This window comes from Leuciscus leuciscus (assembly GCF_965113295.1).
Source record: "Leuciscus leuciscus genome assembly, chromosome: 1".
Taxonomy (NCBI): domain Eukaryota; kingdom Metazoa; phylum Chordata; class Actinopteri; order Cypriniformes; family Leuciscidae; genus Leuciscus; species Leuciscus leuciscus.
Genome location: NC_138725.1, coordinates 17,058,947 through 17,192,673, shown reverse-complemented (window position 1 = coordinate 17,192,673; position 133,727 = coordinate 17,058,947). Strand labels below are relative to the sequence as shown.

General features: G+C 39.1%; 7 protein-coding genes and 2 long non-coding RNA genes across 15 annotated transcripts in view; 2 read left to right on the top strand and 7 right to left on the bottom strand.

Annotated features, from left to right (window-relative positions):
- LOC309493711 overlaps window positions 1-1,482 on the bottom strand; it is a 2,198-nt gene extending 716 nt beyond the window's left edge. Inside the window, exons 1-2 of the long non-coding RNA XR_014204038.1 lie at window positions 570-1,482; window positions 1-24 (exon numbers count right to left, since the gene is read on the bottom strand). The exon at window positions 1-24 is cut by the window's left edge and continues 716 nt beyond it. This is a non-coding gene — a long non-coding RNA (uncharacterized lncRNA). The remainder of the gene's footprint in view (window positions 25-569) is intronic.
- Window positions 1-14,612, top strand: part of LOC309500785 (uncharacterized protein) — a 23,758-nt gene extending 9,146 nt beyond the window's left edge. Inside the window, exons 2-3 of one of the 2 annotated variants that reach the window (XM_082172507.1) lie at window positions 12,098-12,376; window positions 13,001-14,612. In XM_082172507.1, coding sequence (XP_082028633.1) covers window positions 12,098-12,376; window positions 13,001-13,959 — 1,238 coding nt within the window. In that variant the 3' untranslated portion in view covers window positions 13,960-14,612. The remainder of the gene's footprint in view (window positions 1-12,097; window positions 12,377-13,000) is intronic. The other variant, XM_082172508.1, reaches the window with a different exon arrangement.
- A 6,285-nt stretch (window positions 14,613-20,897) lies between these two features.
- LOC309477171 lies at window positions 20,898-22,785 on the bottom strand. The gene is made up of 2 exons (XR_014198556.1): window positions 21,802-22,785; window positions 20,898-21,284 (listed from the first exon to the last, which is right to left on the bottom strand). It is a non-coding gene; the product is annotated as an uncharacterized lncRNA (long non-coding RNA).
- A 157-nt stretch (window positions 22,786-22,942) lies between these two features.
- Window positions 22,943-38,138, bottom strand: LOC309499825 (uncharacterized protein). 2 transcript variants are annotated; one of them, XR_014206355.1, is made up of 3 exons: window positions 37,891-38,138; window positions 27,578-27,642; window positions 26,391-27,426 (listed from the first exon to the last, which is right to left on the bottom strand). XR_014206355.1 is itself a non-coding variant. In XM_082171316.1 (2 exons), exon 2 carries the CDS (start codon window positions 25,744-25,746, stop codon window positions 24,160-24,162), a length of 1,587 nt encoding a protein of 528 aa, XP_082027442.1. In that variant the 5' UTR covers window positions 25,747-25,751; window positions 37,891-38,138; the 3' UTR covers window positions 22,943-24,159. The 2 variants fall into 2 exon arrangements, 1 of the variants encoding a protein (XP_082027442.1); XM_082171316.1 differs by lacking the exons at window positions 26,391-27,426; window positions 27,578-27,642 and adding an exon at window positions 22,943-25,751.
- Window positions 38,139-49,136: 10,998 nt separating this feature from the next.
- LOC309476438 (piggyBac transposable element-derived protein 3-like) lies at window positions 49,137-52,521 on the top strand. The gene is made up of 3 exons (XM_082139634.1): window positions 49,137-49,393; window positions 50,236-51,324; window positions 51,533-52,521. Exons 2-3 carry the CDS (start codon window positions 50,241-50,243, stop codon window positions 52,243-52,245), a joined length of 1,797 nt encoding a protein of 598 aa, XP_081995760.1. The 5' UTR covers window positions 49,137-49,393; window positions 50,236-50,240; the 3' UTR covers window positions 52,246-52,521.
- A 1,875-nt stretch (window positions 52,522-54,396) lies between these two features.
- LOC309492807 (uncharacterized protein) lies at window positions 54,397-66,881 on the bottom strand (the record flags this gene model as incomplete). Its single annotated transcript, XM_082161840.1, has 3 exons — window positions 66,600-66,881; window positions 60,726-62,721; window positions 54,397-54,802 (listed from the first exon to the last, which is right to left on the bottom strand). The coding sequence occupies exons 1-3, from the start codon at window positions 66,655-66,657 to the stop codon at window positions 54,397-54,399; spliced, it is 2,460 nt and encodes an 819-aa protein (XP_082017966.1). The 5' UTR covers window positions 66,658-66,881.
- Window positions 66,882-71,806: 4,925 nt separating this feature from the next.
- Window positions 71,807-76,849, bottom strand: LOC309502307 (uncharacterized protein). Of its 2 annotated transcripts, none has more exons than XM_082174652.1 (3): window positions 76,650-76,849; window positions 72,747-73,355; window positions 71,807-72,605 (listed from the first exon to the last, which is right to left on the bottom strand). In XM_082174652.1, exons 1-3 carry the CDS (start codon window positions 76,675-76,677, stop codon window positions 72,562-72,564), a joined length of 681 nt encoding a protein of 226 aa, XP_082030778.1. In that variant the 5' UTR covers window positions 76,678-76,849; the 3' UTR covers window positions 71,807-72,561. The 2 variants fall into 2 exon arrangements, with proteins under 2 accessions (XP_082030778.1, XP_082030777.1); XM_082174651.1 differs by having other exon boundaries at window positions 72,747-73,382; window positions 76,650-76,846.
- A 13,688-nt stretch (window positions 76,850-90,537) lies between these two features.
- LOC309499223 (uncharacterized protein) lies at window positions 90,538-128,201 on the bottom strand. 4 transcript variants are annotated; one of them, XM_082170396.1, is made up of 4 exons: window positions 128,011-128,201; window positions 126,305-126,640; window positions 98,179-98,473; window positions 90,538-93,196 (listed from the first exon to the last, which is right to left on the bottom strand). In XM_082170396.1, the coding sequence occupies exons 3-4, from the start codon at window positions 98,234-98,236 to the stop codon at window positions 91,449-91,451; spliced, it is 1,806 nt and encodes a 601-aa protein (XP_082026522.1). In that variant the 5' UTR covers window positions 98,237-98,473; window positions 126,305-126,640; window positions 128,011-128,201; the 3' UTR covers window positions 90,538-91,448. The 4 variants fall into 4 exon arrangements, with proteins under 4 accessions (XP_082026522.1, XP_082026524.1, XP_082026523.1 ...); XM_082170398.1 differs by lacking the exons at window positions 98,179-98,473; window positions 128,011-128,201 and adding exons at window positions 98,907-99,077; window positions 99,167-99,257 and having other exon boundaries at window positions 126,305-127,143; XM_082170397.1 differs by lacking the exons at window positions 98,179-98,473; window positions 128,011-128,201 and adding an exon at window positions 98,907-99,257 and having other exon boundaries at window positions 126,305-127,143.
- Window positions 109,980-112,718, bottom strand: LOC309499896 (uncharacterized protein; the record flags this gene model as incomplete). The annotated part of the gene is made up of 2 exons (XM_082171418.1): window positions 109,980-110,734; window positions 111,156-112,718. 2 exons carry the CDS (start codon window positions 112,716-112,718, stop codon window positions 110,729-110,731), a joined length of 1,569 nt encoding a protein of 522 aa, XP_082027544.1. The 3' UTR covers window positions 109,980-110,728.
- Window positions 128,202-133,727: the final 5,526 nt, after the last annotated feature.

The window sequence follows — 133,727 nt, the reverse complement described above, 5'->3', positions numbered from 1 at the left end:
AGTTTGTAAAGAGATTTAAGGGCGCTTTCACACTGGCAGTTTAGTGCGGACCGGGGCACGGTTCGCATGAAAAATCGCTAATGTGAACGCTGTCATCGGACCCGGGTGCGCACTAGAGTACCGAACCCGAGACTACCTGGAGGAGGTGGTCTGAGCTCGGTTGCTCCCGAACCGTGGCGCGGTTCGCGTTAATGTGCAAGCAACACGGACTCGGGTGCGCGCTTGTTCAGGAAGTATAGTATCCCGCGCATGCGTATCACTGTCGATATCATTGTTGCCTCACACACGACAACCATGAGTGGCAGGGGAACGTTGTGGGACACTGAAGAGGTGATGTCTCTCACTATGTTGTGCATAATAGCACCACAAAAACAGACAAATTACAGCTATGCTCAGTCGAGTTGTATTATCCATGCATTTTCCGTGTGCGTTTGCGATGACGTAAGATCACTGCAAACGCACCTGGGTTCGGTGTGAAACCAGACCAACGCTGCGGGGGGCGCCGGGAACGAGCGCACTCGGGTTCGGACCGCAGCAAACGAACCCAGTGGAAAAACGCCCTCAAGCACCGTTTTTGAAGACTGCGCATGTGCGAACGTGCTCTACTAAGTAAGAACGAGCCTATGATTGAATCTGGAAATAAAGCAAAATAACTGAGGAAAATGAGAAATAGTCCTCAGATGTCATGTCTGTAATTTATATCAAAACATCTACCGTTAATTTGATCGCAAACATTTTCATTAAAAGAAGTTATTACTCCACCGTCATAAACCAACGTGGTTGAAGGACCACTTTGCGACAGTATGGTTTCAGGAAACAGTCGTGATTAGCTAGTTGGTTTCTTCAATGATGCATTGTACTATGGTGGTTAAGCAGCGAGTTACGTCGTTGTACGGAAAACGCACCCCTGGACAGTCGATCGGCAGGGGCAGGATTGGGCACCCCTACTATAGGTGTATGAATGTTATACATATTGCATTTATTAGTTTTAATCATGTTTGTCCCATGTGTTTTATTATGTGGTATAGCCTACACTGTGGTATATACTATGATATACAATACTATGAACTTTAAACAACGCAGTTTTTACAAAATAAACTGAAATGATTACTGTCTCCATCTCACCACAGCTTTACACAACCAGCAGAAAGAGAGCAACTCGAATAAAAATAAGTTATGTTTTATTGATTTTTGTGTGATTGATTTTTTTTTGTCATTATGAACAGTATTTGGTTCCTCTTAGTTTTTTATTATAATTATTTTTAATAAATGCCATTAAACAGAACAATACAATGAGACATAATCATTCAAAGTCAAAAAATACAATGTGATTAAAGTAAAATAAAACGGTGCCTGAGGACAATATTTTTTCTATAACAAACAACAGAAAAAGGGTGCTACTTTATGCACCATCATCACACCTGCTTTCAATGCCATAAGCTCTAATGGCCTTTTTACTATTTGGCGCGTCTTTGACCGTTGGCGGCCTGAGGTGAGGAGAGCAGTTCACGGTATTTCTCATATTTACTCAACCATCACACACACTTTATACAGTTTGATTAAGCGACAGACTCATTTCTGTATTGTTTCCATCGATCACAGCGATACTTGTGCGTCTTTACTTGTGCGTCTTTTCTGGCGTCTTCCTACTGAAATAAACATTAAGTGCAGCAGCAGCGAGCATGAGGAGATTATGTCGAGTTCATTCAGACCTGAACGATTTTGTGTTCGTTTGTGTGATTGTCTCTGTTTGCAGTGAGAACTGTTACTGAATGTCAAGTCAAAAGTTAAAGTTCAAAAGAACAGCATTTATCTGAAATCTAAAACTTTTGTAACATTAAACACTACCGTTCAAAAGTTTGGGGTCAGTAAGAATTTTAATTTAATTTTTTGGGGGAAATAAATAAAATAAATCAATACTTTTATTCATCAAGGATGAGTTAAACTGATCAAAAGTTACAGTAAAGACATTTATAATGTTAGAAAATATTCTATTTTAAATAAATGCTGTTCTTTTGAACTTTTTCATCAACGAATTTTGATAAAAATTTTACACAATGTTTTCAACATTGATAATAATGAATATTTCTTGAGCATCAAATCATCATATTAGAATGATTTCTGAAGGATCATGTGACACTGAAGACTGGAGTAATGATGTTGAAAATTCAGCTTTGATCAGGAATAAATTACAGTTTAAAATATATTAAAATAGAAAACAGTCATTTTAAATTGTCATAATATTTCACAATATTTTTTTTTTTTTTTTTATCAAATAAAGGCAGCTTTGGTGAGCAGAAGATACTTATTTGAAAAACATTAAAACAATCTTACTGACCCCAAACTTTTGAATGGTAGTGTACATGTTTTTTAATAGTTTTTTTGAGAGTTTTTTTATTTGATAGTTAAAAGATTAAAACATTTTGCTAACATGAGGTCTTGTGTCACTGTCAGTCTTTTTACATCAGTGCAAAACTAGGGTTTGCAGATTAAGACCACTATTCATCAGCATGCATTGATTAATCCCATGACATGTAGAAAAAAAAAAAAAAAAAAGGTGCGACCAAATCATATGCTGGTGCGACCAACTGAGAAAGTTGGTAGCACCAGTGCAACCAGTGGAAAAGTTAGTCTGGAGCCCTGCCTTTGAGGTGTATATATTTTTGATACTGGACTCTGGAGTTGCTTTTGCAAAAGCACTCGACTTTGTTAGATAAAATAATTTCTTGGATAGTAAAGTTATTTTCTGGCATCAAGACTTCAAGATTGATTTTTAATGAAGTGACAGACTCTACAACAATATGCCTATATTTGAATGAAGAAGGAGAATCATTTTAGGGTTATGAATTGAATGAGCATCACTTACTTTATGATGGACAGAAAGACATGATGTACAGATTTTTTACAGATGTGTATTTAGTTTAAAAACACTCACTAACTGATACAGAGTCCTGCACGGGTCCGATTTTGTAAATCCGCACCTGACCCAACCCGCTTAAAATAGAACCGACCACCCGACCCGCAACCGAAATAAAATCCGTTTAGACTATCACATTATAGAGTCTATAATATAGACACACAGGAAAAATGTTCCTGGAGGGCCACAGCTCTGCACAGTTTTGCTCCAACCCTAATCAAACACACCTGATCCAGCTAATCAAGGTCTTCAGGATTACTAGAAACTTCCTTGCAGGTGTGAGTTGGAGCTGGTTGGAGCTAAACTGTGCAGAGCTGTGGCCCTCCAGGAATTGAGTTTGAGATCACTGGTTTAGACTATCACATTATAGAGTCTATAATATAGACACACTTACAAAAATGTTTATTGCCCGGTCATACAGAAGTTATTACACAACCATTAACACAAGGTCAACTTCAGCCGAATCTGTCAAAAGGCCGGTACATGAAGAACATGGCTAACGTTACAACAAAACTGAGTAGCCTAATAACAGACGCGTCAAAAGGCCGGTACATGAAGAATATGGCTAACGTTACAACAAAACTGAGTAGCCTAATAACAGACGCGGCTACAACACTATTTTCTGCCACGCAATTTTGTCTAGCCTACATCTGACAATTTTGGGTTCAAACTAGGGATGTCAATTTTCACAAATTCCCATGATCGATCGTCGTTTAAATTAACGATCAATTAATCGATTAATCGTTAGCCTTAATACTGCGATATGCGTCTACTGCAGTGGCTATGACAGCATGACAGTGTCTGCAAATGCTGCTCAAAACGCTATGTTCCTCACCAAATCAATTAGAATGGTTTTAAATATAAATAAAGGGCTAGTAGGATTGTAAAATATTTCGATGTGATTGATAATTAAATTAATTATTTAATAATCAAATATAACTACTAATACAACGTGTCACCAACGCCGCCTCATATGCGCTTAGAATGTGTGACTGTTGTGGACGCGCTCTTCCTGGAACAACTGCACGCGCTGAATGAATCTGCTACCGTTAAACTGGAGCACTTTGCTAGCACGTTATTTATCTAAAAGAAACGCATCCTATATGAGATTAATCAGATATATTCAAAATAAACATAATATTACAAATTATATCTGCACAAAATGACGCAAATTCATGCACAAGTGAACTTGAACTAAGTTACGTGCCATTCATTCAGAACTACTCATGTTGTGGACGCAGTCTTCCTGGAGCAACGCGACACGGTAACTAAACCCATGTTTTATTACAATATTGTAATCTTTATAATGTTATGTAATATTACAGTCCCAATAGTCATTATTAGTCGTGCACTGCCGTTTGAGCTGCTCGCGCTGAAGCTGACGCTTTACTACAGAGTTAATTCCTAACCAAATGCATCCAATATGAGATCAATCAGATATAGATAGGCCTACAGAAAATAAACAGTATTACAACTTACATTTGCACAAAACAAAAGGCTGCGAATGCACACGCAAACTTATAGTCATGATGAAGGTGTAAAATGGTCCCAAACATAACTCCGGCGCGCTGGCTTTACATGTTTCGCGGTTGAGCAGCGCGCACGCGCATTTAGACCTGCTTAATCGATGATCGATAAGTTGTATCGATTAAATGTATTATCGACAATTAATCGATCGTCGATTAATCGTTGACATCCCTAGTTCAAACACACCCTGCACACCACACATACTTAACAGTGTTAAATGTGAAAAATACTGTTCGATAGAACTGCTTGGTTTGTTACCACAGTTCCTGCGTGCTTCCTCGATAAAGTTCCACATTTGCGGCTATCCAACACGAAAATCGGCGCCCGTGAGGAGACGACTCCACGCCCGTGAGGAGACAACTCCACGCCCGTGACGAGACGACTCGACGCCGGCAATATGTTATGCCCTAAATTAATGCATGATTAACTAACTGTATTTTTCTATGTACATTTCTGAAATGCACTTTCTGTAAAGCTGCTTTGAGGACAATATGTATTGTGAAAAGCGCTATACAAATAAATTTGAATTGAATTGAATTGAATTGAAAATGCATGCAGCAAATCCTTTCACAATATCGTTTTCTTCAGATATCTCAAAATTTCTCCCACACACTGGACTTGATTTTTGATAACGTATTGTCGACAACTTTACAATCTCCTAGCTATTCTTTTCTTCAACTCTTCAGCATCCATCTCGCCGACTGCAAGCAGATCGCGCACGCGGTTATGACGTTTTTTTGGATTTTAACCCCCTGGGGTCGGCGGTATCGCCGGCGATACCAGCTCGCGTTTTTCCTTATCAGTGCAATAGAGACTCTTAATACTCTGTTGACTTTGATCTTCCATACACGTTTCATACATCAATTGATCCTGTTAAGTGTGTATTATTTTTGTGTATACTCACAATAAAAACAAAGTGTTGTGCTTTTTGCCAAATAAAGAAAAATAAACATGATGCGAGTTCTGCTTGCTCTCTGTCAGTGTAGTCCATTCTGAAACGCGTCCGAAAATGAACTGTAACTCAGCGAATTCTCAGTCAAACAGGCATACAGGCATGAAGCTTGAATTATCTTCTTTTAAATTAAGTAATTTTTATAAAAAACAAATATTCACAGTTTATGTAATATGTATGAAAAGAGAGAGATGTCAGTCGTTCTCATCTCAGCTCATTAAGTTTTAATGTGACTCCGCCCACGGAGAGCGCGCGCTATTCAAACGCAAATGTAAGGCGATCCATGCAAACCTGTGAACTATATATATACAAGGATAGATGTAAACAAAATCTTAAAAGGTCAAGTAAGCCTTCTCTTTAAATAATTTCATTATGCTTTATTAGTGACACATTTGGGTAGAGAATATATTCCAAATCTGAAAATACAGTATGAGAACAATTAACTGCACAATTACTAGAAATGTTTACCTTGGATATTATACAATTTGCAAGCACAATTTGTGGAAAAAACAACAACTGTGAACCAATTATATATGTACACTCACCTAAAGGATTATTAGGAACACCTTACAAATACTGTGTTTGACCCCCTTTCGCCTTCAGAACTGCCTTAATTCTACGTGGCATTGATTCAACAAGGTGCTGAAAGCATTCTTTAGAAATGTTGGCCCATATTGATAGGATAGCATCTTGCAGTTGATGGAGATTTGTGGGATGCACATCCAGGGCACGAAGCTCCCGTTCCACCACATCCCAAAGATGCTCTATTGGGTTGAGATCTGTACCATTTTAGTACAGTGAACTCATTGTCATGTTCAAGAAACCAATTTGAAAAGATTCGAGCTTTGTGACATGGTGCATTATCCTGCTGGAAGTAGCCATCAGAGGATGGGTACATGGTGGTCATAAAGGGATGGACATGGTCAGAAACAATAATCAGGTAGGCCGTGGCATTTAAACGATGCCCAATTGGCACTAAGGGGCCTAAAGTGTGCCAAGAAAACATCCCCCACACCATTACACCACCACCACCACCAGCCTGCACAGTGGTAACAAGGCATGATGGATCCATGTTCTCATTCTGTTTACGCCAAATTCTGACTCTACCATCTGAATGTCTCAACAGAAATCGAGACTCATCAGACCAGGCAACATTTTTCCAGTCTTCAACTGTCCAATTTTGGTGAGCTCGTGCAAATTGTAGCCTCTTTTTCCTATTTGTAGTGGAGATGAGTGGTACCCGGTGGGGTCTTCTGCTGTTGTAGCCCATCCGCCTCAAGGTTGTGCGTGTTGTGGCTTCACAAATGCTTTGCTGCATACCTCGGTTGTAACGAGTGGTTATTTCAGTCAAAGTTGCTCTTCTATCAGCTTGACTCAGTCGGCCCATTCTCCTCTGACCTCTAGCATCAACAAGGCATTTTCGCCCACAGGACTGCCGCATACTGGATGTTTTTCCCTTTTCACACCATTCTTTGTAAACCCTAGAAATGGTTGTGCGTGAAAATCCCAGTAACTGAGCAGATTGTGAAATACTCAGACCGGCCCGTCTGGCACCAACAACCATGCCACGCTCAAAATTGCTTAAATCACCTTTCTTTCCCATTCTGACATTCAGTTTGGAGTTCAGGAGATTGTCTTGACCAGGACCACACCCCTAAATGCATTGAAGCAACTGCCATGTGATTGGTTGATTAGATAATTGCATTAATGAGAAATTGAACAGGTGTTCCTAGTAATCCTTTAGGTGAGTATATATATATACAGTGAGGAAAATAAGTATTTGAACACCCTGCTATTTTGCAAGTTCTCCCACTTGGAAATCATGGAGGGGTCTGAAATTGTCATCGTAGGTGCATGTCCACTGTGAGAGACATAATCTAAAAAAAAAAAATCCAGAAATCACAATATATGATTTTTGAACTATTTATTTGTATGATACAGCTGCAAATAAGTATTTGAACACCTGTCTATCAGCTAGAATTTTGACCCTCAAAGACCTGTTAGTCTGCCTTTAAAATGTCCACCTCCACTCCATTTATTATCCTAAATTAGATGCACCTGTTTGAGGTCGTTAGCTGCATAAAGACACCTGTCCATCCCATGCAATCAGTAAGAATCCAACTACTAACATGGCCAAGACCAAAGAGCTGTCCAAAGACACTAGAGACAAAATTGTACACCTCCACAAGGCTGGAAAGGGCTACAGGGAAATTGCCAAGCAGCTTGGTGAAAAAAGGTCCACTGTTGGAGCAATCATTAGAAAATGGAAGAAGCTAAACATGACTGTCAATCTCCCTCGGACTGGGGCTCCATGCAAGATCTCACCTCGTGGGGTCTCAATGATCCTAAGAAAGGTGAGAAATCAGCCCAGAACTACACAGGAGGAGCTGGTCAATGACCTGAAAAGAGCTGGGGCCATCATTTCCAAGGTTACTGTTGGTAATACACTAAGACGTCATGGTTTGAAATCATGCATGGCACAGAAGATTCCCCTGCTTAAACCAACACATGTCAAGGCCCGTCTTAAGTTTGCCAATGACCATTTGGATGATCCAGAGGAGTCATGGGAGAAAGTCATGTGGTCAGATGAGACCAAAATAGAACTTTTTGGTCATAATTCCACTAACCGTGTTTGGAGGAAGAAGAATGATGAGTACCATCCAAGAACACCATCCCTACTGTGAAGCATGGGGGTGGTAGCATCATGCTTTGGGGGTGTTTTTCTGCACATGGGACAGGACGACTGCACTGTATTAAGGAGAGGATGACCGGGGCCATGTATTGCGAGATTTTGGGGAACAACCTCCTTCCCTCAGTTAGAGCATTGAAGATGGGTCGAGGCTGGGTCTTCCAACATGACAATGACCCGAAGCACACAGCCAGGATAACCAAGGAGTGGCTCTGTAATATCTCATATCAAGGTTCTGGCATGGCCTAGCCAGTCTCCAGGGGCTCGTTCTTCGTACGTTGCTTATTACATCCGAGATCAAATGACACATCCAAGATAATATCATCGTGCTAATCATGATCTGGCTAACTCGGTTCTTCGAACACACTTGCCGGATAGGATTAGTATCGCTGGATTGAGTTATCTGAGATAATTGCGCGTTCATGCGCTGGGTTAAAAGGGGACATGTATCGATAGTAGAAACATTGATCAGCAACGCTGCTATTGGCTGTTCAGCGTGGCCAAAGAGCGCGCACAGTTTTTCTCCGCAGCAGAGCAAGAACTAATAGTCGAAGTTTATTCGGAATTTTAATGTTTTAATGCAAAACGCCAGGGAACACCTCAAAGTCTGCAAAAGCCAGGAGAGAGGGCTGGCAAAAAGTAGCAGACAATTTAAATCCGTTAGAAGTGGCCATGTTAGATGTTTTTTTATCACTTATTAGCCTATATTTTTGTATTTGAATAATTGCATAATTACTTTGTTCATTGTAATGTCAGAGTCACCACACTAGAACATGGGAACAAACAAAAGTGAAGTACAAAAATATTCTACATAATGGTAATTTTTTTGTTATATTATAGTCTCTTTTATAAAAGACACTGTTAAATAAATGGTTGGCTGTTTATAAAAGCAACCAAGAAAAAGGCTGAGCAAAAAAAAAAAAAGAAGAAAAGATCTTAGTAGCCTACACTGTAAAATAATTTTTGCTGCATTAAATTAAGGCTGTATAGTCATTTCAACTGTTAAATCTTGAGTAATGATGAATTGCTTTGACTTGTGAAAGTGAAAACTAATAAACTTATATTAATGTAAAAATATTTTTCCAGAGTGTAGTTCATTGTAATGACATTGTGTTTTCCTCTTTTGTGCACTTTTACATAATACACCAACACTTGTATCTGTTCCCAATAAAGTGGTGGCTGAAATATGTGCAGTAAGTGGACATTTTTTTTATAACTTTCCAAAGGAAAGAAAGTATAAGACTTTGTAATGTCCATTTGTTTCCATTTCACTGGACAGTGAATAAACCCTCTCAGATAACTGTCATATGGAGGAACTAGCCTACCTGCAAGTGCATAAATAACTTTACTTAATTTATACTTGTATGCTTTATGGCAGCAATATAAGTTGCAGGATTCCACATCTACAGAAAGGCCTACAGAAGAGTCTGCACAGACAGAGGAGACATAGGCCTACAGGTGGGCAGTGGATAGACAACTTTTCCTTTTTATTTGTTGCATGAGGCATGTGTCTAATATCTCTTGTTGCAGGCACTTGAACACTGGCTTTTCTTTACAAAGAACAATTGAAATAAAACTCAAGGAACTAAGTATAGTGGTCTTTTATTAAACTTTTCATTATATTATAATGAAAAGTTTTTTTTTTTTTTTTTTGGGGCAATGTTGTGTAATATGGCACATGCAGCAATGTCACAGGCCCTGTCAGGTGTGCAAACCTCAGACTTATCAGACACTGAAATCTTCCCTTTAGTTAGCCAAAGTTCATTTCATTGTGTGCCCTTGTCCTGGCTACTGCATTGTAACTGGTTTGGGTCAGGGAATGGGGTCATAAAACACCTGTCTGCAGGCAGGAACATGTCATAATCACCTATGAAGAAATGCAGTTCTGTTAGGATCAGCATAAGTGTATGTAATACAGTGAGCTTGATATTTAATTGTGGAACTTTTCTTACCACTTTCAAATAATGTGCATAAATGTGAATCTCTGAAAATTCTTAAGTCATGCACAGATCCTAGCCATTTTGCTTTCACATTTGTGATATGGAAGATTTTAGTCAACTGACTTTTTTTATTTGATATAATATTATTAATCTGGAATATTAAGACTCCCAATAGTAACTGGGCTGCACATTTACATTGTGAACCCCCTTTCTGTTCACATAATCCCCTTCATTGAGGCCTTGATGGCAGTCTATGGAAGCCTATAGTCTATGGTACCAATCACGTTAGTGAAGCCTGAGTGACATACTGTAATCGGCATGGTCATGATTGCATGATCTTCATAAAAAATGATAGCCAAAAAAAAAAAAAAAACTGCTTTAAAAAAACTGCTTTACAACATTGGGTCTTAAAAACCTAAAACTGTTTTTTAAACCTAAAAGCGCCAGGTAAACTCCGAATGACACGACAGACAGCACTTTCCATCAAGTTCTCTGCTCCAATAGTGTAAAGGAAAGAGCCACTCGCAAATAATCATAGGGCAATGCAAACAGTTTGTGCTGTAGTTAAAGCCCGACTCCGACAAGTCGAAAATAATGTGCGTTTCCAACAAATTAATAATGTAAACGACAATCTCACGAGTCACGAGAAAAAAATTTCAATCTCAGAAAGTGCACTATCGCGCTGCGCTGGACTTCCCATATCAGCTCCGCTTATGAAGCCGGGATCTAATCCTGTTTACATGAAATAAGCCTGCTCCCGAGCAGGTTCAAGTTTGCGCACCTGTTGCTATGACAGCAAGTCCAGGATGAGCGTCGAAGAACCAAACAATCCAAGATCATGCCAAATCGTCAACAATCAAATCCAGCTAACTGAGTTAGCGACGTACGAAGAACGAGCCCCAGACCTAAACCCAATAGAGAATCTTTGGAGGGAGCTCAAACTCCGTGTTTCTCAGCGACAGCCCAGAAACCTGACTGATCTAGAGAAGATCTGTGTGGAGGAGTGGGCCAAAATCCCTCCTGCAGTGTGTGCAAACCTGGTGAAAAACTACAGGAAACGTTTGACCTCTGTAATTGCAGACAAAGGCTACTGTACCAAATATTAACATTGATTTTCTCAGGTGTTCAAATACTTATTTGCAGCTGTATCATACAAATAAATAGTTAAAAAATCATACATTGTGATTTCTGGATTTTTTTTTTTAGATTATGTCTCATGGACATGCACCTACGATGACAATTTCAGACCCCTCCATGATTTCTAAGTGGGAGAACTTGCAAAATAGCAGTGTGTTCAAATACTTAATTTCCTCACTGTATTTGTCCTTGCATTCTTTCTCGTGGCTCAGTGACACACCTGAATGAAAGGCTAATTAATTATACAGCCTCATTATGCGGGCCCCATTGTCTCCTCAGGTGTGAATCACGCCCACCCGCATATTGCCTTTCCAAACAAAAAGTGTGTTACAAAATTTAAATCAATGTATTGTTTTATGTGAATGGTTAGGTAGGATGATTTTCACATCATTTTGAAGAAAAAACTCTTGGCGACAAAATGCATTATTCAGAAGTCTTATTGACACATATATAGTATGTGTTTTGTGGCCTTATTTCAGAAATTTTAGTTTTTAGTTTTTTCAATAACCATACATAAACATTATTTTCTCAAAAATACATACATGTTGCTCACATATTATGATAGCCCTGTTTGTGCTAAATAGAGTGTTATTACACCTTTGCCATTAATATGTTTATAAGCAACTGAAAAAAAGCACAAATGTTAAGGGCATGTCAGAACATCTCAAGGACCCCAAAAACACATCAGACCCCAGAGGGTTAAATTATTTTATCAACTTGAAATACAGGCATATTTTTGTAGATGTTTTCCTAAAAATATGCATATATTTTTACGTTTGCACGTGATTGTTTTAAACCCGTGTTTCCTCCGTGTCCGACCCGCACCCGTATCCGAGTTGAATATTTCTCACCCGTTTGAGCAAAATTTGCGGGTCACCCGTCGGGTACCCGAACCCGTGCAGGTCTCTAAACTGATATATTTTTGATTTTGGCAGATCAGCGCCTCCCACAGCAATCACATCATCAGTGCAGCTCCTCCCACAGCAATCACATCATAGGTGAAGCTCCTCCTACAACAATTACATCATCAGTGAAGCTCCTCCCACAGCAATTCTCCAATAAATGCTGTAAATTCCCATCAGCTACAAGTGAAGACGAGCATCAGGAAGAGCTGAAATCTGCAAAGACTGAGTTTATTAAAGAGGACAGTGAGAACATGAGTGATCCAGAATCCTGCAGAATGAAACACACTGAAGATCCTGAAGAACAAAGAGGTTGGTGTTTATTCTACATTCATTCATGATGCTGAAAAACATTCATGTTAGAAACATTCATCACTTCATCACTTTTAGATATGCAGTTAAACTTTTGTTTGCTGCTAATTTAGCAAAATGTCAGACATCTTCTAATATAGTTTACAACATTGTGTTTAAATACAGTGTATATATTTTAGATTATTATTTGGCTGACAGAATTGTAATTAAATTACTTTGTGCACCGATAAGACAGAGCATGCAGAAAACCTTCTACCACAACATTGGATTCAGACGTTGGGAGAATTGTTTTACCTTGTTAAAAAGAGATTTGCACACCACTAGGCACTATTGTATAAATGTTAATATTACATTAAGTAATTGTGTCATTAATCAAATATATTTAATATTTCTCACTTCAGAAATGTGATTTGTGCCTATAATGTCTTGAAAAATAATAATTGAAATATCAATGTACCTCATTTATGCAATTAGTGAATGAAACCAACACCAGATATATCATAATATTTTATAGCAATTGTCTTCTAGTACTTTCTGCTATTACATCACGGCTCACTTTCATATTTCTCTCTTTGAATTATTGATGTGCTGAAAATTAAATTAAACCTTTTTCTTTTATGTCAGACCCGATGGAAGTGAAGGAGGAGAGTGAAGAACTGAGTGAAGTGAAGGAGGAGAGTGAAGAACTGAGTGAAGTGAAGGAGGAGAGTGAAGAACTGAGTGAAGTGAAGGAGGAGAGAGAAGAACTGAGTGAAGTGAAGAAGGAACATCATGTCAAACCTGGAGAAAAACCTTTGAGTCGCTCAAAGACTAAAAATACATTTTTAAAGAAAAGAAGAGCCAAGAAATCTACAACCTGCACTCAGTGTGGAAAGAGTTTATCAACCAAACAAAGTATTGAGATTCACATGAGAGTTCACACTGGAGAGAAGCCGTTTAAGTGTGATCAATGTGGGAAGAGTTTCGCACAATCATCAAACTTTGATGTTCACATGAGAGTTCACACTGGAGAGAGACCGTTCACATGTGATCAATGCGGGAAGAGTTTCGCACAATCATCAAACCTTGATGTTCACATGAGAGTTCACACTGGAGAGAGGCCGTTCACATGTGATCAATGCGGGAAGAGTTTTGTTCAAAAAACACATCTGACCGAACACAAGACGATCCACACTGGAGAAAAGCCACATATGTGTGTTCAGTGTGGAAACAGTTTCACAACTAAAAAAAATCTTGATGTTCACAAGAGAGTTCATACTGGAGTTAAGCCGTTCACATGTGATCAATGCGATAAAACTTTTCTTAGGGCATCACACCTGAAGACACACCTGAGAGTTCATACGAAGGAGAAGCCGCATTCATGTTCTGTGTGTGGAAAGAGTTTTTCACTGCTGCAAAATTTACAAAGACATGAGAAAATACACACTGGTGTGAGAGAGTACATGTGCTTTGAGTGTGAGAAGACTTTTACTACAGCTGAACATTTAAAACTACACCAGAGAATTCACACTGGAGAAAAACCTTACAAGTGTTCACACTGTGACGACGAGATTCAGTCGATCAGAAAGTTTGAAAACACATGAGAGGATCCACACTGGAGAAAAACCACACATGTGTGTTCACTGCAGAACTAGTTTCAGACACAAATCATCTCTTAAGCTTCACATGAGAGTTCACACTGGGAAGAAGCGGCTCAGGCTTTCTCTCTAAAATCACATCTTCTCATTCTGAAGAAAGACCATTTAACTGTGATCAGTGCGGTTAACAGTCCTGAAGAAACACCTGAAGATTCACACAAAGGAGAAGATTCATTAGTAATATTACAGCAGAAAAGACACGGCGGTGTGTGTTTCAGTGCTGAAGTCCTTTACTACAGATGATGAACTGAAAGAGTGCCAGAAAATTCACATTGGAAAAACATTTTGAAGGCAAAGTTCAGGAGCTGAAGAAGAGGCCATAACACTTTTAAGAGAGACATGAATCTGATAATAAATGTTTAACTCGTTCTTCATTGTTTTTCATCAGAACATCTAGTTTATCTTCCACTTCTACTCTTCCATGCAAATACAAGATTAACTTGCATGTATCTTTGAAATTGGACACTTTTCTTCTTCTCTTGAGATGCTTTGGCTCTTGTAAGTCAGTAAAGAGAGAGATCTGTCTCATTCACTTTCACTTTTATTTAATGTTTGTATTTGCTTCATGTAATTATTGATTAAACTCTTTACTCATTTTATCTAAATTGTGTTGTCCATTTTTATTTTCTGCTGATTCTGTTTGAATCAAGAATGTTTTTTATTTCTGAAAGCCACAAAGCCTTGTTTGCTTATTGCACTTTCCATGTGTGTCGAGTGCTGTCAAGATTACTCTGGTGCTGTCCACTTGCCGTGAGACTCCGCCCACACACTGTTCTGATTGGCTGTGGGTTTTGATTGATTTTGACGCATCTCGCAGTCGCGTTGTGTCTAGTGTGGACAGACAAATTATTTGTCGCTGGAATCTTATCGCACCGCGTCTGGTTAGGACACGGTGTAAAGGTTTTATGATCACATGAGAGGTCAGTGGGGGTTAATGGGACATTTGCCCGCTATAGTGGGTAATCGGACAAATAGTGGGTCCGTGTGGATGGTGGCGTGGGTTGGGACCGGTCAGCGGGGGTCAAGGATCCCCCAGGAAAGAGAACTCCATTCACCTAATGGGAGAATGGACATATAGTTTGTTTTTGTGACTTAGTTGCCCTTAGTTACCCCATGTACCAGTGTAAAAGGCTCTACAGACGGGTGGCTTTTTAGCTCAGTGTTGCCCCCTATAGGTGTCTGAATACCCCCAATGCCCATTAAATAAGTCAAGTCAAGTATATTTGTATAGTGCTTTTCACAATACAGATTGTATCAAAGCAGCTTCATAGTATTAAATTAAAATAATACAACAAGGTTTGTTTCTAGTGGAATTTATTGATTGATAAAATTAAATTAAATATCCCCAAAATATCCCCAGCTGAGCAAGCCTAAGGCAACAGTGGCAAGGAACCGAAAAACTCCATCAGGTGACCTAATGGAGAAAAAAAAACCTTGGGAGAACCCAGGCTCAGTCGGGGGCCAGTTCTCCTCTGGCGTTTATGAACTAGAGGCCGGATTTAACTGTAAGATTAAAATATTATATGAATGCCTGGCTGAAGAGATGCGTCTTTAATCTAGTTTTAAACTGGGAGAGCGAGTCTGAGCAACGAACAGTATCAGGAAGGCTATTCCAGAGTTTTGGAGCTAAATAGGGGTGTGACGATAACCGCATCACCGCAATATCGCATTAATAAGATGCCTACCGCGGTGTGAGGTCATCACCGCACATGATTTTTTATTTTTTTTTTGCTGAAAGTTACAGGACTGCATATGGTGTGTGATTTGAACTATAAACACATTAATCTTTGCTTATAATTTACTTTTTTTTTCCGTGAGTCCTATGTTCAAGGGCTTCTGGAGGAAAAAAAACGCTTCCTGCGCAAGGGAGGGACAGTCCATTAAACATTTGGGGGATTTTTTTGTGTGTGTGTGTGTCTGATTATTAATTAACTGCTAGGTTTCAGTACTTGTGATGTTTACAGATAATGTTAAATTAAATACACACAAACACAGGCATAAAAGACAATAGCATAACGTAAACAGTTGGAGTTAGATTTTAATTGCAAGTAGCTATCACTTGCAATAACGGGCAATAACCGTTGACAGCGCTAGCCGAATGAGTGACATTATTCAAAAAAATGGCCACGAATTTAGTGTCTAAACCAAATACTGTGTCGCCTATTTGGGCACACTTTGGCTTTGAGGCAGATGACAAGGGACAGCTGGTGAATTTGGACAAGGCAGTATGCCGTATTTGTCACACAAAAGTATCCGTCTCGCGAGGAAATACAACTAATTTAAGATCACATCTTAGAACTAACCATCCTGTGGCGTTTGCCGGACTTGGGAGCAGTACACCAACCTTAGCTACAACCTTAGGCCAGCAGCGACAGTTGGGAGTCTGCGAGGCCTTTGCGAGAGGTGCGAAGTACCAAAGAGGCAGTGATCAGTGGCGAGCACTTACTGATAGCGTGACTCGTTATTTGGTTGAAGAAATGGTGCCATTCCGTACCGTTGAGAAGCCAGCGTTCAAAGCCATGCTACAGACATTTGATAAGCAATATGTACTTCCTGACCGAAAGTACTCTTCTCAAACAGCGATCCCTGAAAAGTATCTGTCAGTGAAGGACGGCATAATACAGGACTTAAAAGACATTGATCATTTCTCAGTGACAACTGATATGTGGTCAAGCGTAAACATGATGCCATACATGAGCCTGACCATACACTATCTCAGCGCAAACTGGGAACTAAAATCGAAGTGCCTGGAGACTGTGTTCACGCCAGAAAGCCACACGAGTGACAACCTGGCGGAAGCCCTCAGGTCCTCCTTCCAAGAGTGGTCCCTGGACGAGAGGAAACTGGTCTGTATTACCACAGACAATGGGGCAGATATTGTGGCTGCGGTGCGAAAACTTGGCTGGACATGGCTTAATTGCTTTGGCCATAATCTACATTTAGCCGTCACAAATGCGATGAAGTCAGAAAAGGACCGCACTGCCCGAGCCATGGGTGTGTGCAGAAATTTGGTGACCGCTGTCTCCCAGAGCTGGCAGAAGAAGAAAAAGCTCCAGAGAGAGCAAGTCGAGCACAACCTGCCCCAACACTGCTTAGTTCTGGTGAGTTGTGCTAAACTTCGATTCTTATTTCTTTAGACGTTGTTTTTCAGATAACAGTCCGTGGACTGGGTTAACCGCCAAATCGCGATTTTTGTTGCTTCATCACCGCGGTAAGAAAATATCCCATACCGTCACAGCGCTAGAGCTAAATGTGAAAATGCTCTCCCTCCTTTGGTGGATCTGGATATCCTAGGTATGACCAAAAGCCTCGAATTTAGTGATCTTAAAGAGCGCGATGGATTATAGGGCGATAGAAGATCCGTTAAATAGACTGGAGCTAAGCCGTTTAGGGCTTTATAAGTCAGTAGCAATACCTTGTAATTAATACGGAACTTTATAGGTAACCAATGTAGAGATGATAAAATCGGTGTTATATGATCATATTTTCTTGATCTAACAGGCATCTGTCATCCCAATTCTCCCTTCGAACACCTCCAAATCATTATGTGTCCAATGGCAGCTTATATTTTGGGCGTTTGTCCACGAACCTCCTATATGTACTTCCTCCACAGCTTTTCAGTATGATTAATGTCTGGAGACTGGCTAGGCCACTCCAAGACCTTAATGTGCTTCTTCTTGAGCCACTCCTTTGTTCCCTTAGCTGTGTGATTTGGTCATTGTCATGCTGGAAGACCCATCCACGAGGGAAGGAGGTTCTCGTCCAAGATTTGATGATAGCCCATCAATACAGTGAAGTGGTCCTGTACCCTTAGCAGAGAAACAGCCCCAAAGCATAATGTTTCCACCTCCATGCTTGACTGTAGGGATGGTGTTCTTGGGGTCATAGTCAGCATTTCTCTTCCTCCAAACACTACGAGTTGAGTTGATGCCAAAGAGCTTGATTTTGGTCTCCTCTGACCACAGCACTTTCTCCCAATCCTTCTCTGAATCATTAGATGTTCATTGGCAAACTTTAGACTAGAGTTCTACTCGGAGCATCCGAGGTTCGGGTTCGGGTCTATATTTTAAATTGTCAGCAGGGTCCGGGTCGGGTCCCAATCTATTACTTCTGGTCCCGGGTCTGTTAACATTGTGTGTAATGTACCCGAGTCGATCGGACTTGTAGAATACCGGGCTGTGATCAGAGTCAGTCAGCACTGCTTGTGTGTTTGTTGTCACTTGCAACTTGTAAGATTAGGATAAGAAAAGTGTGAGCAAGGAAATAACTTTTACTAATAACTAATTGCACTAAAAAGCTCTTCAGGTTGCTCGAATGTGCAGTCTCAAGCGCGTCATGTTTCTATGACAACCAGAGCGGCACTTATTCTGCCAAGACGTGCTTTACAATTCTCCAAACACTTCTTTACTACTGTTTCCCATTTTTACAAAAATATGAATGAACCGTCTTGTTCAATCCTAAATTTTTGGTGGTCAGATTTGGCGCAGAGAGCACTGGGATTATAGCAAATAAATAATGCTAACGTAGCAGCCATGGCACTGATCGAGGAATCGTTATTATAGTTAAAAAGGGCAAATAGTCAAAGTTATTATGCAAGTTAAATCAAGTCAAAATGCAAATATGCAAAGTCACATTTGTCATCCGTCAGCGTGACATCAAGTGGACTTTTTAAGCTGAAATAATGAGTGTATTAAGCTTGGAATAACGAGAGGAATAACATGGATAACTTTCTTGTCTGAGGATTGTAATGCATCACAGTCAGTCAGGTACAAGGAAGAGAGACGAAATGACGGCTATTAAAATCAGGTAAGACAAAAATAAAAAATGTTCTCAATTCGTGTGGAATATGTGACATTCGGGTCCAGCCGTGTCTGTGTCTTCCCGTCGTGTTCGGGTCCAGCTTTCAAATAATAGACGGGTCCAGGTCGGGTCCGGGTAGCACATGTATTGCATTTCTCGGATCTACACGGGCCGGGTCCAGCCTTTGAAATAAGAGACGGGTCCAAGTCGGTTCAGTGTAGCACATTACGGGTCTTTTCGGGTTCGGGCACTATATTAGTTTAGCTAACGCTAACATATTTCATAATTCGTTTTTGTACTAATTTCTATAGGCTACTTGAAAGAGATAAGCACATGGTCTTATTTCTATTTTTTTTCAGCACATGTATTAAGAGTTACCGAACAATAATAATAATGCAACAAATAAGGAGATTGTTTTATTTATTTTACTCAGGTTTGTTAAAAGCGTGCTTAAATGAGGTTAGTTCGTTTGCACAACCATGTATTTGCTATAACAATGAAAATATTTGAAAACCAGTTAAAATCAAGTAATGATGCAATCCTTTAAATCTTAACTTTTGAGTGTAGCAGAATTAAATGGATATAAAATTATTATCATGTCACATGTGACATTGTATTTAATGTGACAGAAAAAAAAAAAAAGACAGTAACACCAGTGACATAATGAATCACCAACATTATTCTTCAACTATAATTAAGTAGATGAGACCAAATTTTTACATTTGGCATAAATCTAAATGAATGAGCTTTGAATAAAGTTTATCTATAAATGGGAGTCACCAGTGACAATTTTCATGAAAAATTCATTTTACAAAATGGCTGCTGCAAGGTATCAAACCACATGTTGTCAATCATCTTATACTTACTAAATTAAGTAGTTTAATCCATTTGTATTGTAGTTTTTTACAATTCCCCAACAATAAAGTAGGCCATACCAGTGACTTTAACTAAAATCTTCATATGAAATCATGAGATAAATGAGAAGATTTCTTATAACTGAAAAGAGCCAGTGGATCTACCATGGGCTTTTCTTCATAGATATTCAGGAAATTGAAGGAAGGAAGTCAAGTGATGTCATCATTGTGATTTTTATTTCAAAATAAGAGATTTTTGTTTAACGGTAACTCCAGTGACACAACTCCAGGGGACCACTACTTTCATATTTTTTTTTTTTAATATTTATTCTGCATTTTGTTGTTTTATATCATTTACATAATATATTTGAAAGTTATGTATTCATGATTGTATTTTAAATGGTGTAAAAACCTGTTATTGACCTCAAAATAAAACATTTTTCATCTGTACATGACTGTGGGGACGAGCACTTCTATGGTGCTTGGAATTCTACATAATAAAAATCAAATATTGCCACATTGATGGCTCAAGGTGTGGTAGTGGCGCAATGGATAAGACACATGCCTTTGGTGTGAGAGACCCGGGTTCGAATCCACTGTGAGACACCAATGTGTCCCTGAGCAAGACACTTAACCCCTAGTTGCTCCAGAGGCGTGCGACCTCTGACGTATATAGCAATTGTAAGTCGCTTTGGATAGAAGCGTCAGCTAAATGAATAAATGTAAATGTAAATGTAATTGTTCAAATAAAATATTGTTTTATTTTAAAATGTAAAAAAAAACAAAAAAAACTCTAAAGTGTTTTTTTAAGTCTAATATTTCAGCAAAGGCTATAGGGACAGGAAAATGGACATTTCCGTAGAATGACCCAAATCCTACCTGTTGCCTTTCACCATCCACTTATTTAGCTGCGGTCGCCTCAGTTGACATGCCATCTCATTTTCCCTCTTTCTGTTTCTATTTTTAGCCTCCGACAGCTTTATTGCTTTATCCGTCTTTTTCGTCGTCTTTTTTTCTCTCACTCACTACTCGTACCTGCTCGCTCAGCGCTCATGGCGCCCCCGCCCGCTCGCAATATTACTCTATAGATGTCAAGATTCTATGATGGGATCTTATGAGGACGCCTAGTCTAGCCTGTTAGTCATCTTAAATGTTATATAACATTGAGGAAATGCAGAAATGATTTAGAATTGTACAAAAGCTACATACAGAAAAAAAAGATTAAAAAAAAAAAAATAATCTCGCTTTGGCGCTCCCCTGGTGCTGCGCCCCTATGCGCCGCATATAGTGCATACCCACTTTTTGCGCCACTGCCAGGCATGGCTTACTAGTAAAGCAAGGCAAGTTGATTTGTATTACTTATTTATTTGTTTGGTACATTTCCTATTCAGGCTGTACTCTTAAAGACAAAGTCAACCATAAATATGTCTGCAATGAGGTAGTTAAAGGGTTAGTTCACCCAAAAATGAAAATTATGTCATTAATGACTCACCCACGTCACTCCAAACCCGTAAGACCTCTGTTTCTCTTCTGAAGACATCTTAACCTTATATTAATTAAAATTAATATAAAAAATAAAGTTAAAATGCAATGCATTTAAAGGAGAACTCTGTAACTCTAGCGAACTCTTGTCACTTCTTCGCTGATTTTCCCTTTTGTTGTCGCATGTTTTCCCCACGAGCTCCCCCTACAGCTGTGGGGGGGCGTATATTTCACAACACAGTCGTAAAAAACTCACTTGCGGCGGCCTCCTCCCCCTCTCTACCGCTGCTCATGTGCGTTTGTTTTGATCGGAGCAAGCCAACTGTATCGTGTGGAGCTATGTCTACCGAGGTGAGTAATCTGGTAATACATCATACATGCGTGTGTGTTTATGTCGAATTGCCGTAAAGCAATTTGTGTTTCGCGCTCGTTCTCGTTCTAGTTCTCGCTTCTCACGAGACTTCCAATTTCACTTTGCCGGGACGGCAGTGCGCAAGTTGCAAGGTTGGTTTTCCGCCTGGGAACGCTGGGGGGAGCGGGGAAAGTCACCAATATCACCAGAACAGGTTGTTTAACCATCCAAATGATTTCTAGACAGTTTTATTAAGTTAAAAAAGTTACCAAGTTCTCCTTTAAGAACCATATTCTACACTTTTAGAACATAAAAAGAGGGAGCCCACCGGATGACTCTGATGACATACCTTCCCTCCCATAATTCCTATTCTGCAACATCAAAATATCTGCAAATGTCAAGATCAAGGATTCAAGGATTTAATTGGTACATGCTCTCACATAAAGGAGATTTACATCTTGTCCTGTGTTTAAAAACTTTCAGTCACATCACTTGATGTCAGTGGGACAAAGTATGGAAGACTGTTTCCATCACGGTTATATAACAAAAATATGCAAGTCACAATAATGATAAATGTTGTCAGAATTATGACTTAGTATCTTATAATAAACTTTCACATAATAATGCGACACCTTCTTGCAATAAGATACCTTCCCATTATAAAAACATACAGTAAATCCCATAATAATCAGCTACATCATATTAATGACTCATAATAAACTCATAATAAAAGATAATTTCTCATAATCAAATACTTTCTTGATACTTTCTCATAATTGTCACGGCTTGAAGTAAGGATGACGAATATGAAGGTAGTAACAAACACTTTCTTTACAGTTTTTTTTTTCGATTGCTAAACGACAGTGAGCACAACTGAAGCTACATGTGCAAAACTCTAACTACAGTCTGCACTACCAACAGTCACCTGAGCTAAACAGTTCACATCACCTGCCAAACTCACTCCAAGCAACACAACTCTTAACACACGGCTCAAAACAGGCTCAGTGCAGCCAAACACTATGCACAACCCTCACGGAGATAACACACACTGTCACTCAGAACACACTGAGAGGAAAAACACTATACACAACCCTCACTGAGATAACACACACTGTCACTCAGAACACACTGAGAGGAAAAACACTAGCATCAAACACACCAATACAGAAAATACTAACTTTAAATTTTTACAGTTTGAACAATTTCAGTGACTTCATACAAAATGTAATATTTTCTTCAAAGAAAAGAGTGACATTCTTTCACATGATTTATTGACATTTTTAGAACATAATTCTTTAAGGTAAATGAAAATTAGCAGTTTGCTTCAATAGTCTGTAGTAATTTACGGAATTACAGTAATGAGGAAAAAAAAGGTAGAAAATAAAAGTACATACTGTAATTCAAACAAATAATTGAGGGGCTAATCCTGCCTCTCTTCATCAACATCACATCTAATGTTCTCTCTTGCCATGCACCTGGGGAAGAACCTTCTGGAGTGCCTTATCCATCCCTGGCTTTCTAAACTCTACCTATATATGTATGTGTGTGTGTGTGTGTGTGTGTGTGTGTGTGTGTGTGTGTGTGTGTGTGTGTGTGTGTGTGTGTGTGTGTGTTCACTAACAAGTCTAAAACAAGACCCCTGCTAAGCCTTTCAGCTGAAACTGCAATCAGTGTTTGAAAGGCACAAGGCTGAAATCTATTCTGTTTTGAATGTGTGGTTCACAGTTTTGACAGCAGTGTGTTAGCATTTACACAACGTGCTGTAAATCCACAGTGTTGTGCAGGTTGTGGTTAAAGTCATGGGATAAGTGTGTAGAGTTTTGAAAACTGTGTTCAAGCAATGAAAAACGAACTAGAGTTTGGTCCACATGAACTGCTGCTGTGCAGACTGTAGTTAGAGTTTTGCACATGTGACTCCAGTTGTGTCCACTGTCGTTTAGCAATCGAAAAAAACCTGTAATAATATAAACTCAGGATATACAGGAACGGGTGAGGCAGCGTGTGAAACACGAACAATACCGGACACTGAACTGAAGACAGGCAGAACTTAGATACATGGTGATGATTATCGCAAACGACAGGCGGCTGTGAGGAAGGTGATCAGTGTCCATGGTAACAGATTAGTGGCGGGAAACACAAGTGAGAAATGAAAACAAACTGAAAGTCTAATAACAGAACATAATGGTGACAATCATGATGTACATCTCGTAATGAGAAACTTTCTAGTAATGACTTGATATCTCATAATGATTTTTTTGTAATAATGAGATGGCTTCTCAAAATGATGACTTAATATCTCATAATAATTAAAAACTTTATTGTAATAACTTAACATTGCATAATAACGAGATGCTTTCTCATAATAAGGACTAAACATCTCATAATGAGAAATGTTCTAACAATAATGAAATACTTTCTGGTAATGAGAATTTTTCGTAATAATGAGATACTTTCTCATAATTATAACTCAATATCTCATAATAATGTAAAAAATGTGAAGCAGATAGCAAGCAACCACCAAGATGTCCTGTTGCTCATCATGGCTGTTAGGAAACTAACTTACACAGGAGAGACTTAATGCTCAGCACATAAAGATGAACTACTTACTGTGATCTCAGACTATGATTGTTTTCCATTTGAGTGAGTAAAGAACATGGATCATGGTTTCTCCACTGTATGGATCTTCATGTGTATCTTCAGGTGACTTTTAAAAGAGAAAGTTGTTCCACACTGATCACACGTGTGCGGCTTCTCTCTGATGTGGATCGTCTCATGTCTTTTCAGAACTGCTGACCGACTGAATCTCTTGTCACAGTGTGAACACTTGTAAGTTTTTTCTCCAGTGTGGATCCTCTCATGTGTTTTCAGATGTCCTGACCGACTGAATCTCTTGTCACAGTGTGAACACTTGTAAGGTTTTTCTCCAGTGTGAATTATCTGGTGCAGTTTTAAACTGTCCGCTGTAATAAAAGTCTTCTCACACTCAAAGCACACGTACTCTCTCACACCAGTGTGAATTTTCTGATGTTGATGTAAATATGACAGCAGTGAAAAACTCTTTCCACACACAGAACATGAATGCGGCTTCTCCTTCAAATGAACTATCAGGTGTTTCTTCAGGTGTGATGCCCTAAGAAATGTTTTTCCACATTGATCACATGTGAACGACTTCTCTCCGATGTGGATCAACATGTGAAGATTAAGGGATGATGATTGTGCGAAACTTTTTCCACACTGATCGCATGCGTACGGCTTTTCTCCAGTGTGGATCCTCATGTGTCTCTTAAGGCTATTTTTGTGTGTGAAGCTTTTTCCACACTGATCACACGTGACCGGTCTCTCTCCGGTGTGAACTCTCATGTGAAGCTTAAGATATTTTTTCTTTGAGAATCTCTTTTCACACTGATCACACATGAATGTTTTTTCTCCAGTGTGGATTCTCATGTGAAGATCAAGAGTTTGTTTTTCTGAGTAACTCTTTTTGCACTTATCACATGCATACGACTTTTCTCCAGTGTGTAATCTCATGTGGCGCTCAAGACTTTGTTTGGTTGTGAAACTCTTTCCACACTGATTGCATGCATATGACTTTTCTCCAGTGTGGATCTTCATGTGGACATCAAGATGTACTTTTTGTTTAAAGCTCTTCCCACACTGATCACACGTGTGTGGCTTCTCGCCTGTATGAACTCTCATGTGAATCTGACGATTTTGTTTGCATCTGAATCTCTTTCCACACTGATCACACTTAAACGGCTTCTCTCCAGTGTGAACTCTCATGTGATGCTCATGACCTTGTTTGCATGTGAAACTCTTTCCACACTGAGTGCAGGTGAAAGATTTCTTGGCTCTTCTTTTCTTTAAAAAAATATTTTTAGTCTTTGAGCGACTCAAAGGTTTTTCTCCAGGTTTGACATGATGTTCCTCCTTCACTTCACTCAGTTCTTCTCTCTCCTCCTTCACTTCACTCAGTTCTTCTCTCTCCTCCTTCACTTCACTCAGTTCTTCTCTCTCCTCCTTCACTTCACTCAGTTCTTCACTCTCCTCCTTCACTTCACTCAGTTCTTCACTCTCCTCCTTCACTTCACTCAGTTCTTCACTCTCCTCCTTCACTTCACTCAGTTCTTCACTCTCCTCCTTCACTTCTTCACTCTCCTCCTTCACTTCACTCTCCTCCTTCACTTCACTCAGTTCTTCACTCTCCTTCACTTCACTCAGTTCTTCGCTCTCCTCCTTCACTTCCATCAGGTCTGAAATCAAAGAGAAAAAGTAATTTCATTTTCAATACAACAGAAATAATTCAAAGAGAGGAATATGAAGTAAAAGGACATAAAAAGAGCTCTGATGTAATAACAAAAAGTACTTTCCATTAATGAGGTACATTGATAATAAGTAAAGGTTAATGCCCGACGAGGTGTCCATTGGCAGGTTGTAATGGACGACAATGAGGCGTGAACCATCCGACGCACAGCGGAGGCACTGATCACGCCGAAGTCCATTAATACCTGCCAATGGACACCTCGAAGAGCATTAACCCGCTTATACCATGGTCACTTGCCATATAACACATTTTTAAAACATTAGTTTATATTTTAATTAGTTTTACAATCGAAATCTAAAGTTTTTACACTAGACTTTTAATTCCAATGACTCCCATCCATTTGCATGTGAACGTGGGGAACCAGAAACACAAGTTCCGCTGCGTTCCAGTTCAAGTTGGAACACCAATTCATTATTAGTCATTTATATCATAATTTAAATAGACATTTGATTATTCTATTGAACTCTTTACATTATATTTTACTGGTTCATTTGGATTCCAGTGTCACTTTGAGTGAACTGAGTGAAGGGGAGAATGGGTAAAGGGACTGAAGTGGGAGAAGGAACAAATGAGAAGGAAGGACCAGAGGGAAAAAGCTTTCCTGCATCTTCGGCTGTGGGCTGTGAAACAGAAGCTGTGTGTGTTTGTGTTGTCCGTATCTCAGAAGATCAAAGTATCTGAGGTTATTTCAGCCTTAAACTGTTACTTCTGACATGATTTTCCTCTTTTAAAAACAGAGCATTTCTAAAATTGTGAAACACTCAGGAAGTGACATCATCTGAACTCTTTCTACTGCATGATGGGAGGACAAGAAAATAATCTCAATCCATTGTCTCAGTTTTTACACACACTGTAGCATTGACTGTATTCATCAACCCTGTTACCAAAGTTACTGTAAGAAGAATGATCTCTATAACTGTAGAACTTATATCATTTATGATAAATACAACTTAAGATATTGCTTAAGTTACACTTACAACCCTGTCAGTCATTCTGGAAATGTAATTTACTTGATACATTTTACTGTTTATTGCTTGAAAAATATAATAAAAAAAAGTGTAAACTATATTGAGAATTGTCCAACATTTATGTAACATGGCTGCAAAAACTTGCAAACCAAATATAAACCACAGCTAAAATTATACTTGATTTGATGTTGACAATCAATATAAAAGTTTCTCAAACCTCCCTTTACTGAACATTTGTTGAAAATACCATTTCATAGTGTAACTGTTTATCTAAATCTGATGAAGTGCTTGAATGTTTCTAACATGAATGTTCTTCAGCATCATGAATGAATGAAGAATAAACACCAACCTCTTTGTTCTTCAGGATCTTCAGTGTGTTTCATTCTGCAGGGTTCTGGATCACTCATGTTCTCACTGTCCTCTTTAATAAACTCAGTCTTTGCAGATTTCAGCTCTTCCTGATGCTCTGATGCTCGTCTTCACTTGTAGCTGATGGGAATTTACAGCATTTATTGGAGAATTACAGTGGGAGGAGCTTCACTGATCACGTGACTACTTTGGGAGGAGCTTCACTGTCCATGTGACTGATGTAGGAGGGGCTTCACTGATGATGTAATTGCTGTGGGAGGAGCTGATCTGCCAAAATAAAAAATATCAGTTACTGAGTTTGTTTTAATAGGGTCAAAGACCAGATGTTTAATTTTAGTGTCTGATTGATATTAAATTTACAAAAGTGATTTTTTATACATAGAAAACCCAGTAAATGCAAGTGTAATGTCTCAAATACCTTTTGTGGAGACAAAATGTCAGAATATAGGTGAAATAATGTTGGATCATCATTCAGTGTAACATCTGTGTGTAAAAATGAAACAACATAATTATTCTGACTTTTTTTCTGAAGAGATCATACTAAATTTCATTATTTTTTAAATTATTAAAAGCTTCTTGTTGACAAAAAAAGTGTTTTGAAGGATAGTGGGAGAAGGATAAGTATAAAGAGTATTTTGGGGCTGCACTATGATCCTAAAATACAGTGTTTGAATATGTCATACAATGATTCTTGTTCTAAATATGACTTATATATATATATATATATATATATATATATATATATATATATATATATAGAGAGAGAGAGAGAGAGAGAGAGAGAGAGAGAGAGAGAGAGAGAGAGCATTTATATCTGTCTGTCTATCGTAAAGCAGTTTTTATTTTTAATTCTAACATTATTCTGTTTCTTCCTTAAAATAATGGCAGATATCTAGAAAAGTAGTAAAGAACTGTAATAAAAATACAAATAAACATTTAAAAGCATAAAAGACAGAAATAAACATACGTAACCAACAAATCCCCTCAGTCTGCTGACACCAATGAAATGAGCTTTAAGTGTCAATTTACAGGAGATCTGAAGACATCAGCATAATAAATGAGGTGAAAACAGGAACTATTGTCATGAAATAAAGAGTGTTTTCAGCAGATCTTTTAATATTGATGAGCCTCAGACTATCAACACTCATTCAACAAGCCATTCAGGATCATCAGCAGATCATCTCACTTTATTCTGAGTGTTTGCTGTTAGAAACACATTGAGTCAGGATACATGATAAAAGCCTGTTAAACTGCTCTATTTAAAGATTTTATGATAACTACATTCATTACAATAAAGTAATTAGATCATTAAAATCTGCAGAACCTGAAAACGATCATACAACTTATGTACAATTATGTACTTATACAACTTATGTACAATATTATGTATGTGTCACAGTACATAAGTACCCCCCCCCCCCCCTCCACGTTTTATTACATTACATTTACCCGTTTTATGTTTTCCTATTTTGAACAACGAATGATTTAGTCTAGTATGCCCTATTCGAATGCGAGAAATAATTGTATCTTCGTTTCTATTCCTAAAAACACTTCTTCCATTTCCTACTTGTTTCTGTATACTATACATGTCTACCCTTGTTATCACTATTCCATTCGTCTTGCCATTTGTTGTTTATGAATTCTTTAATTTTACCTTTAACCTCTTTTTTGCTCAGAGTCACTTGAATATTTATCTCGTTATGTTCAGACTGATCTCATGAAATGGCGTATGTATGACACGCCAATTCGTATTTCCATTTTTGGCGTGCCATCAACACGCATAATCACTTTTCAGCGTGTTTATCAACGCCGTTGACTTAACGTTACATTAATATATAAATATATGACCTACCCCAACCCCGTCCCTAAACCTACCCGTCACTGGGGATAATACCATTTATGAGTCTTCCCCTACCATCCTAGGAAAAAAAATATCGCTCCCCAGATGTAGATATACATTTTGCTTCGTTTTGCTCAGACATTTAACAGCGTACACGTACACGCGGAATCACTCTGACATTTAACGGCGTAGACATACACGCGAAAGATGACGGTTCGTTTCGGCGTGGACATACACGCGGATAGCTCAAAATACGTATAACACGCCACTTGACTTGAAAGTGGCGTGTATGTTTACGCAAAGTCATGATGTCATGTTGTTATGTTTTACAGCTTGCTTAGCTAGTTTATCAACCACTTCATTGGCCTCCACTCCCACATGAGCAGGAACCCACAAGAACACTATTAAGCTTACATTACTTATTCTTAACAAACTTGCAAGAATCTCATATATAATGTCTTGCCTTGATGTTTTATTTCCACTTACGAGGCTTGTGATTGCTGCATAAGAATCAGAACATATTACAACTAATCTTGGTTTTACATCCTCTACCCACTGGAGTGCTACCATCATGGCGACTAATTCTGCTGCAAACACAGATGAATCTTCATCAGATGTTCATCAGATCAGATGTTCTTTTCTTAATACTTGTTTGAAACTTAGGAATATATACAGCAGCTGCTGTTCTTCCAGAGATAGGATCCTTAGAACCATCAGTATATATATGCAACCATGATGAATAAATCTGATCTAAATACAGCTGTGCAATTATTTTCTTTGGGATATCTCTCTCATTCTTGATTTTCATTTGAATTTGTAAATCAATTATTGGCATTGGAAATATCCACGGTGGTATACTGGATATTATCACAGTAGGGCTAACATCACAGTCTGCAATACCAGCTTCTTGTGCTTCTCTATGAACAATCCATCCCAAGCTTTTAATGTTTTTGTTCCCATGTTCCCAGCATTCTTCTATTACTCCCTTCACAGGATGACTCTCTTTATGGCCTTTAATATTTACCCAATAATTCAGTCTTATTTTTTTCCTACGAAGTTTTAAAGGAGCTTCGCCAACTTCAACCTGTAGAGCTGCTATAGGAGATGTTCTGAACGCACCACAGCATATTCTTAAAGCTTGATTTTTAATTGCTTCAATCTTTTTGAGTATGGACTCGGTTGCAAATCCGTAAATTATACTTCCATAATCCAAACTTGATCTGATTAATATATTATATATTTTTTTCAACAATAATCTACAAGCTCCCCATATTAACTCCTATTTTACATTTATTGATCAATTGTTTAGCATGTATAGCAAATGTCAGCCTAGATTCCATCCATAAACCAAGATATTTGACTACTGAAACTTGCTCCAGTTCCTGCTTATATAACTTTAACTTAACCTCTGGTACTTTTTTCCTTTTAGTAAAACATATAACTTGAGTTTTAGCCACAGATAATCTAAAGCTCCAATTATTTGCCCATACCTCCACTTCATCTACTGCTTTTTGAATACTTTGTGATACACATAAAATATTACGTCCTCTTTTCCATATTGCCCCGTCATCTGCAAATAATGCTCTTCCTACATCACCTTTTAAATTACAAAAAATATAATTTATCATAATATAAAAATAAAAAAAAACTGGACTGCATACATTTCCTTGTGGAGTTCCATTTTCTATCTTATATGTCTCTGAATATTCTACTCCAACCCTAACTTGAATTGTTCTTTCAATAAGGAAATCCATAATCCAATTGTATAACTTTCCTCCAATTCCCATACATTTAATTTTTATTAAAAGTCCCTCTTTCCAAAGCATATCATATGCTTTCTCGATATGGAATAACACCCCTACCAATACCTCTTTATTTGCTTGAGCTTTCCTGATATCGGCTTCTAGACTTAAAACAGCATCCATAGTATTCCGACCTGCCCTAAATCCACTCTGATATGGTGATACAAGTCCTTTAAATTCCAATATATAGTTTAATCTACGTATAATCATTTTTTCCATCAATTTACATAAATTAGAAGTTAATGCAATTGGCCTATAATTAATTGGATTAGATTTGTCCTTTCCAGGTTTGCCTATTGGTATTATAATTCCATGCTTCCATGAAGAAGGGAGCTTTCCTGCATTCCAAATCTTATTGAAAAGTTTTAAAATAATTTCCAAAGATCTATCTGATAACTGTTGAATCATTTTTCCATCCAGAAAACAGAAAAATATGAATTACCTCAACAACAGTAATTGTCGTTTCAGTTGCTGTGACAAGAATATATTTATTAGCAAAATACGTCAATCAACATTGCACGGACGAACAAATTTACATTGGCTAAACAAAGTATTTTTACTGAGAAGAACTAAAAAATACTTGAGACAACTCAAAAGTCTTACTGCATCAAATTGCCATATATTTTTGTTTACTCAACTATTTATTTTATACAGTGTACATTCATTACAATAAAGTAATTAGATCATTAAAATATGCATAAACTGAAAACAAAAACTTAAAAAAAATAAAGAGCACCACAAGCATTATTATTCAAAGTGCAATAAGTACAATATTATTTATGTATAGATTTAAAATGTCTCACGTGACTCATAGGCTCGATGTATAGTATTTAGCAGTATCTGTTGCAGTTTATTTTACCAATGTGAAGTAACTAACACATTTAATCCAAATGTGTCAAAAGACAGCAGCAACATATTCAGTAACAGTTCTCACACAAACATCGAGACAATCACACAAACGAACACAAAATCGCTCAGGTCTGAATGAACTCAACATATTCTCCTCATGCTCGCTGCTGCTGCACTAACTGTTTATTTCAGCAGGAAGATGCCAGAAAAGACGCACAAGTATCGTTGTGATCGATGAAAACAATACAGAAATGAGTCTGTCGCTTAACCCTCTGAGGTCTGAGCTGTTTTCTGGCCCTGGAGGTGTTCTGACATGCTCTGACATTTGTGCTTATTTCTGTTACTTGTGACATTGTCATGGCTAAAGTCTTATTACACTGTATTTAGCACAAACTCTGCTACAATAATATATCAGCAGCATGTATGTAAAAGTTTGTAGTTTTGAGATAATGACATTTATGTGTGGTTTGTGAAAATACCAAAAAAAATTGTCACTGAAATAAGGCCATGAAACCCATTCTGATTATTTCTTCACAAGACTTTTGAAAATTGTATCACGTAGCCTAGAATATTTGCTCCAAAACTATGTGAAAATCACCCTGACTGCTCATTCAGATAAGACAATATACTGATTTAAAATTTCTAAGACGTGTTTTGTGTGAGAAAGCCATATGCGAAGAGGCGTGATCATCTCATGAATATGTAAGGTTTTAACACCTGAGAAAGACAAAGACACTCCCCTAACTGCCCTATTAGGAGCGATCAGGCCCTGTCATTCAGAGCAACCTTGCACAAAGAATGAGGAGATTTAAAAAAGAATGGCTTTTAGATTGTTTGGATTTATTTACAACACAACATAATCCAAAAATACACAACAAATGACAAAAGAGCACATTGAAAACAATGATCCAAAGACAGAGACCTTTGTGCCATTCATAAAAACATTGTACATACCATTTCCAAGGTGTTTGATTTTCACTTTACCATGTTCATGTACAGAGACTCATGTGAATGTTGAAGTCAGCAGGACTCAGTTGCATCTGGTCCCTGAAAGAAAAGAAAAAAAAGTGAACATACTGGTATCAAGAGAAACTAGGCCTGCACGATTTTGGGAATAAATTTTAGATTTTTCTGGTTAAAATAGCTTTTTAAAATTCACAGAATACACACACACAAATGTTTCCAACAATATATAATATAATGAACACCAATATTTGTTGTGCCTTGTAGGCACAAGCTATGTGCAGTACTGCATAAAACAATAATAACAATAACCTATAGCAGCCTATAAATCTTCCAAAAGATTTCAGTAACAATGCTAGAGAATTCGTTATGATGATATGAAATGAGATAATAGTAAAAACATAAAGCCTAATGTTTGGTGCATTTTTCCTTTCAAACGCGATCGCGCTCCAAAATATGATACATTCAAACGCGATCGTGCTCCAAAATATGATACATTCAAACGCGATCGTGCTCCAAAATATGATACATTCAAACCCACAGCGCGCTCCAAAATATGATACATTCAAACGCGATCGCGCTCCAAAATATGATACATTCAAATGCGATCGCGCTCCAAAATATTAAACATTATGGTTATACATATCTATGTTTGAGCAGATATCCACAAACAGTATTTAACAGTAAACACGGGTCTAAATAGTATAATATTCACCATATATCTAGCAACAGTTCAACTGCAATGTGAAGTTTATGCAACAATACCATAAACTAATAAGTAAGAATTTCTTACCTTACATCTTTCTTGTCTTCAAATCGCGTTCTTCTTCTTCTGAGGTAAATCCAATGTAAGCTCACAGCGTGTCTTCCAAACTCGACGAAAAGCAGAGACTTGTGAAGTGTTTTGGTGTTTTGTGTTTGAGGTAACGAGGGCGTTCGCGTTCCATGTGGACGATTTGCATGTGAATCACTTTTGCGCGAGTGGGCGTGTCGAATTAAAAGTAATTAGCAAGCGTTTGAGATACTGGACATCCTGTTGGTTTTATACAAATTACTTAAACAGAGAATATTTGTTTTCAGTTTGAATCCGATCATTTAAAAGTACACACTTAAATGTGTAAAAAGGTATTTGGCTCATAAATGTGTGAGAAGTATTCGCTGAGTTTTGTTTCAGTTTATAGACGTGCTCAAGAAAAAAAAGTTTACCGCGATGGAGAGGCAGAACGCACACCCTGTTTATTTTCTTTATTTTACAAAAATACAATGTTTTGATTTGATTGTAAGTGGACACATACAAAAGTAGAAATATCACAGATTTTTTTTTATATTTCTTTTTTCTGTATGACCATAAATGACGGAGTAATTTAAGTTTGTTGTGCTACAATGTGAAGAAAATCCAGCAAAACGCGGGGGCGCGTTTGCCGACCTCAGAGGGTTAATCAAACTGTATAAAGTGTGTTTGATGGTTGTGTAAATATGAGAAATACCGTGAACTGCTCTCCTCACCTCATAAGACTCGACGTTGAAACTCAAAGGGAATGGAAGGCGCGAGCGGTGATGCCATCAGGATAATGATGACACTACATTGTTCTTAAAAGATGAAAACAACGTGTCAAAGGCATTTAATTAATCAGTTTTCTTTCAGTAGATACGCGAACCGAATTTTCCCGAGAACGCTTTATCTGTAGAGTGGTAAAGGGATCCTCCATAAGGTGAAACTAGTTGGCACTTTAGCACCCCGCTATGACATCGGGTCCAGGCGCAGGTCCTTCAGAAGAATATCTCAGTTTTTTCATATGGAGCTACACTTGCACAACTTTGATTAATGTTTGCCTGTGAGACTGGGTTATTGTTACTTGGCATTTCATTAGCAGTTTTGGTAGATTTGGGCTTACACTTTTGTCAAGTCTTCATAATGCTCCCTGAGGTGGCGTTCCAGATGACTGTGGAGATTAGTTGTATTCCCTCTCGACGTGGCCACAATTTTTCGGCAAGACTTAGTGACACCGTCACTAATGTCCACATATCGCGGTTTTTGCATGTGCAAATTCGTTATTTCAAATGGAGGCGTATAATGGAAGCACGTTTTTCCAGGCCCGTCTATGCAACGAAGAGATGAGAACACTCAACTTTACAGAACGCCGCAAAATCACCGCAGGTCACGTGACAAAAACCAACCGATCAGCGTTTCCGTAACAACGAACAGCTGATCATAGCCGTACAGGGCGGGATTTTATTTCTCATCTCAATAAATATATCTAGTAGTAAAGCTAATGCAAGGGCTAGAAATCAATTAATCCTTTGCTGATACTTTCTCATCATCATGGAAAGCGCTCAGTGCAGTTCATGGTTGCATAGCAATGACAGACGCCATGGGAGCGCAAGCGCTTGTGGAAAGAAGGAGATAGCGGCGCGGCCGCGCTTTCCGGGCGTTTTTAGACGCGATATGTGAACGGCCCCTTACACAGTACCTGCATTTGTGACACATATTCTCTTATTGAAGCCAAAATATTGCAATATATCAGACGTACAGTAAGCACAGGTTCTTTGCTGTTGTCATTTTCCTCGCTTGTCTCTACTCCCGCCATTAGTTTTAATTTTCCACTCTCTGCTCTGAACCACTAGGTTCCCCTTTAGGCCCAGCATAATAGCACCTACTGGGGAGGCGGGTATTAAAATAGTAAGGCTCCATCTGATTGGTCGAATTTGGATAAACAAACTATGCATGAAACACACAAATGCTTGGCACATAAAATAAATGTAATTTATCGCACCTCTCTGCGATACGGATATCGCATACTATTCAGTGTTTCCCACACATAGATTATTTCGTGGCGGTAATGTTGGAGTCCCGACCTTTAGCCAACAAGCGATTACGCCTTCTTTAGTAAGTTAACTAACGTTAGTCGCAAGTTTGCGGTAGTTGGGTTGTCGAGGTCAAAACACTATATAAGCTGTTGTGTCATTTTTAGGGTGTTAATTGTGTGGATTTTGGGTTGGGTGTGTGGATTTTGTTAAAGGTGTGAAGTATTTTTTATTCATATTTTATATAATAAAGTTCTATGTAACAAATTATTAATGAAGGAATTATTTTGAACCACAACCCCCCCTCCCTCCCCCTCCCTCCCCCTTTTAATTGTTTAGGTGGCAGCAAAAAAGAAAAAAATTGTCCCGCCAAAGCCTTAAGGCCTGTCCACACCGGGACGAATTTCGCACGCGATATTCGCCGACGTTTAACGCCTCGTGACTAAACAAAGGGCGCCAATGTGAGTGTGCACACCGACGCGAAAAACGCCACGCGTAAAAGCGTCATTTTTAAAAAAAACGCCTCGGGTTCGTTTTTTTGGTTTCAAAAACTATCCGACCAATGAGATTGCCGCTTTTGCTCACGTGTCTGGAGCTTCTGAAGTTACAGTAAAACACAACTTGGGGGCGCTCAAACACAAAACGGTCTTGCCGAGCACACATACGTAACGGCGAAGAAGATATACGCCGAGTAGCGTCTACACTGCCGGGAAGAAATAAGACGAGGAAGATGCAAGGCAAGATGAATGTAGAGCTGCTGGTCTCGTTGGTGTCGGAACATAAAGAACTATATGACAAACGCGACAGCGACTACAAAAATCTTCATAAAAGAGAACTGTTATGGAGTGGTATTAAGCGCCATCTAATGTCAGGGAATGAATTTGCATGTTCACTCGGATCATCGTCAGCGAAAATCGCTTGGGTGTGAACACAAAAAACGCGTTGAAAAACGCTGCCGAATAAAGCGTGCCGATATTCGTCCCGGTGTGTACGGGCCTTTATTTGATGGGTTATTGTGATTTATAAGTGATGTAGATGTGATAGGGCACGTTACCTGAGGGAGAGAAAGAGAAAAGAGCTCTTCCCTCGTGCGCTTACTCTCTCTGTCTTCAAACTAACAGCAGTGTTTTTTCTCTCTCTCCCTCACACATATTACGGTAAAATATTTTTAAGGATGGCCTTAATGACTGGTTAAAACAACTGATCTGTCCAAAACTGAACTATGGAAATATGGTGTATAATCATTTACTCAGAACACCTCTGAAATAAGAAAATGAGAAAGTGTGCTTACCCCATTTAGCAAGAGTTGTTAGTTAGAAATTTAAGCCTTAATAATTCACAGTATGTTTAGGGTATTTATATTGACTGAGTACTAGTAAATTACTTAGCTAGCTGCTAATTTTATTCAATTGCATATGGTAGAAAATTTGACTTTGTTAAAATAAACATTTTAATACTACTTATTATTGATATGATTATACCAAAATCATTGTTACATGGTGTTTAGCATGCTCTCTAAATGCAGGGCTGCATTTAGAAAAATTAACGCCTATCTTGTGTACCTAATATTTATCCAAATGAGTCAATAATAAATCAAATCACAAGAATTGAATTGAAATCGTGAAATTTGTTTCAAGCAATAAAAAAAAAAAAAAAATAGCTTACCAGAAATTGTACCATTATATAAACATTGTAACATGTTGTCACTAAACTTAATAAAATTCAGTTTAGTTACTAAAATGTTTTGACAATCACAATACACTTATTGTGATGCATCACACACACACACACACACACACACAAAAAAACAACAACAAAAAAAACACTTTCTGATTTCACTTCTCCCATCTCAGCCTAGATTTCGGCCCAAAATAATTGTTTTAACTAATTGTATATCAGCGAGGGGTAGGAATTGTCAGGAACCAGTATTGTACAAAGTGGACTCGCAACAAACTCTCATATGTGTTGTGAATAAATGTTAACACAAGTGTATTTGATGTCACATAACATGACTGACTGTAGCAATTTACCTTGTATATCAACATGTCACCACTAAAGCCTTGTCTTGAATGTGTACTATATTTTCAGATTATGACTAGTATACAGGTAATACTAGCAGGAATACTATAGAATGTTACCATAAAATAAATAAAAAGTTACAGAAACAATGCAAAAGAATTACACTATTAAGGACCACAAGTTCATTACAGGAAAATTCCAAGTATTACTGCAGGAATATGACAGTAGCACAAGAATATCACAGCAATATTGTATACAATACAACAAAATCATGTGGTAAAGTGTCCCAAAAAACCACACAATACTACACACTTACACAGTTTCGTGAGGTACTTTTAATGGTTTATCACATGGAATACCGCAGGAAATGTTTGCAAGGGGTGTCTAAAGCTTTGTTAGCTTATTAATGTACCAGGACCAGCCATTAAAGATGAATCTAGAATATACACCAACCTGCTTGTTCCTCGTGTTTTATTCTCCAGGGTTCTGGTTCACTCGAGTTCTCCTCAATCTCCTCTTTTAACAAACACGATCTTCTCAATTCAGTTGCAGCAACTACACATATTCCTGCTCGGATGGGAATATTACAGGCATGTATTCACCCGATTCAAAATCTTTCTGGACTAAAAGTACATTAATAAGAGTTTGTATGAAGCCAGTTGCACGATGTATAACACCAGAGATCAAGCTGTAAACTCATCTTGAAAACAAACGCATGACTTAACGCCACCCGCTGGACTGGAGAGTGAAGCGTCGAGAGTCTGAGGGAAAATACTAAGAGAGAAGATAGGCTTGTTCGACTTCATGCAGCTCTGCGCAGACCGATCGGCGGCTGACTTAAAGCAGTGCATGCCGGTTAGAAATTTTGTCCGACTTGATACAGCGCCGACGCCACGTGACTGTGACGTATGCCATCAAAGTACCGCGAGAGCAATTCGAGAGTAGCCGGAAGGGAACAAGATGGCGGGCTAAGCACATGTGGTTATCTCGGCTCTTCAGCAAATTTTGAATCTTATAACAATTTTCAACTTTTTACCATCCCAATTGTTGTGTATCAGTGAATATAGACTATGTCAGCAAAAAAGACTTCTAATAACCCAAAGATAGTCATCCCAGGAGGACAGAAAGCTGTTAAAGCCTCGGATGCTCTAGCCGAACATGGATACGTCATGGACGTCGACCACTCTGATCACAAAGAGAAACGCAAAGAATCTTCCTCCTTACAGAACACCCCAACTAAAGCCTCAGCCAAGAAACAAAAAGGTGAAGTGAACCCCGAAATTTCAAACTCCGCGCTTTTGGAAACTTTAGTTGCCAGATTTGACCTGCAAGACGGGAAGCTGAACAACATTGAGCAGAAGATTACTGAGAACAGTCTAATGATCGTAAACCTGACAAAAGCTGTGGAATTCAACGCGGCGGAAATAAAGGACTGTAAAACTAGAATCAACTTGTTCGACAAGCAACTCACCTCTGTTATCACTTCACAAGCAGATCTGATAAGCCGCACGTCGGAGCTCGAACGCTACAAAAGAAGATGGAACCTCAGAGTTATCGGAATGAAAGAAATAGCGGGTGAAGATATCCGAAAAGAAGTCGTCTCATTGTTAGCCGAAATTGCTCCACATCTGCAGCACAAACTTGAAGACATCGTGGATACAGTCCACCGCGTTGGTCCCAAGACGAAGGACAGATCCAGGCAAGTGATCATTCAATTCTGCATGCGAAAATATAGAGACGAGTTCTGGCGCTCCACCAAGGTCTCGGATGTCTGTAAGTTCAGGGGAATAAAGTTCACCGAAGATTTATCCAAGGGAGATCGAGAAGCCCGCGCCGCACTATGGCCGAGGATCAGTGAGGCAAGAGCTGCTGGGAAGAAAGCATACTACCGTGGTCCCTATGGTTACATAGAGGGTAGCCGAATCGTTAAGGACGGTTGATTTCAAGAACTTTCCAATTCATCTTCCCTTGCGCGTGCAAGAAGTGTTAAATGGGATGGTTTGAATTGTGTTTCGCTGTTGAGCGAGATCTCGTTACAGTGCTCTGTTTGAGAGAGACGTTCTGTGTTCTGTAGAGCACGTTACATTACACATTTGACTGTTTATCTTTTCATATCTTTTTTGTATTATTTTAATTTTTTTATTACTCATTTTTTGTCTTAATTCGTTAAATGTTTTCAGTGAAATCACATTTTTCTTGTATTTCTCTAAACGCAAGGGGTCTCCGTAACTCTATCAAAAGAAAAGCTTTCTTTCTATTTTGCAAAAACAAAAACTCACACTGTATATTTTTGCAAGAAACGCACTCCAACCCTGATGACGTGAAGTTCTGGACAAGTCAATGGGGGGACAAAATCATCTTCAGCCATGCCTCTACTCACTCTGCAGGAGTGGCAATACTGTTCAACAACCTACCAGGCAAAGTTGTGAAGGTAAAGACAGACTCAAATGGCCACTGGGCTTCAGTTGTTTTAAACATTAATGATGTTTTGTTTATTTTATTCAATGTATATGGTTACAATAGTGTTCCCTTAAACAACAAATTACTATCTGAAATTTCTGACTCTCTGGTTGAATTTAAACGTGTGTATCTTACTGATAATATTATTATAGGAGGAGATTTTAACATGGTTATGGATGAAGCGTTAGATCGCTTTCCGCCCAAATTTAACACCTCTCACCCAAATCCTCACCTTCTTAATTTTTGTTTAATTAATAATGTAGTGGATGCTTGGAGGGATGGAAATCCAAATCTTAAGCAATTTTCCTGGTTCAAAGCTAATGGGACTTCCAAATCGAGAATTGATTATTGGTTAACCTCATCTAACCTATCTAACTTTATCAAAGATATCTCAATATCCGCGGCACCTTTGACAGATCACTGTTGCATCTTTATATCCTTCTACTCGGGCGAAAGAGAATCACGTAACAAGGGTTACTGGAAATTCAACACCGATTTATTAAAACACAAAAACTTTTGCTCGCGAATTAGATCTATAATTAATGATGTAGCATCGCTTAAAGACCTTACTTCATTTATAAGTAAATGGGAATATTTAAAACACAAGATTCGGGAATTTTCTATACAATTCAGTAAAAATTTAAGTAAGGCCAGAACACAATTGGAGTTAGAATTGACTATAGAATTAAACAATTTATGTAATAAAAGTGAAATGGACAATGAAACCAAATTACAAATTCTATCCTTGCAATCCAAAATTGATAATTTATATATTCAAAAAGCTAAAGGAGCATATGTAAGATCTAAAGCAAGATGGATAGAGAAAGGGGAAAAAAGTAATAACTATTTTTGTAGACTTGAAAAAAGGCGACAAGAGAAAAACGCCATAAATTCTCTTTATGTGAATGGAGTTGAAAATGCCTGTCCTAAAATGATTTCCTCAGAGATTTTTCAATTCTATAGTTCCTTATATAGCTCATCGTTCTCAGCATCAGACTGTAATACTCTCTTTGACAAAATACATACTAGCATACCGCAGTTAGACCAGGAATTTAGAGACTTATGCGAGGCTGACATTACAATAGAGGAATTAGATAAAGCAATAGATAAATTATCTGCAGGGAAATCCCCAGGCCCTGATGGCCTCTCTTCAGAATTTTATAAATTCTTTAGGGAAGACTTGAGAGAACTGTTGTTTCATGCCTTTTTCGAGTGTATCCAAAATAATTCCCTATCTTCGACTATGAAACAGGGTTTAATTACTCTAATCCCCAAACCAGGTAAAGACGCACGACATATAGATAACCTTCGTCCTATCACGCTATTGAACTGTGATTATAAAATTTTAGCTCATATTTTTTCCAATAGACTCAAGAAAAACATTAGTCAAATAATTAGTGAATCACAATCTGGTTTTATAAAAGGCAGATCAATACATAACAACATCAGATTAATCTTAGATATTTTGGATTATAGCGAATGGATTGAGGATGACGGATATATACTTTTTTTAGATTTCAAGAAAGCATTTGATACGATTGAACATAATTTCATATTTAACTCCCTCGAAAAATTTGGTTTTGGCAATAAATTTATTTCTTTTATAAAAATGTTATATAAAGACATCAACAGTTCTATCTCACTATCATTTGGAACATCCCAAAGATTTAATATTTCACGAGGAATAAGACAAGGTTGTCCCATTTCCCCTTTCCTATTTATCTTGGCGGTAGAAATGCTTGCTATTTTGATAGATAAAAACAGCGACTTTGACAAATTGAGTGTATTTGGGAAACAAATTGGTATTAGCCAATTAGCCGATGATACAGCGATCTTTTTAAAGGACCAATATCAAATTGATAAAGCCATCCAATTTATTAATCTGTTCTCCAAAGCATCAGGCCTACACTTAAACTTAAATAAATGTGAGTTATTTGCAATTCATGGCAGCGAACTAGACTCTTTATGTAATATACCGATAAAAACATCTGTAAAATACTTGGGGATAATTATTACTAGAGATAGCAATCTAAGTGTCCAAGAAAATTTTGTTAAAAATCTTTCAAAAGCTAAAATTATTCTCAATAACTGGATACAAAGGGATATCTCAATATTTGGAAGAGTTTTGTTAACCAAAATGGAATTGCTCTCTAGGTTTGTTTACCCAGCCTCCTCGCTAGCTATCCCACCTCACTTACTAAAAGAGTGTAACATTGCAATATTTAACTTTATTTGGAAAAATAAGCATCACTATATTAACAAAAATGATTTAGTTCACAGTTACGAAGAAGGAGGATTAAATGTTATTGACTTAGAAATAATGAATAGTGTTTTAAAAACTCAGTGGTTAAAATCTTTTCTTTGTAATGCAAACGGCTTATGGTTTACTGTTTCTTCTTCAATATTTCAGAAAGTAGGTGGTTTGGAATTTTTGATTAGATGTGATTTTGAGTTGAACAAATTACCTCTTAAATTGTCTGCATTCCATCAACAAGTTCTCCTTTATTGGAAGTTAGCCTTTTCCCACAATTTTAGTCCACACAAAACATGTATTTGGAACAATCGCTTTATCTTACACCATAACAAATCTTTATTTTATGAAAATTGGATTCAATATAATATTTTTTCCCTGTTGGACATGATGGACAGCTATGGAAATGTATTAAATTACAATGATTTTTGTTTGAAACATGGATTTGTATGTCACCCTAAAGAGTTTTACACAATTGTAAATGCCATACCCAAAAGCATGGTGTTACTAGTAAAGAGTATTCTTTCACACTATTCTGTAACATTCTCTCTCCCTTCTCCTTCTCTGGGTGAATTATCTATTAGAGATCATAAATGCAACAACAAATATATCAGAAGTGTTTTTATTGATAGACTTCATCCAAATAGAATTAAACGTTACTATATTTTCAAAGATTTTAGCCCGGAGGAGGTGAAGGAATTGAGAATGAATTATCTTACCTTTCCAAGTCTTCCTAAAATGAAAGAAGTTCATTTTAAAATTATAAATGATATATACCCATCTAAAGAATTCTTAAAATCTAAATTTGATATCGGAGAAAATTCTTGTCAATTTTGTGATACGAATATTGAAACCACTGAACATATCTTTTATCATTGTAATCACTCAAAATTGTTTTGGTCTCAATTGTACAGTAAAATGTCATGCATTATTACATGTGTAAATCCCTTTGAATACAAACAAATTAAGTTTGGTGTACTTAAGAAAGATTGTCCACAGTACTACTTAGTTAATAATCTTTTTGAATTTGCTAAATATTTCATTCATAAATGCAGATTTTTGAAAACCCCCCCATCCTTTCCTCACTTTGCTAATGAACTTAAAGCTTTTGCTTCTTCACTTTGCACCCTTTCAAATGTAAAAGCTTCCACAGTTGCAAATTTTCTCAATGAGCTAAGTGCACTTTAGATCCGTACCCCTTGCAAGGACCTACCTTCGTGTAAATGTTATTCATTGGTTTATTATTTATGTATTTATTATTTTGTCTTTTTTTTTATTTTTTTTTTTATTGTCCTTCTTGATTGTATATTTGAGACTTTGTCGCTGTTTCTTATTATAATTTGTAATTGTGTCTGCCTTTGAAAATTGTTAATTAATATTGTTTGTTCAATACCTATTTTGTATGTAAATTTGAATTCAATAATAAAAAAAAATAATAAAAAAAATAAAAAAAAAATAAAAAAAAATTCGAGAGTAGCCGGAGAACTGAGCCAGCGCAGCTTCTCAAGAGCGGCTGCACTGGGCTGCAGGAGCTCTGATGACGACACAGCTGTTCCACGATTGGCCGGATTCACCGCATGACAACGATCACGTGTGTTTCGTGTTTATTCGAACACCTTTAGTTCCTCTAAAGCTCTCAAATCAGTTTATTATAACAGTGAACACTCTTTTCATGTCGTTGTCATGTTATATTGTGTCATGTTTATCAAATTAAAACTGCTTAAAAAACGTAGACTCCACTTCATTGATAGTAGCTTATGTTGAACTTTATTCTTGTTCAAACAGACGCTGTATGAAGCAGTACATAAAGTATTGAATGAAAATGTCTCTGAAACATCTGTGTATTATTTGGCAAATATTACATTTATTTCACTTCAGCTGTGGTAAAGTATGCAAACACCACGTGAGCGGTCACTACGGGAAGCAGAAAGTGTCCGACTTCACGTCTCCGTTTGCAGCTCCTCCCCGCCTGCACGCGGCTACTCTCGCCGATCGGTTACATCCAGCCGCAGCCGATGTCGAACACACCTGATGTTTACAGTCATTCTGTAAATACTGGGATTCGATAATATTTCAACTTGGATTTTTACTACATATAAATCATTTGGTAAATAGCCCACATCATTAGACATATTAAACCTCCAAAAAATCATATTTTCCCACTTCAGGCATTTAAGTCCTTTTATTAATTTCAGTGTTTTTCAGATTTAAACACCTTTTATTCTAAACTCTGTAATGGACAAAATGGACTTGGTTTAAAGATGATTTTACACAAAACTTGCTATAAAACAAACATCTACCTACTGCTCATGTGTCTCTCATAACAATTTAATAAATGTAACATTTATGATACTTTTCACATTTTTTGGGGACTGAAGTTAAAAATAGACAAATTGTGTGTCTGGGGTCTCTTTATTTTTGTGAGAAATATTGTAAATTTAGATGTTTAACTATAACCACAATCGTATTGTGTTAGTCCTGTAATCAAAATAAGTTTTTTAGTTTTTAATATGTTAGGCTTATGAATAAGCTGGTGTGTTCCAAACCAATGACAAAATTCACATTCAGGAGATATAAGCATTCAAAAGTCCCTCACTTCTGCTAAAATGGATGACAGATTTTTACGACATCATCGCACACTTCAGTTTCTCATCACATCTTCTGTCCAATCAAATGCTCTCCAGAATCTAAAGCTCCGCCCCCTCTGCTATAAATATCACCTGACCAAAGCAAGTCACGTCACGGAGCAAAACGTTTTTGTTTGGGTGATGAATATATACCTAATACTACAAATAAATAAAACATCTCCAGTTAACTAGCAGGGCATTCATTTAGTTTGTTTGTCAAATAAGAGGCGTTCTAGATGAAGTGTGATCACGATGCATCTGTCAATGCAACACTTCTGGGGTTGTGAATTTCATGCCATTCATGCCAGGATTCATGCCATTGCACAGGAGGCCAGCAGTGCCAGCGTGAGGCCACATCTGACCGCTTGCTATGTGTGTGTGTGTGTGTGTGTGTGTGTGTGTGTGTGTGTGTGTGTGTGTGTGTGTGTGTGTGTGTGTGTGTGTGTGTGTGTGTGTGTGTGTGTGCACCATGAAGCTTTTAGGCTACTAAGTTTGTGCTTGTGAAACCACAAATTGAATGACAAAGCGAATTTGTTTGAATATTACGCTATATTTAATTTACACTTTGTTACAAGTTACCGTATTCAATTTGCTAACCTTTTGCTTTCTTCCCAGCGTGTTCACGTAGCACACTTTCATGCTTTCGGGAGATGTGCCTTTTTAGATTCCAAAAGGAATCTTTACTTACTGAAACGATGTCTCCACATTCATTTTCTTGTACCACATTATCACTGTTAGTTAGTTTTTTAATAGTACACCTGTATGATTTCTCGTTTTCTTTTTTTAAGTACTTTTTGAACTCCATTATTGAGCCGAGTTTTGAATGAAAACAGTCTGTTGATGACAGTGCAAGACAGATGGATTCTGGGTCAGGCTTGACTGAGCATGCTTCAGACTCGTGGTGTGAGCGGAGCGAAATTGGAGCGGGAAATAGAGCGACGCTCCGTCCTTTTAAAAATGCCGCTCTGCGCTCTGTCTAAGACTGTCAAAGTGACGCCAAAATGAATGGGAGTCAATAGAATGTTAACAGCAGGTGATGGCTTGTTAGCCAATGGCGCCCCCCGGGGGTGGTACACTATTCGAGAGCTCGATTACCCCCCGGCTTAGTTAGATGTCAGTCTCATCTCCTTTTATATCCACCGAACATACCATATCCGCATCACCACATAAAGATAATGAATATAATTAATATGGATGATAAAATGTTCTCAGAACTGTGCACTTGCCTTTAAATTGGAGAATAAGAGTAGCATCATTTTCAAAACCCTGTTATTTGTACTGTTCAAAAGTTAAAGTGGGAACCAATACCTGCTCTCTCTCCTCTTTTTTTCTGGAGTTATTTTCTTTCAGCATCTGACCTTCAAATGTTTAAAATATAAAGTATCATGAAGACATCCCCAGGACCAGGATTGAAATCCACTTGTTTAGATTGATTAATGTAATTAATTTATTTGTGATCTATAGTTGAAAACACTTATTAGTAGTTATTTTAAACTGCTTTATGTTCACAGATAAGTTGGTAACATTTTAAATACAGTACAACTTGATCTAACTTACTTCAAAGGATAGTTACTCAGCAGCAGCATGAACCACCGTATTCTAATTGTTAGCATGTCGCTCTGTATTTTTTAAAAAAAGAAAGAAATAGTAAATAGCCTTCCTGTAGCTCAAACAGTAGAGCGTTGGTGCTTGCAACGCCAAGGTCACGGGCTTCCGGTGTGTATTTCTTCATTTTCACCCGGTTAAATTTTTTCTCCTTTATTGTTTAATTTTACTGTGACTTATGTTGTCACTCTCATTTAACTGTTTTCCAGCTGCCTGTAAGAAATATTACGCAGGAGCTTCAGGTACAAACAACCAGATCTTGCATTGCAGCGGAAGCCGAGCCGAGCGAGTCGAGCGAGAAGAAAGAGGGTAAGATTTATTAGATTAGATCCGTTTTTGGTCAATGTGACTATTTTTCAGGTGCATTAATAGATGTGTTGTCCATACGCAGTGCATTGCGCAGTACTGATTGTCTTTATTGGTTTTTACAGCTGCTAGAAGCGAGAGTGTGCTAGCTGAGGATGAGGTGGGCCTTTGGAAGTGCGCTACCATAGACCTGATGTCTGATGAGGAAGATGGCATTGTCGGCGGGGTGTCTGGATGGATTGTGCGACCGCCGTCCTTTCGCAGCCAGGAGCTCACCGAGCTCTGTGCCACGCTGCAGTCGAGATTATAGGCGATTCCAAAGGACAGGGCAACGCACCACAGACGTCTGCAAAATGGACCGAATTCAGACAGAATGCCGCTAGCTCCGAAGCGGAAAACAGACACTTCACGGTGCTGTAGGATTTTGGGCTTCTCGTGAGCTTCCCATTTGTTGTGTGGGCAAATCTCCTATGCTTTGTACATATATGATATATGATATATGATATGGTTGTGTGTTTGTGCTAATAAAGCTCTTTCTTTGAATAAACAGCATGTCCCTGGCAAATTTTCCTTTCCGCAATAAATTCATTCATGTCCTTGATGGTAATAATAGTGTAGTCCATAGGATAACAATGACATGAATATACAACATATATATACTGTATATATATATATATATACAAATAATTTTATATATTAATTTTATATTTATATATAATTATTATTATTTGGGGTGGGGTTTAAATTTATTATGACCCAGGGTGACCAATAGTAACAGATCTGCCAACCAATCACGAGTGATTTTTCTTGTTTAAATGTAGTGGTTTCAACCAATACTGAGTGAGGAAATTCAAGCCATTCTCTGGCAAGAAGCGGGCGCTGCTATTCATATGCTAATTTGAGCCATTAGCACCTCCGCGAGATCTCCACATATGTCATGGTTCGTTTCTGTCAATATGTGGCACAGATGAACGCGACGTTCACAGGCTGTAAATTGTCGTTAACTGATTTTGATTTTTGATTTTGAGTACTTTATTATCCCCTTAGGGAAATTTAGTTGCTTGCGTTTCACATGCTCACATACAGCACCGACAATACACGTCACATAATACAAGAAAAGAGAATGAAGACAAATAATAATAAAATACACGAAATCATCACTGAGACCCGCTCAGTAAGCAGCTGCATTACCTTTTGTTCAACAATTTAACTGCCTGTGGCAGGAAGGAGTTTTTCCCCGTTTTATAAAATCGCTGGCATCCTGAACCTTCGCCCAGAAGGTAATCTCTCAAATTTATCAAACAAAGGGTGCTTACTGTCTGCTGTGATTTTTGTTCACAGCCTCTGTCCATTTATCCCACCTCAGTTTATGATCAAAGATGACCCCAAGACATTTGTACTCCTCAACACTTTGTATTGGCTCTCCTTTGATAGTGGTTACATTCACTGAAGACTCCTTCCTAAAATCAATGCACATCTCCTTTGTTTTTAAAATATTTAACTTAAGATATGACATGTCGCACCAAGAAATAAATTCATTTAAAACAGGTCCATGACTGTCCTCGTCCCCCTTTAGGAGACTGACTAGTGCAGTATCATCTGCAAATTTGATAAAAAAAATCTGCCTGAGTGTGCACTTATACAGTGATTTGTGTACAATATAAACAATAGGGGTGAGAGGACACAGCCTTGTGGGGATCCGACATTAGTAATTTGTTTCTCCGACATTGATCCACCCACACTCACTCTCTGTACTCCATTCCTTAAAAAAAAAAAATCCTGCAACCACATAATCAGTCCCCCATCCAGGTTAAACTGTGGTTAATCTCTCGACCAACACAGTTGGCAATATAGTGTTAAAAGCCGACGAAAAATCCGCAAATAGGATTCTCACGTGGTTTTTGGAATCTTCAAGGTGTGAATGTCACGGAATGGGTAAAACAGGAAGCGAGGATTCATGTGCGTAAAAGGAATTTATTAAATAAACAAAACAAACTTACAATCAAAACAACCCCGTGGGGGGGAAAAACAGGAGAGAACTCAGGCAGGCATCAAGAAGAACACGAGGGAACATAGACAACGAACCAGCTCAGGACTGCAAACACAGGGGAACTAAATAGGGAACAAACAAGGAAGGTAACGAGGCAGGCAGGTGAGGGACATTAAACAATAACGTTTGACAATTGACAGGAGAGCACATGGCACAAGGAAATAACATGACAGCTATGTGCTCACAACAGACCAGATTAACACAAACACATGACAAACCGGGAGTGTCACAGCTCTGTCACTAAACCAAGAGAAAACCCAGACAAGGGTGACAGAACTGTGACAGTGAATATACAATATGCAACAATGTTAAAATTGCGTCATCTACTCCCTTGTTTGACTGGTAGGCGAATTGTAAAGGGTCCAATAGATGCTGGGTTTTTGACACTACATACCTTTTAACCCTTTAACGTGCATTGTAACCGTGCGGTTGACCTTTTTTCGTGTTCAAATTCCTGCAATTAAAACTCGCCAAACCCCATTTTTAGCTGTTTGTTCTTCTTCCTCTCACTGAATAGAATGTGTAATGACAATTATATCCACTGGGTGGCAATGTTGTAATAAAATATTTGTTGCTGAGACGAGCTGAATCTGAATCGGAAGTGTGTTGTCGTGACCTCTCCTCAAACAATGGCTGGCAATGACGCTAAAATTTAAGGTAAGATATTTTTTGGTTGGATTTCATGTTCTAGACTTCCTAATGATTATATTTTTGTTGAATGGAAGAAACGTGATGATAAGATGTATCTCTCTGTTACCTCTGAAAAGTTGTGTGACCGCTCGGTTGAGTTGCCCATTTAGGGTAAACTGAACTGGACGCTAGCTAAATTAGCACAGCAACGCGATCGTGACTCAGCATAATACACCCTGCAGGATCATACGGCCAATTTCTTTGCTAGACTATATGTATTTTACCATTATTTATACGGCCTGTGGTTTTACCTTCAGATTCTAAATTTAATACGTTTTACTCTTTACATGTTACGAAATGAACCATTAGTCCTAACGTTACTCATTATTTCTGCAATAGCCATCGTAGCTGAGGCTTATTGACTAACACTACGTTATGCATTGAATAGCTACAACTACAGCTGTCTAGATGGGTATAAACATTACATTTTCTGTTCAATATTCTGACAGACACAACATGATAATGAGACTGAGACTGTAATTGATTCGATGGGGACATTTTTGGCTTTATTTAGCACAGTAAACTTACCTTATCAGTCACACTTCAACATTTTCTGTCTCTTGTTATGTAATTTCATGGTTGTGTGTTATCCGATTTGTCATACATAGTACACAGAGCATTTATTAGCATATGCAATTTTTTCTTAACAAATTAAAATAAATCACAATGTGCCTGTATGTTGGGAGAACAGTTTATCAATATGACAATTGTGCATTTATTATGGATAGATGTACCTGATGCACTGTTTACTCAAGACACAGTTTGTGACCCTACACTGTACAGTAATGTTTATGTTCCATCTCTTTCAGACATAATGGACTGCCGTACATTTTATGGACCCCCCAGATCTACCTCTAGCACTATTGCACTTTTACCCGCTGATCCATGTGACTCAGAAGTGGAAGAGCTCAGTGATCCAGACGATGGAGATAATGAAGATTTTGTCCCTCCACGCAGTATAGATTTACCGCCCCCTTCAAAGAAATTGAGGAATAGAAACAGGCTTGTTGAGGTATCTTCAGACCTCAATCAAACTCCCTCCCCTCCTGCAAAGTCCAGAAAGACCAAAAAGACCAAATGGGTCAAAAAGGACATTCCAATCTTCACTCTGCCCGAGCCTGTCTTCGAGCTTCCAGAGTTGGTCCAGACGCCGTTTCAGTATTTTAAGAAGCTCTTTACTGACCAGATGATTGTGCACATAACTGAGCATACCAACCTGTACTCAGTTCAACAGACCGGGACATCCATCAACACCACAGCTGCTGAAATTGAGGTTTTCTTGTCAGTTTTGCTCTACATGGGAGTTTTTGAATTTCCCTCTTTGGAAGATTACTGGGCCTGTGAGTCACGCTTCCCACCAGTGGCTGATACCATGTCAGTGAAGCGCTTCAAAGTGCTCCGAAGATATGTCCACTTCAATGATAACTTCCAGATGGAGGGCTGCCCTGACCGCTTCCATAAGATACGTCCTCTTTTTGACATGTTCAGAGAACAATGCCTCCTTATTCCACCTACCAACAAGCAGAGTGTTGACGAAGTTATGGTGGCTTACAAGGGCACCAGAGCTGGCAAACTCAGGCAGTACATTCAGAACAAGCCGGATAAGTGGGGTTTTAAGATCTTCTGTCGGGGCAGCTACTCTGGCATCATCCATGACTTCATATTGTACCAAGGGGCCACAACATTTTTCAACATTCAAGAGGAAGAGCATGCACATCTGGGCTTGGAAGACCTTCTCCTTGGCGCCAAGGTTGTCTCAATACTCTGCAACACTATCGTACACAAAGAGGCAACTGTGGTGTTCTACGACAACTTCTTTACCAGCTTCAACTTGGTGAAGACACTGCACACCAACCTGGGATTGAGAAGTGTGGGTACCGTCAGGGTAAATCGCACAGGTAATGCACTTTCAGTAAACTTAATCATGTAGTAAATGGTAATCATGTTAGTTACACAGTCACAACCAAATCAAACCATGCATGCACATAAATGTTTTTCTTCTGATGCAGATATACTGTACACATGCCTTCCATTTGTTATAGAAATTATATTAGTGTTATTGTGACACATACTGTACTCACAAAAACAAATTTCCATGTCTTTCAGGTGGTGCAACATTGATGAGTGATAAGGAGATGGTGAAGCGAGGCCGAGGTGTTGTTGATTTCTGTTCATCAGAGGGAGTCGTTGCAGTAAAGTGGTTCGACAACAAGTGTGTCACCTTGCTGAGCAATGCTTATGGGGTGGAGCCACTGTCTTCAGTGAAGAGATACACAAAGGAGGCGCAACAGAAGGTCGACGTCCCTTGCCCATCCATCGTCCTGGCATACAATCAAGCCATGGGGGGCATTGATCTCTCCGATATGCTTGTGCACCTCTACAAAACACCAATGAAGTCCCGGCGCTGGTACCTGCCATTGTTTGGGTACATCATCGATGTGAGCATTGTGAATGCATGGCTTATCTACAAAAGGGACTGCAGCATTCTCAAACAGAAACCGATGCCCTTGAAGAAGTTCCGTCTGTCGGTGGCAGCTACTTTGAAGGGAGCTGACAAGGTACCTGCCAGGGCTGGCCGACCCCCAGGTGCAAAGCACAAGCCACAAGTCCGTCGCCCCAACCCCCGAGTTCTCCACCCCACCCAGGAAGTCCGATATGATGGCGTTGGACACTGGCCTACATTTGGCACTCAGAGAGGGAGGTGCAACTTGTGCAAAAGTGGAGTGTCGCGTTGGCGATGTTCCAAATGTGGAGATGGGAAGTTGTTCCTTTGTTTGAACAACAAAAAACAGTGCTTTGTTGCATATCACCAGAGATGAGTTAAGAGTAAGCCAAGGATGAGACCTATTCACGCACGCACGCGCACACACACACACACACACACACACACACCCTTACTTGATATTATTACTACATTGACTAATCACCCTTTATAATTTTTTTATGATTTTACAAGTTGCATTTTAGTATTGCAATTTAGAGTAATTCAAGGATGAGAAGTTGTTTGAACGGAAAACTGTTCTTTGTTACGTATCACCTATCAAATCAAAAGATATGTACTATATTTCTAATTTATTACATTGTCAAGTTGTCTATACCATAGACATTGTCTATGGTAGACATATAATATTGTCAGATATTGTTACCAGAGATTATTTATTTATTTATTTTATTTATAGTATATATTTTTTTAATTATTTATTGTTTACAGTTATCATAATTATTTATTTAGCTTTGTATTTGTTACATTTCTTGAATTCTATTATGTTTACTGTTGCACTTTACAATGTTTTTATTGTATGTGTTATAATAAGAACATGTTTTTAAAATAAATTGATGATATTGTTAACATATTCTACTGTCTGTAATGTTTTTATATGAAAAAAAATTCAACTTCAGATGCACACAAGAAAAAAATCCATGAATGCCTAATACTAGTTACTTCATGCTGAGAATGACCCTAAATGGGCAAGTCAACCGGCTGGTTGACGTGTGTATCTGCTTCCTGATTGGGTCTTTAAAAAAAAAAACACTGAAAAGTTGCTAAATGTGGACTAAGGAACACCATTTTATCAAAAAATATTTTTTTGCATATTTATTTCTTAGTGTGACTGATAAAGGGTTAACAAGCCTTTCAAAGCTTTTAAACACCAAAGAGGTCGGTGCAATTGGTCGATAATCACTGAGCTCTAGTGGTTTATTGATTTTAGGAAAGGGTATAATAGTTGATGTTTTCCAGATAGTTGGTACTATGCATCGGTCTAAAGATCTTTGGAATAGTGAAGTAAAAACCGTGGATAATTGCTCAGCACAGATTTTTAATACTCGCCCACAGATGCTGTCAGGCCCGGGACTCTTATGTATATTGCAACTCTGAAACTTTCCTTTACATCCGCCTCTTTGATGATAAAATTATTAGTTGATGTAAATAAAGTTTCCTCATCCCTGTTAGTATTCTCACTATTTCCTTCAAAAAAAAAAAAAAAAAAAAGTTAACCTATTCGCTAGCTCCAGATCCCCGCTTTTGCTATCTGTGATCGTCATATTTGTATTATATTTTCCTTGACTTTTATGTGGTACACTAATCATCGTCCTAACACCTTGCCATGCCTGTTTTAAATTTCCTTGTGACATATTTTAGCCTCAAATTTTAGCCTATGTTTATATAGGGCCTTATCTACCTTAATTTGTCTTTTAATTTGTCTTTGAATATCCCTTTTAGCTAAAACATCATTATTATAATATGCAACTTTTTTCTCATTTAGCAGTTGTTTAAGTTTCTTTGATACCCATGGTTTATTATTTGGAAATAGTTGATACGTTTTCGTGGGTAGAACTGACTCCACACAAAAATGTATGTAATCAGATCATTTTTTTTTGGTGTGGAGTCAGTTCTACCCACGAAAATGTATCAACTGACGAAAATGATGGAGATTTCCGGCCGTTTACGGGGACGAAAATCCCACTTTTCATGCAGTGAAGGCAGATGACCGGGTCCTCGAACCGCACCAAGCTGCCAGCTGGCGACCAAGAGGGGGCTGAGGGGTGTAAGGCTATGTAGGGTCACACACCGCCAGACTGGCCCTCTTGGGACCCAGGAATAGAGAAGTTTGCTCTTTTTCTGAGAATATGGGTACCGCTGGCCCCGTTTTTACAGACCCACACAAAACAAAAAACTCCAACCGGCTCTCCACCGGCTGGAGGGAGTGGATCGGTGGCCACTCCAAGAGCAACTTCTCCATTCCTTGGTGGCCCATCCAGGTTCAACATTTCCGCTGTCGCTTACCACCTGGCTTGGCAGGGCCTGGAACAGGCTAGGCAGCCCTCCTACGGCCGGCTCCACGTCGAGACCTGGGTGGAGGCTGCTGCGATGGTCCGACGGGAGCGGAGGTGGCCGCAGGGGGACGACAACAATGCCATGCCATGCAAAGATGAGGCGGCTTGCCCGCAAGCTCTATAAGCTCTGATCGTCAAACCTGACGCAAACTTACAGGCCTGCGAGGGGAGACAAGGATCCCCCAGAAGCAGCGGCCGTTGGACACAAGTGCGCGTGTTGTAGCAAAAGACCACTCCACTGGAGAGATAGCCTCATAACCCTTCACCGCTCCTGCCTCAAGGGTAGCAAGGGGGGAAGAACCACTCAGGCAGTTTTTGGCAGTAAAAGGTGCCATCCACGACCTAGTAAGCTCTCCATGCACTTCGGGAAAGAAGGGCACTGGGGCGGCGAGCTGAGAACCAGCACGGCCTGCCCCGAGATACCAATCATCCAACCGAGACTGAGCGGGACACGGTGGAGGGTTCCACTCGAGCCCGACAGCCTCAGCGGCCCAAATCAGCATAGCTGACAGTTCTGAAACCGGCTCAAGCAACGTTACACTCCAAGAAGGAGACAATGCAGTGGAGTCCATCTCCAGAGGCCAGCTCACCCTCCGGTGCTGCAATCTGCGTCCTGTCCGCTGGGGGAGCCCCGGGTGAAACGGCCGGTCCAACTATTACGGATGGACCAGCACTCTCCACGGGGGACTCCACCGGCTGCGGTGGAAGGGGGGAGTGAGGGAATGGTTATTGGGCGAGACATCCAACACTATCGTCCTGTCACCCACGCGGCACCCGAAGGTGGCGCGTGGTAATGGGGACTCGCGCTTCGCGGACGAAGGCGAGTCTAGACCTCAACACCGCGACAGTCATATTCCCGCAATGAGAACATGAACTGTCCACTAAAGCTGCTTCCAAGTGCTGTAAGCCCAAACACGTGGTGCAACAATTGTGACCGTTACAGAAAGACAGGGAACAAATGCATCGAGAAACGCACTGGCGGAATGACATCTTTTTCTTTTTGGAATTGGCTAGATTAAATAGTAGTACGAAGAAGACAGGCTCCCTAAGCTTGATCCCCATTCAGTCGACGTCGACTACATCTGACGTTCTCGACTGAAAGGGAACTGACCATATATGGACTTGTTATACAATCTATTTTTCTATATGATGTAATGGAACCTTAGATCTAACAAGTACATTGTTATTTTTTATATTTGGCAACTTTTTAAATCATAATCAAAGATTTGCAAATGCTATTCCATCCTATCCCCACTTTAAAATTGAATTAAACCCAATTCTTAAATCTCTTTATTATATAAATAATGGAATAAAACTAAGATTCCTTAAAAATTCTGAAGAAATATTTAAAGACAATCTATGTTTTTTAGAAGCTTTCCTAGTGTATTAATGTATATGTGTCATTGTATTAATACAACTGTAGTGTCTGTGTCCTTGTCATGTTGTTTAGCAACTTCATTAGCAAAATTATTATATAACTCTCTTTCTATTAAATTGTAACTATCTCAATTTGTAGTAAGATGTGCGTGTCGATCATGACAAAAAAAACCCCCTGTGTTTACGCCTGATAGCAAGGCTTTGAAGCTTGTGTCGAGAACATCTCACACAGTGACATTTTGGTGTGACATTTGCGATTTATTTTATCAAATGTTATGTGAATCCTATCATTTTTAATTTACATATAGAAATGTAATTTTTGGCTTTCATGAATGTGAAAAGAAAAATTATATTTATTTTCATAAACCATATTTTTCTGTTATCCAAATATCACAATCATAACTATAAAATTGCTAAATACAAACCTCTTTGTTTAAGTGAAACAGAATATTGAATAAAAAAAAACACAGGTCCCGCGTTACTACTGCGCAGAAGCAGGTCCCAAATCTGCGCAAGATGTTAGCGCCATATAAGGACTTTGGCACCTTCAGTTTTCATCAATGGAAGAGAGTGAATGGGAGTCGTCCATCTTTTTTTACAGTCTATAGTATAGCTATGATAATAGCTTCGATAGCTTCGATGTACTTTGCCTTACTGAAACCTGGCTTAAACCAAATGATTATTTCGGTATTAATGAGTCTACTCCTCCTGGATACTGTTATAAGCATGAGCCCCGTCTGATTGGTCGTGGCGGAGGTGTTGCAACCATTTATAAAGATTTTCTAAATGTTACTCAGAAAACGGGTTATACGTTTATTTCATTTGAAGTACTTGTACTAAATGTTACGCTCTTAGATGTTAGAAAAACATCCCTATTATCTCTAGCCTTGGCTACCGTATATAGACCGCCAGGGCCTTACGCTGATTTCCTAAAAGAGTTTGCAGATTTTCTCTCAGACCTATTAGTCAATGTCGATAAAGCATTAATTGTTGGAGATATGGAGATAATATGTCATGCGGCGTCGCGTTATCAACCAGGCAGAACAATCCTTCCATCCACCATAGATAATTTCTCAAATTGCTTATCTAATCTGTCTCAGCTGCTGCCTGAAACCAAACAAACAGATGAACTAGAAGAACTAACTAGCACTATGAGCACCATTCTCTCTAGAACATTGGATGTGGTTGCACCTATTAAATTAAAAAAGGTCAGAGAGAAAAATAAAGCACCATGGTATAACAATACTACGCATGCTTTAAAGAGAGAAACCCGTATTTTAGAGCGTAAATGGAAACAAACTAATTTAGAGGTCTTTAGAATCGCGTGGAAAGACAGTATGTCACGTTATAAAAAGGCCCTAAAAGCGGCCAGGGCTGAGCACCTCCGCAAACTAATAGAAAACAACCAAAACAATCCAAGGTTTTTATTTAACACCGTGGCTAGACTAACAAATAAACAGACGTCACCCGAACAAAATATCCCGTTACAGTTCAGTAGTAATGATTTCATGAACTTCTTCACTGAGAAAATAGAAAGCATCAGAACCACAATTGTAAACGTTCAATCTTCAATCGCGCCTTATAATTCAGCTTCAATTATCACCCCGAAAGAACAATTACAGTGCTTTACAACTATAGAACAAAAAGAGTTAAATAAAATTATCACTTCATCTAAAACAACAACATGTTTATTAGATCCTATACCAACTAAACTACTGAAAGAAGTGTTACCTGTAGTGGAAGAGCCTCTCCTCAATATTATTAACTCGAATTTATCTTTAGGTCATGTTCCAAGAACATTTAAACTGGCAGTTATAAAACCTCTCATTAAGAAACCACAATTAGATCATAATATTCTAGCAAATTATCGACCCATTTCAAATCTTCCATTTATGTCTAAAATATTAGAAAAAGTGGTGTCCGCTCAACTGGGCTCTTTCTTGCAACAAAATGATATCTATGAAAAGTTTCAGTCTGGATTCAGACCGCATCATAGCACTGAAACTGCGCTCGTTAAAATCACAAATGATTTATTTTTGGCTTCTGACCAAGGCTGTATCTCAATACTAGTTTTACTTGATCTTAGTGCTGCGTTCGATACTATAGATCATACATTACTCTTAGATCGACTACAAAATTATACTGGTGTTCAAGGACAAGCACTAAGCTGGTTCAAATCATACCTATCTGACCGCTACCATTTTGTCTATTTAAATGGAGAAAAATCGATCATAACTCCAGTAAACTATGGAGTGCCGCAGGGATCTGTATTAGGCCCTCTGTTATTTTCAATATATATGATGCCACTTGGAAATATTATAAGGAAACATGGAATTAGTTTCCATTGTTATGCTGATGACACTCAAATATATATTTCATCACGGCCGGATGAAAACGCTAAATTTTCCAAATTGACAGAGTGTGTTAAAGATATAAAAGATTGGATGACGCGTAATTTTCTTTTATTAAATCCAGACAAGACAGAGGTAATACTTATCGGTTCAAAAAACCACCCACAAAACCTCGCACAATACAACTTTAACATCATAGGATGTCCTGTTACTTTATCCTCTACAGTAAAAGACCTGGGTGTTATACTCGATTGCAACCTGTCTTTTGAAAATCATATTTCATATGTTACAAAAACAGCCTTTTTCCACCTTAGAAACATTGCTAAGCTACGTAATATGCTATCAGTTTCTGATGCAGAAAAGTTAGTTCATGCATTCATGACCTCGAGACTGGATTACTGTAATGCTTTATTAGCTGGTTATCCTGCATCCTCAATAAACAAGCTACAGTTAGTCCAAAATGCCGCCGCTAGAGTTCTTACGAGATCAAGAAAATATGATCATATAACACCGATTTTATCATCACTGCATTGGTTACCTAAAAAGCTCCGTATTAATTATAAGATATTGCTACTGACTTACAAAGCCCTAAACGGCTTAGCTCCAGTCTATTTAACGGATCTTCTATCACCCTATAATCCATCGCGCTCTTTAAGATCACTAAATTCAAGGCTTTTGGTCATACCTAGGATATCCAGAACCACCAAAGGAGGGAGAGCATTTTCACATTTGGCTCCAAAACTCTGGAATAGTCTTCCTGATACTGTTCGTTGCTCAGACTCGCTCTCCCAGTTTAAAACTAGATTAAAGTCGCATCTCTTCAGCCAGGCATTCTTATAATCCTACAGTTCAAACTACAATCCGGCCTCTAGCTCATAAATGCCAGAGGAGAACTGGCCCCCGACTGAGCCTGGGTTCTCCCAAGGTTTTTTTTTCTCCATTAGGTCACCTGATGGAGTTTTAGGACACCATTAGGTCACTTGAGTTTTTCGGTTCCTTGCCACTGTTGCCTTTGGCTTGCTCAGTTGGGGATATTTTGGGGATATTTAATTTAATTTTATCAATCAATAAATTCCTCTTGAAAAAAACTTTGTTGTATTATTTTAATTTAATACTGTGAAGCTGCTTTGATACAATCTGTATTGTGAAAAGCGCTATACAAATAAACTTGACTTGACTTGACTTGTCTATAGTCTGAGGTGCCGTTACCATGACTCATTGCTATGGGTTGCGACACTTGCGTGTCTTGCTTCGGACTTGACTGAAGGGGTCAGTCTCAGTTTTCAAGGGTCTAAACTCCGGAGAAGCCTAGTGTGGACGACAGGCATAACCGTAGCTAAAGTTATGCGTTTTAAAATGAAAATGCACTAGTGTAAACGTAGGTATTCCACAGTCTGCTCGGGAACTGATGCTCTCAAGCCAAATGTGGCTCTTTCAGCGAGTAGCCTACCTATGGCTCGACGGCAGGAAAAAATAAACCAATCCATTTTTTTAACTTTTTTTTTTCATTAATCAATGGTAGTGTGTCACACCAATCAATCATCATCAGCACAAGAAGTTCAAATTTCATTGGACAATGTGAATTAAAGCGGTAATTTTCCAGTCATTCATAAATCGTTTAAAAATAACAAACAAATTTACATTTATGAAGGATCTGAATCTGCGTCGTTGAAACAATGGATGTTAATTGACTACAAAGCACTGCACAAAACCAGCACCAAAATTCACATTAATGGTAAGTAGTAGGTGAACGTGATTTCACCAAGTACCACATGTTCCTGGATCAACATCTTTGTTGATACTGGAACAACTTTCCAATCAACCAATCAGATTTGAGGAACAAGTTTACAGTTTATGTCAAGTTTAGGCTTAAAACCAGGGTGAGGTGCTTCAACATCAGTGTCATTCACCTATCATTTCCCTCTGATTTTAGGGAAAAGTTTGGGTAGGGTTAGGTTTAGGGGTAGGGATACATTTTGGGGCAGGAATGTTATTCCAGGGTGAACAAAATATGTCGATCCAGGAACATGTCTTACTTGGCAAAATCACGGTGACCATAAGTAGTATTCAAGTTACTTGTGTTTAGCCAATGTATTTTGACACACTGTTCACCATTTGAAAACGATCATAGTTGGTTCAATGCAACCCAGGCCCCACCTATAGGCCTATTATGTGAAATGCAGGCTGACAACAACAGCAAAATGGTTATCAATGTTGGAAACAGTTGCTGCTTAATGATTTTTTGGAACCTGTGATACTTTATTCAGGATTCAATGATGAATAAAAGGTTAAAAAGAACAGCATTTAATAAAAAATAAAAATTCGTCTTTATTATATTACAATAGAAAACTATTATTTTAAATTGTAGTAATATTTCACAATATTAAGTTGTTTTTCTGTGTTTTTGATCAAATAAATGGAGCCTTGATGAGCATAAGAGACTTCTTTCAAAAACATTAAAAATAGAAATGTTTCCAAACTATTGACTAGTTCTGTTGTGGATCCTCTCATGCCTTTTCAGATCTGATGACTGAATGAATCTCTTGTCACAGTGTGAACACTTGTACGGTTTTTCTCCAGTGTGAATTCTCTGGTGCTGTTTTAAACTGTTCGCTGTAATAAAAGTCTTCTCGCACTCAAAGCACATGTACTCTCTCACACTACTGTGAATTTTCTCATGTCTTTTCAGATTTTCTGTATGACTGAATCTCTTGTCACAGTGTGAACACTTGTACGGTTTTTCTCCAGTGTGAATAATCTGGTGCCGTTTTAAATTGTTCGCTGTAGTAAAAGTCTTCCCACACTCAAAGCACACGTACTCTCTCAGACCAGTGTGAATTTTCTGATGTATTTGTAAAGTTTGCCGCAGTGAAAAACTCTTTCCACACACAGAACATGAATGCGGCTTCTTCTTCGTATGAACTGTCAGGTGTTTCTTCAGGTTTGACGCACAGAGAAATGTTTTGCTGCATTGATCACAAACGAACGGCTTCTCTCCGGTGTGGATCCTCATGTGAAGATTAAGAGATGATGATTGTGTAAAACTCTTTCCACACTGATCACATGCGTATGGCTTTTCTCCAGTGTGGATCCTCATGTGACCTTGAAGGTGTTGTTTTTGTGTGAAGCTCTTTCCACACTGATCACAGGTGTGCGGCTTCTCGCCTGTATGAACACTCATGTGGATCTGAAGACTTGGTTTGGTTGTGAATCTCTTCCCACACCGATCACAGGCGAACGGCTTTTCTACAGTGTGGATCCTCATGTGAACATTAAGACTTTGTTTGCGTGTGAAACTCTTCCTGCAATGATCACATGTGAACAGCTTCTCTCCAGAGTGCATTCTCAAAGGTTTTTCTTCAGGTTTGACATGATGTTCCTCCTCCACTTCACTCAATCCTTCACTCTCCTCCTTCACTTCACTCAGTTCTTCACTCTCCTCCTTCACTTCCATCAGTTCTTCACTCTCCTCCTCCACTTCACTCAGTTCTTCTCTCTCCTCCTTCACTTCCATCAGTTCTTCACTCAGTTCTTCACTCTCCTCCTTCACTTCACTCAGTTCTTCATTCTCCTCCTTCACTTCACTCAGTTCTTCATTCTCCTCCTTCACTTCACTCAGTTCTTCACTCTCCTCCTTCACTTCACTCAGTTCTTCACTCAGTTCTTCATTCTCCTCCTTCACTTCACTCAGTTCTTCACTCAGTTCTTCATTCTCCTCCTTCACTTCACTCAGTTCTTCACTCAGTTCTTCACTCTCCTCCTTCACTTCACTCAGTTCTTCACTCTCCTCCTTCACTTCACTCAGTTCTTCACTCAGTTCTTCATTCTCCTCCTTCACTTCACTCAGTTCTTCACTCTCCTCCTTCACTTCACTCAGTTCTTCACTCTCCTCCTCCACTTCACTCAGTTCTTCACTCTCCTTCACTTCACTCAGTTCTTCACTCTCCTCCTTCACTTCACTCAGTTCTTCACTCTCCTCCTTCACTTCACTCAGTTCTTCACTCTCCTCCTTCACTTCACTCAGTTCTTCACTCTCCTCCTTCACTTCACTCAGTTCTTCACTCTCCTCCTCCACTTCACTTAGTTCTTCACTCTCCTTCACTTCACTCAGTTCTTCACTCTCCTCCTTCACTTCACTCAGTTCTTCACTCTCCTCCTCCACTTCACTCAGTTCTTCACTCTCCTTCACTTCACTCAGTTCTTCACTCTCCTCCTTCACTTCACTCAGTTCTTCACCCTCCTCCTTCACTTCACTCAGTTCTTCACACTCCTCCTTCACTTCACTCAGTTCTTCACTCTCCTCCTCCACTTCACTCAGTTCTTCACTCTCCTTCACTTCACTCAGTTCTTCACACTCCTCCTTCACTTCACTCAGTTCTTCTCTCTTCTCCTTCACTTCACTCAGTTCTTCACTCTCCTCCTTCACTTCACTCAGTTCTTCACACTCCTCCTCCACTTCACTCAGTTCTTCACTCTCCTCCTCCACTTCACTCAGTTCTTCACTCTCCTTCACTTCACTCAGTTCTTCACACTCCTCCTTCACTTCACTCAGTTCTTCTCTCTCCTCCTTCACTTCACTCAGTTCTTCACTCTCCTCCTTCACTTCACTCAATTCTTCACACTCCTTCACTTCACTCAGTTCTTCACTCTCCTCCTCCACTTCACTCAGTTCTTCACTCTCCTCCTCCACTTCACTCAGTTCTTCACTCTTCTCCATCACTTCCATCAGGTCTGAAATCAAAGAGAAAAAGTTATTTAATTTTCATTACAACAAAAATAATTCAAAGAGAGGAATATGAAGTGAAAAGGGACAAAAAATCAAAGAGTAAACATGATCAGTGTGCTTCTTCTTGTCTTTGGGCATCATTTGAAACAGGTTAAATAAGGGCCCGTCCACACGGAGACGCGTTTCGCTGTACACGTATACATTTTTTATCGTATTGGCGTTTCGTCCACACGGATCCGGCGTTTTCGAAGACTGAAACCGCTATTTTTTTAAACCGGGTCCCAAGGTGGATAAATCTGAAAACGCCGCCCTTGCGTTTTCGTGTGTACGGCCAATCCGTACATTTTGTGAAACGATGATGTCATCACACCAAGTGTCAACTAGTCAGACACCGTTAAGTCACAGCAACTACATTTATGGTTTTTCATATTGTTCAACAAAGTTCTTGATTAAAAAAGAAAAAAGAAAAGAAAAAAAGAAAAAAATAAGCTACTGTGCCTAATATTATTGTTGTATACAGCCATAGTATACAGCGCGCAAGGTTTATGCGCATGCTTTAAGTCTTCTTCTCCGTTTTTAGTGTATTTCTGTGGCAGAATTACAGCGCCACATACTGGTCTGGCATGTATACTACATCGTTTTGAGTCGGTTTCAGTGGTTTCGTGTGTACGCAGATATTTCTTGAGACGACGCCGTGTTTACGGATTTTTTTTTTTGAACGGGAAAAAAAAAAATCGGATAGGGAAAGCTCTGGCTTCGTGTGGATGTGGCCTCAGTTTTGAGTGGTTGTGTTCAATCAATGACGTGTGTTCTCTATTTGTATTTGATTGTTGCCTCTTGTGTTTACCGGTATGGATGACGTGTGCATTACAGTGCAGAATGTGTTTTGAGAATGAGAATAAGAATGTGTTTAGAGTTTTGCTGAAGTCTAAGTGAGATCTGAAAATTGTGTTTTGCCTTGTGAAATGATTTAAGGTATTGACAACAGACTGCACAATAGCTAAATGAGTTCAGGCAACTGAGAACTTTGTTCAGCCAATGGGTTTTAGTGTTTTAGCAATTGAGAAAAACTGTAAATATATTTGATCAATGACACAATTATCTAATGTAAAATGTAATTTATTTTACTTAAAACTATTTAATTATTACAGTCCAGTCACACTAGACTTTTAATTCCAATGACTCCCATTCATTCGCATGTGAACGTTGGACACCAGAAACACGAGTTTCGCTGCGTTCCAGTTCAAGTTGGAAAGCCAATTAATTATTGGACATTTATATCATAGTTTAAATAGACATTTGATTATTCTATTGAACTCTTTACATTATATTTCACTGGTTCATTTGGATTCCAGTGTCACTTAGAGTTTCACCCCGACCAATAATGCTGATCTCACGGTCACAAACTCATAAGTCTGATTATTAGTCGGAGGTTATGACTAATACTGGGCGGTAAACCGGTTTCAGTTTCGAGACGATATGTATTTTTCATAAACTCATACCGGTGCGTTTCTAAAACAGCTGCTGTCTCTATTCAATGGCCATGAAGAGCGCTATGTAGAGTGTGTAGAGAGTGGACCGCTATTAAATACATACCCTTCTTACACTAATATTAACAACTTTATAACACAACAATAAATAACTCACAAAACTAACTCTCTTTAATACTGCAAATACCATGTAGAGCATTTGATTCCCGAGATGCAGAATCACAGAATCCAGTCACTAATGGAACTTACTGTATAAAACGGAACGTCACAGAATTGTGGGATGAATAAATCAAAAGTAGGGCTGTACAAATAATCAGATATAGATACAGACTAGTGACTGTGAATATTAAAGCTCAAAAAGACTGCTGTTGAAATATGAAGTCTGTATGTTCTGCCGTGTCTGTGTGAAAGAGCGCTGCAGTTTCTTCTAAAGAAACTTAAAATCTAAATTATATTTATTCTCCCCAAATTGTGCAAGCCGTAAATACCTGACATCTGAAAGACACATAATGCACAGTTTGCATTGATTGGGATCACAGACTGGGGGAGTTCACACCTTGTTGAGGAACAGGAGGTCATTTGGATGAAAAAAGGAAAAAGCATCTCTAAACTCTCTTCTATTTCATTTTGGTCTGTTTCTCTGGAAATTAGAGCATTGTACCAGTCGCACTGAGACATTTCAAATGATACCAAAACATGACTGTTAATTCACTAGCATTGACAGCGAACATTATATTCTGTTATGATCACTCTGAGTGAACTGAGTGAAGAGGAGAATGGGTAAAGGGACTGAAGTGGGATGTATAGCTATATTCAGTCCAGTTGATCTTGTTTGGAATTGCAGGTTGACTTAAGCTTATTTGTACAAGTTACTGTATAACTGAGCAAAGTACTTTTAAGTTGTAAAGAATTTCTGCTTGGGGTAAAAAAAGGTTGGGAATCCCTGATCCATGTCATATTGTGAGAAATAACCAGTGGTGTGCCGTCAGAGCCAGCAGGGCCTTCTCTGCTAGCCCTGTCAAAATACAATTATTTTTTTTTCTTCTATAATTCAATTACTGTCTATCAGTATGTTACGATTATATTTCCAGAAAGAATATGGTTATTTTTTGTGAGTCTGAGCTGGATTTTCCATATGTCATCTAAACGCAGCTCCGTGGACCAGCACTAGTAGTATAGCTAGCCTTCCGTTGAAGCTGCCATTTTCCATTTGATCATAACTTTGACTGACGTGTTTTATCAGCCAATCAAATTGTGATGCGTATGACAGAACGCCCCAGAGGCCCAGCGATGTGTCGACGGCTAGCCCGCGCTGATGTCATCGACATGGGTAGGCAGATACAATACATGTTTGTGTACAATAACAATTTTCGGGAAAAATAACATTACGATGTCCAGAAATCAATTTCAATAGTACATTGGGTCATTTGTCATTCGAGATGTACTAATATTGTTAGTACCGAGAATTTCCACGTGACTAATCCATTGATACTTATTGCACATTTGTGTACTGCAATGGTCTAGTGGTAGAACTTTTGCCAAGCGTGTCAGAGGTTATGGGTTCTAATCCGCACTCGTATAGTATTTTTTTTTTTTTTTTTTTTACCGAATACGTTCATCAGTGGTTGTATATCAAGCAGGGCGTTTGTGTGCATTTTGTTTTGTGAGATTTCAACGAATAGAAAGTCTCCGTAACGGCGATAGATTGAAGCGCGCATCTGAGTAAAAACTGTGCGCGAGCCACAAGAGAACACTGTAACGTTATCCGCGCCACTGATAAGATCGTTACCGAAGGCCCTGACTGAAACCCCACGGTACGCTACTGGAAATAACAGTTTTGTCTTTACAGCCTTTTATCATCTATCCTGACTCAAATAATGTGTTTCTAACAGCAAACACTCACATTAACAGATCTGCTGAAAACACTCTTTATTTCATGACAATAGTTCCTGTTTTCACCTAATTTATTATGCTGATGTCTTCAGATCTCCTGTAAATTGACACTTAAAGCTCATTTCATTGATGTCAACAGACTGAGGTTACAAATATTGCTTTTATTATTATTTTTTGTTCAAATGCTTTTCTTACAGTTCTTTACTACTTTCAAGATAGCTGTCCTTATTTAAATAAAGAAACAGAATAATGTTAGAAATAGAAATAAAAATGTGTGAAATAGCATAAATTGTTTTATGCTAGACTGACAGATAAATTATTAAATGTCTCAGTTAGCATATAGATAAAATAACTGAACTGAAACTCCCTTTAACTGAACATTTGTTGAAATTCTGTACCATTTCATAGTTTAACTGTTTATCTAAAAGTGATGAAGTGCTTGAATGTTTCTAACATGAATGTTCTTCAGCATCATGAATGAATGAAGAATAAACACCAACCTCTTTGTTCTTCAGGATCTTCAGTGTGTTTCATTCTGCAGGGTTCTGGATCACTCATGTTCTCACTGTCCTCTTTAATAAACTCAGTCTTTGCAGATTTCAGCTCTTCCTGATGCTCTGATGCTCGTCTTCACTTGTAGCTGATGGGAATTTACAGCATTTATTGGAGAATTACTCTGGGAGGAGCTTCACTGATGATGTAACTGCAGTGGGAGGGGCTTGACTGATGATGTAATTTCTGTGGGAGGAGCTGATCTGCCAAAATCCAAAAAATATCAGTTACTGAATTTGTTTTAATAGGGTTAAGGCCCTTTCACACCGGACGCGTAACGAAAAAGCGAATAGTTCGCGTCAAAACCATTCACATCAGCCAGTTTTTTCGCCGCAGCACATTCGCGTTCGGTGTGGAAGCACTCATTACACAAACAGCTGATCGAAAAATAAAACCATCGCGCAAATTATTCGTGCGTCAAAATCGCGTCCAGTGTGAAAGGGCCTTTAAAGACCAGATGTTTAATTTTAGTGTCTGATTGATATTACATTTACAAAAGTCATTTTGTATACATAGAAAACCCAGTAAATGCAAGTGTAATGTTTCAAATAACTTTTATGGAGACAATATGTCAGAATTTAGGTGAAATAATTTTGAATCATCATTCAGCGTAATATCTGTATGTAAAAATGAAACAACATAATTATTCTGGCTTTTTTCTGAAGAGATCAGACTAAATTTCATTATTTTTTAAATGATTAAAAGCTTCTTGCTGACAAATAAGTGGTTTGAAGGATAGTGGGATAAGATAGTGGGAGAAGGAGAAGTATAAAGACTTAAAATGAAAATTAATGAGTATTTTGGGGCTGCACTATGATCCTAAAATACAGTGTTTGAATATGTCATAAAATGATTCTTGTTCTAAATATGACTGAAAAAAATTAATAAAATATAATAAATAAAGAGAGAGAGAAAGAGAGAGAGATTGTTGTTGTTGTTTTTGCTATATAAACCCCTTTTGTATTTAACCATATACTAATTTGCACAGTTAAGCATTTATATCTGTCTGTCTATCGTAAAGCAATTTGTATTTCTAATTCTAACATTATTCTGTTTCTCCGTTTAAATAATGGCAGATATCTAGAAAAGTAGTAAAGAACTGTAAGCACATTTTATTAAAGCATAAAAGACAGAAATAATCATTCATATAGTAACCAACAAATCCCCTCAGTCTGCTGACACCAATGAAATGAGCTTTAAGTGTCAATTTACAGGAGATCTGAAGACATCAGCATAATAAATGAGGTGAAAACAGGAACTATTGTCATGAAATAAAGAGTGTTTTCAGCAGATCTGTTAATATTGATGAGCCTCAGACTATCAACACTCATTCAACAAGCCATTCAGGATCATCAGCAGATCATCTCACTTTATTCTGAGTGTTTGCTGTTAGAAACACATTATTTGAGTCAGGATACATGATAAAAGCCTGTTAAACTGCTATATTTAAAGATTTTATGATAACTACATTCATTACAATAAAGTAATTAGATCATTAAAATGTGCAGAAACTGAAAACGATCATACAACTTATGTATCTATACAATATTATGTATCATGTATATATTTAAAATGTCTCACGCGACTCATTATAGGCTCAATGTAAAGTATTTATCAGAATCTGTTCCAGTAGGTGTCAGATCCACTAAGAGAAGATAGCTCTGTCCGGCTTGCCTGAACTGTTTTCACTCCTCTCCTCAGCGCCTACTCTCGACAACATCAGCACATCTCAAACAAGCCTAATATTTTAATAAAATGTACAAGTATTAAAAAACTCAAAGGTAAAAGCAGCAGGTTTCAAAAGGAGTACAGCGCATATCCATGGTTTTAGCCATGCCTCATCTTAAAATTATATAATTATAAGGAATTACAGAGTATACCGTGTAATATCCGTGATGTGGTATTTTACGATGTGGTATTTTACGTGTAAAATGTATTTTACGATGTGGTATTTTACAATGTGGTATTTTACGTATTACTGTGTAATATCCGTGGTGTGGTATTTTATTTAAAGTTTATTTTCACATTCTGTTGCACTTTACTTCACTGTGTATATTGCAAAATTACTGTAAACATTAATGGCACCTTACATTTGACTTATTTTAATCATTCCTCTCTGATAGTTCTTGTTTATTTTTTTGTGTATTATCTATTATGAAACATTTATGCCAGTAAAGGAGTTTGAAGTTAAACTGACAGTACATTGCAGTAACTTTTATTTCAAAACAAAGCAATTGTGTAATTATAATTATAAAAGAGATATGTAAACATACAGATTATCACATTATTTATATATATATATATATACAGTGGTGTGAAAACGTGTTTGCCCCCTTGGTAAATATGATCAAATATGGCTGTAAAAAATAAATCTGCATTTTTAATCCTTTTGATATTTTATTTTAAAAATGTGCAAAAATCTAAGCTTTCATTGAAGTAAAATAAATGAAAATGGGGGGAAAATCACATTATGAAATAAATGTTTTTCTCCAAAACACCTTTTATTAAATACTTTTTGCAACCTCTTTTTTCCAAGATAACTGCTCTGAGTCTTCTCCTATAATGCCTGATGAGTATGGAGAACACCTGACAAGAGATCAGAGACCATTCCTCCATACAGAATCTCTCCACTCTGTTCTCCGTTATAAGATTTCTAGCACAGGCTGTCAGGTTTAGATTTTGTATCTGTTGGTATTTGATCGAATCCGTGATGCCATGTATCTGAACAAGATAGCCGAGCCAGTGTCTCCGGACAAGATGGCCACCGCCGAGCCAGTGTCTCCAGACAAGATGGCCGCCGCCGAACCAGTGTCTCAGGACAAGATGGTCTCTGCCGAGCCAGTGTCTCAGGACAAGATGGTCTCCGCCGAACCAGTGTCTCCGGATAAGATGGCCGCCGCCGAACCAGTGTCTCAGGACAAGATGGGTTCTGCCGAGCCAGTGTCTCAGGACAAGATGGCCGCCGCCGAGCCAGTGTCTCAGGACAAGATGGTCTCCGCCGAACCAGTGTCTCCGGATAAGATGGCCTCCGCCGAGCCAGTGTCTCAGGAGAAGATGGTCTCCGCTGAGCCATTGTCTCAGGACAAGATGGTCACCGCCGAGCCAGTGACTCAGGACAAGACGGTCTCCGCAGAGCCAGTGTCTTCGGACAAGATGGCCGCCGCCGAGCCAGTGTCTCCAGACGAGATGGCCGCTGCCACGTCGCCTGAGCCCTCAGCAGAGATGGCCGCCGACACGCCTGAACCTGAGCCCTCAGCAGAGATGGCCGCCGACACGCCTGAACCTGAGCCCTCAGCAGAGATGGCCGGCGACACGCCTGAACCTGAGCCCTCAGCAGAGATGGCCGCAGACACGCCTGAACCTGAGCCCTCAGCAGAGATAGCCGCTGCTACGATGTCGGTTCCTGTTCCTGAGCCGGTGTCTGTTCCTGTGCCATGGTCGCCCGTAGGGTCATCTCCGCACTGGCCTCCTGAAGGGTCGTCTCCTCCCTGGCCTCCTGAACCGTCTGCTCCGCCCTGGCCGCCTGAAGGGTCGCCTCCGCCCTGGCCGCCTGAAGGGTCGTCTCCGCCCTGGCCTCCCGTCTTGCCGCAGTCTCCAGGTCCTCTTCCACTTCACGGCCTGGCCCTCCATCCCGCCCCCGGGTCCTCCTCTGCTCCACCACCCTCCTGGACTGTTTTTCTGAGCGTCTGGAATCCGCTCCTTAAAGGGGGGCCTATGTAACGGTCACCAGCTGGAGTGCCCTTGAGAGCCACCAGAGGGCACTCCACACCAGACTCTCACGTTCACTCACAGACTACATCTCCCATCATTCTCTGCCTGGACTCATCAGCACTCATTATCACATTCACCTGTATCTCATTATCTTGTTTAGTTCACCCCATATAAGCCTGGTTCACCCCTTCACTCACTGCGAAGTTTTGTATGTTGTTGCACTGCACTTCTGAGCATTTTCCCTGGTTTTCTTGTTTCTTGGTTTTTGGATTTCTTGCCTGTTCCTTGGATTGCTCTCTTGCCTCTGCCCCCTGCCTGTCTTGTTTTTGTTTTGTTTTGTTTGTTTGGACTGTCTACCTGTGTTTTGACCCATTGCCTGTTTATAGGATTACGTGTCTGGATTGCCCCTTAATAAAGCTGCAATTGGATCTCACCTTCGAGTCTCAGAGCAGTTTCGTGACACACACACACACACACATATATATATTTGTTGTATAATATCAAGAAAATGCAATTACCTGCCTCCTTGTTTATTGTAGATGCCTTTTTGTTACACATATTTTGCCAATGTATTGGATATAATGCATTGCATTCAATGTTGTTATTTATTTTGTTTGTAAAAGATGGCTCGTCTCTTTTTTTCTGTTCTCTTCTTTCCTTCAGTGATTCTGCTTGTTAACAGGCTTATTAAGGCTGAGATTACTCCATATTTAATATACACAGACTTTGTGGCTCAGATAAGGTCCAGTTCTGGTTTATTTATTTGCTCTTGGCTGACATGTGGCATTGCTATGGCCTGCTTGTGGCCCAGATCTGGCAAACAGGAGGGGTCTGCCCAAGTGTCATCCTTCCACGCTGCATGTGGGCCAGATCATCTTTCCACATGTGCCAGATGTGGGCAGGGTCTGGGCCGAAACAATGTTGCTATCTGGGAGGGGGCGATGTCGAACACTGAGCAGTGTTAATTTTACAATGGGAAATTTGCTATTGAGCTGAACAATGGAGACAAAACGAAGGCTGCCTTCTAAGGATCCTTCACATTGTGAGAATGCCTTTAGTGATGTCCGGTTCCCGAACGAATTTGGTCAACTGAACTGATCAAACCAATGAATCGTTCAAAAGACTTCGCGTCTCGAGTCAGTGCTGATCCACAAGTTACTAAAGTTGCTCTCTTTCAGATACTTTATAGCTGTGTTTTTGTCTTCGTTGGTGTAAGGGTGGAATTCCTGCAGTGGTTCAAGCTGCAAGAACTGCCGAGTGACTAAAGAAACGTTATTAGCAAGATGGTCTACCACCCACTGCCACTTATACCAACGACGGAAATAAGCGCAGTTACAATAGCTTAATATTTGTGGGAGAGCGTTGCTATAGAGAGTGACAATATTGTATTGCAATATGTAGCATTTCAAAGTCAATACCAAATCAAAACTAGTTAGCACATTAGTTGTAATTGAAAAGGTTTAATGACAAAATATGGTTATGGTTACACTTAAAATAGTTACAAAATAGATGTATGAGATGATGATAACTTATATTATTAATTGTACCCAGCATATATGAAAAATATTACCAGAGAGAGAGAGAGAGAGAGAGAGAGAGAGAGGAGGCAAAAGGAGAGAGCCCCAAGAATAAGAAGAGAGGGGACCCAGATAAGAAGGGACCTGGAGAAGAAGAGAGCCAGAGTATCAAAGAGACAGAGCAATAGTTACAATCTTCTTTTATCCTTTCCTTGACCATGTGACTAAAACCCAACTGTGAGACATTCAAACTGACCAATCAGATAATTACACTTCCACCACTGTACTAAAGGTGTGACAATTCATCAACCCCCCAAAGTACAAACATTTTGGCCTACAGGCAAGGCCTAGATCACTATCAGCCCCATCTGTGCCTTTAGGAACTCCAAATGGCCATTGTGATAGAAAGAGGGGGTAGAAAAACAGTCAAGCAAATATCTTTGTTCATTTTAAATATCTTGGATTATTTTCAATTCTACATTGGTCATGAAAGACTTTGTGATTCTCAATACTCAGAAAATATACAGTTTATGTTTTTCTCTTCAAACAGTAAATGTAAATGTAAATGTGATTTAGGGTATTCACTGATGGAGGATTCAAACACGTTTGACACTGATGATGATGATGCTGTTTCCAGTGGCACTTATTCCAGATCCTGTTTTCCCAGCAGATTCAGCCTGATCTAATCTTTCCTCACAGGATCTTCTGCTGGAGACTCTCCTGAAACTACAACACAAATATCAAATAAATCTCTATGGATTCTTCACTGGAAATCAGTGTGACATGCTAGTGACTTTAACTTACTGAACTGCCATTTGTTTGTATAAAGTCATTTACAAAAAACAAACAAACAACAAGACAACTTACAATTGACAATATTTATCATGCTGTCACTCCTCTTCAAATTTGCCATGATAAATTTCCCTCCGTTCTCTGCCATCATTCCTTCAATCTTCTGCAGTAGTCCTCGTATCTGACTGTCTGATTTAGTCTTGATATTGAAACAGTAAAATCTTTCTCCACATTCTTTCACCAGTCGCTGGAGATCCTCACAATCTTTCAGTTTTAGATGTTCATCAATGGTCTGATTATTGTCCAGTTCATCTCCATGTGTGAACAGTATCATGATGTACTTCTGAACTTCAGGACCAAATGAATGTTTAATAAAATCCATGATCTCTTCCTCATTTTCCACAGGTTCCTCTAGAGGAACGGTGAGCAGAACTGCACTGAGACCTTCTGAACATCGAGAGACCAGCTGATCCTTCATCTTCTCCAGCTTCTCTTTATTCAGATCTGGATCCAGTAGATCTGGACAATCAATCACACATACCTGCTTCTCACCGATCTGTGTTTTACCCTCACAGACTTCAGACTCATGCTCTTTAAACCTTGTTTTTCCCAGTATAGTGTTTCCCGAAGAGCTTTTCCCAGACCTCATTCTGCCCATCAGAAGTATCCGGATCACTGGATCATCTGGACGAGAGCTGATGTCTGACATCTCTGAAATAAAAACATGGAATATGACATTCAAGAGTAAGAAAAGAACAAAAATGTCTAAGTTCCCTTTCAAGGGAACTCAAGCTGCGTTTGAGACGCTGTGGGAACGCCCTGCGTAATTGCGTTGTGAAGCACGTGTATAATCAGTCCAATGGAAAGACGAGACGGCATTAGCGGGTGACGTCATCGACCAGGAAACTATAAAGCACCCCTGAAACCAGACCGTGTTAGCTTCTGTGCCTTCAGCAAGCACTCTCTGTACATCTGTCCTTGTCACATTTATTGTTGTCTGTCAAGTTGCAATATATATATATATATATATATATATATCATGGTGAGCAAGCAAGATTTCAAGCGTGGTGTTGTTCCCTGCCCACGTTACATCACAGGTGGGGACACACATCAAGCTTTGTGTTGCTTGTATGGGAGTGGAGCATGCCCAGTCAATCCTCGAGGGGGCTGACTGTGAGCATTGCAAGAAGCTGTCCGTGAGGCACAGCGGCGGCTCACATCTTGGGGTTCGCAGATGGATCTAGCTGCGGGGTTTGAGATGGGCCCCGCCCTATCTCAGCCCTTACCTGCTGGATCCAGTGCCTCTGCCCAGGAAGGAGCCCGCTCTGCGGTTTCTCCTCCCCAGGTTGAGGCACCAATGCTGCGGCTATCCAGTTCTACCAATTGACTGGCCAGCCGATGAATGTGAAAGTGATACAAAAAAGAGTTATGGGAATATCACATCATGGTTATATGACAATGCCTCGGGCAGAAGAGATGCTTGCGAGCTATCTCTCCCCCGAGTCAGCATTATCATTGAAAGCCCCGACGTTACCCACCAAGCCTTTAAAGTCTACATCTTCGCTGGTGGGTAAAGCGTATTCGGTAGCAGGTCAGGCCGCGGCATGCTTACACACTATGTCCATACTTCAAGCATACCAGGCTGACCTGCTGAGGGACATGGACAATTGTGAGGAAGTTAGCGCTGACAGAATTGCGACAGACAGAATTGCGTCACGCAACAGATCTATCTCTCCGGGCCACCAAGGAGACGGCCAAATCTGTGGGCTGTTCTATGGCAGCCCTGGTGGCCACGGAGCATAATTTATGGCTTAATTTATCAGATATAAAAGACAGAGATAGGTCTGTTCTTCTGGACGCCCCGCTTTCGCCTACAAGTCTTTTCAGCGACGCTATAAATTGTGTCATCGATAGGTTTCAAGAGTCAAAAAAGCAATCTGCAGCGTTCCAGAGGTTTCTTCCTCGCCGGTTCAATGTCCCCGAGACTGCTGGGCGGAGTATAAAAACTGAGCAGTCTCGACCATCTACGAGCTCCTCACAGCAGCACAGAGTGCAACAGAAACAGAGCATCGCCACTCGGGTTCCTCCACAATCTGGGGAACCTGGGTGCTGGTCGCAGTCTAAGCCTGTTAGGGGAAGGCAAGATCTGAGGACTGTCATCACTAAGAGAGGTTGGACTAAGAAGAAGACCTGACGCCAACCTGTTGTTAGCAACTTAGTTGGTTGGCAATGGGAAATTGCATTGCAACCAACAAAGTTGCTATCTTAGCTAACTATGGTTTTGGGAAACGCACCCCAGGTTAATGAGATTCTGACTGAGTAGCAAGATATGAATTCAATTGTGATTCTGTGAGAATTCACAGACCCAGTTTCTCTTTTTTAATCTTCCCCTTAACATTTAAAGGAATCTACATGTAGGCTATGTAATGATTTTTCCGCGAATGAATGCCGCCGAATCTGTCGAGTCGTCTTGTAGTGATAGGTCAAGTGTGCAACGTATATTCCCATTAATTTGGCCGTTCGCAAAGACCGGTTTGCGAACAGTCCCAAACCATTCCCTTCCGTTCCCTTTAGTTACTGTTGCTATGTCCGACAAGCGACGCCGCTCTCACGCCACACCATGTTCTCACACACTTAAACACACATCGCGGAGCAGAAAGGACACTGACAAGGTGCTGAGAGACATGACAGACCAGGCAATTTTTTTATATGAAACAAAGACTCACCTTTCAAATTTGGTAATTTTTTTAAAGAAATTTAAACAATAAATACCGTTTTGTGGCTCTTTAATGTGTCGTGACAGATCGCTGTAGAGCCTCAGATAAAGTTGCTCGTGAACCGATCATCTCTTCTTTCTAGTTAATTTATAGCATCAAATAAACATGAATGAACATAAGAGGGAATGATGTTTTTACGCGAAAAGATGTCGGTACACTTCGTTTTTCAAGTTTAAATCCTCCAATGTTAATCTACTAACTCTCCTGACTGCTTTGTCGGACAAAATGGCGGATTATGATTGGTCAGATCGCCTGTCAATCAAACTCCCTGCGAAGGGTTGATGACGCAAAAATAATTACGACTCCACTGAAATTATTTGAAACTAAAGTAACGAGCCAATTTTTTTAAATGTAAGGAGTAGAAAGTACCGATATTCATGTTAAAATGTAAGGAGTAAAAGTAAAAAGTCGGCACAAAAATAAATAGTAAAGTAAAGTAAAAATATCTGAAAAATCTACTTGAGTACAGTAACGAAGTATTTGTACTTCGTTACTTCCCATCTCTGATACAGACTATTGCTGTACAGTGACAAGATATGCTCAATTTAATGAATGCAATAAATAAGACAAGAAGCACAGGGGAGACACAGAATAGGACTAAACTGTAGTTTTCCCCCCTTTTGTTTCATAATAAATTTGATTTATAAATCCTTTTTGCTGATTGAAGTGTTACATAAACAGGACAGTTATCTACACAATATAAATAGACATAAAATGTAAAAACTTTGATTGATTCTTAGAGGCCCTAAGGAAACACAGTGATGAGTTAATGAAATGGGAGGAATAATTATATTTCAATGCTCCCAATATACACTGTGCTCACTTGCATGCACTTAAATGTGAGCAATGAATGTGAATGTCATAAATGTATTTTTACTTCAGCCTGACAGGTTTACCTGTCAATCTTCAGTGTGGGGTTTATAGATGTGGTTGGAAATGATACCATACCCCCAGTTGGGAAAAAATATGCATTTTCATTTGCCTTCCCCATTTCCTCATTAGAATGAATAGCATGTTCCCCAGCTATAGCCTCTGCCATTCTAAAAAAAAATTCCTGACTTTCAACACAAACTTGTCTCAAAAAAATCTAAGACACATACAGATATCATATCAGAGAGAAAAATATATTTAGCTTTGACACTATTTGTTCAAATACAGAATGACATGTTGACAGCTGCTGTGAGTGTGAAGAAATTCTGACCTGTAGATGATGAAGGTCCCTCTGCCATCTTTAGTGAATGCCACTCAGAATATAGACAGTTTACAACCTCAATATAAAGATTCTTAGAAAACAAATACAGTAAAGAACATTAATAAATCAAACTATTTATATGCAACGTGGCTTTTGTCAGGAAAGCCCCAAGCTGCTGAGTTTAGTTTTACTTTCGGTTCTTCGTGTTTCTGCTCACTGCTGTTGCCTGTTAGAGCAGGCACTGCCCTTAAGGAACGAAAATATATTTCCTATATATGAATTATCAATATATTAAATGGCAGTATATTTGAAAATATACAGAATAATATATTACAGTATATTGAATAATACATAAGGAATTGATGCTTTTCATGTATTGATATAGAGAGAAATATATAGATGTATATGTGATCAGATATGGTACTTCACATGTAATATATTGCAGACATATTTACTCATGCAACATAAACATTCATTTACAGAGAAATATATAATGTAATATATTTCTTATATTATTTAATTATTTACATTATAAGTTGTTTTATATTTTCAAGATAGTTGTGTATATTGCGGTCTACTACACTGGCTAGTTTATTATACCAGTTAAATCTATGTCCCTTGACTCCATATTCAACAATAACAGTCTAATTGAATATTATTTTTGTCACCATTGTTGAGATTCATACACTGAATCTTGATGTCTGTGTGTGCCTAAAAGAAAGATTTCTTTTTTATTAATTAATTTTTTTTTTATCAGAACAACTTTTAAGAAATCCTTTAGATTATTTAGAAAATTCTGGATCTTTTGCTGTAGAATCACAGTGATGCTGTAATCAACAATATACATTTAAGTCAGAGATTAGACTCTAAATGAGTTCAGTGATTCAGGTCAAATTATGATTGTCAAAACAACCAACACCACCTGATCACATTTTTATCTTTCATCTGGCAGTTATAACTAAGTTACAGCAGCCAAACTAAATCTAATGTTAACAGTTTAAGGGTCATGAGCCCAACTAAAACAAACACATAATGGTGATTTTCTCCTTCAGTGATTCTGCTTGTTAACATAAGGTGTCTTCAATATTGGTCAATCATCACTCACTTAATTATCTCATTACCATTAACACTGCTTCAGTGTTAATTTAACTCTCTTGAGTGTGGAGTCAAATAAACTCCTAAGAGAGTTCATTTAACACTGGAGTTTTTGCTGTGAATTAACACACTTGAAAAAAATCAAAAAAAAAAAAAAAAAAATCTGAGGTATATATACCCTAAACCACATACATTGTTTCTGTTTAGGCCACTTTGGGTTTTTCCAGAGGAACTGAGGAAAACACAGTCTTGTGACTTTTATGCTTAGCTTGCATAGTTGCAGATAAGTCCTCTTGTGTCACTCTAGTCTTATATATATATATATATATATATATATATATTTATATATTTATATATATATATATATTAGGGTGGCCCATAAAAAAATAAAATAAAATAAAAAGTGATAAATTCTATGATTTGAACCTTGCAAACATGGACCATAAAGACAAAAGGAATAGGGTTAAAATTTCAGCTACATTGAAGATGATTTAGAGCTTGCACAAGCCCCTTGAAGTTTTGAGAATTTTCACTTAAACAATGTTAATTGGCAAAGCCGTGTCAGATTATTACATTGCTTGTCCCTGTAATCTGGTATATTCATGAAAAATGTACTTCTTTTCTACAAATAATCCCATATATTTCATTAATAAGTAATATTCTCTTGAGACACTATTGCCATTGGATGATTTAAACAACAGCTGTAACAAGGCAGCAAAAGGCAGAATAGTGTACCAAATGCTGATCGCTGCCTAAGCAAAGATGAAAGAAGGATCAGATGATCCACCTCACCGACTTGATGCTAATGGAAACTATGAACAGAAGACCCTCAGCAATTTTGTGACAATGAATACAAATTCATTCTTCACAATTCTTGGCCTACCAGAGTCGTTCTTACAAACACAGCCTGAGACATGGAAGGGAAATGAGGAATTCACATGTGCAGAGAAGATAGTTCAATCCCTAAAAGTTGTGAATGACACTGCAGAAAGGGGCATCAAGCTGATACAGGACTGTAATGCTATATTAACCAAATCAGAAGAACAGAAACAATTCTTACTACAGGTGGTTAAACACCACAGAGAAAGCTATCCTGACTCAAACAAAAGCACAATTGTCAAAGGTCTTGTCAATTCTCCACCTGAATTAACAAATTGAACAGACTTTTAGAAATACATGAAGTTTCTAAACGCAAGTTAGGGAGGAGTGAGCCCATCTAATCTTTCAATCAAGTGGCCTGAGTATATAAGCAGCCGCTTACCTCTCTCTAGCATCAGCTGTTCCAGTATCCCTCCACCTCCCCAAACTCCACCTTCATCTCAGGTACCTTGCCCTTCAATTATCATATCCTACATTTAGCCACTGGGGGTGTATATCAGAGCTCGAGTTGAAGCTGCTTCATCGAGCCCCTCTTCAGTGGACAGCAAGCCAAATAAATTTAACCTAATATCTTAAAGATTTTATGGGCAAGCAAACTCGTTAAATTAGTATAATATTGGTGTGTAATAATATTCACTATTAAAATGGTAAGTTCTCTATAATATGTACCAAATAAGTTGCAGTTTATGCTTATATGTCCTTTATGTAGCTCCATGTTAAGTTTAAGGAATAAACAACATAAAGATTGACATTTCAGCAAATATATTTATATAACGCTAATCAAGTGATAGGTGATTTTTCTTTTGTCTTGTGCAATCCCTAAATATCATTTAATTTAGGCAATTTTTTAATGTGATAACTTAAACTGGTGGTAGACCAAAATGCAGGGTTCAAATTGGGAGAAAAGAGAAAAAAGTTGTTTTGGGCCACCCTAATATATATATATATATATATATATATATATATATATATATATATATATATATATATATATATATATATATATACATACTGTATATATATATATATATATATATGTGTGTGTGTGTGTGTGTGTGTGACACATTCACTTTTATTTGGGAACATGCATGTGCAATATATTTACACAATAAAGGATAAAACTTTGTGAATATTACATGTAATGCTATTTTTTGTCTTCATGTATAAATTTATATTCATTAATATATAGCCATAAATGGTCAATGCATATATTGCAGTATATTGAAAAATATAAGCAGTTTCCCATAATGGAAATGTTTTATGTAATATATTGCATTATATTTTGCAGTAAAATCCCATATATTTTTGTTCCATAAGGGTGTATTAAGCACAGCACTGATCAAACTCACTTTACCTCACACCAAACACAGGAACTAATGCTTTCTGATCAAACCAGCCTGAAACACTGAATACAGAAATGAGAAACACAAGTCTATTGCAAGAAAACAGCAGACAGAATCAGAGAAACATTTGAAACATCAGAGAAACCGTCATAAGAGAGTTTGCTCAAAACACTTTATCCATTCTGTCAATGATAATAATCTTCACTGATTTATGATTTATTTTATGGACAAAAATACAATTTAAGTCAATGGGAATTAACATGCAAAAAAAAAATCTGGCAGCAGGGGCACCAGAAAATGTCTGTAATACTCTCCAAAAAAAAAAAAAAAAAAAAGAGAGCCTTCAGAATTATACCAGATAAGAATTTACAGAGTATACATGGTATACATGCCAAACTAAGCGTTGTATAACCAGCATTAGAGCAGTGATGTGTGAACTGGATTTGGTGTGTTACAGTGAAGTTATTGAATATTTTTCAGTGAAGTGTTGAAGTGTTGTAGCATGACCAGTGGGAGACCATTGACGTGTAAACTGAATTTGGTGACACTCTAGTGTTTAACATTGATGTTAATGACTATTTTTGTAGTAACGTTGTTTAGGTTTTGCACTTTGCAGACAGTGCCTCTCAGCCGCCTGCTCATAGAGATCAATTTATATTATAAAGATCGTTTTGAGGAATATTGGGTTGTAGCTCGTTGTCTACTTTACTATGATTGTAATTAGGCGTGTCATTTGTGTTTTAACAACGTTTAGCTCATGAGTTCGAATCTGTGAATATATTGCCAACTTCACTGAACTCCTTGAGTTAAGCACTGACCGCATTTCTTTATATTTGAGTCCAAGTTCAAACACTATGGACCGTGCATTGTTAACGTAACACTCTGAAACACTGCCAGCGGGACATTAAACAGGAAGTGTGTGTCCGAGCTTTTGCGAGGGAACGCAAAGTTTCTCGGGGGAACGCAAAAGATGTTAAAAAAAATGTTTTTCTCCCATCCCAAATTTTTTCCACCACCACCATGTCCTCCACCATCCTGCACACTCTTTAGGAGGCTTTGCGAGATTTTCCGCAAATGTTTCATTTCAATAACACGTGCTATAGTTTTGTGAATAAAACAAACATAAAATTGTTCTTCTAGGAACCAGTAACGAAACACAGCATTCAAAGTTGAGTTAGAACACTTAATTTCTATGTATTATTATTATTATTATTATCATTATTATCATTATTATTTTATTTATTATTATTAGAATGTCTTGTGTTATAGTTCTGTGACCTAAATTTTGTTCTAGGAAACTGCAACAACACACAGCCTTTATATTGGAAAAAATAGTCTACACAAATTTATTAGCACATCTGAATCTCAATAGCATTGTTTCCGCATCACGATGAAACCAACAAAACCAAAAAATAGCAAAACCAACTGAAAGCAGTTATTGTAGTAGTAGAAATAGAACACACTATTTGGATGTGGGATTGAGTATTAATATGTTTTTTACTCGATGCAAAACATATTTTTCTTAATAACATTATCAACACTACTTTTATTCTACCTATATAGCCTACCTATGCTATTCACGATTAAGTAGTATATCATTTTTAATGGAAACTTAATTATTCTTACCGTTAGTTACGTGGGGGCAAAAGAAGTTGGAATGAAGGTTAAAATAAAAAATTCACAGCATTTAAACAAGTTCTGCTCACGTATTTGAAGTCTGATCAATGAGGATAAATATTATGCGACTACGCATTACGGAAAGCTTATGACTTATGGTACTAGCTGCATTCTGCCTTATGAACTTCTGCTGCAACGGAATGATCTACAGAGTTAGTTACTTCTAGTTACTAAGCCACTAGTGTGCACTTTACATTCTAATTTAAGTAAGAACTAATGAATGGCTGGTGCAACTCTACCCAGGTGTTTTAATCACACTTAATTATTGACACAAGTTTCCCCTTTTGTGTAAATGATAGTGAAACTGAAAGATGAATACCTGTGTAGGTGTTCAGCTACATCTAAGTGTTTTGATAGTATTTGCAATATATTTCAATATGGTATTACTGTAGAAATGTTGCAAATTTCTGTCTTATTCAATATTGTATTAATGCATTAAATGACTAGGCCTATATCTTTCAAACTACGTGAATCTTTCACTTAGACACAACCACTGCCAAAACTCTATACTTAGAGGCCATTTTTACACTATTAGGTCTAATAGGCTACATTAGTTTTCACTCTCTTTCCTGAAAACATTTGTACTTGTTCATAACTTAATCGTAATTTTATGTTAGTAACGTTATTAAGCTCTTTTTTGTGAGCTGTATAATCTATCGATGTGTTTTACAGCCTCCACAAGGGGGCGCATGTGAGTTTCATGCTCATTCCATCATCACGTGTGACTCACTTTGTCACTTTCGGTTTTCATTATATCACTGCCACAAAGCCCACAGAAATAAATCAGGCCTTGTATTAAAAAGATTAAATCTTGAGTAGACCTTACATCTAATATGTTCATTATGATTCTGACAATAATGTTACTCTCTTCTTCTTAAATATTCATTAAAAATAAGATCAAAACCATGCACTAAATAACACTAATAAATAAATGCAAACACAAACACAAATAGGCACATATGAATAATAGAAGATCAAGAGTTCTGCAGCTGTAAACAGATTTTGGGATATTTGTGTTATGTTCTATTTTTATCCTTCAGTGATAACAATGTGATGTGCATGTTTACTCTAACAGTGTGTGTGTGTGTGTTTGTGTTTGTGTGTGGTAGGCAGAAGAAGTAGTCTAGATTTGAATCGCCCCAACAGTAAGTCCATTAAATTATTTGACTCTTTACTGTGAAAGTGAAAGTGAAAGTGACACGTGACGGCCTGGACTTGGAATTTGACCTCTGCATTTAACCCATCCAAGTTAATGCACACACATTAGGAGCAGAGTAGTGAGTAGTTAACACACAGACACACACAATGCAAACGTGGATACACACACCCAGAGCAGCGGGCAGCCTTTGTGTGGCGCCCGGGGAGCAATTAGGGGTTAGGTGCCTTGCTCAAGGGCACCTCAGTCATTTCCCACCGGTTCTGGAATCGAACCAGCAACCTTTGGGTTACCAGTTCAACTCCCTAACCACTAGGCCATTTATCAGTTAGTTTACTGATGTTTTAGGATATTAAATGAGCATTTCAGTGTTGGTCAGTGTTTGATTTTTCTCTTCTCCCATGAGGAATCTTTAAATGTTTTTGTTTGGTTTTCTGTTTGTCTTGTATGTTAGTATGTGATATATGAGGACATTAAAGGGGTCATATAATGTCATTTTTGTACAAGCTAATATGATTCTTTAGGGTCTAAATTAAAAGTTTGTAATATACTTTAATAAAAAATTCTCATTAGTATTGTAAGAAAACACTAATTTTACCTGGTCAAAAACAGCTCTGTTTTCAGCACGCCGTTTAAGTGCATGTGTCTTTAAATGATAATGAGCTTTGCTCACCCCGCCCCTCTGTTCTGTGGGTACACCGTAACACAATAACCATAACGCGTTGTTTATTATAAACATGGGATTATGAATTATATTGAGAACGTCATACATAGAAAACATGCCGTAATGTACCCTGAGTGTAAAAATAGCCACATTCATCGTGAAGCGTGCAAGCGATTTGCAAAGATTAATATACAGATTAATATAAAGGTTAATAAAACGTTACACTCACTTCAGTTCTTCTGGAGGTGCAGCAGGAACACGAATAGTTGGTACTGATCCTTTTTTCAGGAGCAGCTTCTTAGCAAATAACCAGCTTTTTACTGACCCTCGTTTGTAATGCAGTCTGGTGAAATGATTCGCGCAAACATGAAAACATTGATGTTGATCGTGGGGAATATTCCCTTCGAAAACAAACTCAGCCACTGCGTCTTCAGCGGTTCGGATTTAGGAACATCAACATGACTGCTGTGTTCCTTATTACACCCAAGAACAGAACACCACAATCGCTTAGACGCCATTCTGCTCATAGACAGTGCTCCAGCGTATCAACAATGACGCGCCGGTCCGCGCGGACTATGATTGACAGCTCGCTCACGAGCGAGGGCGGGTCTGTGTTGAAACTCTGCTGTCAATCAACCATCGTGGGAGGGGCGTCGATTTTGTGACGTCACAAAATCGAACAGCTTGATTTGAGTTGGGGGAAAACATATAAGAAGATTTAAAAAAAACACTGGATGGATTTTTTATCATTTTATGATGGTTGTGTACAGGCACTGCCAACACACATTTCAGTACAATCAACTTGTAAAAGTGCATGTACCATTATATGACCCCTTTAATAAATTATAATGTTAGTGCAGAAGTAAAATGCAGAAAAAGTGAATGAAATGCACATGGAGAGACTTGTCTTCAACTTTAGGGTTGTTGATATTATTTCTGTTGTAGTGCAAGCCATAATGTTCAGCAGATTCACAAACCTGTGCGTTTTATTGCGTTGTTTTGCAGTGAGCGAAGATTCAGATGATGATCGACTCAAAAGTAAGTTCATCTAACAGAAAATTGTGATATAGTTTTAGAGGTTGGTCACAGTTTGGAGCCCTAATTCTGTGTAAGTAATCTTTCATTTGTGTTAGTCAAGTCAAGTCACCTTCATTTATATAGCGCTTTTAACAGGAAATTAAAGTAACAAAGATTGTTTTGGCTTTACAGCAGCTCTAGAATAAAGTCATTGCCCAGCTAAATTTAGTCTTGATTGATTCACTTCCGTCGCAAAGATCATTAGTTAGTAACTTAGGAGCCGCTAACACGACACCATTCTAACAGATTTTGAAAAAAAGGTCTTCTCTGTGCAGACTTCAAAAACACAAACAAACAAAAACGCTGATGGCGTGCACATGCGCATTACATGTAGTCTATAGCAGAGCGCAAGTTCCTGGATGGCACGTAAGTCTGAAGTAAAGAGTTAAAGTAAAAGGGAGCAGAGCCAGTGGTTGTTCTGTAGGCGTCAGTGACTTAAACGTCAGTGACTTAAATTTGATGCGAGCGGCAACTGGCAACCAGTGCAATTTTGTGAAGAGAGGAGTGACGTGCCCTTTTCGGCTCGTTAAAGACCACTCTAGCTGCGGCGTTCTGGATCAATTACAGAGGTTTGACTGTGCAAGCTGGAAGACCAGCCAGGAGAGCGTTACAATAGTCAAGTCTGGATAAAAACAAGCATATTATCTCATACTCCAAGTCCGAAATCTCCACTTCAGTAGCACCTTTATACACCAAACTTTCCAATCTTGTACCTAGTTATGTTACGAAGACATTTACAGAGGGATTTGTAAATATATTATTCCTAGCCTGATTTATATAACATTTTATTCCAAAAAAAACATGGCGAAAATATTTTTTTAAGGCTATTGACAGTATTTTCTGATTTACAGGATAACAAAAGTAGATATCCATAAATCCCTCTGTAATTTTTTTTTCCATCTAATATGTGAACACAATGAAAACATTTTTTTTAATCTGGCTTTATCCAATACTCAGATTTTAAAATATATGCAAATCAGCGCATATTTAATTAGATATAGCCTAATTTGCATATTTAAACATTAAATTACAGAAAACTTGTAATACATTTTTTTCTCATCTTAATGTAGGTAATCAACTGGGAAAGTTTCATGGTGATATCTGCTAGTTAAATAATTTACCCTATTCACCTGTAGTGTCTCGCCTTAACCCTCTGGGGACCAAAAACGCGCCCGCGCGTTTTGCTCGTTTTATTTTTTAGCAATGAAAAATAAACACAAAATGCTCTGTTAATTTTGATCTTTTATTTTCGTGTAATACATCAATCGATCCTGTTCAGTTTCTATTTTTTTTCTGTATACTCACAATACAAATAAAGTGTTTTGCTTTTTGACAAATAAAGAAAAACTAACATGATGCTATTTCTGCCTTCTCTCTGTCAGTAAACTCCCATTTGAAACGCGTTCGAAAATTATCTATAACTCCGCGAAAATTCAGTCAAACAGGCAAACAGACCCACGGGCATAAAGCTTGAGATCGCAGCTTTTAAATGAAGTAATTTATATAAAAAACAAATATTATCAGCTTCTGTAATCTGTATAAAAAGAGAGCGACTCCAGTCGAGCTCATTAGGAGCCATTCAAAAGTAATTTGACCACGCCCCGGAGAGCGCGTGCTATTCAAACGCAAATTCTGAGAACCATTTCAGTCTGTGAAACGCCCCCACATCAGCTGTAAACAAAGAGGCATAATATAGCCTACCTTATGGAGAAAATTTTCCGTGCTGATATGAGGAGCAGATCCCGCTGAGGAGTGAGGTAGGCTAAGTTATCCTTTCTCAAGTGTTAATGTGGAATAACGTTATGGAATAACGTTGTAGGCTTATGTAAACAAAAAGATGAATCGCGTTTCTATAATATGAATAGCGTTTCTGTGAGATGAATGAAGGGTACATATTTGTAAAGACTGTTTAGCCTAAATATGAATCGCGCGTCTGTGTGTGAAAGAATAAACTGCTTTTACAGTTACAGTTACTGCGTTACAGTCAGGCGAAGTATGAAAGACAACATTTTGTTGACTAGATTTGGGTACAGTTTTTACTGTAGAATATACTGTCACATCAAATAAGCTTTTCTGCTCATATATATAAAATACTATTTTGTCAAAAATAAAGTCATAGACTAAGATGTTCCAATGTTGGCTATATTCAAACTAATGAATACATATGATAAAATGTAGGCCTATAATCTTTTTTTTTTTTTTTTACAAAGAAAGAGTACTTTTTTTGCAGAAATATTGCTGAAATTGTAATTATTGTTGTAATTGTAACCTTTTTAATAAAATAGCAAAACATATTTACAAGATAGATGTAAGCAAAATCTTAAATGGTCAATATAAGTCTTCTTCTAAATATATAGGCTATTTTGTCCTTGCATTGTGGCTCAGTCAGTGTCACACCTGAATGAATGGCTAATTATGCAGAGTCATTATGCAGAGTGGGTGGGACTGGGTAATCTAAGGTGTAAACTACTCCTCCCCCTCGCATATTGGCTTTCCAAGCAAAACCTGTTTTACACCATTTAAATCAATGTATTTTTTTTTTTGTGAACGATAAAGCAAGACTATTTTCACATAATTTTGAAGCTAGAACTCCAAGAGAAAACATCCATTAGTCAAAAGTCTTGTGGGCACATATTTTGTATGAGTTTTGTGGTCTTATTTCAGCAACTTTCATTTTTATTTTTTTAAATAACCACGCATAAACATTATTCTCTTAAAAATACAAACATCTACATACATGTTGCTCGCATATTATGGTAGGCCTGTTTGTGCTATATAGAGTGAATTTACACCTTTGCCATTAACATGTTTATAAATAACTGAAAAAAGCACAAATGTCAGAGCATGTCAGAACATCTCAAGGGCCCCAAAAACAGCTTGGTCCCCAGAGGGTTCTGTGTAAGTAATACACAGTGGATCCCAAGTGGATCCACTGTGTATTAAACAAGTGGATCCCACGACTGTGTAGCTTAAAAAGAGTCTGCAAATTAGTGCATGATGAAAAAATTTTTATATTTACAACATAGTTTTGGAAGACACTTTTATCAGAATAATTTATGATTTATATTTATATTTTTTGTTAAAGGAACACTCCACCGTTTTTTGGAATAGGGCTTATTCACCTTCTTTCCTAAATTTAGATAGGTGGGCAAATGCATTTTTGTCTCAGTGCATGCATTGTTTTAGTTTGACAGGGTCGGCGCTAGCTTAGCTTAGCTTAATGAATGGAATCCTTTGTTGCCAGCTAGCATGTCCTGAGTAAAAGTGATAAAAAAAACTAAAAAAACCCCCACCTAATTACTTCTTGTGGCCTGCGTATTCACAACGAGTACAAATAGCGATGCAGATTAACACTAGGCGATTTCCTAGGCAGATATTGACTTGGGACTATATTAGGGGGAAGCACAGGCGAAGCACTGCTACTTGGGCGCAGAGATATCACGCAACATCACGCAGAGTCTACCTTTTGAAAAAAAAAGAACGAAAAAAAAAGCTGCACATCTTTGAACAAACATGTCTACTCAACTGAATTAATAAAACCTTACCTTATTTTTATTATTCAGTTTTTAAATATTATTTAAGATAATTATAAGATAATAGAGTCTTATGAAATGTATTTTATTTCCTCAGAAATTCTGGGTTCTTTGATATAATTTTGTCTACAAACATATTATTGAAAATGCAATCAGAAGAAATGTAACAACGTTTGTTTGTCTGCAGACTCTGCACAACACCCAGATAGCAACGTGACATTGATTCAATGTTGAAATTCCATAATAATAATTTTGGTTGAGGTTGAAAATTAAATCCTAAATAATAGTGTATCAATTTTGATATTTCAACGATTTTCAGTGTTGTAAAAGACAAACGTTGAATCGATGTTGATTTTTGGTCAGCTTCATTCATCACAACTTGAGGACCCCGCGTCAGACACGTTTCTGACGTCACGACACACAAGCGTTTTGAACTTTCTGCTCAACCGTCATATTCTCTCCTCACTTGGATGAAAGGTAGGTTGAACTTGGAATCTGTAAAAATGTATATACTCGATAATTCAACGTGTGAATGTGTGTTTTAGAATTAACGTTGTTTGTGAACATGAATACTAAAAGTATACAGTATACTTGAGTCGTAATTAATCAAATTTTTTTAGGTTTAATTTATAGGTTAGCGGCAAGCTACGTTACTGAATATCTTTTATACAAGATGTTGCCTTTACTTGTTTTTTTTTTCTAGAAATGTATTCAGTTTAGACCATGGGCGTATGAGTATAAAATAACTTTAAAATAAATGCCTCCTGTTCCGTGTATGTAGCGCGACATATTTGAAATGCTGTTGGCGGAAAGTACACGGGGAGCGGGACAAAACTCTTGAGGCTGTGTGAATTCAAGCATTATAATTTTGAGTTTAGTTTTTGAAGTATTTTTCTGCTCTTTTATTTGTCTTTGAAATGTTAGCTCTGATTTATTAATCTATTTGTTCGCCCAAAATAATGATGAAAGTAAGTAAACAAGTCAAACTGCCTAACGCTATCTACATGTGCCTAACTCTAACGTTACGTGTTTTGCAGGTCTGGGGAAAAATTTAAATGTTAAGGTTTTTTAGTAAAAAATGTTAATTTTTTTATAGTAGAAATAGTAGAGTATTGCACAACTAATTAATAGACCAGCAGCAAACAGTTTTTGACCACATATAGTATACACAAAGCTTTTCAAAGTTTGACTGAGGACACTTTGCAATTGATGGTAATTTCTATAAAAACTGCTTTGTTAATATATAATATTAATTAACAGGGGCATCGGACTGGGGATAAAACCAGGGGCCGGTTGCATAAACCTCTAAGATAGTCTTACAAGTTAGACATAAATTTATTTTCTTTAAGACGGTTCATAGCTTTTTTTAATCACTTACATAAAAACGTAGATAAGCCTACTTTGATACCGAAAACTAAGACTGACTGCCCCTGACTAACTGCTAGTAGGTCATACTAGAACTTAAGACACTGTCTTAACATTATGCAACCGGCCGCAGTACTGATTACCAGGGTCCCAAGGGGAGATAGAGCCCTTGAAAAGTCTGGAATATATTTTATTTTACTGGATATTTTTATTTCCTAATTACATTTTTTAATGAATGTCAGATGAAATGTAAAGTTAGTGTATTGGCTGAATAACTTGGTTGATTGACTGATACATTTTGTATACAAAAAAGACTATCTAAGGTGTCACGGTCCCACCCTTTGCTAATGCGCCAAATGGTTTAGTCCATCTGCACGCATTTTGTTTATGTCAGGGTGCTTACACACTTGGTTCGATTGCCTGTTCCGAACCCGAGTTCGATTGCTCCCCCCTCCCCCTGCCCCCGATGGACTGTGTTCACATTATATTATTTGTATCCGAACCGCGGTACGCTTACATCATCAAGCTGCAGCTGGCTCGTACTCGTGTTGCTTGGTAACCACTATGAAAAGGCGTCAAAATGGATAGAATTGCTCGCTTCACATTTGTTCTTCTTTTTTTGAACCTTTGGTTTTGTTTTCAAAGAAAAGATACAGAAACACACTTGCGTCTGTCTGCCGCAAAAGTATTACAACCGTTCCAAAGACAGCGGGATGTCCGCCCGCCCGCCGAAGACAATTTTTGTGGAGGCAAGCAGAAATCATCTCTCTGCTTGCAGTGGGTCAATCCCGCTTTTCGTCAAGGTAAGTGTATATAGACCCTTTTACAGTTGTTAAACACACACGCACGCAGGCACGCACCAGATTATACGTCATCAATAGCGGTTCACTTCCGCGATTTGGTACGATTGCGTTCATATCAGCAGCGAACCGTACCCGAGTTCACATGAACCGTACCCCAGACCACCTTTTTAAGCGGACTCGAGTACGGTTCGCGGGTGCGCACCCGAGTTCGGAAAACAGCGTTCACATCATCCAAACGAACCGAACTATGACGTCATTTGAACCCGGGTGCGCACCAAAAGTGCTAGTGTGAAAGCACCTAATGCTGGATATGTAAAAGTAACCAGGAACAGGCTGACATCACTGAGTCTCCGTTGAGCCCTCCTATGATGTGGTGGGCTCATCAATGAAACATCAGTGAAAGAGGGAGCCCACCGGATGACTCCGATGACGTGCCTACCCTCCCATATTTGATGACAAACTGCCTCCCATAATTCCTATTCTGCAACATCAAAATATCTGCAAATGTCAAGATCAAGGATTCAAGGATTTAATTGGTACATGCTCTCACATAAAGGAGATTTACATCTTGTCCTGTGTTTAAAAACTTTCAGTCACATGATGTCAGTGGGACAAAGTATGGAAGACCATCACAGTCCATCACAGTTATATAATAAAAATATGTAAGTCACAATAATGATAAATGTTGTCATAATTATGACTTAGTATCTTATAATAAACTTTCACATAATGATGGGACACTTTCTTGCAATAAGATACCTTCCCATTATAAAAATATACAGTACATTTCCATAATAATCAGCTACATCATAATAATGACTTACAACTCATAATAAAAGATAATTTCTCATAATAATCAAATACTTTCTTGATACTTTCTCATAATGATGTACATCTTGTAATGAGAAACTTTCTAGTAATGACTTGATATCTCATAATGATTTTTTTTTGTAATAATGAGATAGCTTCTCAAAATGATGACTTAATATCTCATAATAATTAGAAACTTTCATAATAACTTAACATTGCATAATAACGAGATGCTTTCTCATAATGAGAAATGTTCTAATAATAATGAAATAATTTATTGTAATGAGAATTTTACGTAATAATGAGATACTTTCTTATAATTATAACTCAGTATCTCATAATAATGTGAAAAATGTGAAGCAGATAGCAAGCAACCACCAAGATGTCCTGTTGCTCATCATGGCTGTTAGGAAACTAACTTACACAGGAGAGACATGTGCGGCTTCTCTCTACTGTGGTTCCTCTCATGTCTTTTCAGATTTGATGACTGACTGAATCTCTTGTCACAGAGTGAACAGTTGTAAGGTTTTTCTCCAGTGTGAATAATCTGGTGCTGTTTTAAACTGTCCGCTGTAGTAAAAGTCTTCTCACACTCAAAGCACATGTACTCTCTCACACCAGTGTGAGTTTTCTGATGTGCATGTAAATTTGACAGCAGTGAAAAACTCTTTCCACACACAGAACATGAATGTAGCTTCTCCTTCGTATGAACTGTCAGGTGTGTCTTCAGGTGTGATGCCCTAAGAAATGTTTTCCCACATTGATCACATGTGAACGGCTTCTCTCCAGTGTGGATCATCATGTGAGGATTAAGGGATGATGAGTGTGCGAAACTTTTTCCACACTGATTGCATGCGTATGGCTTTTCTCCAGTGTGGATCCTCATGTGTCTCTTAAGGTTATTTTTTTGTGTGAAGCTCTTCCCGCACTGATCACACGTGACCGGTCTCTCTCCTGTATGAACTCTCATGTGAAGCTTAAGATATTTTTTGTTTGAGAATCTCTTTTCACACTGATCACACATGAATGGTTTCTCTCCAGTGTGGATTCTCATGTGAATGTCAAGAGTTTGTTTTTCTGAGTAACTCTTTTTGCACTGATTACATGTGTACGGCTTTTCTCCAGTGTGGATCCTCATGTGGCGCTCAAGACTTTGTTTGGTTGTGAAACTCTTTCCACACTGATTGCATGCATATGACTTTTCTCCAGTGTGGATCCTCATGTGAACATCAAGATGTACTTTTTGTTTAAAGCTCTTTCTGCACTGATCACACGTGTTAGGCTTCTCTCCTGTATGAACTCTCATGTGAATCTGAAGATTTTGTTTGCATGTGAATCTCTTTCCACACTGATCACACTTAAACGGCTTCTCTCCAGTGTGTAATCTCATGTGTCGCTCAAGATTTTGTTTGGCTGTGTAACTCTTTCCACACTGAGTGCAGGTGAAAGATTTCTTGGCTCTTCTTTTCTTTAAAAATGTATTTTTAGTCTTTGAGCGACTCAAATGTTTTTCTCCAGGTTTGACATGATGTTCCTCCTTCACTTCACTCAGTTCTTCACTCTCCTCGCTCTCTTTACTCAGTTCTTCACTCTCCTCCTTCACTTCACTCGGTTCTTCAGTCTCCTCCTTCACTTCACTCGGTTCTTCACTCTCCTCCTCCACTTCACTCAGTTCTTCACTCTCCTCCTTCACTTCACTCAGTTCTTCACTCTCCTCCTCCACTTCACTCAGTTCTTCACACTCCTCCTTGACTTCACTCAGTTCTTCACTCTCCTCCTTCACTTCACTCAGTTCTTCACTCTCCTCCTCCACTTCACTCAGTTCTTCACTCTCCTCCTTCACTTCACTCAGTTCTTCACACTCCTCCTTGACTTCACTCAGTTCTTCACTCTCCTCCTTCACTTCACTCAGTTCTTCACACTCCTCCTTGACTTCACTCAGTTCTTCACACTCCTCCTTGACTTCACTCAGTTCTTCACTCTCCTCCTCCACTTCACTCAGTTCTTCACTCTCCTCCTTCACTTCACTCAGTTCTTCACACTCCTCCTTCACTTCACTCAGTTCTTCACTCTCCTCCTCCACTTCACTCAGTTCTTCACTCTCCTCCTCCACTTCACTCAGTTCTTCACTCTCCTCCTTCACTTCCATCAGGTCTGAAATCAAAGAGAAAAAGTTATTTCATTTTCAGTACAACAAAAATAATTCAAAGAGAGGAATATGAAGTGAAAGGACATAAAAAAGAGCTCTGATGTAATAATAAAAAGTACTTTCCATAAATGAGGTACATTGATCTTCTAATAATTATTTTTAAAACATTATAGACACAAATCCCATGTTTCTGTAGAAATAACTATTAAATATATTTGATCAATGACACAATTATTTTTTTTTGCAGGTTTGAGAAGCCCAGACTCACACCTCACACCCGCTCTGATGTGCACTTCACACATCCACCATCACCTCCTGCAACCCCTCTCCTCCCCCCTTCTGCCATCCAACCTGAGCTTAAGGTCTGTGTGGAGGACGTGAGCCGAGTCTTCAAAAAACAGAAGACTAGGAAAGCTTCAGGCCCAGACGGCATCTCATCTGCTTGTCTAAAAGCCTGCGCTGACCAACTGGCCCCAGTCTTCACGCAGATCTTCAACAGATCATTGGAGCAGTGTGAAGTTCCCTGCTGCTTCAAACGCTCCACTATCATTCCGGTTCCCAAAAAACCTAAAATCACTGGACTTAATGACTACAGACCTGTCGCTCTCACGTCTGTGGTCATGAAGTCGTTTGAAAGACTGGTGTTGGCCTATCTGAAGGACATCACTGGACCCCTTCTGGATCCCTTTCAGTTTGCTTACAGAGCAAACAGGTCTGTGGATGATGCAGTCAACATGGGACTGCACTATATCCTGCAACATCTTGACAGACCTGGGACTTATGCACGGATCTTATTTGTGGACTTCAGTTCGGCCTTCAATACCATCATCCCTGATCTTCTCACAGCCAAACTGACTCAGCTCTCCATGCCATCCTCAATCTGTCAGTGGATCTCCAGCTTCCTGACAGACCGGCAGCAGCGAGTGAGACTGGGGAAGCTCACATCCAGGACCCTCACCATCAGCACTGGCGCCCCCCAAGGGTGCGTTCTCTCCCCACTGCTCTTCTCCCTGTACACTAATGACTGCACTTCTAAAGACCCCTCTGTCAAGCTCCTGAAATTTGCAGACGACACCACCGTCATCGGTCTCATCCAAAATGGTGACGAGTCTGCTTACAGACTGGGGGTTGAACAGCTGGCTGTCTGGTGCAGCTATAACAACCTTGAGCTGAACACGCTCAAAACAGTGGAGATGATTGTGGATTTCAGGAGAAAATCCCCAGCACTCCCCCCTCTCACCATCATGAACAGCACTGTGGAAGCAGTGGAGTCATTCAGGTTCCTGGGCTCTACCATCTCTCAGGACCTGAAGTGGGCAAATCACATTGACTCCATTGTGAAAAAGGCCCAGCAGAGACTGTACTTCCTTCGCCAGCTGAAGAAGTTCAATCTGCCACAGGAGCTGCTGATCCAGTTCTACTCAGCCGTCATTGAGTCTGTTTTAAGCACTTCCATCACTGTCTGGTTTGGTTCAGCTACCAAATCGGACATCAGGAGACTACAACGGACAGTCCGGACAGCAGAGAGGATTATTGGTGCCCCCCTGCCAACCCTCCAGGACCTGTACTCTTCCAGAGTGAGGAAGAGAGCAGGTAAAATCATCACAGACTCCACTCACCCTGGACACCCCCTGTTTGAACTGTTACCGTCAGGACGGCGACACAGATCACTGGCCACAAGAACATCCAGGCACAGGAACAGTTTCTTTCCACAGGCCATTTCCCTTCTGAACACTTAACATGCCCCCCAAGGCATATGCCTGCAAGTGCAATACTCCCACTGTCTAGTGCAATATTCTCTTAACTCAGGTGATATTTATATTTATATTATTCATACTACTCAAAATACTGTAAATATGTTCATAATCTGCAACATGCACTAGACTCCCACTGTCTAGTGTAATATTCTCTAACTCAGGTGATATTTATATTTATATTATTCATACTTCTCAAAATACTGTAAATATGTTCATAATCTGTAAATGTTTATTCAGACTAAACCCAACTGTGACCCCTTTTTTTTTTACTTTTTATACTATTTTTTTTTATTTTATTTTTTTATATATTTTATTCTTAGAATTTGTATTACTATGTTTCTTGTTGTATTTGTATTTGTATATGTACACTGGAAGCTTCAGTACCAAGAAAAATTCCTTGTGGGTGCAAGCACACTTGGCAATAAAGCTCTTTCTGATTCTGATTCTGATTCTGATTATCTAATGTAAAATGTAATTTATTTTACTTAAAACTATTTAATTATTACAGTCCAGTCACACTAGACTTTTAATTCCAATGACTCCCATTCATTTGCATGTGAACGTGGGAAACCAGAAACACGAGTTTCGCTGCGTTCCAGTTCAAGTTGGAACGGCAATTCATTATTAGTCATTTATATCATAATTTAAATAGACATTATATTATTCTATTTAACGCTTTACATTATATTTTACTGGTTCATTTGGATTCCAGTGTCACTTAGAGTTTCAAACTCATAAGTCTGATTATTAGTCGGAGGTTATGACTTATAGTGGGCGGTAAACCGGTTTCAGTTTCGAGACGATATGTATTTTTCATAAACTCATACCGGTGCGTTTCTGAAACAGCTGCTGTCTCTATACAATGGCCATGAAGAGCGCTATGTAGAGTGTGTAGAGAGCGGACCACTATTAAATACTTACCCTTCTTACACTAATATTAACAACTTTACAACACAACAATAAATAACTCACAAAACTAACTCTCTTTAATACTGCAAATACCATGTAGAGCATTTGATTACCGAGATGCAGAATCACAGAATCCAGTCACTAATGGAACTTATTGTATAAAACGGAAAGTCACAGAATTGTGGGATGAATAAATCAAAAGTAGGTCTGTACAAATAATCAGATATAGATACGGACTAGTGACTGTGAATATTAAAGCTCAAAAAGACTGCTATTGAAATATGAAGTCTGTATGTTCTGCCGTGTCTGTGTGAAAGAGCGCTGCAGTTTCTTCTAAATTATATTTATTCTCCCCAAATCGTGCAAGCCGTAAATACCTGACATCTGAAAGACACATAATGCACAGTTTGCATTGATTGGGATCACAGACTCGCAGAGTTCACATCTTGTTGAGGAACAGGAGGTCATTTGGATGGAAAACGGAAAAAGCATCTCTAAACTCTCTTCTATTTCATTTTGGTCTGTTTCTCTGGAAATTAGAGCATTGTACCAGTCGCACTGAGACATTTCAAATGATACCAAACATGACTGTTAATTCACTAGCATTGACAGCGAACATTATATATTCTGCTATGATCACTCACAGTGAACTGAGTGAAGGGGAGAATGGGTAAAGGGACTGAAGTGGGATATATATATATATATTCAGTCCAGTTGGTCTTGTTTGGAATTGCAGGTTGACTTCTGCTTATTTGTTCAAGTTACTGTATAACTGAGCAAAGTACTTTTAAAGGGGACCTATTATGCCCCTTTTCACAAGATGTAAAATAAGTCTCTGATGTCCACAGAGTGTGTATGTGAAGTTTTAGCTCAAAATACCCAACAGATAATTTTTTACAGCATGTTTAAATTGTCATTTTTTGGGGCTCAGAAAAACGCGCTGTTTTAGTGTGTGCCCTTTAAATGCAAATAAGCTGCTGCTGCACGACACAGGGGGCGGAGCTTCATGAGTGCTGTATGGAGATGGAACAGGTATAGTTTAGTTTATTACGGTTATAACGTATTTGTCATCTGCTTGTCATCCAAGTCTGCTGTTTCGGACCAGGTCCGAATGATGATCAAACATATACTGATGAGTTTAATAAAGTTTATTGTACATAACACAAAAGATGAAGCGTCAGTTTACTCCAGAAAATCACCGTAAGAGCTGAGTAAACACAGTAAGTTATAAGAAGTGCGCAAGTACATAGACGAATTTCTAGAGCTAATTTCTAGAGCTATGTGGATTAATACATCCAGCCACACAACACCTACAACGCTTGGGAGACATTCTCGTCAGTGCAGCAGGTCTCGATCAGGGCGGGTCTATGTTAGAATGGCAGTGTCTGTCAACACTCGTGGGCGGGGCCTGAGCTGTAGTGACGTCACTAAAACAGCATTTTGAAAACAGGTTGTTGGGAGACACTGCTGATGATTTATGGGGATAAATAAAAAAGGAGTGAGTGGATTTTTATCACTATTGGGTGGTTGTGTACACACACTGCCAACACACATTTATGACCAAACAGCATGCAAAAGTGAATTTTGCATAATAGGTCCCTTTTAAGTTGTAAAGAATGTCTGCTTGGGGTAAAAAAAGGTTGGGAATCACTGATCCATGTCATATTGTGAGAAATAAAAGTTTTGTCTTTACAGGCTTTTATCATGTATACTGACTCAAATAATGTGTTTCTAACAGCAAACACTCAGAATAAAGTGAGATGATCTGCTGATGATCCTGAATGGCTTGTTGAATGAGTGTTGATAGTCTGAGGCTCATCAATATTAACAGATCTGCTGAAAACACTCTTTATTTCATGACAATAGTTACTGTTTTCACCTCATTTATTATGCTGATGTCTTCAGATCTCCTGTAAATTGACACTTAAAGCTCATTTCATTGGTGTCAGCAGACTGAAGTTACAAATATTGCTTTTATTATTATTATTTTGTTCAAATGCTTTTCTTACAGTTCTTTACTACTTTCAAGATATTTGCCCTTATTTAAATAAAGAAACAGAATAATGTTAGAAATAGAAATAAACGTGTGAAATAGCATAAATTGTTTTATGATTTTTACTGTTTTACTGACAGATAAATTATTAAATGTCTCAATTAGCATATAGATAAAATAACTGAAGTGAAACTCCCTTTAACTGAACATTTGTTGAAATTCTGTACCCATTTGACAGTTTAACTGTTTATCTAAGTGATGAAGTGCTTGAATGTTTCTAACATGAATGTTCTTCAGCATCATGAATGAATGAAGAATAAACACCAACCTCTTTGTTCTTCAGGATCTTCAGTGTGTTTCATTCTGCAGGGTTCTGGATCACTCATGTTCTCACTGTCCTCTTTAATAAACTCAGTCTTTGCAGATTTCAGCTCTTCCTGATGCTCTGATGCTCTGATGCTCGTCTTCACTTGTAGCTGATGGGAATTTACAGCATTTATTGGAGAATTACTGTGGGAGGAGCTTCACTGATCACGTGACTACTATGGGCGGAGCTTCACTGATGATGTGATTGCTGTGGGAGGAGCTTCACTGATGATGTAATTGCTGTGGGAGGAGCTGATCTGCCAAAATCAAAAAAATATCAGTTACTGAGTTTGTTTTAATAGTCAAAGACCAGATGTTTAATTTTAGTGTCAGATTGATATTAAATTTACAAAAGTGATTGTGTATACATAGAAAACCCAGTAAATGCAAGTGTTATGTTTCAAATAACTTTTGTGGAGACAAAATGTCTGAATATAGGTGAAATAATGTTGGACAATTCATAGACAAGAAATGTACAGTTGTCACGGATTGGCCAGGTTCTTCCACCACAATCACCCAGCGATCACAGTCACCTGAGTTCTGACAAGACACACCTGCACCCCATCAATCACCACTGCTTCATAAGCACACCTCACGCACCTCTCATTGTCCGGGCTCGTTTATCCGAAGCGGACTCATAGTGCTTCTCTCTGCGAGTGTCACTAACTAAACTTACCTGTGTTTACTTACCAGTTCTCTACGCCGATTCCAGTCTGTCCTAGTCTGCCCAGATCTCATCTCGAGTGGTGTGCAAGCCGTAAGCCTTCTGATCTGCCAAGTGGTGCGTGAGTGTGTGCCGTCAGCCTGTCATCCTCTTCATACGAAGATCATATCCACTCTGGAAGTCTCATCTCGCCGTGCCTGCAAAAAATACATTGATTATTTACTCACGAATTACACTCAAGAATTCTTCACCTCTGAACTCTGAACTCTGATACATCACTACTTACCTTGTTGTCCGTCTGCTTCCGTAACAACAGTTTTCTACCATCTTGCGGACAGCGCTTCTTTAGTCATTCGGCAGTCTTGGAGCTTGAACCCCTGCAGGAAATCCACCCTTACACTAGATTGCATTACCATATGCACTAATTCAGATATAAGATTGGCTTTATTGTCCCGAAGGAAATTTGTCTTGGACACATACAATACAATACTGCTGTTTAAATACAAATGGCATACAACATATATACAATACATACAACATCCTATCAACATATACATAAGTTCTAAACCAACTAAATTACACACTGCCCATCGTGCAACCCACCTATGATCACTAAAAAACAAACAAAACAATTACCTAAATGGGTAACTTGCCATTTAGTGCCTTAATAGACAGAGGGACAAAGGATTTCTTAAAGCGGTTGAGCCTGCATTGAGAGACTCTGAAGCGTCTGCCTGAGGGAAGAAGCTGGTACTCAGGGTGAAGGACATGAGTAGGGTTTGATATAACTTTCTGAGCCTGTCTAATAATTGTTTTGTCAAAAAGAGTCTGAAGTGTGGGATGCTGCTTGACTCCCTTCATTTGCATGGCTCTTTGTGTTATCCGTGTAATCTGAGCTTTCAATTGTACACTGAGGTTGCCAAACCAGGCTGAAAAACCATACAGCAGAATGCTCTCAATTACAGCATGGTAGAAGAGAAGCAGCACTTTCTGGTCAACACCAAAGACCCCCAAGCGTATGAAGAACTTGTCATGGGGACACACGGGAAAAAGCAGTATGGCGGTAGTGATTTATAGGGATGGCTGACGCGAAACAGTCGTTCCGAAGCTTTGTGAGATCCCGAAGCGCAGATGTTTCGAAACACTGATCCGAAGCGTGATTCAAAACACCCATATCACGTGACTATGGCCAAACGAAGCCTCGAAGTGTTTCACTAAGTGTTTCATCAGGTGTGGTCCGCCGAATCAGCGTTTGATTGACACGGTCGGGAACAGACCACACAATCGCACATGTGTATAAAAGTGAAATCAACGCATATTGACCTCGTGGGTTTTTGTGAGAGGAGTTTGATTTTGAGATAGCGGATTTTTGGTGATATAGTGACATAGTGCGATTTGATTAGTTATGGCTATTTAGGCTTACATTTAAATTTACACAACACATTGACTGATAGGCTAGAGACAGACAGAGTATACAGTGACACATTAATAGATACATAAATATAAATATATATAGACAGCTAGATTAATAGATAGATACATATAGATAGATTATAGATACATATATAAATACATAGATAGAAACATTATATAGATACATAGATTATATCTAGATACATATCTAGGTACATATCTAGATACATACATTATAGGAACATATCTAGATACATAGATAGATTCATATAGATAGATACATAGATAGATAGATTTGGATAGATAGATAAAATAGAGGCTCCCCAGAAGAGATGCCGTACGTACATATGTGGTGTGGGAGCATTTCCATTTAGAAACCCCAAATAAAGTGAGATGTGTGTATTGTGATCGGCAGCTAGCCTACTGCAACAATGCATCATCTATGATGCACCATTTGAGGAGCACTCATCCTGCCATTTTGCAGGGTGCAGAGGATGGTATTCCCCCTGTACCTAGGCCTGATAATGACACTGCTGGGCCATCTAAGCAAGGTATGCATTGTTTGAAATACAATTATAATTGAAATATAATTACAAACTTTTGGGATACTGTTTAGAAAGTCAATAGCCCTATGCCCTACAACCTAATGTCCCAATCATAACTGTCAATCATGTTAAAAATAGCTTCAATGTGAATATAATATAATATAATATTGTGTGAATATACACTCACCTAAAGGATTATTAGGAACACCATACTGATACTGTGTTTGACCCCCTTTCGCCTTCAGAACTGCCTTAATTCTACGTGGCATTGATTCAACAAGGTGCTGAAAGCATTCTTTAGAAATGTTGGCCCATATTGATAGGATAGCATCTTGCAGTTGATGGAGATTTGTGGGATACACATCCAGGGCACAAAGCTCCCGTTCCACCACATCCCAAAGATGCTCTATTGGGTTGAGATCTGGTGACTGTGGGGGCCATTTTAGTACAGTGAACTCATTGTCATGTTCAAGAAACCAATTTGAAATGATTCGAGCTTTGTGACATGGTGCATTACTAGTACATAACTAGTATAGGACCCTAGTACAAACGTTTTTACCTAAACACTCCATGTCAGTTTATTATCAATGTAGATGCCCAGATATCTGTAAGAGTCCACCTGGGCTATATTTTGATGGTTAATGACCACTGGTGAGTCGTCTCCAATAGACTTGGGATCAAACACCATCTCCACTGTTTTCTTCATATTAATGCTAAGAAAATGGTTCATATAATCATATAATTATCAACAGTACTGCATATACATTCATTGGTGAATAATGTGAAGAGGACTGGAGAACTGACTCACCAGTACTGATGGTTAAAGGTTCAGATAACGTTCTGTTCACCCTAACCGGCTGATTATGACTGGTCAGAAATGAGTGAATGAATCTCTTAATAACAAAGGGGTTGACATTCATCTGGTGCAGCGTTTCCAAACGAATGTGAGGCTGCAGAGTGTTAAAGGTCCAACTAAAACAACAGTCTAGCATAGACCCTCAAATTCCCAAGATGGTTAGTAACTAGGTGAACTCAAATGTAGGTTGTACAGTAACTGTAACTCAGTGCCTCTCCGATGTTTATATGCGAAATGATAAGGATCTAACTGTGGGCCTACATCTAGCTTTACTTTGCTCATAATGAGCTTTTCCATGCACTTCATCCCAACAGAAGTGAAGGCAATAGGCCTAAGACCATTACTCTCCTGTGGGAAGGGCTTCTTAGGGACAGGTATAATAATTGCCTTTCTCCATTGTGTTGGTACAGTGTGAGACTGTAGGGACCTCTGCCAGGGGTCAGTTCATCTGCACATGTTTTTAGTAGAAAAGCAGAGATGCCGTCTGGACCTGTGGCCTTGTTTACACTGATTTGCTTGAAGAACTTGTTGATGGATTTAGGGTCAATCTCAAACCTATCATCATCATCATCAATAACAATACTGTCAAGCACCATATCACATTCAAACGAGAAATCATGATTGTCAAACCTCTTGTAAAAATAATTCAACTCATTTGCTTTTGTCAGTTCATCTATGACATGCAATGGTTTCCGTGTCTGTTTCATATTTGTTGCTATCCTCATTGAGTCTCATAGATTTTTTTGCTTTGGCTCTCAACGAAGGCGGTCGCATTTTCTTACCCTCCTCTCCCTTATCTTCCCTGCTTTGCTCCTCTCGTCTCGTTACTGTCTTGTACTTTGAGAGACTCTCTCCGCACTGCTCTCCAAATGAAGAAATTATGGAATTGATCAACTGGTCTCTCAGCGCAATTGACACCATCTTCTCGACGAGAAGCTTGGGTTCGGGGGAACCTGACTGCCCTGCCGGAACGTTTGCAGCTGGCTACACGATGGACGCGTGGGGGAAGTGGCGGGTCGTGTGTCTGGCGGCTCTTTCCGTGGAGGACGTTGAAGATATCTACCTATTCGGAACCATGATAACAGGTTTTCTGCTGTTTGGATTAGGCACTGCCCTGGTTTATCGAGGAATTAAGAAGACGGTGACAGCTGTCCAAAGCCCCACAAGGCTGCCCGTTATGATTGAAGCAGTGGGCAGAGCTGTCGGCACTCAGACTGTGACTATGAACCACAATATGGGTAACATCATGGAGAAGCTCACAGCTTTGCAAAGGCAAATGGATCGTTTCGGAGACCCAAACGGACCAGGAGCTGTGTAAATTGGAATGCGGCTACTCGTCCCCAGACCAAACAACCACAATCTTATCTGCTTTCGGCCCCACTCTATCAGCACTGGCCTTGGCCGAGGCCGCTGCTGGAACAACAACCCCCTCTGGAGAGAGCACTGCAAAGAGACGCTCTTGCGTTCCTTCCCCGACTCCACACTGACACCTGCTGATTGTTGACTCTGTCTGGGACCTGATCAAGGTTGTCTCCATGGCAACTGCTGTGTTTCGCTATGACATCCTGCGGACTGAGGCACCTAGATTGGGATGCCAGGCGTAGCGACTCTTCAGGCCTACACATACAGAAACTCTTACATAGATACAGATATGCAATCACCAACCCCCAGCCCCCATCCCACGCCTTCGACGCTTTTTACCACCAGTCTGACAGGCGGGTCTGTGACCAGCGCCGAAATGGCTGCAGGACCGGATGGCTGCTTGCCTGTGCTGGGTTACCTCCAACCCCCCTGTCCCCTCCCCTGTTGCAAGTCTTGTGTGTTCATGTTGTGTACTGATTATGTGCAAATGTGCTGAGGTGTTTTACTGTCCCCAAACTGTACTCCCTATTGGAACATAGTCTGGGGGTTGCCTTTTTTTTTCTCCTCAACTCTCCTCATGTTATGCTGTATCTCTTAATAACTTCAGGTCGGTCCTAAATTGCATTTCGTTGCCTTGTACCTGTACTTGTGTAATGACAATAAAGTTGAATCAAATCAAATCAAATCAAATTTTTAGAGTTCATAGTTTTGAAGTTTTTCTCCATCAACTCCCTATGATGTTCCTTTACTTCTTTGAGCTTTTGGGTCAACTCCTTTTGTACAGTTTTAAGTTTTAAGTGGTCATTGATCCTAAATGCCTGTTTTTTTTGTTTTGTTTTTTGCTCTTAAAGGGTAACTAAACCCTAAACCAACTTTTTTTAGTTAATGATCTGTAAGAATGGGGCTTTATTAGTGTTGTTCATTGATTCAAGTAGTTTTTTTGACATTTGTGTTTAAAGTGTTTTAATTTTACAAAATATGGTGTAAAAAGGTCTGAGTGCTGCCCTCTTCAGGTTGAACAGTGGCTACTGCAGTTGAATTTTCCTATTGGAAGTTGTGGTACCCTCTGACGTCAGAGGGTACCAGCTAACCACGCCCTTGCCTGCAGAGAGATACGTCACAGTGTGCCGTGTAGTTTTATGCTCGGGGCGCCGAGAAAGGGCACCCTCGCTATCTAACCAATGGAGCTCTGATATGCTATAAAACGTCACTAAATATGATCAATTCAACCAATCAGTGACGCGCAGTAATAATTATCCGATGGGCGCTTTGCCTCTGCGCCCATCGGAGAATAACATGGACTTTTACTCTACTTGGTGTGGTCACGTGGCAGTGAGATTCGGCGGGCGGAGCCAGTCTTTCTTTACAAGTTGACAATGGCGGCGCGGGCGACACACGAGAAAGAGACCGTGGAATCTCTTCTTCAATCTCCGTTTGAAAGAAGACCACTGGCTGAAAAAATAAAAATAAAAGAAATGGGTCCGGACCAGCAACAAATTAACATCAGACAGCAGGTGAAAGACAAGGAAGCGTCTTATACTAGAGGCTTTTCGCGGACATGGTACACTAGGAAGCCGTGGCTAACCGGCTGCGGTGTAGCTAACGCGCTGTTATGCTTCCCTTGTTTGCTTTTTAAAACTGCAGCGACCGATCGAGCCTGGTGTGAAAACGGTGTTCAAGATATGAAAAAAAAAAAAAAAAAAAAAAAAAACCACGAACACACAAAGATGCATATGGACAACTGCCTGAAATTTGCGTTGCTGGGGAAGGCTAACATTGCTACTCAGTTGGATGATGGCCATCGACTTTGTAGAAGAAGGCACAATGAGGAAGTGGACACAAATGATATATTCTTTCTAAACTGATTGACTGTGTAAAATGTTGTGGTGCCTTTGAATTGGCTTTGCGTGGCCATGACGAGACTGAAGCCTCTGAGAACCCAGGCATTTTTAGGGGCCTTGTTAACTTCGCCTCGTCGTTGGACGCTGCTCTGAAGGAGCACTTGGAGGGAGCTACTGTGTTCAGAGGTACGTCCAAAACGATTCAGAATGAGCTGCTGGACTGTATGCTGACTGTTGTTAAGGAGTACATTCACGAGGAGGTGACTGCGGCTGATTATATTGCCATTCAAGCAGATGAAACATCTGACGTGTCTGTCCAGTGCCAACTTGCCCTTGTACTTCGCTACATCGACCGCTACAACGTCATTCAAGAGCGCTTTTTTTGAGTTCATACCAATTGAAAACGTGAATGCTGAAAACATCGCTCAAGCACTTGGAAAGGATGAGTGCATTGATCCCACCCAAAGACAAGACAAAATTAATAGCTCAAACTTATGACGGAGCGAGCGTTATGCGGGGTGCCACTGGAGGAGTTCAGCGTAAAGTGATGGATGTGTATGAGAACGCACACTACGTACATTGTTACGCACATCAGCTCAATCTGGTAATGCAGCAAGCCACCTCAAAGATACCCAAGGTCTCCACATTTTTTTCGGAGCTAGGTGGATTTTGTGCATTTTTTTCAAGGTCGCCCAAACGGACCAGCGTGCTTGATGATGCTGTTGGCAGCAGACTTCCGAGATCGTGTGCAACAAGGTGGAACTTTCACAGTCGCTCAGTAAACACTGTATATGAGCACAGGGATGATCTTCTTAAGTGTTTTAGGACTCTTCAGGATGCTGTGACTGTGAGAGAAGCAGGAGGGTTTGTGAGGATGCTGGAGAATGGTACATTTTGCTTTTTTCTCCAACTATTTCAAAAAAAACAAGCCACACGTCGACATGCTCTTTCAGCAGCTTCAGAAGTTTTAATTTTGTGTAATGTTTGGAGCAGTTACTAATGTTTTGCCAAATCAAATTCACTTTATCCGTTAGGGACTTCATTTGCTGAGAAAGTGCCACTACAGATAAAAACATAGCACATGTACATCTATCTATAAATTACAGAAACGTCTGTCTGTCTGTCTGTCTGTGTGTGTGTCTGTATTTCTGTTATTCGCATATCTCACGAACCGTTAGTCCGATTGATTTCAAACTCGACAGGTGTCTTGCTACGTGCATGAGTAAGTGCAGTGCCAAGTTTGACGTTGTTTGGATGAGAAATGCAAAAGATATCGTTAAATATATCGTCAAAGAAGCCCCAAGAAGGTTGTGGTTTAAAAATAAACATTCTGATATAAACACTCTGTCAGCTACACTGTTTACTTCTGAATATTATAGTTTGGTTCCAAAATGTGATAAATCCATTTTGATTAATTTGAGTAAAAATGTGTTTTCTTTACCAAGAAAGTGGCAAGATGAAAACCACTATTTTCTAGAGCCCGACCGATATATCGGCGGGCCGATATTATCGGCCGATATTAGGAATTTTCCAAACTATCGGTATCGGCATTTATAATGGCCGATAAATGAATATTTAAAAAATAAAATAAAAGCGGACGAAACACCCTTCAACCATGTTATGAGTGTTGGCGCTGCATAGTTTGTCCACCAGAGGGCACTATACAAGGAAGATCGCTAACATCAATGAGCTTGGAAATCACAATGAACTTATTCTGCCTAAATAAAGTAATGATTACTGTATTTATAACTAGCATATCTGTAGTTCCAGTCTCTGCATTGTAAAATGTAAGTTAGGCACGCGAGGAGTGAACATTTAGACATAGAGAAAAAGTATCAAACATAGACTGTGCATAAAAGTTAGCTTTTCTTTTACACGTGTGCGAAATCCAAGTATTCGTTGCTGACTTCGTTTAGCCGCAGCATTAACGAGTCACATATTGTATTTAGTGCATCACTAAGTAGTAGATTTTAGAAGGCAGGCAGCAAATGATGATTGAAAATGGTTTGTTGTAGCTTGATGGAATAGATGGATAGAATTAAAAGAGTGCAGGTAAAGGGATAAGCAAGTTGACATTGTAATTATAAGGTAGCTTATAACATTGACATTTGGCAGACGCTTTTATCAAAAGTGACTTACATTGCATTTCAAGGTACACATTTACAATCTTATCAGTTCTACACACACACAAACACACACACACACATTATTTCATAATTGAATTATTACTGTCAATATTAATAATAATAGTTGACTTTTTTTTGTTCAAAGGACTTTAAGTTTCATATCATAAGTGTGTATTTTTATACATTATATTTATCAGAACTTTAATATATTCTGTTCTGTTGTGACAATAAAACAAACAAGTTTATTTTTAAACTGCATTATCATATTATTTTAGTAAGGCTGAGGACTCTTAAATAACGACAAATAACTAATGTTAGGGAAATCTGTTCATGTTTTGTTACGCGTTTCTGGATTTAAAAATATATATATATATCGGCCGATATACCGGAATATCGGATTTTTAAATCACCAAATATTTGTATCGGTATCGGCCTTAAAAATCCTTTATCGGTCGGGCTCTACTATTTTCTGTTTCAAACTTTAACATAGCATCTTTAGGTTATAATAACATAAAAAATTCAAATCCAGATTTTGATTTACATTTACATTTTACATTTAGTCATTTAGCAGACGCCCTTATCCAAAGCGACTTACAAATTAGGACTAAGTTCAGCGAGTCATCATAAAGAGGCAAAAGCAACAACAACGCAGGAAGTGCTCAAAATACGAAGTTCAGGTATTATTCAGAGTAGCATAAGCCTGATAAGTGATGTTTCAAAGGGAAAGGATTTTATTTTTTTTTAATTTTTTTTTCTATAAGGTTAAGTGCTCACGGAAGAGATTGGTTTTCAGCTGTTTTTTGAATGTTGTCAGGGATTCTGCATTCCGGATGAGGGTGGGGAGAGCGTTCCACCAGCATGGAACTGTAAATGAGAATGTTCTGGAAAGTGATTTTGTGGCTTTCTGTGATGGAACCACGAGACGTCGCTCGTTGACCGATCGTAGGTGTCTGGTAGGGATGTAGACTCGTAGGAGTGAGTGAAAGTAGGAGGGAGCTGAGCCTGTGATAGTTCTGTAAGCAAGCGTCAGTGCCTTGAACTTGATGCGAGCAGCTAGAGGTAGCCAGATTTTCAAAGATTTATTATAAAAACTGATAATTTTTCCCCAAAAATGCAATAAATTCATGACACTTTTTTTTTCCAAAATGCTATTAATCCATTGAATCAATATAAAAGTTATTTTTTATCATATTGAAACTGTTGAAATCAGCCATCGCTAAGAAATATCTCCTGAACTTTAGACCACATAGCCTTGTAGACCACACTAAAACACACTCAAAAACTGATTTTGCACGGGCATTTTGCACTAGTTACAATAATTTTATTTTGGATTTCCTCTTAATCTCAATTTACCAATGATTTAGTTCTATTGTAGATCCTTGATTAGTTTTGGTGTAGACAACAGTATTTCATACCTGATTTTTGCATATCCACATTTACAACTATATTCAAATTATTGTGACATAATTCAATGAAGTTCTATGTAAAGCAATTAATATAGAGCCCCCCCTCAAGGAGCTTGGGGGCACAGACGGCGCTCTCAGGCAAAGCCTCAGCAGAAGCAGGGCGACCTGAGGGCCGTCCTGCAGGCTAAAAAGGCTTTGTCATAGAGATCCTAGCCAGCCTAGGTTCTCTGCAGGTGGCCCCACGCATGGCGGAGCGATCAAGGTCGCCTCCTCCGCGGAGCCCACAGGAAATCGATGTTGACTTCCCGCTGTCAAGTACGCTTCGGGACGCATCGGTTTCCAGCAAACACACGCTGCACTGTCCGCCCCACAGGCATGTGGCCAGGCAGCAATCGCTTTTAGTCGAACCCTGCTGGATATCCGCTTCAGGGGGTCGAAAGCAAGCCAGCCTCGAGAGATTCAAGATTCAAAGCAGTTCGGTTTCCGCCCACCAAAGTTTAACGGGGTTAATAATCCAATAATACATTTCAGGCACTTGAACTGGTCTCTAAGGAGGTTCAGGTTCAAGATGCTCACCATTCCTATCATCGTGAACCAAATTCAATCCGAGGATTGGTTTGTCACGATAGATCTAAAGGACACATACTAACACATTTCCATCCTTCCATCTCACAAGAAGTTCCTGAGGTTCGTTTTCAGGGGTGAAGCGTACCAATCGATCAGACATATTGGCACCAGCCTTACACATCTGACCTAAGTATGTACCAATCTCTGCTTTCTTCCTTTTCTGTTGATGTTCATGCCACAAAATCTTCATATTTCCACAACAAGATCAACAGCTCCTCCAACACACGATCACTCTTCAAGACATTCAACTCTCTCCTCTGTCCACCTCCACCACCACCCACCTTCTCTTTAACTGCTGATGATTTTGCTAACTTCTTCACCAACAAAACTACAACTATCAGCAGTCAGTTCTCAGCTCCACAGACACAGAAACCCAGACTGACCCCTTCGACAGCCAATAACCCTCTCTCCTCCTTCTCTCCGCTAACCGAGGAAGAAGTATCTAAACTTATCCTCAGTCTGTTCACACCAATGAAATGAGCTTTAAGTATCAATGTACAGGAGATCTGAAGATATCAGCATAATAAATGAGGTGAAAACAGGAACTATTGTCATGAAATAAAGAGTGTTTTCAGCAGATCTGTTAATATTGATGAGCTTCAGACTATCAACACTCATTCAACAAGCCATTCAGGATCATCAGCAGATCATCTCACTTTATTCTGAGTGTTTGCTGTTAGAAACACATTATTTGAGTCAGGATAGACGATAAAAAAACTGTAAAACTGCTCTAGTGAAAGACAAAACCGTTATTTATCACAAATTAACATGGATCAGTGGTTCCCAACCTTGTTTACCTTTAAGTTCATAGTAATTGTTCTGACTTCATGAAGCCTCAGGGTGTGAATGAAACATCAAACTGACTAGAACAAACTCTTTGAAATGTATATATGATACTGGATATCAAGGGTGAAAATGTTAATAATGTAGACAGACAGCAATCTCATTCAATGTCAGTCATGTGTGGGTGAAATATAATTTATTAGCCATTTAAAAGCTATTTTGAGAAAATTAAAACATGGGAAGCTCAAAAAGCAATCATATCAGGATACTTCATAACTTTCAGATCTAAAATTATTCCTGATTCAAGCAGAATCAGCAGAAAATAAAATAAAACAGACAATAACAATGAGGTGTTGATAAAAATTATAAAGTTTAATCAATCATTACATGAAGCAAATACAAACATTAAGTAAAAGTGAAAGCAAATGAGACAGATCTCTCTCTTTACTGACTTATAAGAGCCAAAGCATCTCAAGAGAAGAAGAGTGTCCAGTTTCAAAGATACATGAAAGTATATCTTGTGCTTGCGTGGAAGAGTAGAAGTGGAAGAGAAACTAGATGTTCTGATGAAAAACAATGAAGAACGAGTTAAAATTATTTTCTGCTGTAATATTACGAATGAATCTTCTCCTTTGTGTGAATCTTCAGGTGTTTCTTCAGGACTGACGCCCAATGAAACGGTTTACCGCACTGATCACAGTTAAATGGTCTTTCTTCAAAATGAGAAGAAGTGATTTCAGAGAGAAAGCCTGAGCTGCTTCTTCCCAGTGTGAACTCTCATGTGAATCTTCAGACTTGATTTATATGCAGCGTTTTTTACACTGAGGACAGGAGACCTGACGCAGTGACTGATTTTTAGCTTCTGTTTTTCCTTTCTCGTTCACGTCCATCAGGTCTAAAAGAAACATTAAATCAAATGAGATTTCAAATGAGAGACAAACGTGAAATGAAAAGTGAAGCTCAAGATCTCTGATGAGTTAAACAGTCATTTTAATCCCATCATATCTGGTCAACAACTGCTGTGCACGATTATGATCTATTTTAATGTCATGAAGATGATTTGTGTTATAAATCACTAGTTTAGTCATGAATCAATGTAAATCTGGTGAGCATCAGCATGTCATAATAATGAGATAATTTTAAGTAATAATGAGATACTTTCTTATAATTATAACTCTGTATCTCATAATAATGTAACAAATGTGAATCAGATAGCAAGCAACCACCAAGATGTCCTGTTGCTCATCATGGCTGTTGGGAAACTAACTTACACAGGAGAGACTTTAATGCTCAGCACATAAAGATGAACTACTTACTGTGATCTCAGACTGTGATTGTTTTCCATTCGAGTGAGTCACTGAAGATAACTGAAGGAAACTCTCTCCACATGGATCATGGTGATCCAGTTTCTCCACTGAATGGATCTTCAAGTGTCGCTTCAGGTGACTTTTAAAATAGAAAATCTCTCCACACTGATCACACGTGTGCGGCTTCTCTCTGCTGTGGATCCTCTCATGGGTTTTCAGATTTCCTGACAGACTGAATCTCTTGTCACAGTGTGAACACTTGTAAGGTTTTTCTCCAGTGTGGATCCTCTCATGTCTTTTCAGATGTCCTGACTGACTGAATCTCTTGTCACAGTGTGAACACTTGTAAGGTTTTTCTCCAGTGTGAATTCTCTGGTGCAGGTTTAAACTGTCCGCTGTAGTAAAAGTCTTCTCACACTCAAAGCACATGTACTCTCTCACACCAGTGTGAATTTTCTCATGTAATTTTAAATTTCCCCGCAGTGAAAAACTCTTTCCACACACAGAGCATGAATGCGGCTTCTCCTTCGTATGAACTCTCAGGTGTCTCTTCAGGTCTGATGCTCTAAGAAATGTTTTGCTGCATTGATCACATGTGAACGGCTTCAGTCCGGTGTGGATCATCATGTGAACATCAAGACTTTGTTTGCTTGAGAATCTCTTTCCACACTGATCACACGTGTGCGGCTTCTCTCTACTGTGGATCCTCTCATGTGTTTTCAAATCTGCTGACTGAATGAATCTCTTGTCACAGTGTGAACACTTGTAAGGCTTTTCTCCAGTGTGGATCCTCTCATGTCTTTTCAGATGTCCTGACTGACTGAATCTCTTGTCACAGTGTGAACACTTGTAAGTTTTTTCTCCAGTGTGGATCCTCTCATGTGTTTTCAAATCTGCTGACTGACTGAATCTCTTGTCACAGTGTGAACACTTGTAAGGCTTTTCTCCAGTGTGGATCCTCTCATGTCTTTTCAGATGTCCTGACTGACTGAATCTCTTGTCACAGTGTGAACACTTGTAAGGTTTTTCTCCAGTGTGAATTCTCTGGTGCAGGTTTAAACTGTCCGCTGTAGTAAAAGTCTTCTCACACTCAAAGCACATGTACTCTCTCACACCAGTGTGAATTTTCTGATGTACTTTTAAACTGCACAGCTGTGAAAAACTCTTTCCACACACAGAACATGAATGCGGCTTCTCCTTCGTATGAACTCTCAGATGTGACTTCAGGTTTGATGCACAGATAATTTTTTTCCCACACTGATCACATGTGAACGGCTTCTCTCCGGTGTGGATCCTCATGTGAACATTAAGGGATGATGATCGAGTGAAACTCTTTCCACACTGATCACACTTAAACGGCTTCTCTCCAGTGTGAACTCTCATGTGAAGCTCAAGACTTTGTTTGATTGTGAAACTCTTTCCACATTGAGTGCAGGTGAAAGATTTCTTGGCTCTTCTTTTCTTTAAAAATGTCTGTTTAGTCTTTGAGCGACTCAAGGGTTTTTCTCCAGGTTTGACATGATGTTCCTCCTCCACTTCACTCAGTTCTTCACTCTCCTCCTTCACGTCCATCAGGTCTGAAGTGAAAGAAAAATATTATTATTCATCAAAATAATACAAGAGAAAAAAAATGAAGTGAAAGAACATTAAAGTAGACAACTGCTATAAAATATTACCGTTTTTATTTTTTATTTTTATTAATTACAGTTAAATAAAGCGTGTTCCCCTGTGTTCCAGTTCGAGTTTGGCAAACTCAATTCCCGCTCTTTTTGCCACAGAAAGGTCACACTGTGTCCTCTTAGTTGAATTAACACAAGCTTTTTGCAGTCCAGTGGAGCAGATTGTCTATTATTATCATATTTAGGGGCCAAGCACCGAAGGTGCGGAGGCACCTATTGTATTTGTTCCCGTTCTTATTAGGGGCCAAGCACAGAATGTGCGTAGGCACCTATTGTATCTGTTGGCGTACCAAAAATAATTCTTCTTCTTCCGCTCTGGGAGTCTATGGCAGCCCATAGAACCGCTTGCGGGGAAGTTATGAAATTTGGCACACTGATAGAGGACAGACTGAACAGTCACCATAGCAAATCTGGAGTCTCCAACTCATTCCCTCTAGCGCCACCAGCTGTCCAAATATGCACTCATGTTTATGCTAATAACTTTTGAACCACATGGGCTAGAAACAAAATTCTATTTTTTTCTGATTCCCTAGCTCAAGACGATTGCTCCCTATGACCTCATTTTGCGTCATGGAAATTTTTCCGCCATTTTGAATTTTCTGAAAAACCTACTTTTTCGAACTCCTCCTAGGCCGTTACTCTGATCTTCACGAAAATTGAACCAGATCATCTCCAGACCATGCTGACAAAAAGTTATGGAATTCAAGTTGATTCGTCAAACCGCTTTCGATAAACCCACGAACAAATTTTACGTAGCGCTTGCTAAAACAGACATAAGGCTGTATCTCCGCAACGCTTTATCGGATTCAGACCAAACTTGGTACATATCATCACAAGCATGACCTGAGGCTACATGCTGCGTTTCGGCGCAGCGCCACCTACTGGTCCGGAGATATGAAAAATTGCTATTTCTGAACGGTTTGTCCAAAAATCATAAAATTGGTCTCGATAGATTCAGGGCAACATGCCGAGTCGACTGATATCCAATTTTACCATATCTGCCATTTAGATTTTCGGCCATTTTGAATTTTGTGCTAAAATGCTGTATTTTAGGAACGCATGAACAGATTGTTACGAAACTTGGTATGGGTCATCAGCACGGTGTCCTGAAAGAACCTGAGAAGTTTGGAAACAGCGCCACCTAGTGGTGATTTTTTTTTTCAAATGCTTATAACTTTGGGTGTGGTCGACGTATTTTCACGAGACTCATCTAATTAGACTCCTGAATCCTTGCAGAGTCCTACGATACCAAACATGCTAGGTTTCGCCTTACGGTTTGTGTAGCGTTGTGATTTAGCGCTTAAAAAAAATGTGGCCATATCTTCGAAACCGCTAGTCCGATCGAGACGAAACCACCGTCAGAAGTTTGGAAACATAGGTCGATAGCTGAAAGCCAATGCCCAAATTCGAAAATATTGATAGTAAGGGGTAGTAAAATCCAATCAAAGTCATGTGTCAGTCATTTTTTACGTGTTTTTTCATATAAATGTCTATAACTCCGAAGTAAATTAATATATTTTCACCAAAATTGACACAAATATGTATGGGCTCACTCTGAGGACACGTAAAAAAAAATGGTGGGACTGAGCCTCTTGGTGGCGCTATAATAGAACAAAACATGAAATTCCCATTGACTTCAATACAGTTTTGTGAAATAAAATGCTATACTAAACAAATGCATTGGTGTAATATTACAAAACTCAGATTGTGCCATCAGCACCATCCCCTGAAGGTACCCAAAATATTTAGAGACAGCGCCACCTAGTGGTCAAAAGTTATAACAAAATTTCCAAAAAAGCTAATTACTTTTGAATATATCTGGCTATTGAAATGCCACTGGTCTTAATAGATTCCTTGGGTCAAGCCGAGAACATAGATACCAAGTTTTCCTTATTTGGCCGAACTTACTGTCCGCCATCTTGATTTTCAGTCAAAACCTACTTTTTCGAACTCCTCCTAGACCGTTTGTCCGATTTTCACCATTTCCGATTTTAAACCGTTTTTGTATAGCGCAGCAGCAAAGTTGAGGCATGATGCTAATAGCACTATTCAGGCTTTATCTCTGCAATGCCTTGACATATTGACACCAAAATTTGTATGTGTCATTGTCACTTCACTCTGACCACATCACATCAGTTTTGTAACTGCGCCACCTATTGGTCAAAAGTGATAATTCATTAAATCATATTTTTAATTATTGTTTCTATGATTTTTCAGGCATTTTGCCTAAAATCCTCTTTAAATGTCTTTAATTGCTCATTGTTGCAGTTGGTCTGACACTTTCAGCCATGTCTTGTCGTCTTATTCTGCTTGGCCCCGGTAATTGCTGCTTGCAGCTATATTTTGTATTTATTATTATTTTATTTTTTTTATACATTAAATTTATCTTTGTAAAAAATACACAGCAGAGTGCGACCAGTGATGGGAATAACGGCGTTATAAATAAACGGCGTTACTAATGGCGTTATTTTTTTCAGTAACGAGTAATCAAACTAATTACTGTTTCCTCCGTTACAACGCCGTTACCATTATTGTCAATAAAATGCGGCGTTACTATAAGCTCACTGAAGCGGTTTTCATCCGAGTAGGCTTTCTCTCAGCCATAGGAGCTGCAACGTTTTTTCTCTGGTGTGTGTGTTTGAGGCAACCGGTCAAAAGCGAGGCGAACACCGCGAGCACGCTGACAGTGCGCGAGAGAGACCGAGTCGAGTGTGTCCGAGAAAACGCTCGACAGTGAGAGAGACGGAGAACGCGCTCGACAGTACGCGAGAGAGACCGAATGTGTCCGAGCAGTATAAATACTTTATTTATAAATAATTTACACATTTCAGCATTAGAATAATCTCTGCAGCATATAGGTATCAATGTTTTAATTAGTTTATATAACAAACTCCAAAATAACCTGCAGGGAACGTTAAAAGAAAACATCTTTGTTTGACCAGTTGAGAACACGACCAGAATTTGGCTAAAATAACCTCTGATGATGACTTTCTCTGTAGGATATAAAAATAAACCCCCAAAAGATTATATTTTATTATTATTCTTTATGTACATTGTTCAGTATTGGAGAACTTTTTGTTAAACTTACTACTGTGAGGGAGAAAATAAGTAGGCTATACAGAATAGGGCTGGGAATCACTGGGTACTTCACGATACGATACGATACGCGATACATTGCTCACGATACCGATAATATCATGATATGGCGATTTATTTATTTTTGGTATATTTCTTAAGAGGCATAATTTATTTTTAGACTTATTGGTTGGCCAGTTGTGGTCAGTGCAATAAATATTAAAAGATCTAAACCATCTATTGTGTTTTGTTGTTCCACTATAGTAATGATAATATTTTAATATTTAAGTTAATAGGTGTCTCTCACACTGTCCCACAGCAACATTAAAATAGTGTAGATTAGTGTACAATGTTTTGTAATAATAAGATGTTATATTTAGTGTCCATTTCATTTATTTAACATTTCACATTGGAGGTATCCAAGACATTTCTTATATTTAAACTTTTTTTTTTTTTTTTAAGTAACGCAATAGTTACTTTTCCTGGTAATTAGTTACTTTTGTAATGATGTAATTCAGTTACTAACGCAGTTACTTTTTGTGAGAAGTAACTAGTAACTATAACTAATTACTTTTTTAAAGTAACTTACCCAACACTGAGTGCGACATATCACGACAATGTCTGTAGAAATGTCATATACTGAAAGTCTAGACTGACCTCGGCTTTAAAGGAACACTCCACCGTTTTTTGAAATAGGGCTTATTCACCTTCTTTCCTACATTTAGATAGGTGGGCAAATGCATTTTTGTGTATCGAGTACAAATAGCGATGCAGATTAACACTAGACGATTTCCTATGCAGATATTGACTTGGGACTATATTAGGGGGAAGCACAGGTGAAGCACTGCTACTTGGGCGCAGAGATATCACGCCCAAGTAGCAGTGCTTCGCCTGTGCTTCCCCCTAGTATAGTCCTTAATATATAAGTCAATATCTGCCTAGGAAATCGCCTAGTGTTAATCTGCATCGCTATTTGTACTTGTTGTGAATACGCAGGCCACAAGAAGTAATTAGGTGGGTTTTTTAATGTTTTTATATCACTTTTACTCAGGACATGCTAGCTGGCAACAAAGGATTCCATTCATTGTGCTAAGCTAAGCTAGCGCCGACCCTGTCAAACTAAAACAATGCATGCACTGAGACAAAAATGCATTTGCCCACCTATCTAAATGTAGGAAAGAAAGTGAATAAGCCCTATTTCAAAAAACAGTGTAGTGTTCCTTTAACCCTCTGAGGTCTGAGCTGTTTTCTGGGCCCTGGAGGTGGTCTGACATGCTCTGACATTTGTGTTTTTTTCTGTTACTAGTGACATTTTCATGGCAAGTCTAATTACACTGTATTCAGCACAAACTCTGCTACAATAATATATCAGCAGCATGTATGTACAAGTTTGTAGTTTTGAGATAATGACATTTATGCGTGGTTTGTGAAAATACAAAAAAAAATTCTCACTGAAATAAGGCCATGAAACCCATACTGATTATTTCTTCACAAGACTTTTGAAAATTGTATGACATAGCCTAGAATATTTGCTCCAAAACTATGTGAAAATCACCCTGACTGCTCATTCAGATAAGACAATATATTGATTTAAAATTTCTAAGACGTGTTTTGTGTGACAAAGCCATATGCGAAGGGGCGTGATCATCTCATGAATATGTAAGCTTTTTACACCTGAGAAAGACAAAGACACTCCCCTAACTGCCCTATTAGGAGCGATCAGGCCCTGTCATTCAGAGCAACCTTGCACAAAGAATGAGGAGATTTAAAAAAAAATGGCTTTTAGATTGTTTGGATTTATTTACAACACAACACAATCCAAAAATACAAATGACAAAAGAGCACATTGAAAACAATGATCCAAAGACAGAGACCTTTGTGCCATTCCTAAAAACATACCTTTCATTTCCAAGGTGTTTGATTTTCACTTCACCATGTTCATGTACAGAGACTCATGTGAATGTTGAAGTCAGCAGGACTCAGTTGCATCTGGTCCCTGAAAGAAAAAAAAGAAAGAAAAAAACTGTGAACATACTGATATCAAGAGAAACTATAGGGATGCCCGATTTTGGGAATAGATTTTAGATTTTTCTGGTTAAAATTTCTTTTTAAAATTCACAGAATACACACACACACACGTTTCCAACAATATATAATGAACACCAGGTGTGTTGTGCCTTGTAGGCATAGGCTATGCAGTGCTGCATAAAATAATAATAACAATAAATTAAATCTTCCAAAAGATTTCAAGAACAACTACGCTAGAGAAATATATATTGATTATCATATGTTACTTCAAATGTTTCCATTCGTTATGATGATATGATATGAGATAATAGTAAAAACATAAAGCCTAATGTTTGGTGCATTTTTCCTTTCAAACGCAATCGCGCTCCAAAATATGATACATTAAAACCCACAGCGCGCTCCAAAATATGATACATTAAAACCCACAGCGCGCTCCAAAATATTAAACATTCAAACGCCATCGCGCTCCAAAATATTAAACATTATGGTTATACATATCTATGTTTGAGCAGATATCCACAAACAGTATTTAACAGGAAACACGGGTCTAAATAGTATAATATTCACCATATATCTAGCAACAGTTCAACTGCAATGTGAAGTTTATGCAACAATACCATAAACTAATAAGTAAGAATTTCTTACCTTACATCTTTCTTGTCTTCAAATCGCGTTCTTCTTCTTCTGAGGTAAATCCATGTAAGCTCACAGCGTGTCTTCCAAACTCGACGAAAAGCAGAGACTTGTGAAGTGTTTTGGTGTTTTGTGTTTGAGGTAAGGAGGGCGTTCGCGTTCCATGTGGAGATTTGCTTGTGAATCTCTTTTGCGCGAGTGGGCGTGTCGAATTAAAAAGTAATTAGCAAGCGTTTGAGATACTGGACATCCTGTTGGTTTTATACAAATTACTTAAACAGAGAATATTTGTTTTCAGTTTGAATCCGATCATTTAAAAGTACACACTTAAATGTGTATAAAGGTATATGGCTCATAAATGTGTGAGAAGTATTCGCTGAGTTATGTTTCAGTTTATAGACGTGCTCAAGAAAAAAAAGTTCACCGCGACGGAGAGGCAGAACGCACACCCTGTTTATTTTCTTTATTTTACAAAAGCACAATGTTTTGATTTGATTGTAAGTGGACACATACAAAAGTAGAAATATCACAGATTATTTTTTTATATTTCTTTTTTCTGTATAACCATAAATGACGGAGTAATTTAAGTTTATGTTGCTGCTATGTGAAAAAAATCCAGCAAAACGCGTCGGCGCGTTTCTCGACCTCAGAGGGTTAACTAGTTTTAAATGAACTATTTTTGAGAATTATCTGTGTCCTACATGTGTCACTCAACCCTGTTACTTAGTTGATTTAAAAAAACTTGTGAACCAGATATAAATGAACCTCCTAAGACCCGAGCTTTGGTTTGGTGTGCATTTTAGATTTCTTCTATCTTTTTGGGGTTAGGAGGGACCAATACATATAATAACCAGATATTATCTTTGAATATGAAGCACTTTTTGAAAAAAATGATGTCCTGGGGCAGCAGTCTAAGCAGAGATGCCCAGACTTCCCTCTCTCTGGACACTTCGTCCGGCTCTTCCAGGGATACACCGAGGCGTTCCCTGGCCAGCTGGATGACATAGTCCCTCCAGCGTGTCCTAGGTCTTCCCCGGCGTCTCCTCCCAGTGGGACGTGCCCGGAACACCTTCCCGGAAAGGTGTCCAGGAGGCATCCGGAACCTCAGCTGACCCCTCATGATGTGGAGGAGCAGCGGCTCTACTCTGAGCTCCTCCCGAGTGACCGAGCTTCTCACCCTATCTCTAAGGGATCGCCTAGCCACCCTGTGGAGAAAGCTCATTTTGGCTGCCTGTATCCGGGATCTTATCCTTGACCCACAGCTCATGACCCACAACTCAGCCCAGGTGAGTTGGATCTGAAAATTTAGCTGGGGTCCCACCCAGGAGCCAGGCCTGGGGTTGGGGCTCGTATGAGAGCGACTGGTGGCCGGGCCTCCCCCCATGGGGTCCAACCGGGCTCAGCCTGAAGAAGCGATGTGGGGCCGCCCTCCCGTGGGCTCACCACCCGTAGGAGGGACCGTAGGGGGCCGGTGCTTAGAGGATCGGGCGACAGTCGAAGGCGGGGGCCTCGACGACCCGATCCCTCGACCCTGGAGGGGTGCTGGAAAGAGCTCCGACTGGGGACTCCGTCGTTCTACTTGGGGACTTCAACGCCCTTGTGGGCAGCGACATTGACACCTGGTGGGGCGTGATTGGGAGGAACGGCCCCCCTGATCTGAACCCGAGCTGTGTTCTGTCATTGGACTTCTGTGCTAGTTGGAGCATAAAGGACACCTTATGCTCCACTCTAATCTCTTCTCTAGACATTATCTGCCCTCTCTCCTCCAGGCCAGCACGCGCTACTCCCTCTAACCCCTGGTTATCTGAGGTTCTTCGGGAACACCGGACCGAACTCAGGGCAGCGGAGAGGAAATGGCACAAATCAAAAGACGCATCTGACCTGAGTATGTATCAATCTCTCCTCTCTTCCTTTTCTGTTGATGTTCATGCTGCAAAATCTTCATACTTCCACAACAAGATCAACAGCTCCTCCAACACACGATTACTCTTCAAGACATTCAACTCTCTCCTCTGTCCACCTCCACCACCACCACCCGCCTCCTCCTTAACTGCTGACGATTTTGCGAACTTCTTCACCAACAAAACAACAGCTATCAGCAGTCAGTTCTCAGCTCCACACACACAGGAACCCAGACCGACCCCTTCCACAGCCAATATCCCTCTGTCCTCCTTTTCTTCGCTAACCGAGGAAGAAGTATCTACACTTCTCCTCTCCAGTCACCCTACCACCTGCCCTCTTGACCCCATCCCCTCACACCTTCTACAAGCCATCTCTCCCACACTTCTACCATCACTCACACACATCATCAACTCATCCCTCCATACTGGCACCTTCCCTACAGCATTCAAGCAGGCTCGGGTTACTCCACTGCTCAAAAAAACAACGCTAAACACATCATTTGTAGAGAATTACAGACCTATCTCTCTCCTACCATTCATTGCAAAGACACTTGAAAGAGCTGTCTTCAACCAACTAACATACTTCTTGACCAGCTGGATGTCAACCAATCTGGCTTCAAGAAAGGGCATTCAACTGAGACTGCATTACTGTCAGTAACAGAAGCCCTACGGATCGCAAAAGGTGCTTCCAAATCTTCAGTCCTCATTCTCCTGGATCTGTCTGCTGCCTTCGACACTGTGAATCATCAGATCCTTCTGTCCACCCTCTCATCACTGGGCATCACAGGAACTTCACTCCACTGGTTTGAGTCCTATCTCACAGGTAGGTCCTTCAAGGTCGCATGGAGAGGTGAGGTATCCAGAGCACATCAGCTGACCACAGGTGTTCCCCAGGGTTCAGTTCTTGGTCCCCTCCTCTTCTCCATCTACACCACATCACTGGGACACATCATACAGGCACACGGTTTTTCCTACCACTGCTATGCTGATGACACGCAGCTCTTCCTCTCATTTCAACCAGATGATCCCACAGTAGCTGCACGGGTCTCAAGCTGTCTGGCGGACATCTCCACATGGATGAAGGAACATCACCTGCAGCTCAACCTGGCAAAGACTGAGCTTCTCGTCCTCCCTGCCAATCCGTCTCTACAGCACAGCTTCACCATCCAGCTAGAGTCATCATTAATCACCCCATCAAGATCGGTCAGAAATCTTGGAGTAACGTTTGATGACCAGCTGACCTTCACAGATCACATTTCAAAGACAGCTCGATCATGCAGGTTTGCACTGCACAACATCAGGAAGATCAGGCCTTTCCTAACTGAGCATGCAACACAACTTATCGTCCAGGCCCTGGTCATCTCTAGGCTTGACTACTGCAATGCTCTTCTGGCTGGACTTCCAGCATGTGCAACCAAACCCCTACAGATGATCCAGAATGCTGCAGCTCGTCTTGTCTTCAACGAGCCCAAGAGGGCCCACGTCACTCCTCTGTTCATCTCTCTGCACTGGCTACCTCTCGCTGCTCGCATCAAGTTCAAGGCACTGACGCTTGCTTACAGATCTATCACAGGCTCAGCTCCCTCCTACTTTCACTCACTCCTACGAGTCTACATCCCTACCAGACACCTACGATCTGTCAACGAGCGACGTCTCGTGGTTCCATCACAGAAAGCCACAAAATCACTTTCCAGAACATTCTCATTCACAGTTCCATGCTGGTGGAACGCTCTCCCCACCCTCATCCGGAATGCAGAATCCCTGACAACATTCAAAAGACAGCTGAAAACCCATCTCTTCCGTGAGCACTTAACCTTATAGAAAAAAGAAAAAAAATAGAAAAAAAATTTCCTTTCCCTTTGAAACATCACTTATCAGGCTTATGCTACTCTGAATAATACCTGAACTTCGTATTTTGAGCACTTCTTGCGTTGTTGTTGCTTTTGCCTCTTTATGATGACTCGCTGAATTTAGTCCTAATTTGTAAGTCGCTTTGGATAAAAGCGTCTGCTAAATGACTAAATGTAAATGTAAATGCTAGTTACAGCTTGTCCATAACGAACACCATGTTCAAGCATAAGGGTGTCCATCAGTGCACGTCCCAGACAGCAACATAGTGTCGGCCCAGATCTGGCCCGTGTGGAATGCACATGATTTGGGCCGATACTATGTTGCTGTCTGGGGTGGCACCAGGACACCCTAGGCCAGAGGCCGATGATCGACTTTGTGGTCGTTTCATCTGACCTGCGGCCGTATGTCTTGGACACTCTGGTAAAGAGAGGGGCGAGCTGTCAACTGATCACCACTTCTGAACATTGATATGGAAAAACAAAATTGATATCCAAATAAAAAACATATACAAAAAAAACTTGAAAATTTGCTTTCTTTTTGTAACACTCCAAAACTTCAACTTCTCCAAACTAGGAATGTTTTTTTTATTTGTGCATGTGTGTGTGTGTGCGATCGCGAGTGAGCAAGAGTGTGTGTGTGCGCGAGTGAGTGAGCGCGTGTGTGGGTGTGCGCGCGATCGCGAGTGAGCAAGAGTGTGTGTGTGTGTGTGTGTGTGTGCTCGAGTGTGAGCCAATGTGCGTCACACGAAGCTCAGTGCAACTACAAATTTTCATTTTTTTGCTACAGTTTCATCGAGTTAAGTCCCATTGTCCACATATGTGGACATCAAATTTAGCAGCCTAGTAAATCTTTCCTGTTACAAAAGTTTGTCAAATGTGCATGCCATTTTAATCATACAACACTATTATGCATAACTTAACAAGAATCAACAATGAAATGTTATTACATTTTTTACCTTGTGGACATTTTGGTCTGATGTGCCTGCGTGACATTTCGCCTGTGTTCTCCGCCATCTTGACAATATTTATGTAAAAAAAAAAAAATCTCCTGACACCACCAGATGGCAGTATAGGTGTCCGCGATTGTGAAAAACATGTTCCAGTTACACAGAATTAAGTATTATCAGAGCCCGTCTACGGAGAGCCTTGGCACTCCCTATTTAGCCCCATTGTATTGATTTTGGTTGCAGTACCATTAGAATTCCACTGGGGGTGATCGCGGGCGAGTGCAGATTGAATGGGAGTCAATGGGGCTAGACGGCTAAATGTGTCTCTTTCACCCGATTGCCGTTGAGAAATCTCAGATTTTATTGTAGGTTTTGCAAGTTCAACATAGGTTATAGGTCGAAAGTTGAATGAACCAGTACTTATGTCCCTTCGATTTCTTACAGGTTGGGCCGTTGTTGGCCGGAACAAGCTAGCATTCTGCTAATGAATGACGTCATCACATTTTTGAACGCTTTTTTAGACCAGATAAGTGAACTTAAAAATGCAATTTTCAGCTGAGTGTATTATCTTAGCCCCCCTTTCGAATACAACATTTAAATTACTAGAAAAAAAATTATATCCTGAGAAAAGTGGGTTTTGAGGGGTATTTCGCCATAGACCTCCATTCATTCTGCACTCGCCCGCGAGCGCCCTCGCATGGATAGAGACGTGTTACTGCAACCAGTCCAGAACCCGGAAGTAAGCAGAGAGTGCCAATTCTCTTTATATTAGACATTCTCTGGTATTATGCTGCACACAGCCAAAAATGTGATGTCCACGTATGTGGACACGGGGTCGTAGGAGGTTAAATTAAATAAAAGCTAAAATTATATTTAGTTTGACCTGATGTTGACAATAAATATGAACATTTCTCAAACCTCGCTTTACTGACCATTGTTTGGAAACCAAAAATTAAACTTTTGTACCCATTTCATAGTTTAACTGTTTATCTAAAAGTGATGAAGTGCTTGAATGTTTCCCAGCTAACAGGGGACGTCCCCCGGACTTTTCCAACGTCCCCTTAGGTCCGCATTAGGTCCGCTTTGTAACGTTCCCGAGCGGACGTTCGGAGGACATCCGCATTTGGTCCGCTTTGTAACGTTCCCGAGCGGACCTTCGGAGGACGTCCGTATTTGGTCCGCTTTGTAACGTTCCCGAGCGGACCTTCGGAGGACGTCCGTATTTGGTCCGCTTTGTAACGTTCCGGAGCGGACCTTCGGAGGACGTCCGTATTTGGTCCGCTTTGTAACGTTCGCTGATGGACGTTCTGATGACATTTGTCCGGGCCAGTTTGCGAACGTCTATTTCGTCCCTCACCTGCCATTTCCATGACAACACAATCCAGTCGCCCATGCCTTTGATTTTTATCATTAGACCGGACATCTTGCAACTCAGACAAACGAATAATTAAACTAAAATATAAACCCATATTGGATTTAAAAGGGGATTTGTATATCCATTAAATTAACTGTGATAATAGATTTTATCTAAAAACCATGGTTTTTTGTTTTGCAGATTGACAGTTTTATAACTGCAAATAAACTATAGTAAAACTATTATTTGAATTAATTGTAAAATTAAGTTAATGTTAAAATTGTTAGTGTTTTAATTTTAATGTTAAGATAATAACTTTCATGTTACCTATAACTTCTATCACTAATTAAAGATGTAATCAAATCACGAGTCTGTTTTCAGCCAATATAATTTAAACATCAAAAACATGAGAAGTGATTCAATTGAATAGCCTACAATTATTATTCCACATGAAGAAAATGTGGTTGAATCTCAGGAGCTCTAAAATAATGCATCGACTTCACATGATGAATGCAGCCAAGGAAAATGCGAAGAATGGAAAAGCACATTGCTGGAAAGAAAGTGGAAAATAACACAGGTAAGACAAATAAAAGTATCCTAATTTAGGCTACCTGTAAAAATGTTGGTCAGGCGATCGAAGGACTGGTTTTATTCAAAATAAGTTATTTTAGGAAAAATATTATTCTAATTATTGCCCTTAAGACTGATAGCACATTGCATTTCAAATAACAAAAAAAAGTGTCATATAGCTACACACTATAATTTTGGCAGAATATGCCTTCCATAACACACTAGCAAGTGACGATCAAATGCACCTAAGCGAGTGACGTCATTCATTATGGCACGCAGCATGTATCCATGTATCCATGGCAACGCTCAGCTGCGTAGTGACAGTTAACGGTCCTCCTCAGACGCGGCCTTGTGTTTTCTCTTTCGACAGTCTAAAAGGTATTTTTAATTTTTAGATTAGTATACATTAGTTATCGTAACCACTATACATCATTACATATTATGAAAATGTGACCTTTTAAAACGTTTGCTGAAGTTGTCCGCCGTTGTACCACTGCTAACCGTTATGCTAACACTATGAAACTAACGTTAAATGTTGCTGAAATGAAACGACGTTATATTTCACATATTCATATATAGACATATAAAATCATAACACTACTGAATGTGTTCATTTTGTTGTTTTAGATGCCAGGGGGAAGAATTGCCAACGGACTAACCCCACAGCTGACCGACCGAGACACACACACACACACAGCTGCCAGCGCGTTTGAAGACACACACACACACACACACACACACACACACACACACACACACACACACACACGGAAAGAGCACAACACCTTTACAATTGTTTAAATAAATACTTTGTTCCTTACAACGGGTCTGTTTTCTTTGGTTAGCCAGAAGTAAAATAAAATAAAAGAATGTTAAAAGGACTTCTAATGAACGTTCTGTAAAGGTCCCCGAATGTTTTCCAAACGTCCCTCTAAGGTCCCTCGGGACGTCGCACGACGGTCCTGCAAGCGTCCTGCGCACGTCCCCCGCGACGTCCTGCTAACGTTTAAAGAACCCTACACGAAGACGTGCAGAGGACGTTCTAGGGACGTGTTTTTGTTAGCTGGGTTCTAACATGAATGTTCTTCAGCATCATGAATGAATGAAGAATAAACACCAACCTCTTTGTTCTTCAGGATCTTCAGTGTGTTTCATTCTGCAGGGTTCTGGATCACTCATGTTCTCACTGTCCTCTTTAATAAACTCAGTCTTTGCAGATTTCAGCTCTTCCTGATGCTCTGATGCTCGTCTTCACTTGTAGCTGATGGGAATTTACAGCATTTATTGGAGAATTACAGTGGGAGGAGCTTCATTGGTGATGTAATTACTGTTGGAGGGGTATGTGTGTAAATTTTAGTGGGAGGAGCTGATCTGCCAAATATATATAATATTTGCCCAAAATAAAAAATAAAAATATATCTGAGTTTGTTTTATACTGGTGGTGAACAGATTGACTCCTGTAACACAGGAGAGGAACGAGGAGACAGTGTGTCAGGTTCAAGCTCTCTGCAGTAATTTATTTAAGAATTTTCTTCAGCAAATACATCTCTATTTGTTAAGAGTCATTTTATGTTTCACACATTAATTATTCAGTGTCTTTTTAACATTACAATGAATTTCAGTGTCCGTGTCAATACAAAATCCATAATAAAATAAATCTCTAAGTACCAAATGCATGTTCACTTAGATGCATGTTCACTCTTCGTGCTTGTATTTTACACTATTTATCAAAATGAAATGTAAACTTAAGACAATGGTAATATTCACCAGATATTTTTAGGATACTTTCATTCACAGTATTTTATCAGTATCACGTCAATACAGTACTGAAAATCATGCTCAGAACTAATAAAGTGCTCCAAGTGTAACTTCAAATCTCATTTTAAACTGTAACCATTCTTGTCTAAAATCATGGAGCAAAAAACATTTCTAACCGATGGTGGGGAGTTAACATACAGTGAGCTAATGGTGCGTTCAAGTCATCTCGTATAGATCGTATTTACGAGTTGAATGCACATGAACGCCACCACAATGTCGTAAATACCAGTGGGGAGCTCGGGATTTTCTTTAAGCCCCGATCTGTACGAGTTGGGGGCGTGTCAGTGAGAAGCATGGCGGAATCAATGAATGCAACGTCTGTAGTTGAGCAAAGTGATAGTAAAATATAGCCTATCACTTACAGGTTTAGCAGTGACATTGTAAGGCTTTTTCATTTATAACAAAGTAAGCTCTCTGCACAAAATATGATATAGCCTACTTGTAATATAACAATTAACTAATTATATAATGATACAGTTAATTTACATTGGCCTCATAAGTTAATTAAAAACATAAAAAGAAAAACACACCCGATGCGCATTCTTTGTTCTTCATTTTCTATAAGCAGAGTTAACAAAACTTGCTATATTTTCGTGTTATTCATTAAAAGAAGGTACACCACCATCTTGCTCCGACGAAACTGACTTGAACGCACCTCACGTCGTCAACACGACTTCCCACCTCGTACGTACGAAATTCCCAGGAGGACTTGAACGCACCATAAACAATACTCGTTAACATTGCAAGCTCATCAAATATCTTCGTGTGCATTTGCACGTGGGAAAGTGTGTGTGTTGAGCTGACTTGCTCTCTAACGTAATGTGTGCGTTGTCAGTAAGTTAGACAGTTACTCTGCCGAACTTTGCCCTCTCGTTTCAAACTCGTTACAAACAAAATCAGAAACAGACCCTAACGAAAATTACTTCACTAAAACAGTCCACTCATATCCCAAACACATTTCTGCATGGCTAAATTCTAGCTCTGAGGTCTTTTTTGTACATTTACCCACCTGTAACACAGGAGAGGAACGATGCGTTCCAATTCGCATACTATCCGTCCTAAATAGTATTCGAAAATAGAATTAGTACATCCCAAATCGTAGCATGCAGCCTGTAGCACGATGACGTAGTTGGATCAGATCCGACACGTACTGGACGCGCATGCGCGGTGGTGTGTTTTGGTCTGTAAATTATTTTTATTTTTTTTATTTTTTTTGTTGTACATCATGGCAACAAAGACGCTAAAATGCAATCATGCAATGAGCTTCTCTACTACTTATTGTGAAATTGATATTTTTTACATTTACTATTAGCCTTATCCATACTGCAAAATCCTTATGTTTGTATTCAAATATGTGTGGGCCTAATGAAAAATACGGGACAAATCCTGTCCCTTATTGATTTGATTCGGGACGCATCATCTTACTTGTAAATACGGGACGATTCCGTATTTTAAGGGACGGGTGGCAAGAGGAACCTTATGTACAGATCACTGTGGAAAACTTAGTATAGCCATTAAAGAAGGAACTCGTACCAGGCAAAATATCATTAAGCACTTTCTTTTCTGGCAAGATTTAGTTTCTTGATGCTGTTATTATTTTTGCATTTTCCCTTGAATGTGTACTGGTATTTTAAGTTGTTTGCAGACCGTATTGTACAAATTACAGAGACAATTACATGACTCATTTTTGCTTTCACTCAACAGCAAATATGACCTGTATATGACCTGTTCACTCAACAGCAAATATGAATATAACATTTTAAAATGTTCTGTGTACACGCATTAAATCCATCACATTTAGGTTTAAAATCATGTTATTTAAAATATTGTAAAATTAACTAATTAACTAGGTAGAGAGAAACTAGGAAAGCATCACATTTATGTAAATAATTACTTATTCATCAATAATTACTTATTACTATTTATCAGTAGGCTACTACTACTACACAGGTTACAACATCATCTCAATACAATATTGAGCACATGTCACTTAAGACCAGCGGATGCAAATTATGTTCATGAACGATCCGTTCATTGCGTTTGTCACGTGACAAATGAATGAAAGACTCGGAAGGTAAAGTAATTATTTATGTTCCCTGTAAATTATTTTTGACTGCATTATAATGATTTCTTATTCATTCAGAATATTATCAAGATTGCGTAGGTGGATGTGTTCAGGGAATTTACCAGTTAAAAGTAGGCTATAACATTTAAAACCCCTTAAATGAACAAAATGACTCGAAAAAAGATTCATTCATTTTGATGAACGAGATCGAACAAGAGAGTAATATTGATACGAATTTCCCCATCCAGTATGTATTGGGTCATCCAGCTACGTCATCGTGCTACAGGCTGCAGCGAGGGGTGTCTCGATCAATGAGCACTCTAACGGCTAATATTGCCCACAACCCATCGCGCGTTGGATGAGGATTCGGTTAGAGCTACAAACACGAGTGAAAAGTGTTAAAAAACTACAGACATGGAGGACGTGCGAGTCTGGCGGTTATGTACAGAGGTTTAGATCTTTTACTGTCTATGGTTTAGATAAAGGGGGTTGAGTGATTATTATCAGTATCTAACCTGACGAAAATGTATTTATTCAATGTTGTCTACATTACATTGCATCTGCAGCAGCATTGTGAACTTTTGTAAAAATACATTTAGCCATTAACTTTTAAATGCATCAAATTCAAATTGCAAACACACGAGGAGAGTCTCCGCATGAAAGACCCACGACTGGCAGATCAACGTGCAAATACATTTCTCTTCGAAACGGTAGGAAATTAAATTAGAGTGAATGGAGGATTTTAACTGTGACCAAATGATTGACAGGGCAGTTTGCGGTGACAGGATGCACACGACAGATCTGTCCGTTAAGATGACGAAGTAGTATGACCCAAAGCTTGCCTACTCTTTTGCTACACACTCAAAAGTATGTACTTTTTTCCTTCACAAAAAGAGTACATAATTTTAGGGTGTAGTACAAGTAGGCGAATAGGGATGCAGCAAATGTGTCAGGTTCGAGCTGCAGTAATGAAAAACCCACAACTCACGCAGCTAAACCCGTCACCCGACCCTGGCCCGGAGCAAACACTACACAATTTACTTTGAAGAAGGAAAAACACATTAAAATAAAAACCCTTGGGATACCTTTTTTCCAAAATAAAATACAATAATTCTGAATATTCTTCTAACACAATTACGACACTTTTGTGGTCGTCACACCTACATAGTTACCAACAAATCCCCTCAGTCTGTTCACACCAATGAAATGAACTTTTAAGTGTCAATTTACAGGCGATCTGAAGACATCAGCATAATAAATGAGGTGAAAACAGGAACTATTGTCATGAAATAAAGAGTGTTTTCAGCAGATCTGTTAATATTGATGAGCCTCAGACTATCAACACTCATTCAACAAGCCATTCAGGATCATCAGCAGATCATCTCACTTTATTCTGAGTGTTTAACTGTTAGAAACACATTATTTGAGTCAGGATACATGGTAAAAGCCTGTGAAACTGCACTATTGGAAAACTTGATAAAGTTTGATTTTATGATAACTACATTCATCACAATAAAGTAATTCGATCATTAAAGTGTGCAGAAACTGAAAACGATCATAAAACTTTTACAAATAAAGAGCACCACAAGCAACATTATTCCAAGTGTAATGGATAGAATATTATTTATGTATAGATTTAAAATGTCTCACGTGAGTCATTATAGACTCAATGTAAAGTATTTAGCGGTATCTGTTGCAGTTTATTTTAACAATGTAACTAACAAATTTAATCCAATTGTGTCAAAAGAGTAGAAATAAAACGGCAGCAGCAACACTTTAGATCGAATCAATTCTCCTCACAGATCTCAAACCAGTAACAGTTCACCGATATAAAGTTGGTTTGACGTGGGAAGTTTGACATTTGTCAAATATTCATCTCCGAAACACTTCAATACATTAATAACATTTTGGCATATGAACGAAAAACAGGTTGTGTTCGAACTGTTATAAATTGTAGACGAGAACACACAGTGTAGTTTGTGTTTTAATTGGCTTAACTGTATATCTATACATTTTGTAATGTAAAACAGCAGATAGGGATTGTCTACAAAGTACAAAACGAAGAGGAAAAACGCTCAATTGTTCCATCCATATGCTTTACTCCTGAAAAAAGGTGCTCAAAACTATGCACACAAAGCCTTTAAACACACACACTCAATCTCACCTGTTTCTCACTCAATCTTCGCCGAGACGGTGCGGAAACGCTCTTCATGGGGCTCACAGATGGATCTGACAGGATCTCAAGACTGCTGAGGCACATTCTCGGGATTCCTCTGCCAGTTCTGACATCTATGGCTTAAAGGGATAGTTCACTTTAAAATGAAAATTCTGTCATCATTTACTCACCCTCAAGTTGTTTCAAACCTGTATGAATTTATTTATTCTGCTGAACACAAAGGAAGATATTTTGAAGAATACAGTTAACTGGAACCATTGACTTCCATAGTATTTTTTTTCCTACTATGGAAGTCAGTGTTTCCAGTTAACTGTTTGGTTACTGACATTATTCAAAATATCTTCCTTTGTGTTCAGTCAATGCAGTCAATATGTCAGAGGTTTGGCCCAGTGGAAATGGATCCGAGGTTGCGAGTTCTAGAGAGGGTCTGTCGCAACGGGATCAGTCTGCTGTTGGTAGCCCCATTGTGGCCGGCCCAAGTATGGTTCTCAGACATAATATTGCTCCTGGATGGCCCTCCATGGGAGATACCCATCAGGAGGGACCTGCTGACACAGTTAACTGCCCAGTGGCTTCAGTGCTGGAGTTCCTCCAAGACCGCTTCTTGGCTGGTCTTACCCCGTCCACTCTCAAGGTGTACGTGGCTGCCATTTCTGCTTTCCATGCTCCTCTAGGTGATGGGCCTCTGGGGAGACAGCAGTTGGTCGTACGTTACCTCCGTGGGGCTTGGAGGATGAGACCTGCGGCTCGTACCAGGGCTCCCACTTGGGACCTGCCGGTGGTTCTCGAAGGGTTGGTTGAGGCCCCCTTCGAACCTCTGGAGTCGGCTGACACCAAGAACCTTTCCCTAAAGGTGGCTTTTTTGTTGGCCATTACTTCTCTGAGGAGGGTAGGACATCTTCAGGTGCACTCTATATCCAATGGGTGCCTGGAGTTCAAAGCCATCCTACATCCCAGGCTGGGCTATCTACCTAAGGTGCCATCGAATGTGGCACGGCTCCTGCACCTCACGTGACAGCGGATGAGGAGCGACTTCATCTGCTCTGCCCTGTCAGAGCTCTTAAATTAAACAGTCAGAGGTCCTCTTCATGGCGGAAGTCAGAACAGTTGCCATTCTGCATCCAAGCAGACCATTAGTAACTGGATTGTTCAGGCTATCTCGATGGCCTATCAGGTGCGCAGTTTGCCTTCACCTTTGGCCGTGAGGGCTCTTTCGACCAGAGGCATGACGTCCTCTAGAGCCCTCCTTTCAGGTGCCCCGATCCAGGAAGTCTGCGATGCAGCAGGATGGGCCACCCCTCACACTTCCATTAGATTTCATAGCCTTGACATTCCATCTACACCTGGCACCCTTGCACTCTCGTCCTAAGTGTGCCTGTGCGCAGCTTCACACGGGGACAGGCAGGGCTCGTTGTGGTATAGTGGGTACTCGTTCCCCCAAAGTGTCATCCGACGCAGTTCGAGTTCGCCCGAAAGGTAACATCTCGGGTTACGACTGTAACCCTTGTTCCCTTAGAAAGGATACGAGAACTGCGTCCCTTCGCCACACCTTCCCCTGCCTGGGAACTCTTGCTTCATAACAGAAGCTAACTCTGTTGTGTGCCGGTGTCCTTTTGTAGCTTCCGCTTGCACACTATACACCAATCAAGATTGGCTTAGTTTCATTCATACCTCAGAGGCGCTACGCTGAGGGGCATTCCCCCAAAGTGTAATTTGACGCCGTTTTCGTTCCCTTTCTCAGGGAACAAGGGTTACAGTCGAAACCCGAGACGTTTTCTTCCAGGACAACCTTGTACTTGGCTTGTCTAGAAAAGGCAAATCTGTTTCTTTCACTGCCCGATTCCAGCCTTGTTGAAGCACCCCCAGATCATCACCGATCCTTCACCAAATTTCACAGTGGGTGCGAGACACTGTGGCTTGTAAGCCTCTCCAGGTCTCCGTCTAACCATGAGACGACCAGGTGTTGGACAAAGCTGAAAACTGGGGGTGCTTCAGCAAGGTTGCAATCGGGCAGATTTGTCTTTGTGAAGGACGCATGAATCAAGCCACGTACAAGGTTGTCATGGAAGACCACTTGCTTCCTTCTGCTCTGACAATGTTCCCCAACTCTGAGGATTGTTTTTTTCCAGCAGGACAATGGTCCATGCCACACAGCCAGGTCAATCAAGCTGTGGATGGAGGAAGGATTTCTGAACTTTGAAGTTAAAACATTAAACAACATATTGTGTTGTTTAAAAATGAATATGTACTTATTTTCTTTCCATAATTCGAGGTCTGACAACACTGCATATTTTTTGTTATTTTGACCAGTTGTTTTCTGCATTGCAAATGCTCTAAATGATAATATTTTTATTTGGAATTTGGGAGAAATATTTTCAGCAGTTTTTAGAATAAAACAAAAATTTAAATTTTACCCAAACACATACCTATAAAAAGTAAAACCATAGAAAATAATCATTTTGCAGTGGTCTGAACAGAAACAAGG

Coding starts and splice junctions, on each gene's coding strand:
- LOC309499825 (XM_082171316.1), bottom strand. CDS start 25,746: ATGGAAGTGAAGGAGGAGAGCGAAGAACTGAGTGAAGTGAAGGAGAGT.
- LOC309476438 (XM_082139634.1), top strand. CDS start 50,241: ATGGACTGCCGTACATTTTATGGACCCCCCAGATCTACCTCTAGCACT. Junction 51,325..51,532: donor CGTCAGGGTAAATCGCACAG/GTAATGCACTTT, acceptor CATGTCTTTCAG/GTGGTGCAACATTGATGAGT.
- LOC309502307 (XM_082174651.1), bottom strand. CDS start 76,677: ATGGCAGAGGGACCTTCATCATCTACAG. Junction 73,383..76,649: donor GGGACCTTCATCATCTACAG/GTCAGAATTTCT, acceptor TTTTTATTTCAG/AGATGTCAGACATCAGCTCT. Junction 72,606..72,746: donor CATGATAAATATTGTCAATT/GTAAGTTGTCTT, acceptor TTTGTGTTGTAG/TTTCAGGAGAGTCTCCAGCA.
- LOC309499223 (XM_082170396.1), bottom strand. CDS start 98,236: ATGAGTGATCCAGAACCCTGCAGAATGAAACACACTGAAGATCCTGAA. Junction 93,197..98,178: donor AGATCCTGAAGAACAAAGAG/GTTGGTGTTTAT, acceptor CTTTGATTTCAG/ACCTGATGGAAGTGAAGGAG.